The 113,758-nt window shown below is 32.3% G+C and overlaps 15 protein-coding genes, 2 long non-coding RNA genes, 1 other non-coding gene and 1 pseudogene across 35 annotated transcripts; 5 read left to right on the forward strand and 14 right to left on the reverse strand.

Moving 5' to 3' along the window:
* Window positions 1–12,678: 12,678 nt before the first annotated feature.
* LOC107416673 (serpin-Z2B) lies at window positions 12,679–14,357 on the reverse strand. The gene is made up of 2 exons (XM_016025196.4): window positions 13,794–14,357; window positions 12,679–13,686 (listed from the first exon to the last, which is right to left on the reverse strand). The coding sequence occupies exons 1-2, from the start codon at window positions 14,196–14,198 to the stop codon at window positions 12,901–12,903; spliced, it is 1,191 nt and encodes a 396-aa protein (XP_015880682.3). The 5' UTR covers window positions 14,199–14,357; the 3' UTR covers window positions 12,679–12,900.
* Window positions 14,358–15,547: 1,190 nt separating this feature from the next.
* On the reverse strand, window positions 15,548–17,011 carry LOC125421987 (serpin-ZX-like). The gene is made up of 2 exons (XM_048472372.2): window positions 16,577–17,011; window positions 15,548–16,470 (listed from the first exon to the last, which is right to left on the reverse strand). Exons 1-2 carry the CDS (start codon window positions 16,982–16,984, stop codon window positions 15,682–15,684), a joined length of 1,197 nt encoding a protein of 398 aa, XP_048328329.1. The 5' UTR covers window positions 16,985–17,011; the 3' UTR covers window positions 15,548–15,681.
* Window positions 17,012–17,484: 473 nt separating this feature from the next.
* LOC107405929 (serpin-ZXA-like) lies at window positions 17,485–19,014 on the reverse strand. Its single transcript, XM_060816880.1, has 2 exons — window positions 18,610–19,014; window positions 17,485–18,509 (listed from the first exon to the last, which is right to left on the reverse strand). Exons 1-2 carry the CDS (start codon window positions 19,012–19,014, stop codon window positions 17,721–17,723), a joined length of 1,194 nt encoding a protein of 397 aa, XP_060672863.1. The 3' UTR covers window positions 17,485–17,720.
* Window positions 19,015–21,343: 2,329 nt separating this feature from the next.
* Window positions 21,344–22,317, forward strand: LOC132803586 (uncharacterized protein At2g29880-like). The gene is made up of 2 exons (XM_060816823.1): window positions 21,344–21,473; window positions 21,770–22,317. The coding sequence occupies exons 1-2, from the start codon at window positions 21,344–21,346 to the stop codon at window positions 22,315–22,317; spliced, it is 678 nt and encodes a 225-aa protein (XP_060672806.1).
* Window positions 22,318–23,141: 824 nt separating this feature from the next.
* Window positions 23,142–24,149, forward strand: LOC107416670 (uncharacterized; annotated as a pseudogene).
* A 337-nt stretch (window positions 24,150–24,486) lies between these two features.
* Window positions 24,487–25,933, reverse strand: LOC107416668 (serpin-ZX). Its single transcript, XM_016025192.4, has 2 exons — window positions 25,537–25,933; window positions 24,487–25,357 (listed from the first exon to the last, which is right to left on the reverse strand). The coding sequence occupies exons 1-2, from the start codon at window positions 25,876–25,878 to the stop codon at window positions 24,572–24,574; spliced, it is 1,128 nt and encodes a 375-aa protein (XP_015880678.3). The 5' UTR covers window positions 25,879–25,933; the 3' UTR covers window positions 24,487–24,571.
* Window positions 25,934–27,379: 1,446 nt separating this feature from the next.
* On the reverse strand, window positions 27,380–28,775 carry LOC107416667 (serpin-ZXA). The gene is made up of 3 exons (XM_025072939.3): window positions 28,404–28,775; window positions 27,957–28,166; window positions 27,380–27,892 (listed from the first exon to the last, which is right to left on the reverse strand). Exons 1-3 carry the CDS (start codon window positions 28,773–28,775, stop codon window positions 27,380–27,382), a joined length of 1,095 nt encoding a protein of 364 aa, XP_024928707.3.
* Window positions 28,776–31,718: 2,943 nt separating this feature from the next.
* On the reverse strand, window positions 31,719–33,452 carry LOC107416680 (proline-rich protein 4). Its single transcript, XM_048471260.2, has 2 exons — window positions 32,972–33,452; window positions 31,719–32,879 (listed from the first exon to the last, which is right to left on the reverse strand). The coding sequence occupies exons 1-2, from the start codon at window positions 33,129–33,131 to the stop codon at window positions 31,984–31,986; spliced, it is 1,056 nt and encodes a 351-aa protein (XP_048327217.2). The 5' UTR covers window positions 33,132–33,452; the 3' UTR covers window positions 31,719–31,983.
* Window positions 33,453–36,141: 2,689 nt separating this feature from the next.
* Window positions 36,142–42,877, reverse strand: LOC107416666 (AUGMIN subunit 5). Its single transcript, XM_048471948.2, has 10 exons — window positions 41,699–42,877; window positions 40,657–41,202; window positions 40,385–40,526; window positions 39,802–39,978; window positions 39,394–39,603; window positions 39,128–39,313; window positions 38,649–38,808; window positions 37,592–37,787; window positions 37,158–37,290; window positions 36,142–36,776 (listed from the first exon to the last, which is right to left on the reverse strand). Exons 1-10 carry the CDS (start codon window positions 42,235–42,237, stop codon window positions 36,648–36,650), a joined length of 2,418 nt encoding a protein of 805 aa, XP_048327905.2. The 5' UTR covers window positions 42,238–42,877; the 3' UTR covers window positions 36,142–36,647.
* A 3,083-nt stretch (window positions 42,878–45,960) lies between these two features.
* Window positions 45,961–50,016, forward strand: LOC107416681 (E3 ubiquitin-protein ligase At3g02290). Of its 2 annotated transcripts, XR_001581319.4 has the most exons (6): window positions 45,961–46,252; window positions 46,945–47,306; window positions 48,155–48,581; window positions 49,167–49,276; window positions 49,613–49,798; window positions 49,909–50,016. XR_001581319.4 is itself a non-coding variant. In XM_016025205.4 (5 exons), the coding sequence occupies exons 2-5, from the start codon at window positions 47,187–47,189 to the stop codon at window positions 49,637–49,639; spliced, it is 684 nt and encodes a 227-aa protein (XP_015880691.2). In that variant the 5' UTR covers window positions 45,961–46,252; window positions 46,945–47,186; the 3' UTR covers window positions 49,640–50,016. The 2 variants fall into 2 exon arrangements, 1 of the variants encoding a protein (XP_015880691.2); XM_016025205.4 differs by having other exon boundaries at window positions 49,613–50,016.
* A 1,424-nt stretch (window positions 50,017–51,440) lies between these two features.
* Window positions 51,441–53,035, reverse strand: LOC132803472 (uncharacterized). The gene is made up of 2 exons (XR_009638744.1): window positions 52,183–53,035; window positions 51,441–51,768 (listed from the first exon to the last, which is right to left on the reverse strand). It is a non-coding gene; the product is annotated as an uncharacterized LOC132803472 (long non-coding RNA).
* Window positions 53,036–54,259: 1,224 nt separating this feature from the next.
* LOC107416679 (uncharacterized) lies at window positions 54,260–57,802 on the reverse strand. The gene is made up of 8 exons (XM_048471489.2): window positions 57,649–57,802; window positions 56,333–56,500; window positions 56,133–56,252; window positions 55,974–56,017; window positions 55,690–55,815; window positions 54,814–54,898; window positions 54,662–54,718; window positions 54,260–54,573 (listed from the first exon to the last, which is right to left on the reverse strand). Exons 1-8 carry the CDS (start codon window positions 57,703–57,705, stop codon window positions 54,496–54,498), a joined length of 735 nt encoding a protein of 244 aa, XP_048327446.2. The 5' UTR covers window positions 57,706–57,802; the 3' UTR covers window positions 54,260–54,495.
* Window positions 57,803–57,948: 146 nt separating this feature from the next.
* LOC107409223 (ultraviolet-B receptor UVR8) lies at window positions 57,949–62,745 on the forward strand. Of its 5 annotated transcripts, none has more exons than XR_007240179.2 (10): window positions 57,949–58,182; window positions 58,675–58,935; window positions 59,344–59,537; window positions 59,632–59,679; window positions 60,287–60,359; window positions 60,580–60,751; window positions 61,177–61,608; window positions 61,688–61,879; window positions 62,112–62,217; window positions 62,335–62,745. XR_007240179.2 is itself a non-coding variant. In XM_048471481.2 (10 exons), the coding sequence occupies exons 2-10, from the start codon at window positions 58,683–58,685 to the stop codon at window positions 62,449–62,451; spliced, it is 1,491 nt and encodes a 496-aa protein (XP_048327438.1). In that variant the 5' UTR covers window positions 57,949–58,182; window positions 58,675–58,682; the 3' UTR covers window positions 62,452–62,745. The 5 variants fall into 5 exon arrangements, 3 of the variants coding, with proteins under 3 accessions (XP_048327438.1, XP_048327439.1, XP_048327440.1); XR_007240178.2 differs by having other exon boundaries at window positions 62,388–62,745; XM_048471481.2 differs by lacking the exon at window positions 62,112–62,217 and adding an exon at window positions 62,218–62,280 and having other exon boundaries at window positions 62,388–62,745.
* A 1,174-nt stretch (window positions 62,746–63,919) lies between these two features.
* On the reverse strand, window positions 63,920–71,043 carry LOC107405930 (agamous-like MADS-box protein FUL-L). The gene is made up of 8 exons (XM_048471484.2): window positions 69,920–71,043; window positions 66,519–66,597; window positions 65,631–65,695; window positions 65,057–65,156; window positions 64,930–64,971; window positions 64,753–64,794; window positions 64,496–64,623; window positions 63,920–64,319 (listed from the first exon to the last, which is right to left on the reverse strand). Exons 1-8 carry the CDS (start codon window positions 70,102–70,104, stop codon window positions 64,211–64,213), a joined length of 750 nt encoding a protein of 249 aa, XP_048327441.1. The 5' UTR covers window positions 70,105–71,043; the 3' UTR covers window positions 63,920–64,210.
* A 4,472-nt stretch (window positions 71,044–75,515) lies between these two features.
* Window positions 75,516–89,030, reverse strand: LOC107406565 (uncharacterized). 6 transcript variants are annotated; one of them, XR_009638603.1, is made up of 5 exons: window positions 88,313–89,030; window positions 88,085–88,157; window positions 81,691–87,669; window positions 79,389–79,526; window positions 75,516–76,013 (listed from the first exon to the last, which is right to left on the reverse strand). It is a non-coding gene; the product is annotated as an uncharacterized LOC107406565 (long non-coding RNA). The 6 variants fall into 6 exon arrangements; XR_009638600.1 differs by lacking the exon at window positions 75,516–76,013 and having other exon boundaries at window positions 78,742–79,526; XR_009638601.1 differs by lacking the exon at window positions 75,516–76,013 and having other exon boundaries at window positions 78,742–79,526; window positions 88,286–89,030.
* Window positions 89,031–92,503: 3,473 nt separating this feature from the next.
* LOC107416438 (agamous-like MADS-box protein MADS2) lies at window positions 92,504–98,469 on the reverse strand. Of its 6 annotated transcripts, none has more exons than XM_060816576.1 (8): window positions 97,804–98,469; window positions 95,835–95,913; window positions 95,668–95,732; window positions 95,416–95,516; window positions 93,592–93,641; window positions 93,440–93,481; window positions 92,973–93,112; window positions 92,504–92,883 (listed from the first exon to the last, which is right to left on the reverse strand). In XM_060816576.1, exons 1-8 carry the CDS (start codon window positions 97,986–97,988, stop codon window positions 92,799–92,801), a joined length of 747 nt encoding a protein of 248 aa, XP_060672559.1. In that variant the 5' UTR covers window positions 97,989–98,469; the 3' UTR covers window positions 92,504–92,798. The 6 variants fall into 6 exon arrangements, with proteins under 6 accessions (XP_060672559.1, XP_060672560.1, XP_048327444.1 ...); XM_060816577.1 differs by having other exon boundaries at window positions 95,668–95,729; window positions 97,804–98,467; XM_048471487.2 differs by having other exon boundaries at window positions 93,592–93,633; window positions 95,417–95,516; window positions 97,804–98,467.
* A 7,435-nt stretch (window positions 98,470–105,904) lies between these two features.
* LOC107408041 (uncharacterized) lies at window positions 105,905–108,997 on the reverse strand. 3 transcript variants are annotated; one of them, XM_016015397.4, is made up of 3 exons: window positions 108,837–108,997; window positions 107,551–107,735; window positions 105,905–106,213 (listed from the first exon to the last, which is right to left on the reverse strand). In XM_016015397.4, exons 1-3 carry the CDS (start codon window positions 108,947–108,949, stop codon window positions 106,200–106,202), a joined length of 312 nt encoding a protein of 103 aa, XP_015870883.3. In that variant the 5' UTR covers window positions 108,950–108,997; the 3' UTR covers window positions 105,905–106,199. The 3 variants fall into 3 exon arrangements, with proteins under 3 accessions (XP_015870883.3, XP_015870881.1, XP_015870882.1); XM_016015395.4 differs by lacking the exon at window positions 105,905–106,213 and adding an exon at window positions 107,027–107,251; XM_016015396.4 differs by lacking the exon at window positions 105,905–106,213 and having other exon boundaries at window positions 107,363–107,735.
* A 58-nt stretch (window positions 108,998–109,055) lies between these two features.
* On the forward strand, window positions 109,056–109,129 carry TRNAI-AAU (transfer RNA isoleucine (anticodon AAU)). Its single transcript has one exon. It is a non-coding gene; the product is annotated as a tRNA-Ile (tRNA).
* Window positions 109,130–109,791: 662 nt separating this feature from the next.
* LOC125422166 (MYB-like transcription factor EOBII) lies at window positions 109,792–111,257 on the reverse strand. Its single transcript, XM_048472656.2, has 3 exons — window positions 111,000–111,257; window positions 110,658–110,787; window positions 109,792–110,541 (listed from the first exon to the last, which is right to left on the reverse strand). Exons 1-3 carry the CDS (start codon window positions 111,139–111,141, stop codon window positions 109,890–109,892), a joined length of 924 nt encoding a protein of 307 aa, XP_048328613.2. The 5' UTR covers window positions 111,142–111,257; the 3' UTR covers window positions 109,792–109,889.
* Window positions 111,258–113,758: the final 2,501 nt, after the last annotated feature.

Raw genomic sequence — 113,758 nt, forward strand, 5'->3', positions numbered from 1 at the left:
TTTCCATTGCCATTGGAATTTTTCTTTTGATCCAAAAAGAGAGAAGGATGTTTTATTCATAAACATCATTATTTGGATATCAAGGTAAGAAACCAAAAGGAAAAATTCTATAGCATACAAACAAACAAGATAGGTAATCTGTCTTAATCTGAAGATTATTTAATACATATTTGACATCAAAACAAGAAAATTAAAACATATATATATATATATATTCCCCATTTTAAGCATCAAGGAGAGGGTTGAGCACAGCTCCAATAAAGAAAATTATACCATGAATCTCTTTCCTAAATCATAAACAGGAAAGGATGGTCTGCGACAAAGCTTGGATTTACAAATTCTAGCACACTGAAATTGCATCCTAACAGCAGTGCTTGCTGCAGCTTCTACTCCTTCCTCATTTACTTCAATAGAAGACTTGTGGAATATATGTGAAACAAATAGCCTATTACCATCAGGACTGTCAACCATATCTGTGAGCTTCCTAGGCTTGAAAGGTAGATTAAGCCCCATTTCCTTCATGGTTTTCGAAGCTTTGAACTCGAAACAGAGTTTAAGTTTTGGAATCTGAAAAAGAGGGAGTTCCTCATACCCCAAGAGATACCGTTGATTGAACAAACCAGCATTAAGTTCGATTTTTTGGATTACATTAACGAGACCATCTTTCTCATTTGTAAGGAAAATGTGTTAGTTGTGATTCAATTGAGAGGAGGTCAAAAGTCAACGTTTCTTATGGCTTTAGTTGTGAAACGGTGCCGTTGTACTTAAGAAGGTGGTTATGATGAGTCAAAAAGTTAGTTTTCTGTTTTGGATATAAAGCTGCAGAAACAGAACCAATTTATTCATTCGATGAAGCTCTCGATCAAAAGCAACTTTCAGCTTCTTGTTCTTCTTTCTTTTCTGGTTGTAAACTTCTTTGTTCTCTGAGTTTATCATCTCTTTCTCTAGACTGATTAGGCCATTCTGGGTGAGTGGTTTTGTGAGAAAGTGAGAGGTTGTAAAAAGGGGTTTCAGGGGTGGTTTACTGGGTATAGATAACCATCACAGAGAAAGAGAAGTTGCTGTATTGATCATTGTTCGTTGTTCATAGTGCAAGAACTTCTTGGATGGAGTTCACAAAGGATGTAGATCTTTTCTAGATCGAACCTCGTAAAAACCTTGTGTGTTTTCTGTGTGTTTCTGTCTTTCTTGATGCTGTGAATGGTTTTTCTGTATTCAGTTAATATTCAATAGTGGTATCAGAGCTGTTTCTACTACTCATTCACAAGAAAGAAACGTGGCCTACCATCTGTTTGAAGAAATTCCTGAGTGACGAACCAGAAGGCTTAATGGGGTCAAAGGTAGAGTTAGAGATCTTCAATGGAAAAGGAGACTTACTTTTATGGAGGCAGAAGATGAAAGCAGTCCTGGTGCAACAAAAAGTTGCCAAAGCCATAGATGGGTCTTTTCCAGAGAGTCTCACGGAAGAGCAGAGGAAAGACATAGATGAAATTGCCTACAGCACTATAATTTTACATCTCTCTTACAGCATATTAAGGAAGGTAAATGATTTTAAGACTACCTCTGAAATTTGGAGTAGATTAGAGTAATTATATTTGGTTAAATCATTGCCAAATAAAATATATTTGCTGGAAAAGTTCTTTGGTTTCAAGTTGAATCCAACAAAGGACTTAGAGGAGAATCTTGATGAGTTTAATAAATTGGGTTTGGATCTGGCCAACTGTAATGACAAGTTCATTGGTGAAAACCATGCTATGATTTTACTGAATTCTCTTCTGAATAGTTATAAGGATATTAAGAATGCAATTAAATATAGTAAAGAGATCTTAACTACAGATATTGTTATAAATTCTTTGAGAGCAAAAGAGCTGGAAATGAAAATTGAGAGGTGTGACACTAGTAGGGAAGGTCTGGTTACTAGAGGAAGAAATCCTGTTAGAAACTCGAAAGGCTTTAATAACAATTTTAGAGGAAAATCTAGAGATAAGTAGGAATGGCAATTTGCCCCGCACGACTCGGTCCCCACGGTGCACCGACCCTAACGGGGCGATTTTTCCTCGAAAAATCGGGATTACGGGGCGGGCTCGGGGCAAAGGTTAAAAACCCGAACTGGGGATGAGCCGAGGACGGGGAATAAACACCCCACCCCGAACCCAGCCCAGTATATATATTTATTTTTTTAAAATTTTTTTTTTCTAGTTTCATTTATGTAAAACATCATTTTCTTCTTTCTTACAAGCTCCAACACTAAGCCCTCAACTTTGGCCACCGATATCGATGTATTTTATTGTATTTTTGTTGCATTTTAGTCACTTTATTTACATTTTATTTATAAAAAAAATTATACAAAATTTTCAAAAAAAATTATATGAATGATTAAAAAAAAAAAAAAGCGAAGAAAACCGTCTCACCCTGTCCCCGATTAGGGAATCCCCATCCCCGCCCCGCCTATAAAGAAACGGGAAAAACCGAGGGGATGAGATAGAAAATTCCCTGCGGGGATGAGGATGAGATTTTAAAAACCGGCCCTGCCCCGTCCCGTTGACATTCCAAGAGATAAGTCTAGATCTAAGTCAAGAAATAGAGAATGGAAATGTTGTTATTGCCAGAAAAAAAGGTCATCTCATTAAAGATTGCTATAAGAGGATAAATAAAGAAAATAGAGAGAAACGTTCTGAGAATGGAGATGCTGCTGTAGTAAGCAATGAAGATGACATTGGAGATGTCTTGGCTGTCTCAATGGATCAAACCAGTCAAGAATGGATTCTAGATTCTGGTTGTACCTTCCATAGGTGTCCAAGGCAAGATTGGTTTGTTAATTTTCAAAACTTAAATGGTGGTCAAGTGCTATTAGGCAATAATCAAGCTTGCAATGTGACTGGAATTGGAGATATTCCTATACGAATGAGTGAGAGCAATGTAAGGTTTGTTGATGATTTTTGGGGACCAACCAGCACACCTACACATGGAGGTAACAAGTATTTTCTTTCAATTGTTGATGATTTTTCCAAAAAAGTTTGGGTTTTTCTGTTAAAACATAAAAGTGAGGCTTTTGTTAAATTTAAACATAGGCATTCTTAAGTTTAAAACCAAACAGGTAAAAAATTGAAAGTGTTAAGAACTGATAATAGGCTGGAATTTTGTAACCTTGAATTTGACAATTTCTGTAAAGATGTTGGAATTCTTAGGCATAGGACAGTTAGTTATATGCTTCAACAAAATGGAGTTGCTGAGAGGATGAACAGAACCTTACTAGATAAGGTTAGATGTATGTTGCTAAATTCTGGTCTACCAAAACCATTTTGGGGTGAAACTGTCATAACAGCAACTTATTTGGTTAATAGATGTCCATCAACCGTTATAGAGTTTAAAACTTCTGCAGAAATGTGGACAGGCAAACCAGCAGATTATACTAGGCTAAAAAATCTTTGGATGTGCAGTATATGCTCATCAAAGTGAAGGAAAACTTGAACCTAGATCATTAAAGTGTGTATTTGTAGGTTATCATGAGGGAATTGAAGGATATAGGCTGTGGGTGAGAGACTTGAAAGGTTTTAAGACCATAATAAGTAGGGATGTTATTTTTAATAAAAATATTATGCCATGTTTGAGGGACAAAGTTTTCTACCAAGGATAAGTCAGTTCAGTTTGAGGTGGAGCTATATATGAAGGTAAAGGAGGACCAAATAACCCAAATGGAAACTAAAGCTAAAATGCAACTTCCAGAATTGGCAGATGAGCAACCAGATCAAGAAACGGAAAAAGAATCAATTGCTGAAGGCACTAATCCTCTCCAACATTACCAACTAGCCAGAGATAGGCAAAGGAGAGGGTGAAACCTCCTGTCAAATTTATTTCTTCTAACTCCACTATGTTTGCTCTAGCATGTTTTCGGAAACTTGCTGATGAGGAACCTAAGTCCTATTCTAAAGCTATGAAGAGTAAGCATTCCAGATTGTGGTATAAGGCTATGTTAGAAGAATCGGAGTCATTACACAAGAATAAGACATGGGTGTTGGTTCCAAAACCTGCAACTCAGAAGGTAGTTAACTGCAAATGGATTTTTAGAGTGAAAAAGGGGATATCAAGTGCTAATCCAGTCAGATTTAAGGCAAGATTAGTTGCCAAGGCATTCACACAGGTACAAGGGATAGATTATACTGAAATTTTCTCACGTGTGGTGAAGTACACAACTATAAGGATGATTTTATCATTAGTTGCTCATTTCAACTGGGAGTTGGAACAACTTGGTGTGAAAACGGTGTTTTTACATGGTGAGCTTGATGAGGTTATATATATGAAGAAACCTGAAGGCTTTGAGGTCTCAAACTCAAGTAAGGAGATGGTTTGCTTGCTGAAGAGGTCATTATATGGTTTGAAGCAATCACCTTGGCAGTGGTATAGGAGATTTGATACTTATGTTTTAAAAGTTGGGTTTAAAAGGAGCAGCTATGATAGTTGTCTATATTACAAATGTGAAAACTATCATGAGTCAGTCTACTTACTATTATATGTCGATGACATGTTATTGACTGGTCAAAGTATGGTGAATATCAAGGTCATTAAGGATGAGTTGAAGGCTAAATTTGACATGAAGGAGCTTGGACCAACAAAGAAAATTTTAGGCATGAATATTGAAAGGGACATATTGAAGAATCATTTTTTCTTGAATTAGAAAAGTTATATTCAGAAATGCAGAAAGGGGCTGCATAATTTGTATACATTAGGGAAGTATTTATTTTGTAATATGGTATATTAGAATTTATTATTTAGTGTCCTAATAAATAGGATCAGTTATTGACTGACCACTAATTAGTAACTTTCCTATTTTGTTGAGATTCCTATATTTGTGGGATTCTCCTCTTATTTCCTAGAATAGTGGACTGGCTACACTAGCATAAATATTAGGGTTGTATTTCTTTATGTTAATGAGAATTTTCTTCACCAACATTCTCATGGTATCAGAGCCAACGTGAACAGAACCCCTGCGTGAACAATAATCTTCGCGTGAACAGTAGCCGATGTGAACAGTACTGCATGAACAGTACTCTCTGTGTGAACAGTTTTTCTTTCACTTTCCTGGGCATATTTTTCACTTTCTGGCCTTAATTGTCATTCTTATCATGAACAAACACGGCATGAATACCCAAATCGATAATACCTCAGCAATATCATCGACAACTCGCCTTTTCTTGTTACCGGTCACAAACTCAATGGTCACAACTTCCTTCAGTGGTCGCAATCCATTCTCATGTATGTATCTAGTAGAGGAAAAGATGAATATCTCACCGGAGAGGTTCCTGTTCCGGAGGCAACAGATCCTAAATATCGTTTGTGGAAGACTAAAAATCACATGGTCATGTCATGGCTAATAAACTCCATGACCATGGAAGTTCGAGAGAATTTCTTTCTTTACAAAACAACCAAAGAAATTTGGGATACGGCTTATGAAACCTACTCCAGTTCCGAGAATACCTCTGAACTTTTTGAGATTGAAACTCAGCTTCATGATCTGCGACAAGGGGAGATGACTATCACTTAATATTTCAACACAATAACTCGGTACTGGCAGCACCTTGATATGTTTGAAATATATTCTTGGAAATGCCCTGATGATGCAGCTTTATACAAAAAGATCGTTGATCAAAAGAGAACATCAAATTTCTCCTCGGTCTCAACAAGGATTTAGACGAAGTAAGGGGGGGAATCATGGGAAGCAGGCCCTTGCCTCCCATCCGAGAGGCGTTTGCTAAGTCAAAAGAGAAGAAAGTAGGAAGAACCTAATGATGACAGAAAATATGAGCTCCCCGGTTGCTGAAGGCTTAGCACTGTATACACACAACTCATCTCAGGATAACAAGCAGAAAAAATGAAGGCCATGGTGCGACCATTGCAAGAAACCTAGTCACACCAGAGAAACTTGCTAGGAAATACATGGGAAGCTTGCTGATTGGAAGCCGAATCGAGCACGTCAGGATCGAGATAGCTGTGCAAACGCTGTCACCACTTCAGACAACACCAGCACTACTGAAACCAGTCCGTTCACTATGGAGCAAATTGAGGTACTACAGAAACTACTCAGACAAATATCACTCCCCTCACAATCTGCATCGCCCACTACTGAACAGCATACTAGCATGCTAGTACATCATGGTACATTTTCCTTTACTCATATTGCTGAACCCAAGAAATTAAGACCATGGATAGTTAATTCTGGAGCTTCGGATCGTATGACCGAGGATATTAATGTCTTTCAGAAGTTCAGTCCATATTCAAGTTTCTCTACAATACGAATAGCTGATGGATCACACTTAAAAGTGGCAGGAGTTGGATCCATAAAATTGACAAAGGATCTCCTTCTCTCATCTGTCCTTTATGTTCCAAAACTAGATTGCAATTTGATTTCTATTAGTAAACTCACCCATGATTTCAATTGTGTGACTAAATTCTATCCAAATATTTGTGAATTTTATGCAGTGCTGAAATGTGTGGTGGTCTCTACTTGCTTAAAGGGAATCCTCCTCCACATGGACAAGTTCATTCAAGTTGTGTTTCTGAGTCTATTTCCAATTCTGTTTCTGTTTCAAATGAAAGTCAAATCATGTTATGGCATTTTCGCCTTGGTCATCCAAATTTTGTGTACCTTGAAAAATTGTTCCCTCATTTATTCATCAATAAAAATTCAAAGTTTTTTCATTGTGAAATGTGTCAACTTGCAAAGCATACTCGGCGTGTTTATCCTAGCATTCAATATAAGCCTTCACATCCATTCTCCATCATTCACAATGACATTTGGGGACCCTCACGAGTGAAAAATATTAATGGAACTTGTTGGTTCATATCTTTCATAGATGATCATACTATAACCACCTGGACATTTCTTATGAAAGGAAAATCTGAAACAGCGGAAATCTTCAAATCCTTTTATTCCATGATTCACACCCAATTCACCAGCAAAATTTAGGTTCTTAAAACCGACAGTGGTAGGGAGTACTTTACATCAGTTTTGGGTTCCTATCTCTTGGAATAAGGAGTTATTCATGTGAGCTCTTGTGTTGACACCCCTGAACAAAATGGGATAGCCGAGAGAAAAAACAGACACTTATTTGAGGTAGCTAGATCACTTATGTTTACCAATCACGTGTCTAAACACTTCTTTGGTTAAGCCATTCTTACTACCACCTATCTCATAAATGGAATGCCGAGCCGAGTGCTACAATTTCAGAGACCCTGCCAAGTTCTCCTACAAGCCTTTCCTCATGCCAAATCTTTTTCTTCCGATCTCCCACTTAAAATCTTTGGTTGTTCGTCATTTGTTCACATACACCAATAACATCAGACCAAACTTGATCCTAAATAAGTGAAATGCATTTTCTTAGGATATTCCTCTCATAAAAAAGTGTGCAAGTGTTACTCACCTGTTACTAGGAAGATGTACAATTCTATGGATGTCACATTCTTTTAATACCAATCTTATTTTTCCAAACTTGCAATTCAAGGGGAGAGTTCGAGGGAATTTCAGCTTTAGGACATTCTTCAAGACCCAATCTATTAGTCCAGCCTCTTTACCCTCTTCCGAGTCCTCAAATCCGAGTCTCAGTTCTACATCAGGTCAAAATGACGCACCATTCGAGTCTCAATTCCATGAGTCACCCAATTTGCCAAATCACACCACTCAAAATGATCTATCCGAGTCCACCCAACCTCAACTTGGTGCAAATCATTAGGAACTTCATGTCTATTCTAGGAGGAGATGACCTACTGAGAACGTAGAGAACATCACTTAAGTCAGAGATTGTCAAGAACTTGAACTGGACCCTTCTGCTTCAGAATTTCACACTCGTATGGATTCTTCAACACGTAAGCCTCTTGTTCCTTTTGTTGATGATTCTGCTTTGCCTATTGCAGAAAGAAAAGTGTCCAAACATGTACAAACCACCCTATTGAGAGATATATGGCATATGGAAAATTACTGCCGTCATATAATACATTTATCTCAGCTCTTGATAGTGTGCAGATTCCTAATTCCATTCAGGAAGCGTTGAAAAAATCCAACATGGAAGCAGGTTGTTGAGGAAGAAATCAGGGCTCTAGAAAGCAATGGAACCTAGACTCTTCCAGAGTTACCTCAAGGGAAGAAGCCCGTGGGTTGCAAGTGGATATTTACAGTGAAGGATAAAGCAGATGGAAGTATTAAGAGATTCAAAGCCAGGTTGGTGGCGAAGGGCTTCACTCAGTCATATGGAATCAATTATCAGGAAACCTTCGCACCCGTTGCCAAGTTGAATACGGTTCGAGTACTGTTGTCACTAGCAGTAAATAAAGACTGGCCTTTGCACCAGCTAGACGTCAAAAATGCCTTTTTGAATGGGGATCTTGTAGAAGATGTTTATATGGAAATACCTCCAGGCCTAGAAAACTCTTCAAATAGCCGTAAAGTGTGCAAGCAGAAGAATTTATTGTATGGCCTAAAGTAATCACCTCGTGCCTGGTTTGATAGGTTTGCCAAAACAATAGTCACAAACGGGTACAATCAATGCCAGGCAGATCACACTCTATTTGTGAAATTCTCACCTAGAGGCATGATTGCTATTCTCATTGTTACGTTGATGACATCATTCTAACTGGAGATGACTCAGAGGAAATTATCAAACTCAAAAGATTACTTGCTACTGAGTTTGAAATTAAAGATCTTAATGCTCTCAGATACTTTCTAGGCATGGAGGTTGCTCGGTCTAATGCAGGGATTGTTATATCCCAATGAAAGTATATCTTAGATTTGCTAACTGAGACTGGCATGCTTGGGTGTAAACCTGTAGAGACGCCTATGGACCCTAATCTAAAGCTAAGTACAAATGAGAAAAGAGTGCCAATGGATAAAGGGCAGTATCAACAATTAGTGGGCAAGTTGATCTATCTCTCACACACGAGACCAAACATTGCATTCTCAATAAGTGTGGTTACCAGCACATGAACAATCCGAATGAGGAACATTTAGAGGTTGTGAATCGAATTCTTAGATGCCTGAAGATGACAGCAAGGCATGGTTTACTTTTCAAAAAGTGTGAAAGCCGGGGGATAAAAGTATACACTGATGCTAACTGGGCTGGAAAACTAACTGAAAGGAGATCCACAAATGGTTACTGCTCCTTTGTTTGGGGCAATCTTGTTACATGGAGAGGCAAAAAGCAATCAGTAATGTTAAGAAGCAGTGCAGAGTCAGAATACCGTGCTCTTTCTTTGGGTATTTGCAAAGGAATGTGGCTTCAGAGATTACTAAAAGAGTTGAAAGTTGAATTTAAAAACCAGATAAAAATGCTTAGTGATAGCCAATCCGCCATCAGCATTGCTAAAAATCTGGTACAACACGACAGGACCAAGCATGTTGTAATTGACAGGCATTTTATTTCAAAGAAGATCAACAATGGAACAGGTCAACTGAGCTACATCCATACTCGACTGCAGTTTGCTGATATTCTTACCAAAGCCCTTTCAAGAATAAGTTTCGATGAATTTAACTCCAAGTTGGGATTGTATAACATATACAACCCAACTTGAGGGGGAGTGTAGAAAGGGGCTGAATAGTTTATATACATTAGGAAAGTATTTATTTTGTAATATGGTAGATTAGAACTTATTATTTAGTTTCCTAATAAATAGGATTAGTTATTGACTGATTACTAATTAGTAACTTTCCAAGTTTGTTGAGATTCCTATCTTTATGGGATTCTCCTCTTATTTCCTAGAATAGTGGACTGGCTACTCTAGCATAATATTAGGGTTGTATTTCTTTATGTTAATGAGAATTTCTCTTCACCAACATTCTTAAGAAAATATCGTCTAAGTTTTCTATGAGTGCTGCAAATTCAACAAATGTACCACTTGAGAATCATTTCAAGCTATCTGCCAGTTTGTGTCCTCAAACCAAAGAATAAGAGAAAGACATGAATAATGTGCCTTATGCAAGTGCAATAGGGTCTGTCATGTATGTTATGATCTGTACAAGGCCTGATCTAGCTCATGCAATTAGTGTTCTTAGTAGATATATGGCAAATCCTGGAAGAAAACACTAGGAGGCTCTTCAATGGCTTTTGAAATACCTTAAGAGGACTTGTGATGTTGGCTTAATGTTTAGTCATTGCAAAGAAGGTGTGGTTCTCAAAGGATATGTAGACTCTGATTATGCAGGTGACAGAGATAGAAAAAGGTCAACTAGTTCTTATGTATTTACACTTTGCAATAATTGTATCAGCTAGAAGTCTAGGCTACAGTCAAGAGTGGCTTTATCATCAACCAAATCTGAATATATTGCTACTACAAAAGCTATTAAAGAGGCTTTATGGTTAAAGGGTTTGCTGTAAGAATTGAAGCTTTTAGAAGGAGAAATTATTGTATATTCAGACAGTCAAAGCTCAATTCATTTGTGTAAAAATCTGGTTTATCATGATCAAACAAAGCATGTTGAGGTGAAGTACCATTTCACAAGGGATGTTGTGAATGAAGGAGTTATTGGCTTGGAGAAGATTGCAACAGCAAATATGGGAACTAAAGTGCTTCTAGTTAGCAAACTTGAAACTTGCAAAAGTTTGCTAAGAGTTGAACCAGGCTGAGAGGTTAAAATTAGTGAACTGAGAAGTCCAAGGAGTCTTGCACAATTGTCCCTCTCACTTGAATCAAGGTGGAGTATGTTAGTTGTGATTCAATTGAGAGGAGGTCAAAAGTCAACGTTTCTTATGGCTTTAGTTGTGAAACAGTGCCGTTGCACTTAAAAAGGTGGTTATGATGAGTCAGCAAGTTAGTTTTCTATTTTGGATATAAAGCTGCAGAAACAGAACCAATTTATTCATTCGATTAAGCTCTCGATCAAAAGCAACTTTCAGCTTCTTGTTCTTCTTTCTTTTCTGGTTGTAAACTTCTTTGTTCTCTGAGTTTATCATCTCTTTCTCTAGACTGACTAGGCCATTCTGGGTGAGTGGTTTTGTGAGAAAGTGAGAGGTTGTAAAAAGGGGTTTCAGGGATGGTTTACAGGGTATAGACAACCATCACAGAGAAAGAGAAGTTGCTGTATTGATCATTGTTCATTGTTCATAGTGCAAGAACTTCTTGGATGGAGTTCATCGAGGATGTAGATCTTTTCTAGATCGAACCTCGTAAAAATCCTTATGTGTTTTCTGTGTGTTTCTGTCTTTCTTGATGCTGTGAATGGTTTTTCTGTATTGAGTTAATATTCAATAAAAAGTAATGGAAAATTTCCTTGGATCTTGACCACTTTGGTAGGGAATTTTAAGTAGTTTAAAACTATCAAAAGATCCATAGAGATGACCCATAAAATTTTGAGTGGTCATGAAAGGAACTCCAACATTTTGCCCATTAAGAAGGTGAAAGTCTTGAAGTTGAGTCATTGAGGGATCAAATTTTTCATCCCATGCTTCTTTAGAATAGACTGCATTTGCAAGCACAAGTGCAGTATCACTGTTTAGCAATCCAGTTGGGAGAGTTGTTTGATTAGTCCTCTAGTTGCTATTTTAGCCCATGCGTTCACCTCTTCTACCACTTCTTCTACCTAACCAAAATGAAATTAATATAGATATATATATATACACAACCAATATAGCGTTGTTAAAAATTTGATTCGAACATACCACAAAAAAAAAAAAAAAAAAGTCCTAAGTTTTTTGTAAATTCAATTGATGCAGCACCAAAAAGTAAGCTATAGCTATAGACACAATACTAGTACTATATATATATATATAAGAAAGCATTGATACCTTGGTTAAAAAGTCAACATTTTTTAGCTCAGCTTTGTAAGTAGCTTTGAGAATCTCTTGGAAAGTTGACTTCAAAAGGAACCTTTGATCAAGCCAAGCACCATTGACAAAGAACAAGAGAGGACCACCTGAGAGGTTCTCATTATTTCCCTGATCAGTAGGGAATGCAAGATTAATAATCATTGAAGTCGGTCGAATTAGAACGCTAACACTGTTTGATCTCAGAAAGTGTTAAAAAATTTAAAGGTATTTGATTTCAATTTTAAAGGAGTTTATAAAAGTGCAATGATATTCAATTTAGATTTTATAAAAATCCATAAAAATTCGGTTGTATTCAATTAGGACTCTGTAGAATTCTTTTAAAATCTAAATGTATTTAAAAAGTCATTAATTTTAAAGTATTTTAATGGATTTGAAAGGATTTTAAAAGTGAAATTGTGAAAAAAATTATCTATATAAAATCCAGCTTTGATCCCAAATATTTCGTTGGATACTTATAAATTTTTATGAAGCCCATTCCTCATTAACATCAATAAAAGACTTATGCAAGATATCTGAAACATACAGTTTGTCACTCTCCAAACTGTTTACCATTTCAGTGAGCTCACCAGGATTGAAAATTAGTTTAGGCCCCATTTCCTTCATGGTTTTTGAAGGTTCAAATTCGAAACAGAACTTAAATTTTGGGATGTAAAAATCAGGGATGTCCACTAACCTCAGCTCGAATCATTGATTCAAATAATCAAGATTGAGTTTAACTGTTTGGATTAGATTCTGGAGATCAACTTTCTGGTTTGGAAGGAAAAATGCACATGAAAAATTTTCTAGCATCTTGACCAGTTTGATAGGAAATTTGAAGAACTTTATAACCATCAAATGATCAATAACGATGGTTTAAGAATCTTGGGAGTGGTCGTTAACAGTTTGTCCATTGAGAAGGTGTGGAATTCTCTAAGTTGAGTCAATCTTAGCATTATTAAAATACAAATATTTATATCAAAACAAGAAAACAATTTCTTCCCAACACTCTTATTCAACATATGCATATATATATATATATATATATAGAGAGAGAGAGAGAGAGAGAGAGAGAGAGAGAGAGAATAAGTTTTATAACATTTCCTGATCGACCTTAAGCATCCAGTAGAGGGTTGAGCACGGCTCCAACAAAAAACACCATTCCTTGAGATTCTTCTCTTATCATAAACAAGAAAGGATGATCAGCCACAAAGCCTGGAGTTGGAATTCTGCCATAGCGGAGCAAAAAAGTAGCGGCAGTGCTAGCTGCGGCTTCAGTCCCTTCCTCGTTCACTTCAATACGGGACTTATGGAATATATCTGAAACATAAAGTCTATCATTGTTGGGACTGTCTACCATTTCTGTCAGCTCCCCTGGCTTAAATGGTAGTTTCAGCCCCATTTCCTTCAAGCTTTTCGAAGCTTCCAACTCAAATGAGAATTTGAATTTTGGAATCCAAAAGTGAAGGAGATCCTCTAACCACAGCTTAAATTTTTGATTTAAGAAACCGGGATTGAATTTAATCTTTTGGATTAGATTGTGCAGGCCTTCTTTTTCATCCGGAAGGAAAAAGTACATGGAAAATATACGGGCATCTTGACCCCTTTGGTAAGGAATTTGAAGCACTTTATAACCATCAAATAATCCGTAAAGATGGCGTATATATCTATTAGTGGTCATGAATGGAACTTGAAGAGTTTGCCCATTTAGAAGGTGAAAGTCCCGAAGCTGAGTCGATGAGGGGTCGAATTGCTGATACCATGCTCCTTTAAAATAGAGTGCATTTGCAAGCACAAGTGCTGTATCACTTTTGAGGGATCCAATTGGGAGAAGATCTTTGATTAGCCTCTTGGTTGCTGCTTCAGCCCAGGAATTCACTTGTTTCACTACTTCTTCAGCCTTCAATGATGATAAAATTAAAACTAAATGAAAAATTCAATTGCTGCAGCAATGAAAAGGTCAAAAATATGTCTCATAAAAACAGATAATATATATACATATATTACCTTGGTTACAAAGTCCACGCTTTTGAGCTCAGCTTTGTAAGAACCTTTGACAATCTCTTCAAAAGATGACTTCAAAGTGAAACTTTGATCGAGCCAAGCACCATTGACAAAGGATAGAAGTGGACCACCGGCAACGTTCTCAGCAGGGGATGCAAGATTGATAATCTTCAAAGACAATAGATTAAGATCACCGACACTGGTTGATCCCAAAAAGTGAAGAAGCTGTTGCAGAGTTTGGCCTTTTGATCCTGCAGCAATCAAGCTTAGCATAACATGTAAGGATAAAGGAGAGGCCACAAAATTGTTGCCCTTTGCAGCTTCATTTTCCAAAATTTGGTTTGTGAAAAGCAAACAGAAGTCAGTGTTGAAGAGGGTATTTGTTTTTGATTCTAGTGAGTGCTCCATAATGTGATGATCGAAAAGCTAGCTACCTTTTGATGTTTGTCCTATAATATCGTTTGTGATTATCAATTGGCCATATATAGGGGTAGAAGAACAAAGAATTCGAAGAAAGTATTATGTTCTGTTTCGCTTTGTTGTATTGGAGACGTGGATCACTTTCAATTGTTGTTTACATTGGAGTTTGAATGATAATTTCGTAGCATATATATGCGCATGAGTTTAAATATTAATTAATTTAACTGGCATTTACTTCATCAACAAAATAGCCTCACCTGCCGACTACTTTATTTTATTTTTAGGTGGCTTTCTCTGTTGTATGTTTCCCTGTCCCATACACAACAAAATTTTCTATTAAAGGATAATCTTAATTAAGTTCATAAAAGTATATTCTTTCATTTTTCAGTGTTTTGTTTGGCAAGAGGCTTTGGTTTTTCATTTTTCTTTTCTTTTTTTTTTTAATTTAATTTTATGCAATTTACTTACTTTTTCTTCTTCTTCTTCTTCTTCTTCTTCTTCTCTTCTTCTTCTTTTTTTTTTTTTTTTCTTTTTATCATTGCTTACTTTACATATTAATTAGTTAACATTTGTTAAAATTTTTAAAGTATCTCAAACTAACAAGCTATCAAATGAAATCTAGCTCTTTCTTTTTAATTTTATATATCTTTTTTTAATAAATTGAGAAAGGGCATTTTAATGCCAATCAAATCCACAATGCATAACTGTTCCTTGTTTGTAAGTATTATGACTTTTTGTTCCTAAAATGCAATAAGAAAAATGACTTTTTCATATTTCAAAAAAAAATTGGAACTCTTTTACTATGCAGCAATCAAGCGTAGCATATTATATGTGTAAAATGTGCATAACGGAGACGCCACAGATTATTGCCTATCTAGCTAATGATAAGCTGGAGCCTGGAGGTTCAAAATAGGTAAATATCTCCTTGTATATTCTTTCTTTCATTTCAATTCAAATGAACCAGAGCAAATGGGAAATTTGGAAGTTTTCCACCAACAGAAATGAACCAGAAGAACTACTAACAACTAAATAACCACACAAATATACAAAATAATAAAAAAATAAATTAAAGACGAAATCATTGCATAAAATTCCGGGATCTCTTTTTAGATATTTCAAGGGGCAATAGAAAACGCTCTGATTTTTTTGTTTCTTGGGTCAAGAACAAAAGTAGGAATATTGAAGTAGACCCCACCTACGCACTACAATTAAACATTGAAATTAACAAATATTCGTATGACCTCAAGATATATATATATATATATATATATATTTTTTTTTTTTTCTTTGGTTAATAATATGACCTCAACGTAATTAAATATGTTGTTTTCTTTTATAGGAAGTAAGAAGTTTTATTTAATTATACGAGACAAAAAAATAGCTATTGCACTTAAATAAACAAGAAAGGTAATTTGTCTTGATACATATTATATTTGACCAACAATATTCATGAAAAGCATATTCCTTGATCTTAAGCATCCAAGAGAGGATTGAACACAGCGCCAAGAAAGAAAACCATGCCATGAGTTTCTTCCCTTATCATAAACAGAAAAGGATGGTCTGCTACAAAGCTTGGAGTTGGAATTATGGCACAGCAACGTCGAAATCGAACAGCAGTGCTTGCTGCAGCTTCTGTCCCTTCCTCATTTACTTCAATATAAGACTTGTGGAATATATCTGAAACATAAATCCCATCATCACCATTACCAGTATCAACCATTTCTGTCATCTCGCCTGGCTTGAAAGGCAGTTTAAGCCCCATATCCTTCATGGTTTCTGAAGCTTCAAACTCATAAGAGAATTTGAATTTTGGAATCCAAAAATGAGGGAGACTTTCTAACCTTGTCTTGAATTGCTGATTCAAGAAACCAGAATTGAGTTTGACCATTTGGATTAGATTAGGCAGCCCATCTTGTTCAGTTGGAAGGAAAAAGTACATGGAAAATTTCCGGGCATCTTGACCACTCTGGTAGGGAATTTGAAGTACTTTATAACCATCAAAAGAACCATATAGGTGGCGCATAGATCTCTTGGTGGTCATGTAAGGAGCTTGAACAATTTGCCCATTGAGAAGGTGAAAGTCTCTATGTTGAGTCATTGAGGGGTCAAATTGTTGATCCCATGCTCCTTTGAAATAGAGTGCATTTGCAAGTACAAGTGCAGTCTCACTATCCAACGATTTGTCTGGGAGGAGTTGTTTGATTAGTCCATTGGTTGCTATTCGAGCCCACAAGTTCACCTCTTCTACCACCTCTTTAGCCTGATGCGCAAATTACATGAAAATAATTCTAAGTTAAGCCAGCTACATATATACATATTATTTATCTGTGTGTGAATAGTATAGGAATCTTTAATATGTAATGCACCTTGGCTTCAAAGTCCACGTTTTTAATCTCAGCTTTGTACAAGTCTTTGGCAATCTCTTGGAAAGATGGCTTCAAAATGAACCTTTGATCGAGCCAAGCACCATTGACAAAGGACAGAAGTGGACCACCTTCGGGGTTCTCAGCTGGGGATGCAACAGTACTGATAATCTTCGAAGACAACAGATTTATATCACCAATACTCGTTGATCCTAAAAAATGAAGAAGCTGTTTCAGAGTTTGGCCTTTCGAGCCTGCAGCAATCAAGCTTAGCATGACATGTAAGGATAATGGAGAGGCCACAAAATTGGAGCCCTTCGGGGCTTCCTTTTCAAGTATCTGGCTTGTCAACAGCAAACAGAAGTCTGTGTTGAAGAGGGCACTAGTGTTTGATTGTGGTGAGTTCTCCATTTTGATTTCCAAAAGGCTTTTGATATTTTGTCTTGTGATTGTTAACTTGTTATATATAGGGGCAGAAAAATGAAAAATTCTAGGTAAGCTGATTGATTAGGGACGTTTTATTTTGTCTTATTGGGAGGTGTGAGCCCGTACACGTTGCATAATTGCATTGGAAAGTTTACTTCGTCAACAAGATAGCTCACCTTGTCCCAATATATACTTCATCAACAAGATAGCTCACCTTGTCCCAATATATATATATATATATATATTTCCTCTCCAAGGCATAACAAATGAAGTTTCGTATTTCACAAATTTTAAATTCATAAAAATGAAAATTGTTTTAACCGGTTACTTATTTTATAAAAACACGTTGCTTTTCATTCCATTGCTAGCAAAAGTCCCTGCAGACAAAAAGAAGAATCTTTGCAAAAAATTCCCATTAAGATATGTAAGGATGGAAATTTGATCACCTCACTTTTCCTATTTTCGAAAGGGACAATATTGGGGGGCTCTGTTTTCTTTGTAGAATCACCAGCGATACAAGCTGACAAGTGACAAGAACAAAAAGTTCTCCACCCATTGAAAATGAATAAAGAACAAAAAATAACATTACAAAAGAACAAAACAAAAGTAAACATTAAAGTTAACATATATTGATATTAAGGAGGGTCCAAAATGTGTATATTCCCTTCATGTAGTATATTTTTTCAATAGTAGTCTTATCCATAAACATCTACAATTTGTCTTAAGCATCCAGAAGAGGATTGAGCACGGCTCCAACAAAGAAAATGATGCCAAGAGTTTCTTCTCTTATCATAAACAAAAAAGGATGGTCTGCAACAAAGCTTTGAGATGGAATGCTAGCACGGGAACGTGGACCTCGAACAGCAGTGCTTGCTGCAGCTTCTGTTCCTTCCTCATTTACTTCAATATAAGACTTATGCAATATATCTGAAACAAAAAGCCCATGATCACTATTACCTCTCTCAACCATTTCTGTCATCTCCCCCGGCTCAAATGGTAGTTTAAGCCCCATTTCCTTCATGGTTTCTGAAGCTTCGAACTGAAAACAGAATTTAAATTTTGGAATCCAGAAATCAGACATATTTTCTAACCCTATCTTGAATTGTTGATTCAAGAAACCGGAATTGAGTTTAACCATTTGGATTAGATTTGGCAGACCGTCTTTCTCATTTGGAAGGAAAAAGTACATGGAAAACTTCCCGGCATCTTGACCACTTTGGTATGGAATTTGAACTAGCTTATATCCATCGAAGGATCTGTATAGACGGCGTCTACGTCTCTGAGTGGACATGAAAGAAACTTGAACAATTTGTCCATTGAGAAGGTGAAAGTCCCTTTGTTGAGTCATTGATGGGTCAAATTTTAAATCCCACGCTCCTTTAAAGTAGAGTGCATTTGCAAGAACAAAGACAGTCTCTCTGTCCGGCCATCTAGCGGGGAGTAGTTGTTTGATTAGTCCTTTTGTTGCTACTTCAACCCACAAATTCACCTCTTCTACCACTTTTTCAGCCTGATCAAATCAAATGAAAATCATTATAAGTTAAGCTAGCTAGATATATGTATGTGTGTACGTAATATATATATATATATATATATGCTATGCTATATACCTTGGTTACAAAGTCTACGCTTTTGAGCTCAGCTTTGTAAGATGCTTTGGCAATCTCTTGGAAGGATGACTTCAAAGTAAACCTTCTATCGATCCAAGCTCCATTGACAAAGGACAGAAGTGGACCACCTGCAAGGCTCTCAGCCGGGGATGCAAGATTGATAATCTTTGAAGCTAACAGATTTAGATCATGAATACTTGTTGATCCCAAAAAGTGAAGAAGCTGCTGCAGAGTTTGGCCTTTTGTACCTCCAGCGATCAAGCTCAGCATAACATGTAAGGATAAAGGAGAAGCCACAAAATTGGAGCCCTTTGATGCTTCATTTTCTAAAATCAGGTTTGTCAAATGCAAACAGAAGTCTGTGTTGAAGAGGGTATTGGTGTTTGATTGAGGTGAGTTCTCCATTTTGATGATCAAAAAGCATTTTGACATTCTTCTCATAATATTGTTTATGAGTAGAAGAACGAAAAATTCAAGGAAAGTTGATGTGAGACTTTTTTTTTTTTTTTTTGATTTGTTTTTTCAAATTGTGTCGTTGAATATAACATTTACTTCATCAACAAGATAGCTCCACCTGTTGTCAAGCCATAACAAATGAAGCTTTGTATTTTACAAATTTTAGATTCATAAAAATAAATTTTATTAACCTCTCACTTATTTTATGAAAACATGCTCTTTTCATTTCAAAAGAAACATACTCTTACTTCCAACAAATGGCGATGCAAGATTATTACTGCCAAAAGCAAGCAAAGGTCCCTGTTGAAAAGGGCGGTGTTTGATACTTGTCTAAACGGTCCCATTTGATCACCAAAAGCTTTTTATCTTTGCACGTCTTATATTTATTGTTACTATTATAACTATTAATTACTACTACTAAATATGCTATATACCCTCACTTTTTCTAATTTGGACAACATGAGGGGCTTTGTTTTGTTTCTAACTTCATGTAACATTAACACATACTACAAAACAACATTAAAAAATGATATGACCTCAAAGGCTTTCTTTATTAGCTATAAATATGACCTCAAGGAAATTAAATATTTTGTTTTCCACTGAATTTTTGCTATTAATCCAAGAAGAGAGAAGGATGTTTTTATTTATAAACATCCATAATTTGGATCTCAATTATGTAAAGAGACAAAAAACCAAAAAAAACCAAAAAAAAAACAAAAAAAACCAAAAAAACAAAAACAAAAAACAAAAACAAAAACCAAAAACCAAAATAAAACAAAATTAACTATAGCATATACAAAAATAATTTGGGGGGTGTATTTAATCTTAACTTTTAATGACTTTTGTAGATTTTAAAAGTATTGGTGTATTAAATATAGACTTTTAAATACTTTTAAAAGTAAAAAGGTATTTAATACTGACTTTTAAAGATTTTGATAAAGTCTATAAAAATTGTAGTGTATTTAATTATGACTTTTTTAAATCTTTAAAAGTAAAGATGTATTCAATTTGTATTTGATTTTTATAGATTTGGACTTTTGATTACTTTTTTTGACTTTTTTGTGAGAGATATAAATAGAAGTTCTTCCAATTTTTGCACCAGCTACCCCAAAGAAATTTACCGACTTCTAAAAAATAAAAAAGACACTGAAAAAATGCCGCTGCACGTTGAAGGGAAGCTGCTCAGTATTCTTCTATCTCAATCATCTCAAAAAATTTCCAGTACGTTGTATATTTTTTGATCTATGGTTTGGATTTTGTGATAGAGGAGAGTGCGGTTACTCTTTATTACCATTATTTTATATGATTTTTGACTATTGTACTGAAATTATTTTTTGATGAATAGAAATCCCTCACCAATAAAAATATATATGTATATAAGGTGATTCTTTTGTGATAATGGTGATTTTTTTTATAGTAGAAACTATTTTTCTTTTTCTTTTTCTTTTTCTGTTCATTTTTGTCTTATTAGAAGTAGAATGTAATGATTGTACTAGTGTAGGAGGCGTAACAAGCAAATCTTGACTTTTTTTCTTTTTTTTTTTTTTTTTTTGGTGAATAAACCTTGATTTCTTTTTGGGTATATAATTGGTGGCTGTGCATCGTTTTTTTGTGGCATAATTTTGTTTGCACTTTCTCTCCTTTTTCTTATTTTTTAAAAGGTTGTTGATGATGCATTTTCTTAGAAAGAAGAAAAACAGAGAAATTTGATTTTAATCATTATAGGCATGTTGTTCATGTACACAAATACACACACAAACACATAGATATAGGCAATATAGTTGTTTTTTATTTTTTTTATTTTTTTAATGTTTGATGGCCAATGTAGTAGTTTATGTACAAATATTGTTGGTGGTTAATGAAAAGGAAAGGGACTGATTTTTGTGCCATTTTAATTTCTATATCCATTTTAATTGGTATATTTGTGCTATGAATTAGACACCTCAACATCAAGGCTATTAATTCTAGGTTAACTAGTCGCATCCAGGCACACATGCATTAGTATTTGGTATATCACTATTCGGCATTCATGTGATTTCCAGCTTTTTTTTTTTTTTTTTTTTTACAAGTTCTTTTGTATATTGTTTTTAAAGTTTCACGGATTTATTAGCATTCTGCACACTATTCTTTTATTTTTTTAATTGTATATTGTATTTTATGTAAAATATACTAATTTTTAAAGGAGGATTCACAACAAGGAAATCATAAAGGAAAAGGAAAAGGTATAGAAAAATATAAAGTATGGTCAATAGACAAGAGCAATGAGTTGCTAAAACTCATGGTTGATGCTGCCAATCGTGGATGGCGTGATAAAAATAGTTTATTAAGCAAGCAAACTGTAGAAAACAGAATACTTTCCGTTCTTAATGCAAAATTTGGGAGTGAATGGACTTATAAGGAGTATACAAGTCAGTTGAAATGGTTTAAACAATGATATGCCAACTACTCTCAACTTATGCAGCATAGCTCTGGATTTGGATGGAATCCTATAACAAAAAAATTTAGTGCTAGTGAAGAAGTATGGGAGGACTATTTTAAGGTAAGCTTTCTTCTATTTAAAATATATATATACAAAAAAATAATGAATATTAATAATAGTAATTTTTTATACATTGTCTAGTGCTTGTTTCTATAACATACTAAAATGCTAATTGTACTTTTATTTCTTGTCAATCTCATCCTACCCATAAAAGTTATCGTACAGACACTTTTGCTGATTATGAAGACTTGAGAATTGCAATTGGAAATGGAGCTGCAACTGGGAAACATTCAATTGGATTAGGAGAGGAAACTGATGTAAGAATATTTGACTTAGAAGAAAATAGAGATGGTGATTTAGACAACCTGACATATGATCTCACGACCGAGACATTCATACCAAGTGATATACAAGAAACTTCACTGCAGTCTCCCACTTTAAGCAATTTTACTTCATCATTACCTTTTCAGAACATGAGTTCAGGGGTTCCTCCAACAACAACAAAAAGAAATAGAATGGACTTTGATGGAAAATCTAGTTCTTTTGAAACTAACAGATCACAAGCATCAGTCTTGGAGAAAATCAATCAAAGTATTAACAAGTTGAATCAAAGTATCGATTCAATTGGTACTAAAGATTATAGTTGTTGGGATATTATCAAGGAGATTCCAAACTTGGATAAGCAAGCTCAATATAAGGCATTGAAATTGGTAAACACTAGAGCAAAGAAGATCGAGTTCTTCAAAATGACACCCCAAGAGCATTTCGACTAGATTAACTTTGAATTACAAAATTGAGTTATTTTAAAATATATTGTTTTAAGGATGTTATTTTTATTTTGAGTGTCTAACTTATTATTATTATTATTTTTTTTTTGTTAGTATAAAATATCAATAGAATGAATTTGACATGTTTTTTTTTTTTTTATATATGTGATTATTATGAATATGCATTTAAATTCTTTTTTAAATCTTTGATCATTGGATGATTATTTTTTTCATTATTTTTTTCATTATTATTAAGCTTAACACGTGTACTAAAAAATGAGCTTATTTTTAAATAATTTTTTATGCTATTTTTCTTTTTTAAAATAATTTGATCAGGAGGCTTTATTTACAATGTCTTATTCCAATATAGACAAAGAAAAAATAGAAGAGGAAGAGATGGAAGAAGAAGAGTATGAAGAAGAATTGCAGGAAAAAGTTAAAAATTCTTTGATAGCTATTAGAGCAATTCTCCAGGTACTACATGAACTCATAGTTAACACGTATAGTAATCATGATTATCCAGAAGATCAAAAACATCAATTGGATACAACTACATACATAAAATATTGAGTGAGGAATCGACAAACTTTTGGCAAGGTTATAGAATGTATCCTTATGTGTTTCTAAAGTCATGTAACATCATTAGAGAAAAAAACATTACTATATGATACAAGATATGTGTTGAAGAGATGCTTGCAACATTTTTACTTACTGTCGGCCAAAATTCTTGATATTGTTTGATTTGTAAAACATTTGAATGGTCACATTTTATCAGTAGTCAAAGTTTTAACAAGATTTTGAGGGCGTTGAACACAATCGCAGTAGATTTGATGGCTAAACCTGGAGTAACAATGCCAGAAAAAATTAGAGAAAGTACAAGATTTTACCCTTACTTTAAAGTAAGTGATTTTTTTTAAGTATTAATTATTATTATTGTTATTGTTGTTTTTTCTTTTTTAACTATTAAATTGTTGTAATTCTTATAACCTATTCTATATTATTTTTATAAGTATAGGATTGCATAGGAGCTATTGACGGCACTTATATTCCAGCAATGGTATGAGGACATGATGTAAGTAGTTATCGTAAACGTCATGGACTAATTTCACAAAATCTTTTAGCAGCTTGCAACTTTGATTTAGAATTTATGTATGTGCTTAGTGGGTGGGAAGGATCTGCTCATGATTCAAAAGTATTAAATGATGCTCTATCAAGGAGGAATGGACTTAAACTACCACAAGGTATTTATATATTTATTTATTCATGTATTTATTATTATTATTACTTTTTTTTTTCTAATTATACATGTTACGTATTGCTTCCTAATGATGCAAATATTATATGGTTAAGTAAATTTTCTTTGGTGTGGATTGTGGATTTCCAAATCGATGTCAATTTTTAGCTCCTTTTCGAGGTATTCGTTATCATCTTCAAGATTTTTTAGGTCAAAGTCGTGACCCTGAAACTCCAAATGAATTATTCAATCATCGTCATGCTTCACTGAGAAATACAATTGAGAGAATATTTGGTATATTTAAATCATGGTTTACAATTTTCAAAACAGCTCCTCCATTTCCATTTGATACACAAACAAAATTAGTATTAGCTTGTGTAGGATTACATAACTTTCTGCGCAAAAAGTGTCGTTCTAATGAGTTTCCAAAAGAACAAGATGATGAAGGTTCATCATCTTTAGCAATACCAGCTAATGAGAAGGATGATTCTGAACCAATTATTGAGACTCAAGACAACAAAGAGAGCATGCAAATCAGTGGAGAGATGCTATAGCTGCTAATATGTGGAATGATGTTGAACATTTTAATGATATTGAACAATAGATTTTTTTTTTTTACACATAACAATGAGATCGTTGGTATTTTAAAAAAAATGAATATTAGATATTTTTATTATTTGTTAGTAGTAATGGATTGTTCGTTTCATTTTTTATAATTTTTTCATTTTCATTTTTAAGTAGATTATACTTTTTAATATATGGTTATATTATAAATATTTTTAAAAATCATTAAAAGTCTTTAAAAGTTATTAAAACAAAAGTCTATGAAAGTCTATCATACTTTTATAAATTCTGTTTAAATCCATTAAAATCCAACAAATCCATAAAGTTCTATCACTTAAAAAAAAAAACATTAAAAGTAGAAATTGAATACACCCCCGAAGAGTTGATTTGTCCTAATCTGAAGACTTATTGATACACATTTGACATAAAATCGAGAAAAACACAGGATATATATTCTCCATCTTAAGCATCAAGGAGGGGATTGAGCACAGCTCCAATAAAGAAAATTATACCATGAGTCTCTTCTTTAATCACAAACAGGAAAGGATGGTCTGCCACAAAGCTTGGAGTAACAATTCTAGCACAGAGCATTTGACTCTTAACAGCCGTGCTTGCTGAAGCTTCGGCCCCTTCCTCATTCACTTCAATAAAAGATTTGTGAAATACACGCGAAACAAACAGATCATCACTGTAAGGGCTGTCAACCATTTCTGTCAGCTCCCCAGACTTGAATGGTAGTTTCAGCCCCATTTCCTTCATGGTTTCTGAAGCTTCAAACTCAGAAGAGAATTTAAACTTTGGAATCCAAAAATGAGCGAGATCCTCATACCAGAGATGATATCGTTGATTCAGCAAGCCAGGATTCAGTTTGATTTTTTGGATTAGACTTAGAAGACCATCTTTCTCATTTGGAAGGAAAAAGTACATGGAAAATTTCCTTGGATCTTGACCACTTTGGTAGGGAATTTTAAGTAGTTTAAAACCATTAAAAGATCCATAAAGCTGGCCCATAAAACTTTGATTGGTCATGAAAGGAACTCGAACAGTTTGCCCATTTAGAAGGTGAAAGTCTCGGAGTTGAGTCATTGAGGGGTCGAATTTTTGATCCCATGCTCCTTTAAAATAGAGCGCATTTGCAAGCACAAGCACAGTGTACTTATCCAGAGATCCAGTTGGGAGGAGTTGTTTGATTAGCCCTTTGGTTTCTGTTTCAGCCCACAAATTCACTTCTTGTACTACTTCTTCAGCCTTCATTATTGATCATGACCAAGCATATATGCATGAAATGTTATGTTATATATGTCATTAATTACAACCATGCTTTGTATAATTTCAAAATCTCAGTTTGATTCAACAATAGAGTTAATATAGACACTAAAAAAAAAGAGGAAAAATAAATAAAAAATGAATAAAAAGAAGATATATACCTTGTTTAAAAAGTCCACATTTTTGGGCTCAGCTTTGTAAGTAGCTTTGAGAATCTGTTGGAAAGTTGACTTCAAAGGGAACCTTTGATCAAGCCAAGCACCATTGACAAAAGACAAGAGAGGACCACCTGCGAGGTTCTTATCACTTCCCTCAATTGGGGAAGCAACATTTATGAGCATTGAAGACATTATATTTAGATCGCTAACACTGTTGGATTTAAGAAAGTGTAGAAACTGTTTCAAAGTATGGCTTGTCGATCCTGCAGCAGCCAAGCTTAATACAACATGTACGGATAAAGGAGAGGCCACAAAGTTGGAGCCCTTTGCGGCTTCTTTTTCCATAATTTGGTTTGTCACGAGCAAGCAGAAGTCAGTGTTGAAGAGGTAGGTGTTTGACCCTGAACCTGGGTGCTCCATTGCCATAGTCAAAAAAATAAAAGATTTTTGATATTTTGTCCTGTAATATTGTTTTCTTGAACTCGACCCTAACTATGTATATATATATATATATATATAGGCAAGGCAAGGAAAGTTGAAGAAATCAATGGGGATGTGGAACGCGTTTTTGGGTTTGCTTGCTTCCATTCGGGTGCAATGGATGGATTGACCAATTAGACTTTTTGAGATAGCTTGGCATTTACCTTCATCAACAAGATAGCTCTACAACTTATTAGATTTTTTTTACAAAATACTATTCATCACCAATGAGCTCATAGCTGATGTGGCAATTTAATTGGCCTGCGTTAGCTATGCTTTAGAAGTCAAAAGAAAGAATTAGGATCCTCTACTTGGTTTTTCTATACTTGTTTATGCTAAAGAATTAGGATCCTCTACTTGGTTTTTCTATACTTGTTTATGCTTTTTTTTTTTTTTTTGTATTTTAACCATGCATTGTTAATCCAATGAATGATATATATCCATTTTATTGACATAACCTTTTTAAAACATAATTAAATTCAAATAAAACACATGAAGATAGAAGAAAAACAAGCAAGGGATTCAGATCCGGAAAGAAATTGAAAGCACTTAGTTAACAAGTGCCACATCAACCATAAATCCAACTGGTAATGATAATCAATATGGCAATAATAGGTTGGCTTCATTAAAATTCTTTTGATTTTTTAGAACTAAAATTCTATATGGAAAAGTGAACTCACAATGGATATATAAACCCGCCAGGAATCATCACCTTTGTTACAAATAGCATTTTTCAATTTTTGTAATTCCTTAGCAAAATTTTGTAAACGTAAATTGTATTATAACCTTTTGCTTCTCTCAAAAACAAATATATTTACCAACAAAAGGTTCATAATTTTATCGGAATTTGCTTATTAAATCCATTATTTTGAAATAAATTAATATGTAGAAATAAATTTTATGGAAATTTACATAGTCAACGGCGACTTTTTTCTTTTGGTCAATGACTATTAGCTAGGCTGTTTTGTTTCTTGGGTGTCAAGTATCCAAAAATAACATTAAACAAGGACATAGGAAAATATTAATATTATCAAACTACTTCTAACCCACCAACTTCAAACCAGCAATCGCAAATGGCTGTGACCTACTTGTATAAGGTTTATAAGTAATCACCACCTAGCAAATTAGGATATCCCAATTGTAGTGAACGTCTTCCGCACACATCACAAATAAACAATGAAATAATTTCGTATGACCTCAAAACCTTTGACTATATTATTAATCCAAAGATATTACAATGTTTTATTTGTAAATTACATCTACTAATTGGATCTCAAGTTAAGAGACAAATTCAAAAAAATAAAAATAAAAATTATACGTTGTAAATAAACAAGATATGTAAATTTTTGTAGCATATTCCCCAATCTTAAGCATCAGGGAGAGGGTTGAGCACAGCTCCAACAAAAAAAACCATGCCATGAGTCTCTTCTCTAATCATAAACAGGAAAGGATGCTCTGCCACAAAGCTTAGTCTTATAACACTACGACAGCTTTTCAAGCATAAAGCAGTAGTGCTTGCAGCTTCCGTCCCTTCCTCATTAACTTCAATAAAGGACTTATGGAATATATCTAAAACATACAGTTTGTCACTCTCCGAACCCTTAGTTCCCATTTCTGTGAGTTCCCCAGGCTTGAAAGGTAGTTTAAGCCCCATTTCCTTCATGGTTTTCGACGCTTCAAACTCGAAACAGAATTTAAATTTCGGGATATAAAAATCAGGGATGTCAACTAACCTCAGCTCGAATCGTTGATTCAAGAAACCAGGACTGAGTTTAACTGTTTGGATTAGATTGAGGAGACCATCTTTCTGGTTTGGAAGGAAAATATACATGGAAATTTTTCTAGCATCTTGACCAGTTTGGTAAGGGAATCTGAAGCACTTTATAACCATCAAATGATCCATAAAGATGGTTTAAGAATCTCGGAGTAGTCATGAAGGGAACCTTAACAGTTTGTCCATTGAGAAGGTGGAATTCTCTAAGTTGAGTCATTGAGGTTTCGAATTTTCGCTCCCACACTCCTTTGAAGTAGAGTGCATTTGCAACCACAAGTGCAGTTTCTCTGTTCAGTGATCCATTTGGGAGGAGTTGTTTGATTAGTCCCCTAGTTGATGTCTCTGCCCACAAATTCACTTCTTCTACTACTTTTTCAGCCTATAAGTGATTACCATGAACAAAATCATTCAAAGTGTTTGCAAATTCAATTGATCAATGCAGAAAAGTACTAAATATATATATATATATATATATAATTTTTCTCATATCAGGAAATCCTGGACAAATTTTTGTCCATGACAATATCAAGCAACATGTTTTATGATATGCAACGTCATGCAACATGTTACCTGATGTTTTCCGTGACAGTAATTTATCAAGCATTCCCTTATATACCTTGGTGACAAAGTCTACGCTTTTGAGCTCAGCTTTGTATGAGCCTTTGACAATCTTTTGGAAAGATGACTTCAAAGTGAATCTCTGGTCTAGCCATGCACCATTGACAAAGGACAGAAGTGGACATCCAAAGAGGATTTTAGCTGGGGATGCGAGACTGATAAACTTTGAAGATGACAAATTTAGATCTGCAACACTGTTAGATCCCAAAAAATGAAGGAGCTGTTGAAGAGTTTGGCCTTTTGATCCTGCGGCAATCAAGCTTAGCATAACATGTGAGGATAAAGGAGAGGCCACAGAATTGGAGCCCTTTGCAGCTTTATTTTCCAAAATCTTGTTTGTCAACAACAAACAACAGTCTAAGTTCTCCATTTTGATGATCAAGAAACTTTTAATCTGTGTCTTTGTGATATTGTCTTTGAACTCGACCCCAGCTTTATTTATCTTGGAATGGCGAAAGTTTAGAGAAATTTCGTTTTCTTTAATTTTGTCAAAATATACACATGGAACCTTTTGAGTTTTTGCTTAACTACATTGGATCTAAAATTACGTAGCATTTACGAAAGTAAAAATAAACTTTTAGAAATTAGTTGTATTGACTATTGACCTACTTATCTTGTAAATAAAATATACATCTCTGTGCTTTTTTTTTTTTTAAAAAAAAATCATCATTTTCTTAGCAAATTTGTATAAGAATATTAATGAAATGAAGGAAAACTAAAGTAGCAAAAAATAAATTAATATAAATGTAAATAGTGCACATATATACTATGTAACTTTCAGAAAGAGCTCTTTATTATTTCTTATCGTTTGATAATCTACCATCTGTCATTATATCTTAAAGATAGAGGAGGATAGAATTATTATTTAATCCTCATAAACTTGACCAAAAAGTACATGAAAAAGAAAATTACAAAGTGAGCATAGATCATATAAAGAATTTATCTTTTTGTGCCATCTTCCAATTGTCAAGCATCCAAGAGAGGGTTAAGAACAGCTCCTACGAAGAACACCATCCTATATTTCTCTTCTCTTATATCATGAACAAAAAAGAAAGGATGGCCTGCCACAAAGGTGCTTCTAGGTGGATTACTGTAAAGAACACTACGAAATATTTGCAAACCTGCAGTGCTAGCAGTAGCTTAGAGTTTATGACTATTGAGACAATCAACCATGTCTGTAAGCTCCCCATGCTTGAAAGGTAGTTTAAGTCCAATTTCCTTCATGATCTCTGAAGCTTCAAACTTGTATGAGAACTTAAATTTTGGAATCCAAAACTCAGAGTAGTATTTCTTTAGCTCAAATTCTTGATACAAGAAATCAGGTGTGAGTTTGAGAGTTTGGATTAGATTGGGCAGGCCATCTTTTTCATTTGGAAGGAAAAAGTACATGGATAATCTCTGTGAATCTTGGCCAATCCCACTCTGATATGGAATTTGAACTACTTTGTACCCATCAAAGTATCCCTAGAGACGGCCATTTTCTTCAGTGGTCAAGAAAGGAACTCCAAAATTTTGACCATTGAGAAGGTGAAAATCTTGAAGTTTAGTCCTTGGAAGTGTCAAATGTTCTATCCCATGCTCCTTTAAAGTAGAGTGCAATTGCACGAACAAGGTGTAGTCTCACTATTCAGAGATCCAGATGGGAGGAGTTTCTTTTATTGGTCCATTGCTTGCTTTATCAGCCCAAATATTCACTTCATCTATTACTTATTCAGCCTTCATGCATATGTAGAAATGAACGTAACATATGTTATGCTGATTAAATCATGTACTGTCAAATAGCAGCGGAATAGTTGCTACTTGATTTTTTTTTATTTATAATTAAGAACAGACAGTTTTCTTTTCTCCCAAACAACTATCAGCAGGTCATGATTTCTGTGAAACATCAGTTTCGAATTGGATTTGTGGGAAATGAATTTCCCAGAATAGAATTTATTATAGCTAAACATCCTCCAATTGATTTTTTGAAAAATTGGCATAAAAGATACAGAATCATTGAGCTGTTGTATAAGAGCAGTAAGAAGATAGTATAAGAAATTTAGATTATACCTTGTTTAGAAAGTCAACGTTTTCCAGCCGTGCCTGATAAGAACGTGTAACAATCCTTTGATCCACCCAAACTCCATTGGCAAAGGACAACATTGGACCATTTTCAAGATTCCTAGTTCCCTTAACTTGTGATGCAAGAAAGACCATCTGCGGCAACAAATTAATTTGGATTGCTAACACTCGGTAATTTCAAAAATTATAGCAGTTATTCCAAAGTATGTCCTTTTGACCCTGCAGCAATCAAGCTCAACACAACATGTAAGGACAAAGGGGATACCACAAAATCGGTTCCCTTAATGAGTATTTCCTTCAGTAAAATTTGGTTTGCGCAAACAGAAGTCCATCTTGAAATGGGTTGTGTTTGACCATGCTGGATCCGGAAACTCCATTATTGATGATTTAGGGAAGCTTTTGATCCATTTATTAGCATTTTGAAGCCTGCAGGTCTAATTACATAAATGAGGATGCAACAAAATGGAGTACTTTACAATGTAATATGTACATAGCCATAGATCACATATTCATGGGTATAAAATTTTATCTATGCTGCCTGCTTTCTTTGGCTTAATTCACATAGGATGAATATCAATTATATTCTTGTTGGCTAGGTTGGGATATCCATTTCTTGATGCTGCTCCATAGTCCTGCTGACTTTTATCACCAAATGAAACGAAATCATCTTTCAACTTGTCTTATATTGTTTATGGAGTACCCAGTTTGTCTTCACATGGTTTTTGCTTTGAAGGGCCAATCTGTCATTTTCAAATAGATGACGTACATGAATTTGCTGTCATATCTCTGCATTGTACGTCAAAGTTTTCACATAGCGCAAGATAGTGATACAGTTGGCTGATATATGATAAGGCCTTAACTTTTTAACTACCAATGATTTGAGCATTTATCTAGGAATAAAAAGTGGATCTAATTTGTAGAGAAAACATAACCACCCCCAATATTTTTTTTTAAAAAAAAAAAAAAGAAAAATTTAGAAAGGGCATATATAATATGTTAAACTTTGTGAATACTAATATATTAGAAAAGAAGGTATTTGGGTTTTAAAGAACAGAGCAATTGGTATTACTTTTTTGGCTTTGCAGTTACTTGCAGCAATTTCAAAGTGGAATGTGGAGGATTGGAATTGTTTGACTTTAATACAAAGGAACAAAAACTTATCTTACATTTTAAAACTAAAAGCCTTGCCATCACACATATTGACATGTTCCAATTTGGTTATAGGTAGTTTAACCATGCCCAAGGGAGCCCATCAGGCTAAAAAGTACTCAAATTTATTGAAAATAATAAAGATTTACAAAGTATTTTTAAGTAAATAAAGCCTCTCAGATTAGTGGAGACATAGCATTATTCCAAGCTCAATAATTCTGTTTTCACTACAAGCTCCACAGGCTTCCAAACTCTATTGTTGTTCTGGCAACTGAATAAAACCATACTAATAATTTACATTAAAACTTCACCAAACATATAAAGGATATTATTTTGAGAATTATACATGATCTATATATCTTGTTTAATCAAGGAGTTTGCTTTGAAGAGGAAGAAGAAGCAGGGGGGGTCCCGGGGATTCGAGGGATGGTAGGCGGGAATGGGATAATTGGAGGGAAAGGAAATGGCAAAGATGGTGGTGGTGGTGATGGAGTTAAACCTGGGATAGGTGGGAATGGAAGCAATGGTGCTGGAGGAGGCTGAAATGGGTTAGGGATGAGTGGAGGAGGTTGAAATGGGTTGGGGATAAGTGGAGGTGGCTGAAATGGGTTGGGGATAAGTGGTGGAAGGATTGGTGGTACTGGGAAGAAAAACTCAGGATTGACTACTTTTTCATCTGATAATTGAGATTTCTGTGAAGATTTTTCTGTAGGTACTTTTGATTCAGTATTAGTTTTTCCTTGAGCGGGTGGGAATTTAGGAAGTCCTAGAAGAGGAGGTAGAGGAGGAAGAGTTGGCAATGGTGGAAGCTGAGGCAATGTAGGAAGAGGTGGAAGATATTGGAATGGAGGAAGACCAGGAATAGTAGGGTCTTGAATTGGAGGTGGAAATGAAAGATCATCCACTGGAGGTAGAGAGGCTTTGTTGGAATTCAGTCCCTTGGAATTCTCAATGCTTGGTTTTTGATTGCATAGGTTTGGCTGCTTTAGAGGCTTGAAGGTGAAAAACCCTGCTGAGAATATGTGTATTCCTTGCTTTCTTGACTTGAGATGGAGTGAAGATTTAGTAGCTGTTGACGCCACAGCACAATAGGGCTCACTGCTGCTTATCAACTTCACAGAACACCCTTCAATCTTCTTCACATGTTTGCCTATAGAGAATGGCAATTGGACTTTGAATTCTCCATGATTATCCGTCTTCACTTCTTTCCGAAAACTGGTCTCGTTCGAAGTCCCATCTTTGCATTCCACTGCAACAGATGCACCTGAATACAAAATGCCATAAAATTGGATCTCAGTCCAAAATATTTATGATAATGTAAACTAAAAGTAAGGAAAAAAAAAATTTGAAATGAACCTGAAATGAAGTGGCTGTCTTTGGAAAAATCCTGCTGGAAACATGTATCACAGTAGACTGTGCCAACAACGACTGCAGTTGAAGGATTCTTCTGAGGTCTAGCCTCAGAAAGATAAGTAAATGTGAGGATGAAAAAGAATATTTTTAGAAGGTAAAACATTTTTAAGCCTCTAACCCTCTTGAAGAACTCTATAGCTCTACCCTGAGCATGAATGAGAAAGAGTAGCTTCCTTTTTATATCCACTGCCAAAGGTTTATTATAACGGAAAAATATATTTTCTATTCAATTATACACCACTATTTGTTTTTTTTCTTCTAATTTGTTTTGAAGTATATATAAAATTAATAATAAAGTTTTTTAAAAAAAGTTCTTCTATATTCTAACCCAACCGAGCTTCTTTATGTCAATCATGCAAAAAACTAGTCAACTGCAAACTAGAAGCAGTGAATGTTAAACAGCTCAAAAGAAGCTATACCAGCTTGAAGGGAGTAGATATTAAAATGATTAAAAAAAAAAAAAAAAAAAAGGTAGAGAGAGAGAGAGAGAGAGAAAGCCCTCTAATTTTCTTTTTGCTGGCTTGTATTTTACTTACATTAATGAAGTTTGTTCCTTTGTTGGTATAAGAATACCAAGAGTATAGTTGGGTCCCTGTTGGTTCACGAGACATGTAAAGTAGCCACAAATTTGTTGACGCCTTGAGCATGGGATCAACAGAAAAGAATTCAAGGATTTGTTTCTTTTGGGTATATGCTATTCACATCAAAAGCCCAAAATGACCTTGAACCCTATATCTTTTATTTGGTTATATTTGGCATGTGTGGCTTGTTAACAATAGAGTTTTAATACTTTCTTGGTTCGGATAATATTGCAAAAGTTAAGAAAATTTAGTTGCACGAGAATTGATTTTAAGTTTTTTGGGTGAATTAGCCAAAAGAAATTGATTGGCAATACAATGGGTAAACCAATCTACAAATTAACTAAGCAAAAACACTAGCTGCTAAGGACTTTGTTTAAAAGAAATGAATTTATATATGTATTTGTGTATATATATATATATATATAGTTTAATGATAATAGAAATGGAGGTTTCTAGTGTTTGAACAGTGACCAGCCAGAGCCAACCAAGGAATCTTTCATAAGGTTCCAAAGGCTCAGTTATCTATAAGCAAGGAAGAGACCAAAATATGTTTTAAAACTCCTTTGAACTTTGTGACACTCCCATGTGTTGGCGTGAGATCTTGCATGATTCAGATACTTTTGCATCCTCTATCTCTTTCAATGATTTCCATTCTGCACTGCAAGATTTATTTATTTATTTATTATTATTATTTTTTTTTTTTTACTGTCAAAACGAATACTTCAAAACATAGTAACCAGATAAAAGCAGTGGAATTTTCATGAAGTTAAACTTCTGTAGTGCCCCGCTTTAATGCAAAAGTACCAACTTTTTTTCCTTTTACTTTTTCACTGAAATTGATTCATCTTCTCCTTCTTTACGATATGAATTCTACCAACAGATAAGACAACCTTCACAATTTTATTTTTTTTTGCCTTTTTTTCAGATACAAAAACAAACAAGAATAAGCATGTCAGCACCGTTTGATTATCATAGTGTGAAATAAGCATGTCAGCACCGTTTGATTATCATAGTGTGAACTTCTTTCCACTAGTTTGACAGTCTTATCTGGATTTTATGTTTGGAATGGGAACGGAGTTCGACTCTATCAAAACCAACAAAGACATTATTACCATGTCACGTTCTTGAAAATTTGATGTTGAAATAAAGAGACAATTAGAAAAGCGATGGATTTGCCAAAATTCTATTGAAAACCTCTGTTTCATCACGGGTTTTATATGTCTCTTGTCTCACGGACGACTTTAGACATGCTTTCCATTTTTCTTTTTTCTTTTTTTTTTTTTTAATCAAATGATGCAAAGTATCACAATCTTAGAAGTAAAACAACTTCTTTTTTTTTAAAAAAAAAAAAAAAAACCAAAAAAAAAAGGGAGGAAAAATAAGAAGTTGGGTCATGAAAATGCATCAATCTATAGAATAACCTTTAAGAGAGGTGTCCAAAAAATGTAGTCTTTAACATATAACATGAATTTGACAATTGCAAAAATTACCATTTCCACATATTCTTCCCAATTCAAATTGATTCAATCTTGGTCTGGAAATTTTGTTAATAGAAAAATTGTTTTTTTAATGAAAATTAAAAGAAAAAATAATGGACTTTTAACACTTTTTTAATAGAAAACAAAAATGTTAAAAGTCCATTCTGCAACACGTATCACATTTGAGAAAGAAGTATTATTAACAGCTCATTCACCCTGTGAGTTCTGAAAACAGTGTGATCAACAATAAATAATATATATACATATATAATGTATATACACGACAATCTTTATTTTTGTTTTTTTTCTTGGTTTTGTTTTGTGTATTTTCCGCAACAATTTCAGTGTGTGTATACATATATATTACATTAACAATTAAGATTAGAAATTCACAAAATGTGCCACTCTATCCTCACGAGTCAGTTTGTCAATTGGAAGCTAAATAAGCATGATAATTATGGCACCGAACAAAGAATTAGCGCAAAAGATTGCATTTCCATTTTCAAACTGATGCTTAACCACACTCAATAACAGTAACCAAAAAACTGGTTCTGAGTTGCTGTACAAACTAGGCTGATACAAGACAACAAGCATAAAATCCCTATCTGCACAGGAAACATTTATATCTGTTGGTTCTCAGTTTTTTAATCTTCAACTTATAAGCTCTTGGTTTCGAAAATTAAATCTTGGTTAATGTTAGAATTGCATTGGGTTTATAGATGAATTATCCATAACATTGATGGGAAACAGTTAAAACCTATTTCCTATCAAAGTCCAAACAGTTAAAACCTATTTCCTATCAAAATACATATATAGATATATAGATATATACACACACACACACACACACACACACACATATAGTTCAAGCCTAAGAAAAACATTTTAAAACAGCGTAGTTGTTTTGGGCATATTATATCATATGCACAATGGACGCTTAATAGGGCTGCTGCTTTTAGTTAAGAGATTTAAGAGAGTGAATTGAGATTCAAAAGAAGTGTGACGGAGAAAAAGATAAGGAACTTATGTCTGTTATTCAAGACGGAGAAAAAGATAAGGAACTTATGTTTGTTATTCAAATACTGATTAAACACCATTTTCACAAAATCTTTTGCCATAGTACCTTCATACAATTGAACTACAAATGCAACTAAAGTTCAGTCACACTACCCTCAAGCACCAACAATCAACCCTAAAACAATAATCCCCAACCCAAACCAAGACCTACAAATAGCCTATGATACAAAGCATCCTTTCAAAAACATTCTATACAAAATCTAAACGGGATATGGAGAAGATATGGGTCCGACAGGGAGTCGAACTTTGCATATAGAAAACACAATCCTTCTCTTTACCCAAAAAAACCATACTGAAAAGATATCCTCGATGTGAGCCTCCACTTGCATCCCTAGCCGCACCCTGACCATGCATGCATGCTGCCCCTTACAGGGCTGCAGTTCTCCATGGCCATTATATTGACATCAAAGTGGTAAAGTATATATAGGCAAACGAGGTAGATCACCAAATACAACTTCCTGCACCTGACTGCTGAAAGAATATTCACAACAGCTCCTTATCATAAAATGCAAGGAGCTGCTTCACATGATTATGCCAAGCAGAAACATTTAACCCATCAACTGTAACCCAGTCAACAACAGTTGATGCTGGTTGCTCCCACCACTCATCCAGCTGCAAAAAACAGTTATAATTTTAACATTCAAAGATATTGAAACATGAAGGCGGGAAGAAGAAATAAACTTCCTACATTCCCCATAATTAGGTAGAATGAGACATGGTGCTGTATTGTAAACCACTAAACTACATAAAACTAAAATAGATATCATCCTGTCCAATTACCCAAAACTTTGATCAAGGAAAATGGAAATTGTTGAGGGTCATATCTGTGTGTACGAGCACCCATACTTAAGATATATTGCATCAGGAGTCAACTTTATGCTCCTTTTTTTTAGGGTAATGACAGTCAACTGTATGCTATCTATATCTGTGGGCATACAATGTATGCAAGCAGCAACTACAAGCAAGATTATATAGCTTATGGTGGTTACTCACCAATGCTCTAACATATTTGCAATCTTCCAAGCACTTTTGAGCACTCAAAACAGCAGTCTTAAGTTCAGGCAGCCATTTCTCTACAACAGTTTTTTCCTGTTCAGCAGCCAAGTTTAAACAATAACTTGTTGTCCTGCAAGATGTTGTTGTACAAATAAGATTCTTGTTAATCATGTTGCACAAAAAAATAAGATTCTTGTTAATCAAAAAGAAAAGATATTTAATATGATTGGAACCTAAACAGAGAAATAAAAGAATATCTCCAATCTATGTCGCTTTTAGCTCTTAATCCTCCACTGGTGGAGGGATGGTAGAGAAAGAGAGATCCAATGGTATATAAGATAAATAAATAAATAAAAGAGGATCCTCTTTGGAACGTGTGAACTTTTTACGGGTTACATGATCCATAAAACAAGGATTGCTTGCAATCTTACCTTTCATATTCTTGTTGAGCACGATATGCATGGTTCAATAGTGCATGACCACTTTCGTAAAGATCATGGCGTATATGAACCAAATTGATAGCCTTTGCCAAGTCCTCCAACACATTTGCCTCAGAACCACGAAGTTTCAAACAGAATTCCAGGGACTCCAAGACTGATGCCAAACCGGCATCTGAACCCTCTAAACCTGTTAACCAAGATAAAGAAAGACATGGATACATTAATTAAGAGCCCTCACCCAAGAATCCCAAAATAAAGAATGAGTGGGATACAGCATATCATGTCAAACAACATTCTTCTGCAATAAATTTATCAGTCAAGAAAACAATGTTATTCAGAAAAAACTATTGAATTTAATTGACATAATATCATGTCATCTATAATGTTAGATCTAAATGATTGAGTAACATCATATACTGCAGATCCTAAAGGCTAATTCTATAGATTCTCATTATGATGCACTTGTAAAGTTCACTGCAGCTTCACCTTCCAAAAACAGAACATGTCGCTAGAAATATGTGAGACCATAAGATGGTTAGTGGGCCATGTGCAAATGTTAATCTAAAGGTTGGCCGGAAACTTTCAAAAAATTTCCATGCTCAACAAAGAATAATAAGAGAAAGCTGTGTACTAGTGCCCGTGTTTGTTTGTTTGTGCACATGCACGCATGAGAGAGAGAGAGAGAGAGAGAGAGAGAGAGAGAGAGAGAGAGTCCAAGGAAGCTGGTTCACCCCCATATTAATGAGAAATTAGGAATAACATAAGTAAATAATGCACAAACAAGAATGCATCTGAATTGTATTTTCCCTTGATAAACAGAAACTCTTTATATAGACAAGATAATTTTCTCCCAAGTTTACCTCCAAACTCAACAGAGTGAACCAAAACACACACACAAACGACATACACAAGCAAAAAAGAAAGATCTCTCTTTTTCTCAGAATCCTTTTGGTATTAGGGAGACAATGTCTTTCAACTTCAAGGAGGCAAATAGGTCTTCCATCTCACATTCTCACTCATGCTTCTAGTCCTCTAATTGGGAACTTACCAGCAGGGTATTGAAGCGCAGCAGAGATACGGCAGATGGATGGTATTGCTGATGGGTCCCTTGCACCTGCTTTTGCAGTCAATATAGCTGCATTTTTTTCTGCAGTAGCAACGGCTTCAGGCCCTGTAGATGCATTTGCACCCATGGACTCCAACAGTGCCTGAAACAAATTCAAGGAATGATAAATGCAAAACTTGTAAGCATACATACAATCTGCGAATGAAGGAGGACTAAATCTAGGACCCATAAACCAGTGAAGCATTCACATCTTTGTTACTGAATTACAAGCACTTGGTTAGTTGAACCGTGGTGAGATCTGTAAAATCATAAATTGTTTATCTTAAAAGGAGCCTGCAAATCACTACATTGTAGAGAATGTACCATATAAGCAACTACTTGAGAAGCAATTAGTCCTTAGCATAATAAAGACTAACTGATCATAGTACAGCAATAGACTTAACTCTAGGAGATGTACAAACCTGTGGGGTTGCAGGAAGCATGTAGAGGCTATTGTCTGGACTTCGATAAAAAGCAGAAACCTCTTTCTCAATAAGATCTTTTGCACCATTTGATATATCCACAACAACCGTGCATGCTGGAATTATAGTGGTCGATGCATACTCCCTAGCAGCCAATGGCTGCTGATTCCAGAATGCAGCAGCATCCTAGAAGAACATTGAAATCACCTTAAGAACCATTTAAAGTTGAAAAACCTTAATGCAGGCAACAACAGATGACACTTTACCATATTAGCTTTTAGAAGAGCACTATATATGATTTCAAGTTCTGATCGGCGAGAATCAAACTCTTCAATCTTCTTCCACTTCTTTCTCAGAGAGTCTTCAGCCTCTTTTCTTTCTGCACACAATTTATTCAAGCGTTGTATCTCAGACATCAATGTGTTCAAACTAGCCCTCAAGCCAGCAACTTCTCTTTCCTTGGCCCAAACTTCCAACTGCGCAGAGAAGGGTAGTAATGTAACAAAGGGAAACCATAAGTAATTGCATTTTGTTGACTTTTTTCAATAACAGAACACTGCAGAACAAACATGGATTAAGAACAAGACCGAAACTGAGAAAACCTCTCACCATGCAAAGGTCGTCATCAAAACTAATGTAAATAACACATTAGATCATACAAGGATTCATGTTACCTCAAATTGCCTAAGACCGCTGACATTTTGTGATGAGCCACCAACTCCAATTGAGTGTGAAGAAACTACATCACCATTGCCATGCAAACGTTTAATAAGTTTTTGACATAAGTTCCTAGCTTCTGCAGCTTTGTTGTGAGCATCTTCAGAAGCCAAAAATTGCTGAACATGTGCTTTCTGTGAAGACAAGCATTCACCAGATATCAATTTTTAAATGGAGCATGAAAAAATGGAGCGAGAAAGCAAAAGCCAATTACTATTGAATTTTAAAATCCTGACTTGGGTTCCAAAACCTTCTATTGCATTGATGAGATGTTAAAGGAATTTACATGAAATTTAAAAAAGAGAAAGTGTACTTTGAAAAAAGAAAAAAGAAAAAACAAAACAAAAACAAAAACAAAACAAAACAACAAAACAAAAACAAAAACACATAGAAACATAACTACATGAAATGAGATGTAGCAGGAAAAGAGTCCACGATCCTAAAACGGAAAAAAGCGGTTTAACAATCAGAAAAACCTTACAGAGACGACAGGTAATGAGTTAAATGCAAAAAAGCTACCTCCTATGTATAGAAGCTAACCTGTCTTTCAAGAAGTTGGTTTTGAGTTCCTTTAGAAGGAACATCACCTGCTATCTTTCCATTACTGTAAAGTTGATAATGTAACGGTGAGCTCACATCAGGGGAAGAAACATCAATAACTCGATTGTTCTCATACTTGTACCTAATAGGGAAATTAGGATTGCTAGTCAAGTTAGAAGAATATTCACAGAGAAAGCAACAAGAACAGCAAAAATAAAACAAAAAGGAAAAGATAAATCAACACCCAAAAAGAAAAGACAATTAAGGTTTACCTTAAGGTTTCTGCATCAGCTCTGACATCAATTTTCTCTATTTCTCTGGAAACTAGCGACTTCAATCTTGACGTGTATGCAGTAATTGCCTGAAGTAATTGAGGAGGGCTCTTCAGGCAATTTATAATGATTGTTCTAACTTCGTCAGGTAATTCCCCGTCAAAATCAAAACCTAATTTGGCTGCTGCTTCTAATTGAGGATTTGAATGAATACCACCTCCTTCATAAGCAGGAAAAGAACTGCGAATTTTTTCAATCATATACGCCGCAAGAGATTCACACGCCTTCCTAATGTTCCTTTCCCGTGTGGTTTCAATAAGGATGACATCATCTGCTGATTTACTTCCCTTCAAAGTTGAATAGACAGCTTCCTTTTCACTGTTTGAACTAAAATTGGTAACCACTTCAACAGTAGAGTCAGTACTTGACCTTTGAGCATCCCTTGCTTGATTGACATAAAAATTTAGACGTTTATGGTACTCAGCGAATATTTTTGCCGCTTCATCACACTGCTGATCATAAGCCTCCAGCATCACCTGCTTGTGCCTACACCATGATAAGCATGCCTCAATGCATAACGCATTAAAATACAGTACAATCCCAAATAAGGCTTTAGAAACCCAATCAAAAGCAAAAGCAGCACATACATAAGGCTATGTTATTTCTAGTTGAGTCCAACCAACAAGATAATTTACACTAACCACTCTAAATATAATATGCAATACGACAGCTCAATTCAGCTGAGCTTCATTGCAACGTTGACGATTAGAGATAATGTCATGAATAAACTTTGCATTTTAGTGAATAAGATAACAGAACCTCAAATTTTAACTTAATACTTCAAATTGAGATCATTGCTTCTTCCCCCCTCCCCCCCCCCCCCCCCCCTCTGCAAACCAAAGTAACACCATCCTCATTTCGAAAATTCACTATATTGCCAAAACAAATGCTTGATGAACTTCATGAGGTTTAAACATACATACATATATATATACACACAGTATAATCTATATATGCATTGATTTCTTTGAGAAGACCAAACCTGTAGTTGGCACGTTCATCGAGCATTCTCTTCCTCTCAGCCTCTTCTCTTGAAACCTCCAACATCCTGGCCTTCAAATCTTTCCTTTGTCTCCTTACAATATTCCTCAACCTCTCCACCTCTTTCGCCGCCGATTCCCTCTCTTGCAATGCAGCCTCCCTAGTTTCCGCAGCGCTCGAACTATCACCCCCAGCCTTCTCCTTTCTTCTTCCTCCTCTACTCCTACCACCACCTTCCTCTTTCCCTGCTGCTGCTACTGCTGCATTGTTCCCCGAACCTCCAATGTCACCACCACCATGAACCGTTATGTTTCTTCGTATATTCTCCACCGTCTTCTCCGACTTCACACGGGTTATCAAGAAATTCCAAATGGGTATCATATTACCACGGCAAATCTTGCGAAGCGATTCTATGGAAGGCAGCTGGGATTTCCCAGAGGCTGTTACACTGTACGGACCCAATGGTCTGTAACCCATTTCCTTCTGAAGCCACTCCAATATGGCTTCCGGTTGAGCCATTGAGCTCGACAAGCTCTGCATTTTTCTTAAATAAAACCAAAAAAACCTAGATTTTTCTAATTATAGAAAATTTTCTGGGAAACTAAATTTCCATATGGGAGAAAATTCAAAAACCTGAAAATTGCAGACCTCTTTTTTCTTGGGGGTAGAAAACAGGCAAAAAAGTGAGCTCGACGAGCTCTACATTGTGTGCAGAAATTTAGGGCACTAATAAATCGGGGAAATGGAAGTAGTAGACCGTCGTTGGGATTTGAATTTCAAAATTGCTAATAAATACTCATGGAAATGTAAAGCTAGATTGGGGGCTGGAATTTGATGAATGATAATGAGGAAGAACCAGAGAAAGAAAGACCAAAAACCCTAGATTGAAATTGGGAGATAATACCTAACAGATCTGAGAATGGCCGGCAGAGAAGAAGATAATGATTGGGTGAGAGAGATAGAGATTCCGATGCGTGTCCCCACACTCTACTCGTACCGTACGCCGGAGATTCTAACTCGCTGAAAACTTTGATACCAAACAAAATTCTCAGATTTCAAGTCCTTTTTTTTTTTTTTTTTTTTTTCTCTCTGCTTTCTAAGTTTGGTGACTAAGTTTAAGTTTGGTGACTGGTTACTGAGAAAAGCGTAGTAACAACTTCAAACCGAAAAGGTCCCGCTCTTTGTATCTTTTCTTTCTTCTACAATTTTATCTCCAATTTTACAAAAATATTTTCGTCCCCCAAAAAAAAAAAAAAAAAAAAAAGCACTGAGCATAATTTTATTTACCTTGATTTATTAATGAAAGTTAAAGATAATACTCTCCAAATTATGTTGCAATAATTTGATTAATCAATCTATGAATGAAAGACTGCATAAATTTTCATATTTTTAGTATTTCCAAAGTTTTTAATTTTCTTCGTAATATGATAAATATTCAAATAATATAAAAATAACTATTAATTTTTTTTTTAAAAAAGAATATTATAAATCAAGGCAAGATATTAAAATTAAAATTCTCATTGATTATTAATCAGCAATTGCCAAATGGCTTTGACACAGACGAACATGCATATGTTACGTGTATTTTATTATTATTATTATTTTTTAAAGCAATACGATTGTCACGAAATATCATGGGCATTACCAAACAAACATTAATGTATTATCCATTGATAATATAGTTATAACCAACACACATAAACTATATAATATTTATATATTCTAATTTATGAGTGATAATATAGAGGCCACTTTTCTATACCAAATTTTAATAAATTAAATTAGATATCTAAGTGAAATAACAGCATAGTTGATATTAAATTAGTGTTTATAACATCAAACCACATAAAATCATTATTTATTTTTTGCTTCATTCCCAAACCTTTCAAAACTATCACATTCCACTTTAAAAAAACTATCTGATTTCTTTCTTTCTTTCTTTCTTTTTTCCCCTTATTTTCATTCCAAGGGATATTAAACATTCGAATCATGTGCAAATTATATATTTTTTAATCAGGGTGTTTAGACGAAAACAAATCTCCAACTTAGGTGGCTAAGTCTTTATTGGCACATCAATTATTGAGAGATGAGATAATAGTAATACCACGAGTAGTCCATGAATGCTTTGCATTAGTAAAATAATTTCCCAAACATTAGTAAAAGACTCGTCCACCGAAGCTTGATAATTGTTTTTTTCCACCAAATATCTTCATTAGAAATTATGTGATTTGCATATGATAAATTTTATAACAAAAAAATTTAGGTAAAAATTTGTAATACAATATGGTGGTTTTGAAAAGTTAAGAGGGCAAAGTAAAAAATAAATGATCCATAAAGATTACTTTAGTTGGTAAAAGTACTTCTTTTCCTTATTAATTAGGATTCAATTTTGGCGAGAAACACTTTAAAAAATTTTAAAATTTCTAAATCCATCATATCATATATGTAGAATTGCACCACTAAAAGTAATAATGTTTGTGCGCATAAATTGTTTTGGAGATAAAATAAATAAATAATTAAATGATAGATTGAGGATTTTAATTATACAAACTCTTAAAATATGTATTATATATTTATGTATAATATGCCCATGTTCATGGTAGGCAAAGCAACACCAACTCAAACAATCATCTTGTTTTGAAATATTATCATGATTTTGAATTACACGCAAGTAAAATAATGTGTTGTTTTATGGTAAATCAAATATATAAACACACATAAACAAATAAAAAAATATAAGTCAAAAAGTGATTTATGCGTGTACACATAAAAATCTTTAGCTAAGAGATAAAAGAGTTAATTATGCATATAGAAACAAATTCACCTTTTTACATTACAACCTTCATTTTTCTATTTGTTTGGTATTGTTTTATGTAGATTACCCCACAGCCCAAACAATGATAATATAAAAAATAGCACCAAAGAGCTTTGTAATTTTATAAATTTTTTTTCCATTTTTAAATTGTCCCACCATGCCGACACCCTTTTCAACCTATTAAAGATTTCTTTACCATTGTCAAACAAAGCCTTGTCTTCCATTGGTCATTTTTGGTGGTTTGACGTTGAAGGTTCATCTTTCTTTCACTCTTTTTATTTATTTATTTATTTATTCTTCTTTTATTTTTATGTATTTGGACAAACATTAAGACAAATTGGAATAACAGGAGATTAGTAAGGTGACAAAATTGGCCCCTTCAATCATGAAAGGTAAATTATTTATCCCAATCATGTACCAAATACCAAAATTGGTCTAACTAACCCACTTTCTAATTACCATTACCATGTTAAACTTTTTGGTAAATTTCAATGGAATAATTATATATTTTTACCGCCCCAATACATATAATTATACTTATCTTATTGCATATATTTGAAAAGACAATTTTAATCTATTTAATTTATTTTTTGTTCATTATCAAAACTACTATTTCATCAATAATCCCTATTCATTTCATCTCTACTTTCAAATAAAAAAAAAATGTATGTTTTATGAAGCAATGTAATTTGATTTGTTGTGATTTTTTTTTTCCCTATATTAGATGTCTAATTTTATGAGACCGTCTTATATATACAATTGGTTATAAGATAAGTAAAAATTATGAATTAAATAGCATTGCATGATCAAGTCACACTTAATATTAACAATTCCAACGTTTTTTATTTTCATTTTTTTTAATAAAAGAATTCCAATATTGAGTTTGAGAAAACAGCCAACCACCTTATAGAGTCCAATTATTAATAACATAAATACTCAACAAAAAACTTTTTGTGGAAGAACGCTTTCAATACTTTAAATATTTAAAAATTATAGTATTTCGAGATTCTTCTCATGTGGGAGATATATTATTACGATTTTAAAAAGACATTACTTATTTAACAATTTTGACTAATTAATTTCATCAAAGAATTGTTAGCCTGAAAAAAAAAAAAAAGTTTGAAAGCCTTAATAATAATGAGAAATATTTTATACTATACCACGGAAAGTTCAATGGTATAAATTACTGTTTTTTTGTGCAAGTATTCAAATTTGAATCATCAACTTTACATAATATATATATATATATATATAAGATAACGAAAATCCTATGGTAGTGCAATTATCGTACATAATTAATTATTAACCAACGAATTTTATTATTATTATTATTATTTTTGTAGGGAACAAATAAATAAAGAACATAAAACAAATATTTATTTATTTATTTTTTTATAAAAGAAAAAGAAAAAAGAAAAGAAAAGAAGGGTAATAAAGTAGGATAGATTCTTCATTCATTCCACGCACCAGCAAAAGAAAGAGAGAAGGGACAGGGGATGGTGGTGGCTGTAGTTCCCCGCATTCATAGCTTTTGTCGTCGAAAATTCCCAAAAAGCAAACCCGCGCTTTCACAGACCCACCCATTTTTTAGAATCCGATTTTCCAAATACCCAAATTCCCCAATTTCGGACTCTCCAACTTTTGGAGGGGTTTCTCTTCTCTTTATCCGTCAACCACGCTTCAATTCCAACATTCTCTCTCTCTCCTCTCTTCTCTCTTCCACTTTCCTGCTTTCCCCAGGTACTTCTCTCTGCTCTCTCGTCTTTGATCATTTAATTTTGCTAGATCCTTGTCTTTTTGCAATGCTTTCAATCTTCTTTTTGCATCAAAATTTGAAATTTTGATCATTCAGTTTCCTCCTCCTCTGCATCGAATTTTCATACCTGCAATTGGGGTGTTTTTGTTTCATTGATTTGGTGCCTTCTTATTTTTTTTATTTTTATTTTTTGTAAGATTTAATTGTTTAAAGGTCGATGATCGGTGATTATTTTCTCAATTTTTATTCTTGGTCTTATTGTTTATTATTATTATTTCTTTGTGGGCTGGTTATCATCGGAGTAGTAATTTTTATATGGAATATAGTTCTTGATGGATTTCCCTGTTTGTTGATTTTGTTCCTTCCTTAGAATTAAAGAAAGGAACCCTCTTCCTAATTTTGAAAGAAAATAGTCATTGTTTTGTCAAAGAAGAAAATTTCAAAGCCCAAAAGTCTCTATTTGTGAATTATTTATGTCAAACGGGGATAATTTGTTACTTTTGCTACCTTTTATTCCTTTTTAGTATTGTTAAAGTGCCATCGAAAGTTATGGTGTGGCTTGTAGTGTTTGGGCATTGGATTTTATTCAGTTCTTGAATTGATTTGAGGATGATCATCTTGATTTTTTTCTCATAACAATGTCATTGTTTAATATGATTTGTCTTCTCTTTTCTAGGTGAAAAAATAGTTTGGCAAGTAGGCTTTCGGAATCTGTAGAGAGAAGAGGGAGAGTACTGGTTCGCAGAGGCTTTAGTACTTCTGCGAACTTTTCGTCCTCTCTCCTTCTTATCCAAGTATAACTTATTCTCCTAGTGCTTACTTGCATAATGCTTACCCGTGGCTGAATTGGTTTTGGTCAATGAGATTGGAGATTGCTTTGGAGGGTTTTAAGTGAAGATAAATTTTGAAGCCAGCATAATGGGTTCAGTTTGTTGCTGTTTGAATGTTCAGGATTTTGAAGATTATATGAATCCAAACAGCTCTGTATATAGGAATTGCATATGCCTTAGTTGCTTTATCCAGAATGTTTTAAATGTGGTATGTCTCTATCATTTTTGTTACTGAACTAATTTGTATCCTGCACTTTCAAAATTGTTGCAAGTATTCTTGCTTAATGTACATAATGTACTGCACTAGCTCACATTGTGCTTACTTTTTGCAACATAATGTTAGTAGTTGGTAGATTCAAATCCTGTTGTCATATTGTTAAACTTTTGGCCTTGTGCACGCATGCATCAATGTGGAGGTCTTTCATATTTTCTTTGTCACTTATTGGCATTAGTAATGACTTTTTAGGACTCTGCTTCTTTTCCATATTATTCATAATCTATTTTCTGGAAACCTTCAATGAAAATAATAGTTGCAAGACTAGAGAGGAAAGGAGTGTTATAGGAAAAAGGTGAAAAATTTGAAATATCAGTACTTGGTGGCTTTGATCAGAATTTACATAGGGCACTTTGGTTATTTTACTGGAAACATCAATAATAGTTATGACTATTGAGTTCTTACAGTAATCTATTGTGTTTATATTTTGAAAACTAAAGGTGCCTGCTACAACTCTATAGATGACTTTGTGGCTTTGATAGGGTTTATTATCAAAATTTATGTTTGTGCTCCTCTGTTTGAAATATGCAGCTTTCGTGTTAAAGGAACAAATGATATATTTATACTTCACTTCTCATTCTGAGCCTATCAATGTTCTTTGGCATTTACAAATTAGTAACTAATCTTATGTTGGTGGTTCAAGTATGTTTTAAATTACTTATTAGTCAAACATTAACAATGTTATGATCACATAGATGCTAACAATCAATGAAAACACTATTGGAAAGATAATGACGTAATTTTTTTAGTTATTTATCTTTGATTTTTCTCAATTGTTGCAGTATGCATCAATCTTCCAAAGAGGGGAAGTGCATTCCCTCCCTTCATCCGTTCAGGGGACGGCTTCTATGACTTCTGCAGCATCATATGACAACTCTTTAGCTGACATGTATCGTTCTCCTCCAAGGCCCTTGCCTTATGATGCTGATCCCAGATATTTCCGCTTGCAGCGGGATGGATTGATTTCAAGGCGTGAGAAAGGCTCAAGCCATTCACATGAAGAATCAGAACCTCTGAGAGGTGATGTTGATGCAGAGAATGAATCTTTGAGTACAGGAGACAAATGGAATGAATCTGCTTGTGAAGATGGATCAAAAGAACAGCGTTCTAAGTCCTCAATAAAGTTCTCATCTGCTAAAACCACAACTGGAGTTATCAACCTTTACACATCATCTGAAGATGAGGATGTCTGTCCAACATGTCTTGAAGGTATTTTGTCAGCTACTATGTTTGAATTAGGGATCTTGTTCATGCTAATACTGTTTCCTCACTGAAAAAGTCATTTGATTTTGGGATTCTGTGGTTGATACAAGTTAAACAAATGGTTTAGCTATTTTTTTATTTTAGTATTTGACTTAATTCTTAATATATGAAAGGAGGAAAAGAAGCTAGCCTGTGGACCTGCAATCCAAACTTCTTGAAGAATTGTCATTTAATTATATGAAGGCAAAGAGCACTGATGTATAGGGAAAAAATTTTCATAGATTTACAGAGTAATGGACACAAGGATTTCACATTGGCTTGTATCTCTTACTCCTTCAATAGATTAACCTGACACTCAAATGAAATCTAAGCCTTTTTTTTTTTTTTTTTTTTTTTTGGGGGGGCGGGCGGTGGGGGGATTGTTGTGTGTGGGTCGTTGAATGCCAATGAGAAATTTCAAAGCATGATGCTCTAGGTTTTGTGATGTTTGTTGAATGTGCTTTGTAATTATGCAAGAAAGTATACTTTATGAACTACACTTTTGAAATCTAACTTATGGTTTTAACTTTTAACTTGCCTTTTTATATGCAGAATATACCAAGGAAAACCCTAGAATAGTAACAAAATGCTCTCATCATTTTCACCTTGGTTGTATTTATGAATGGATGGAGAGAAGTGATAGCTGTCCTGTTTGTGGCAAGGTATTTTCCAATTGGCATTACTTTTCAGTGCTGGTGATAAATTTTTAGACGGATGTTTTTCTTTTTGGTTAAAAATGTTCATGCATGTATCATTGTTTTGACACTTGAACCAAACGATGCACACATCATTCTTGTTAAAATTGTCGATGCACGAATTTTGCTTCTTCTCTTTTAATTTTTTTTTTTTTTTTTCCCCTCTCTACAATCAGTGGTTAGCCATAACTTGTTTATCACTGTGATTTATAAGTTTCTTATTTAAAGCTTTATTTGGTTTGCTGTAATTATTTTGGTTGAGCCAAATGTTTGTTACCTATAATATTTTCATTTATACTATAGGTGATGGTATTCGATGAAACGACTTAATCTTTGATTGAAAGGTTCATGTCGTGGATGAACCCAGCAATTTCAGGAGAGGGGGGAAGACCAAAAAGAAAGTGTTGTTACTGTGAATATGAGATGTTAAAAAGTGTGTCAATGTCATCAATCGTACATATAAAACTACTGTTTCTCATAACAATCTTTGTAAGTACATTCAGATCCATACCCCTTTTTTTTTTTTTTTTTTGTTCCTTGGTGAAAGATCCATACCTCCCTTTATTCTGATATATTTTGCAAATTTACCTGAAACTTAGGTACAATTACCCACAAGTAAAAACATTGTTAAGAGACCTTTGGAAAATAGGAGGATTGTGATTGTGGCGTATAGATTATTTATGATCTCAATATCTTCGGTTTCTGCATTTGGGTTTCTTGGATGACTTGTAAACATTGGATTGGAACTCCTGGAGATGTGCAAGTGTGATATCTCTTTTAAAATATTTTTCTTAGTAATATATAGCAACAGCAGGATAATTTTAAAAAAAAAAAAAAAGAAAGAAAAAAATAGCGTGTGAAGGCTTCTCGTTGTTATTGCTGATGCCTAGAAATAGGAACGTCAGTCCTTTTACATAAACTCATCTAACTCATCAGGAGAAGGGGAGAGGAGAGAAAATGAAGAAAGATAGTTCAATAGCTTTATTTAAAATTCAATCTAGTGTTTGTTAGGTTTTTAGTTAGCCTTATTTATAATAAAACAATAAAACAACAAAAATAAAAAAAATAAAAAAAAAATAAAAGGAAAGCTGAAACCTAATTAAACTAGAATTCTCATAAACACAATTTAACAAAATGTTAAAATGCTTTGTATAATTGTGCTTGATATCTTCAATTTCCTTGTCTCCATCTACAATCTGCATAAGAGGCCAGGAAAAATAAAAATTATAGAAAAGTCTTTCAGTTTCAAAACCTAAATTTAAATATGATTTTTGTTTACCCATGATACCCTTTAAGTGCTGTTTTCCAAATATTATCAAAGCAAAAAGATATCATTGTAATAAAAGCAGTAAGGTAAACAATTACATACCTAAAAACTTTGCATGTTGCTAACTGGTGGATTTCTCTCAGCACCACAACTTCTCTATACAGATCAATCTCCATTATTGGATTTTTCTTGCCACGTTTACAAGGTGAATAAAAAGGAACTGAAACTTTGAATTAAAGATTCAAACTCCAACTAACATGTAACATACAAAATACACCAAAAGTTACCTAAGTCTCTCAAAGTTTGCTGGGATACTTGAAAACCTGTCGACTGCTTCCCAAACCGTTAATCTTCTATTAAAACTAGAAGCAAATGGTCAGCATACACGTACGGATGACCACACACTTTCTTGTATTCAATGGCTCGTTTAATTAGGCTTTCCAAATGGGGTCCTTGCATTCAAAAGTTTTAATTCTGATTCACCAGCATAACATATACGGTAAAGGCCAAGCAGAAATTACTCGTTTTTTTGAGACCCTGTTATAAGTTTTATCCATATACGGTCGATCACCAACTTGTACCATACTAAGATTTAGTTGCATTTATTGGAATTGGGGAATAACCAAAAAAAATGACTTTCATCTTTAATTAATTAATTAATTAATTTTTTTTTTTTTTTTTTTTTGGTTTCTGAAATAACTCTCATCAACTAGTATTATTATTATGTAAACTTTTAGGAGTAATTCATCGAATTGCCTAGATTTAAACTAAAATAAGAATATCCTTTTTTCATATGATTTCTTATAGATATCCATGTACATATATTAACTTTACGTTTCAGAAATTCATCCCGCTATCGATGTCAACACTAAAATTCAGGTTCTACCTCTACCTTGAATTGAACCAACCAATCCAAACCAAACACAACCAAAACAGCTTCTTGATCAGACATCAAAGACCTGCGTCTGGGCCTTGGGTTGTTGTTGGATGAAATTTATCGGTTGCCTCTAGAAGACAGCTACTGTCAACACCAGCTTTCTTAAATATGCTACGAGCAGCATCCTTCTTTAACAGAGCCTTTATTAGATGCTACGTTTCCACCATCTGCTGCTGGTTCTCTATTGCCACTTTCAGGACAAGATGCTAGTGCATCCCAAGCCAGCATAGTACAAGCCCGTCCAGTAATCTGCCGCTACATGGATATCAAAAATCAGTGAAGAGAATCCCGTCCTATCCTACGGACTAAAAAGCTAATAACGTAACAAGATTGAAAGAAAAATGAAAAAAGGGCAGCCTTCGTCAGACGGTGGATCTGTTGCATGCTGTCTTGTAGACTAATCTGCCATTACTCATTACAATCAGAAACAAGGAAATTATTACGGAAAAAAAGAAATTTTAAAAAAAAGCTAGGCATATATATGGGTACATATATATATGTATATATATACACCCTTTCAGATGAAGCTTTGCAACAGACAACAAACTGTCTCGAACTTGGAAGAACTCCCGGCAACCCATTAACCACAAAGATTTTGTCGTCAAGGAATTGGGTTGGGTTGGGAATGAAAGCTGAGAGGGAGCTGTGGGAATAGGGATGGCAATTTACCCGCACACCCCGAAAACCGCAGTGCACCGCCTCTAACGGGACGGTTTTTTCCCGAAAAATCGGGGTGACGGGGCAGGCTCGGGGCTTTAGATGAAAAACCGATTCGGGACCAGGCCGGACCCAGAGAATAAATACCTCGGCCCGAACCCGGCGCACTATATATATATTTATTTAATTAAATTTTTTTTTATTTTTTTATCATTCCCAATTTTTTACTAACAAAACAACCCTACCCTTGTAACCCCTCATTTCCTTTTCTTCTTGCCCCGACACACATTGCCGCCACTTGCAGCCGCTGCTTAAGCCTTCGCCGCCACCTGCTGCTCACCACCCGCGCCACCTGCTGCAGCAACACAGTTGAGTTCCTTGTGCTATTGAATCTCTCTTTCTTTCTTGTTTTTTTGTTCTTGTAAGAGCTTTCTCTGCCATTGCTCTAAATCAGACATTTTGTTCTTTACTTTTCCGTTTGTGGGGAGGCATTTGGGGTTTGCGGATTGGGATTGGGGGTCTGGGCGGTTGACATTTAGGAAGGGGGACCAGCTCGAGTTAGCAAGATGGAAAGCTGTTGATTTTCTAAAATTCTATTTTATTACTTTCCATTTTCTATTTTTCCTTTCTTTTAATTATTTCATTTTCTTACTTTTTATTTTGCCCCTATAACAAATGATTCTAATCCAATTTTTCCTTCTTCTTTTTTTCCAAAATAATAATTTTAAAACATTTATTCTTTAGTGATTGGATCATAGCATTTCTTCTTTATTTCATTTCTTCTATTTATTTTTATCCTTACAAAATATTTCAAAATATTTTAATTTTATGTTTTGCATCCGATTCATTCATTGAAGTATACTTATTTAATCCCCTTTAATGCTATGAAATCTTTGTCTCCATGACAAAACTATTTATATATATATATATATATATGCATTTGGCCACTGCGGCAAAATTGCCTAGAATATATAATTGTTTATTTTAATTTCCTCACACACTTGTCATCATTCAACGAAAAAAAAAAAAATGGTCGAAGTATGTGCACTTGTTTTTTTTTTTTTTTTGGTTAGCATCATGATATTGTGTTAATAATTAAACATGATCTTGCTGAGACTCATTGCATTATGGAAAACAAGATTGACTCTTTAGATTTTCCAAAATCATTCATGCAAAACCATAATAATTAATTTGTTTGAAAATAATATATATCAATTAAAAACGAAAAGAAAGAGAATTGTGAAAGATAAAACACCAATCCCAGATGCAAATAAAGTTCCTGCAAGCTGTTATTTTGTTTTGAGTGTGTAAACAAGTACTCTCTTTTTTGCTGAAAAGTGTAAACTAGTACTTAGGTGAACACCAATCCCAGATGCAAATAAAGGAGGGCCATTTTTTTTTTTTTTTTAATATAACTTTTGCATGTGAATCAAGAAATTAAAGCAAATAATAAAACACTCTCGTTAGTATTTTGCCCTTAACAAATCAGTAAGGAAGACTGGAACTAATTTATTTGAAAAAAAAAAAAAAAAAGAAGTCTAGAACTTTGTTTTGATTAGAGTTAAGGTCGGACTCTATCTTTCTCTGTCTGAAGATCAGTTTCGACTCAATATATATATATATATAACCAACCAACTTCCGAAAGAAAATTGCAAAATTAACCCTGCAATGCAACTAAACTAACCAGCCAGCGACTACTTACAGCTTTTACAACTAGCCGTTATCCCCGCAGTAACTGCAACGAACTTTTGAAAAAAAATAAGGGGGGAAAAAAAGGAGTCATTTTGATTCACTGCCTTATCCTTGGAAGAAAATCATGTGACATTAATCAAGTTCAATGCATTCTTTTAACTTCTTAGACTTGTCGTTTGCTAGTGATAAGTTCTAATGTTTTTCCCAGTTGGTTAAAAGCTATTTTGAAATTTGATAAACTCGTTTATAAGTAAATTGATATTTTCACATAAATGAGTTTGCATTTGTTACACTCTAAGCTGGATCTACAACACTTTAAATTAATATTAATATATTGCAAAAGAAAATTAAAAACAAAAATTGAGGGCACAGGGTCTTTGATGCTTCCCAACGCAGATTATAAATTAAAACCATTAATATGCATTATATTTTGTATAAATGAAGTTACATTATCCATTAACAAAACAAACCCAGTTCACTCTCCAACTTTATTGTCAGATTTTTACATATATGTAGCAAATTCATAACATAATGCCAAACATACAAAGCAGGGCACAAGACAACAAGCAGAAATAGTTATACAATGTTAACAAGTAGATTGGAAAAGAGAAGCTTTCCACTTTGATTTTCCAATCAATTTCCAGATACTTGAAAAGCTTTCAAGAACATCTCAGGGGCTTGGGCTCCACGCAATTTCGTCTCCCCATTAATCTGTCAAAAAGAACCAATGTTACTAGTGGACTTGCCCGTACTCATTTTGAAGTTAAAAAGTTGACAAATGTGATGTTTTATCACTCACCACATAATATGGAACTCCAGAAATGTTACTTGAGAACTTCTCAAACTCCTCTTTGACCTTTTGTGGATCATATAAAGCAAAGTCAGTTAACTAGATAACATTGGAAGAGAACTTGAGGATGAGGTATTGTTTAATGGCAGTCAAGAAAAGACCTCCTGAATCCCATTGTTGGGGTTTGCAAGAAACTCTTCTGACCCTGTTACTCCTGCTTTGCTAGCACATTCCAGAAGAAAGTTCCTGCATCCAAATTGAAAGTTTTTGTATTGGGAATTTTCAACAATAAGGATGCTAAGAAGATGCAAGACTAACTTCCTCTCGCAAACCAATTGCATTAAAATCCAGTTTTTATAAGGATGATTAAAGAGAAAAAGCAGTTTTTCATTACCTTGGGGGATAGTATAGCTGTTATGAAAGTCAAGATACATCAAAACAGAAAAAGAATATGCTACACTTGTTTTTAAACTATCAGGAGACTTGATAAACTGAACAGACATCATCGTCATAATGGGTTTTGTTTTCAATGAACAATCTAACTAGGGACAACCACTTAAATATATGCCAATTGATAACCATAAGGAGAATGGTTTTGCCCCTAACAGAAATTTTAATGATTTATATTATCTTTATGTTTGTTTACAGACAACTAATATACAAGTTCCACTTAACGAGCTATCAGATATATAAAAAATTATTGAGAAAGAGATTCTATGCAGACAGTGGATTATCTCCTTTTATCTTTTGGTAGGATAGTGGAGTTTGTGAGTCAAAAACAGAAACAGCCGGGCACTAAACTACTTCTATTTTTACCTTTCTTTTGTTGTATTTTTGTTTCTTTTTACAGGAGAATTTGGGGATTATGATTCACAACTACTGGTTTCATCAGAGTAGGAAGAGGTACCTTAAACAAGTAGCATAAGCAAACAAGACAAATATGATAACTGCAATCCAAGAGAAGAAAAGCCTTTTCTTCACAACCTAAATGTAGCACATATAAGGTCACCAAAAAGGGACCCAAAACTGATGCATACCGATCACCAATGAACTTTGCCTGTGTAAAGTATCCAAGGAAGAGCTCCTCCACAACTCTATGTTGCTTATCAAGACCCTGCTTCCCAGCTAAATAAATAAGCCTGTGGCTGTCTACAGTATTTCCTCTGTGGAAAATGTCAAGGATAGATAGTGTTATTGTATTTTCTAAAACCATGTCATCTTTATGTACATTTCATTCTTATTTAAGGCAGTCAGTATCTGAATCATGATTTTCTTATTACAAACATTCAATGAGAACAAGATAGATCATTATTTCACTCACGTGAGTCCACTGAAGTTATAATCCAGGTCATGACTCTTAAATATCTGCAAGCGTCAAAGTGGAAAATATGAAATATAGATACCAGCCACGACACAAATCAAAGACAATGTAACCAATAACATAGTTGGCATGTAAGTAACTGATCCAAAGAATACAAACCGTTGACATTTCAGCAGCCATCTGTTCAGATCGAGCCCCAAACTTTTTCCTATAATATTCTCTCTTATCAATTCCTTCTTTTGGAGCATCAGGGCTAAGTTGAAAAGGATGCCATCTTATCTGCAGTTTTGCATTAACAACAGTCATTAAAGTTGAGAAACAGAAGATGAGGGGAAGGAGATAAAGAGAGACAGCAGAACCTCAAACTCATATTTATCCTTAGATGCAGCTACAGCTTTGTCAAGATTCTTTTTGCCCACGAGGCACCATGGGCATACAGTATCCGAAGACACATCAATTCGAATATGTTTTTTTCCTGCATTGGTACTAACTGAACTAGCCATGATCCCTATGTATCTGCAATTTTTCTGAAATATTCAATAAAATATCAAATCAGATAGATACCAACCCAGAAAGAGTATAAATTTTCTCCAAATCCAATTTCTTAGTTGAAGATACTCATCACCTTCAACACAAAAACTGATATATGAGTCATGCTGCCTAACAAAAACATCCTCTTAAATTCTCTTCAGGGTGAAATTTTCTAGACAAAGAACTGACAACCAATCTGAAATTAATTATTTTTCAACTCATTCACCCTTTAACTTACGAATAACAATACATCCTTTTTCAAACTTCTTAACTCCTTCAGACCATTGTAAAACCTGTCCAATCAGCTCGAGCAAGAGCCAAGTTTTTGTTAAATCAAAGTTTTATTCTAACATCTTTTTGCTTGGGCAGTTCTCTTCATGATGGTTCCTCCATATATTTATTGCTTTAATTATTATTTTGTTCAGACTCTAATTCATTTATCACTATCTATAAGTGCTTAAATTTTCTCCTTTTACAGTAATTTGTAAATCCAGAATTTAATCTAAATTAAACAACCAGAGCAGGAGTGTTCAGGTCATCATTTCATGTCCACCAGCTTATGATGATTTAAATCCAATGGCAGAAGGATGGTTTACTCAAAATTTGAATCTTTATGAAAATATTTGCAACGCTAATGAAACTGCAAAAGTAACAAAGTCGTCATTATGAGTTTTCATAGACTGATCAAATTGACAATTTTCGGATTGTTTCGGTTCATTAATCATCATTTTCAATCTCACACCCAGACATTACTATATATATATATATATAACATGTTTAAAAAAAATAAAAATATCAAATGGGGTTGATTTCAAAGGAAGCACACCATAATTCAAGGAACAGATAACATTATTATTTATCATATGAAATTTTCAGGGAAAAAAAAAATTATATAATGATCTAATACGAGAGGATAGCTAAGACGTCCAGAGAAAGAACGAAAAAAAAAAAAAAAAGGGTGGGGGGGGGGGGGGGGGGGGGGGGGGGGGGGGAGATACCTTAAGTATAGCTAAGACGTCCAGAGAAAGAACGAAAAGAAAAAAAAGGGGTTGGGAGAAGATACCTTAAGTATCTATAAAAAGATCAATTTACAAGAAAAGAAAAAAAAGTGTAAGAATAATTTAGGAGGACGCAAGAATTGTACCTTGGTTTGTTTGGTGAGAGAGAAAACTGAGACGCTTTGAAGAGAAACCAAACGCATTCGGTAGCGGGATATTGAACCACCGACATTTTATAGAAGGTGGCATTTTTATTTTTTATTTTTTATTTTTGTTTTTAATATTTTGTTTTACATTTTCAAAGCCCACCAACCCCTAAAAAAACAGATTTTTCCAATATCTACCACCACCTCCTAAAGAAAGACCCCCTTTTTTTTTTTTTTTGTGGATTAATAATTTTTACCTTTGAATTTTGATGTTCGGTCGTCGTCACTATCTCTCTCTGGGTCTGGAAGTTTCGAACTGGGTATCTGGGTCAAGCTCTTTTGGGTCCTATAAGACTGCACCGACACATATAACCCGCCCCAATTCCGAAGGTGTCGGAACAGCGACAAAAATATCCACCCACCTTCATTTGCTCTACCCCTCTCTCTCTCTCTCTCTCTCTCAATCCTTACAAAACCCAAGTTTCCTTTTTTTGGCGTAGAAACTCAAGTTTGAATTTGTGTAAAAACAGCGAGGTATGTTGCTGCTTCTTTCTCGGAATTTGTTTTCTTATGTTATTTGATTAACGTTAAGCAGCTCGAATCCCCAGCTTATTGTTAGCCGAAAGTTCGGATTTTGATTTCACATTTTGTAATGTTTTGTTGACGAGAAGTAGAAAATTTTGTTTCTTTCATTATCCTATTGCTACATTTGGCATGCTTTTGACTTTTTTTAGTGTTGGGTTTCTAGGAAATTAGAACAAGAGGAAAACATTAATCAAGTTCTGCACTTGAGGATGATATAATCAATCTGTTATTGCATAATGAAGATTTTTTTATTTCTTTATTTTTATTTTTTACTTTAAAGTTTCCATTTTGCCTTACCCCAAAAGAGAAATTTTGAATTTTGAGTGGGGATCTTGTTTCAAGTGGTTGAATTATTTCTCTGTTGCAATATCTCAATTCGTTACATCACATACTTTGATCCGATTGATTTATTGTCCTGAAATTTTAATCGGGGTTGTTTAGGGAACTAAATGGATATGGATGATATATTTGGCACCGCACGACCTGTGAGTCTTCCAACAAAGAGTGCAATTTACGTGTGGGGTTATAACCAGTCGGGACAGACGGGTAGGGAGGGGAAAGAACGCCAATTGAGGATTCCAAAGCAGCTTCCTCCAGAGCTTTTTGGATGCCCAGCAGGGGCAAATTCACGCTGGTTGGATATAGCTTGTGGCCGTGAGCATACAGCAGCTGTAGCCTCAGATGGGTCGCTTTTCACTTGGGGTATGGTTCTTTTATATGCATCTCCACGTTTGAATTGCTTATCTTAAACCTTTTTAAGGGTTATTAGATTTAAGGAAGAGCATGGTTTTAATAGACGTTGAATTTATGGAAGTGGTTTTTGCCTCTTTAATCTCTCCTCTCATGTTTTGTTATTTTGTAAATGCTGAATATTAGGGTCCGGTTCTTTTTATGCTTACGGTGGTTCGGTCTTTGACCTCTGTTGCTTTCATGTAATAAATTTTAATGGTAGAATGATAGCTATATGTTCATTGAATAATGTGCCTTTAGTCCTGGTTTGGTTATCCATTTCCATTCTTCGCTATGACCGGTTCTTTTTTAATATGTGTATGCCAACCAGCAAAAGTAAAGTTTCTCAATAAATAACCATGTTTGTACATGCTTGAAAAGGAGCTAATGACTTTGGTCAACTGGGAGATGGAACTGAGGAGGGTAGGAAATACCCAACGAAGGTGAAACAATTGCAGACAGAGTTTGTGAAATCCGTGTCTTGTGGAGCACATTGTACTGCTGCTATTGCAGAACCTCGTGAAAATGATGGAACCATCTCCACACGTAGACTATGGGTTTGGGGGCAAAATCAGGTGTTACTTTGTGCTTTGTCCCATCATTGTTTATTTTGCTGTTTTAGACCAACAACAATATATTAATGTTTTTTTTTCCCTTCTTCATATATAGGGGTCAGATTTTCCACGTTTATACTGGGGAGCGTTTCCCCAAAATACGGTATGTTATATATCTCTTTTGATTTATGCTTTGATGGTCAGAATCTTTGAGTTCAAACTTATTGAGAAGAGTTTTCTTAAACTCAAAAACAAATGAGCCAAGGTAGAAGACTTAATATATGCTACTCTACCTTAGCATTTATTTAAAGCATTTTTCTTTACTTCCTTTTTGTTTCTTTGAACCATGGAATTCTCAAACTTGCGCTAAGATGTTTCTTTTTTATTTAAATAAATCACCTGAAAGTCCTGTGTTCTTGTTGAGGTTCTCCTATGGCTTGAATTTTGGATATTATATGATTAGTTGTTTGGTATTACTAAGTGTATGGTTACTGCTGACCTGAGTAAGAAACACTGTTTGATTGTTGGTATGGACTAGAGTAATTTATGAGAAGATTGCTTGGACAGCTAACAAGGTTTGCTGATGCATGTAGTATTTCTATTGAGGCTTAGGAATAGTCTTGATAGAGCTTTAGCAGGTATAAGAGGAGTAAGATAAATTCATATTAATGGAATGTTTTTAGTTGAGAAACGTTCGTTGGTGGGATACTGTAGGGTAAAGTGAGGTGATTAACAGAGTATCAATTAACTTATCAGAAAATCTTTTGCAGATTATCCGTCAAGTTTCTTGTGGGGCAGTTCATGTGGTAGCTCTATCGGAGGATGGCCTGCTGCAAGCCTGGGGTATTTGTTATTCTAGATCCATTTTGCTATCTTATCTTAATCTTAAACTTTTCAAACATAATTTTGTTATTGGTTTGTTGGAAGTAAACTATAGGTGTATTTTTGCTTTTGCTGTGCAATTTAATAGATAAAGTAAACAACTTTAGGAAAGGAAATTGAATTCTTGACTTCTTTCCTGCCACCAATTAATTGGAATTTGATCATTGTTCTGATAAACCAGGCTACAATGAATTTGGTCAACTTGGAAGAGGAATTACATGTGAAGGTTTACAGGGGGCACGTGTGATAAATGCATATGCAAAGTTTCTTGATGAAGCTCCTGAGCTTGTGAAGATTACCCAAGTGTCATGCGGGGAGTACCACACAGCAGCTATATCTGAAAAAGGCGAGGTGTAAGTGATCTGAAGGACTTCTTAGATGGAGATTAAGTTCTACATTTAGGCATGAGAATGTGGTTATCCGCATGGCACATTAAACTTGAAAGGTCTGGAAAAACCTTCAATGGGAATCTCACATCTAAACAGGAGACAAGATGCCATGGAAAATGGATGCATTTGGATATGCAAGTCTCTCTTCCTACTGTGCTGTTCCTGCTACCAAAATATACATTTTCCTAGTTATTTGTGTTTTCTGCTATTTTACAAGATTGTGCCTTGCTGACTATACATGTGACTGGAAGGATAGGATAAATTGTACCATAACTACTCTAGGGGCTAGTGATACTTGTAATTAAAAAGTGGGTGAATATTAATTCTTCAAGCCATATATTCTTTTACCGTAGATGATTGATCACAATAATTTGCTTTGGACATCACAGGTATACTTGGGGACTGGGAAGCATGGGCCAACTTGGGCATTGTTCTCTTCAGTCTGGGGATAAAGAGTTATTGCCAAGGAGAGTGGTTGCACTTGATGGAATACTCATAAAGGATGTAGCATGTGGTGGCGTACATACATGTGCTGTGACTCAAAAAGGAGCACTCTATGCTTGGGGTGGTGGTCAATCAGGGCAGTTAGGGCTTGGCCCTCAAACTGGATTCTTTTCATGCGTTCCTAATGACTCGAAGTCTCTTCTCCGTAATATCCCTGTTTTGGTTGTTCCAACTGGTGTACAGCTTGTCGCATGCGGAAACTCGCACACTCTTATATCCTCTAGGGATGGAAGGATACATGGATGGGGCTACAATAGCTATGGTCAGGCAGCTAACGAGAAATCTTCCTATGCATGGTATCCATCAGCGGTTGATTGGTATGATATAACTAAATTGTCAAAAGCTTCGCCATGATTATACAGGACACTTTTATGTTGATGGGGTCCCACATTGCAGGTGCGTCGGGGAAGTGCGAAAACTAGCAGCCGGTGGTGGCCATTCAGCTGTTTTGACTGATGCATGCTCCTTGAAGGAATTGTGTGAATTTAGACTTGCAGATAGTGTGACTCCGATGAATGCTTCTGAAGTTGGAGATGTTGCATCACGAACTGGGGCAGAAGCTTTAGCACGTCTCTGTGAAAGACTGAGGTATTGGTTTCTGTTTAATTCCTTTATGATGATATCTTCTCTTTACTATATAACCAAATGATACGTCTCTTTCACTCTCTAATTTTAAATGTAACCTGGTATTGAACTGGCTTGATAGAAAGTCAGAAACCTCTTGCACATTTTGAGTTATTTGTAATCCCTGGGTTACTTCCCCTGAAGGTAACCTGTAATATATAGAGGAATCCAGTTTGCTCATATGCTTGGTTTTCAGGATATTATAAATGGGTACATCACGTCATCAAACTCGTTTTTCATCGTAAATTTCACTTGATCTTTGAATCTGAATGTAACATATGCCTTTCATTGAACTTGATCAGGTGTGTAATTTCAACTGGCCTTGCATGTGAACTTATACAGAATGGTTCTTGCAAAATTTCATCGTTAGTTAATATGATTCTTGCAAAATTTCATCGTTAGTTAATATTGCCTTGCAGTTTTCTTGTAGTACGATGAGGATGCCATGTTGTAAATTCTTGGTATTTTGCAGGGAGCATATGCTTGATGGTGGTGGTTGTGGGTATGAAGATGAGATCAGCGGTGAGAGGATTTGAAGAAACACGTTGAAATTTATACAACAAAAAACAAAGCATGATCCTATTCTGTATTTTATAATACTCACCCTCGTTATCAATTTAGTTAAGGATTAAAAATTAAAAGCTGTTGTAATAAGATTCTAAAGGTGGCAATATCCACCTTTATTTTTATCCCTAGGCTAGGAAGAAACAATGGTTCTTCGGTAACTGTAAAGATATTTCCATTTGATCTCTCCCATTATATATGTAACAAACATAAAACCATTTTCATGGTCCTACTGTACGTTAAAAGTTTTTTATTTTATTTTTATCTATTTGTTATGTTTAGGCACTTATTACAGGAAGTTAATTTTGTACTGTATTGTTCAGAATTTTCTGAGTTATTTTTAATGAATGATTATATCTTTAATCTGCACATTTAAAATCAAATCCATTTTGAATGATTATATCTTTAATCTGCACATTTAAAATCAAATCCATTTAAACAGATTTCAATCCACTCAGAATAGTCTTAAAAAATCATAATGAGAAGACCTCCGTGACACGTTAAAAAGGGACAAGATGAGGGCAAATAATTGAACAGGCGGTGCATATGTCTCCCTTCTAAGAAAAGTGTTGGGGAGCTTCTTCGACTTGTGTTTCTTGATCATCCTAAAATGCATGGTTTCCCTCTTTTATTAGGATCAAGATCTGATCTCTATAAGCAAATTCAATATGTTTTGCTATTAAAAAAAATGTCTATTTATTTACCCTAAAACATTTACACACGTATCTTTTAATATATATATATATATATTATATGTATATCTCATACATTTTACATTTGAGCACTGAAGTTGGTCTTTGATATATATATATATATATATGTATGTGTTATCCTTATCACGCATGCACTTCTAGTGGAAGACCAACTGACTGATTCAACGTACAAATACAGAAACACCGATCATTTTTAACTTTTGACCTCTACTTATCATCCAGTACTTTTGCATTAACTTTGCATGAGAAAACTGGGATAGTCGTCACTGATCAGTAGCTACTAGCCAGTAAAGGAGGGCTGAGAGGCACTTTGAAGAAGAGGGGTCCATGTCCCTCTCCATGCATACTCTGTCAATAGAAACTCCTTTATGGAGAAAGTTTGCTTATGTATGAAACTTTTTCTGTTATTGAATAATATTTAATAACAATAAAAGTTCCAAATACTGTATGCAGTTTCACTGTTATGAAGCGTGTGTTTTACATGTATGAAATTGAGCTTAATTTAACAGATCTGATGCATTACCCTTTTTTTTTTTTTTTTTTTTTTTTTTTCAAATCAAGGTTTCTAATTATTTAAATCATTTCCAATGGGTAAGGAACAGAACATGCACCTAAGTAAGTGGAAATATAAAGTGTGAGTTTGACATGTTTTTCTCCCCGCAAAATTGTTAGGTTCATAGCACGTATAGTTTACCCATTTATATGTGGATAAACAGAATTCAACATGTTTACTGACTGATTAAATACGAATTTATTATGATAGCTTCCATGCTAATACCAAGTCAGATACCTTGTGCATCAAGTACAAATAGGACATATACAACCGACATGCTAAATATAAATATGATCTTCCCCCTCTTAAAAATTTTCCAACAATAGTTAAATAGCGATATATAAGCTTTACAGAGTAGTGGCTATTGAATTTAGGATGATAATATATATCTTCGGTTTCCATTTAACCCTTCATATTTATGCTGTAGTACTACTTAACTAGCTGGAAAAGAGTCTCAATGGCCTTTTATTTGTTCATACGGTGAACCATCCATGGTGGCATAAGCGCGTTGGTGACGGGTCGAGTTTGTTCTACAGCATCCTCATCTATGGCTTCTCTTGCCTGGAAAGCACCACTGCATCATTTATGACACAGAAACCATATTAGCTCTCTATCAACCCAAAGAAAATATATGCTTTCATTCTATAGTTGAATCATGTTCCAAAATACAATCTATGTCTTATGAATTAAGAAACTCGTATGTATGCATTCTCACCATACATTCATTTCGAAAAGAGACTGAGAGAGTACCCGATGGTTAGAGAAGCAAGTGGCGGTGTTGGTGGTGGCATTAGCATGAATGTTGATGAGTTTGGAGCACTGCCTTGCTGCTCCCATTGTGCATTCTCAGCTGCACTGATCTTCTCATTTTCCTTCAGCTGGAATTATACATATACATATATATATATATATATATAAAGGCAGAATTGTTACATTGATCTTGTGAAATGAGATTTTGAACACCATTTTTGTGGACGTTGCCAAAAAAAAAAAAAAAAAAAATTTACCTTCTTTGATAGCTGGTTGTTTTGGGTCTGCAATGCCTTCTCCTGAGGTCACAAACAAAAAAAATGAGTAGAGACTTTAGTATGATTTTTTTAGGTTAATCTGATAAGAAACTTGTTATATATGCAAATATAAGAAGGGTAATTAAATGCATAGTTTAATCGATTTCATCCATATACCTTCTTCTGCATCTCTGAAATGGATTCATACATCAATTGGTTCTGCAAAAATAACATGTATCTGATTACTTCATATGTGAAATGCATGTAACTATCATTAAGTTCGATGCAAGTTTACTATTTTTACCTTTTTGGTTCGTATGCGCTTAAGAGCGACGTCGAGCTGTTGCTCTAAATTTTGAAGCTCTCGTAAGCTTAAGGTATCTAGATCTTGTCCCATAAAATTCCTACGAATGCACATAAATATATATAAAGCGGAATTAATACATATAAACCTCATGACTTCTCTGCTAATCACATACAAACATGTATATGATGGAGCTGGCCCCTTATTGGTATGAACCTCATTTGTATTATGCAAAAACCAACATGAATGGTCCAGTTGTTTATTGTTTTATAGCTCTGAATCTTCTTCTTCTTCTTCTTCTTCTTCTTCTTCTTCTTCTTCTTTTTTTTTTTTTTTTTTTTTTCATTTTCGTATTTTTGGATGGAAATGATTGAGAACATTTATTTTTTAAAGTCTTTTTTTCATGGATGTCAGTCTATGGCTCGCTGAATAAAAAATTCTTTTTTGGTTAGTTTTTGAAGAGTTAATGTTCTTCATACTGTTTATAAGCAATATTGCATAGCATTTATAGAAACAAAATTGTACATTCGGTGACTAAGCAGTAGCTAAATTTATTCTCTAATTAAGGCAGTACCTTAGGTTCCTCTGTAAAACTTCAATCCTAGCCTTCAGCTTCGGATATTCGTGAGTCCAGCTTCCCTAAAAATATCATTCAACAAAGTCTTTAATTTCTGGGTTTGTTAAGTACACTACTCCTCACTAACCGTTTTCTCTAAACATCAAATTTTCAGTGAATACATATATACATATATTTATTTATTGTTATAATTAATGGGAAATATGGTTCCAATATAGAGATAGATACATATTGATATAGAATTATTAAAAATGTCATCTTAATTAATAATTTAAAACCAAAATCCTTATCGAACAAATGGCAAAGTTTAGCATTTTATTATCATAATATATTTCCAACATATCAAAATCTTATATATATTTTGATCTGTTTGAGAACCTGTTAGTATAACAAATGCTAAGAATTGTTCGTTGACGAGTTAGATTTTTACATTTAATTCATTAATTGAAATGTCAACTTTTCCATTTGTCATATTAACACGTTCTAAGAAAATATATATAACTATAACACACACACACACACACACACACACACACACACACACACACACATATATATATATATATGTAATTAAGCTCAAGTGTAGTGTACCTCTATTTTTTTTAAAGCAAAATCCATCTTGTATGACCATTGAATTCTATGAAATTATATGATCCACCCCAAATAGATAGAAATCTGATCACTATGATGGAGCAACCTTATTTATGGTTTTACCATAAATCCTTTATTAGCCCAATCAATCTTTCTAATTAGTTTTGGCTGGCTCAAAATGGATTTAAAAAATTTAAAATTGCTTTAATTGTAGAATTTATGAAGGGCACGTAGTTTGGAAAATAAACCTAAGTAATTTATAAAAGAAAATTTATATATGATTATATTGTTTACCTGGGAGTTGGAACCATTAGCAACAAAGTGCTGCTCTACATATGAGTATCTCTCGTATCGTTCCAAAATCCTTTCCATGCTTCACAAAGAAGGAAATATTTCAGGATTTGTCCAAATATATATTACAATATAACTAGGAGCAATCAGATTGTAAAAACGAATATGATGCATGTATAGGAATTAAACTAAACAATTAAATTAAACATGTAGGACAATTTTGTAAAACTCCCCATATATATATATATATAATATTTTATGGGGACCATATTACATTGTTGTCAAGCAAAAACCTGCTTTAAGAATTACACATGATGATATTTTCTTTTGGTAAGCTTTTATTTTTTATTTTTAATCAAATTACTATAGTCTTTGAATATTGAGAAGCCCAATCTTATCGACATAACTATAGCATAATTCAGTCAGACGAACTCATTACAATCTGGCATTGGCATCATACTTTAAAACTAACAAATTAGTTTGGGATGTGGCAGCATTAGGCATTTGCCATGAACATTATGTATTCTATTATAAAATGGAAGAGAGTTTCTAGAAATTCGAATATATATATATATATATACACACAAATATATGTATCATTATCATCGGAGAAAGACTAAAGTAAGAATTCAACCCAAAAACCAAATTGTTTATCATGCATCATGAACAACTTAACAACAATAGAGGAAAGATTCATCACCAAAAAAAAAAAAAAAAAAAAAAAAAAAAACAACAACAACAACAACAAAAACAACAATAGAGGGAAACGTTGTATATAGTGTTTGACAGGATTTTAGTGTCTTCTAGAGGCTAGTACACTAGTGGCATTATTAGCTTTATTTTAGATAACACTATTTGTCACAACCAACGATCATCACAAATAAGATTCATCTGTCTACTTGAGAATTTAATTAACTTTCATTGTGAATTTATTTTCCTGTATTAGATTTTTAATTTTAAAAAAAAAAATATCACGCAGTCAATTAATAATGGCTGTTCAATTGTGAATCCAACTTTATGATGATTACCAATTGTAACAAATTAATGGGAAAACTCTTTATTTTATATTTTTGATTAAGGAAAGAAACCTCCAATGGAGTATTTAATAACTCTTCCTTCATACCTATAAAGATCTTCTTATTTGATTTTCTATTGCAACAAATTAATTAAAGACAGTCTTCATTTCCTAGTGTACCCTAAAAGTGTCCTTCAATGTCGTGGCTTAGCCCTCGCTTTAAAGAGTTAATTATTTTTTTATTTTAATTTACTTTTATATGTACTGTATTTTTTTCATTACATTTTTTATAAGATAAAATAAAATCTTGAGATTGATTTTTTCATTTACATGACTAAATCGATGAAGAACAATATAAAAAAAATGAAGACCAAGGTTCATTATCATCCAATTCCACATTTTCTTCCTCAGTAAAGTAATAATAATATTCTGTAGTAGAATGATACACATGTTCTTGCACTTACTGATTATGATACTAGGAATCAGACAAATAGAGAACAAAATGTGAAATTAAACCTACATTTGGGATTAGAGACAAAAACCTCACTGGAGAACACATGGCTCTTTTTATGATAGTCTGACTAATTCTTATAACTGTCTATTTGCATTTTGCTCTATAGCATGAAATGGTATAAATTTGAGCTTCAAACTAAATGACCATAGGTATATCAATTCTTTTTAATTGTGAATCTTTCATACATACCTTTTCAAGCTTTTAGGAAGACTAGTCTATATATTATATAAAGTAGAATTATATATGCATTTGACTATTATCTTCAATCAAATTTCTTTCCATGTAAAAATTTATTTATATAGATACAATATCTGAAGTGTCTAATGAATGTGACCGTTAATAACTACTACTAAGAAGCACATACCTAATTAATAAGTAACAAGTAATTAGAGTATGAAACATAAACTGATCATTGAAAAATGGAGTCAGAAAAGTATTTTATGAAGGGAAAAAAGCTTAGTCTGAGTAGTCCTATAAGAAAAGCATTTTGTTGAATGAGCAATAAGGAAGGTAAATAATGATGTCACCTTTAGATTTTACCTTTGGTCCTTGTAAATTTGGCATATGCATAGTACAAAGAGAGGATTTTCATTTATATATACATATATCTATATCTATATATATATATTGTTGTTTCTAGTTACTTGAAGGTCATATTTCTTAACAGTTTCAAATGTTAACATCATTATGTTCTATACATACAGAGACTAAGACTATATATATATATATATACCCTAGTACTAATGGGTGCTTTTGCTTGAATAATGAACCTGTATATGACTACTGTGGAAAATCTTTGTAGAAATTTTAAATAACTAAGTTAGCCAATGTTTTCTCTCACTTTTTTGTGCAGCTCAGTTCACGAATTAAATCATTGATGGTCTTCTCCTACATAGCTGCAACACCACTATAGCTATATAAATATATATATATATACACACACACACAAACATATACGTCTATATATAGATAGATATAATAGATATATGAGAAATCCTAGGTTACAAAACCAAGTAGGGAAAGGCCACGCTCCATGACACATAGCTCAAGGAACAATTCACTCAAGTCCGACACCTGTAAACATACTATATTTACACACACACACACACACACATACATATATATACAACTTTTTATTATAAATGTACGTGCAAATTTAACATAAAAATGCTATCTTTGTTTTTGTGCTAATATTTGAATTCTTGAGTAAAAAGATTTCCGCTGCTGATTTGACCATTTATTGCAATGTCATGTCTGTGATAAAAACTAGAAATGAGAGGGGGAAAAAATGTAAATATATAAAACTCCAAGCTAGCTATTTGATCTGATATACATATAACATACATATATATATACATGTACCTGGCTACATATATATAAGAGGACGAAGCTTATTAACAAAATAATAATAATAAAAGGACGAAGCTTAAGACAAAAAACAAAAACCTAAAAGCTTTCTTTCGCTTTCTTTTGAAGTACTAGCTAGTGTGTTAAGAAGAAGGACATAGTTAAGACTCTCCTAGATTAACAAGTCTGTAAATATTTGTCTAGTTTTTGCTTTTGTGCATATGATAGAGATAGAGATAAAGAAAAAGAGCGTTTTAAAAAACTTTAGCAAAAGCTGATATGAACAAGTTAAAAATTGAAGATCGTCCTTGGCATATTAATGCTGGCAGTGTAACGGTAAAGAAGAAGAAGAAGAAGAAGAAGAAGAAGAAGAAAAATATATATAAAATAAAAAGAAAAAAAATCATAGTGGATGCAGACAGAAAAATAAAAAAGATGAAAAATGAAAGAAGCAAGTACTGAATTACCAAAAAAATAAAAATAAAATAAAATAAAATAAAAAAAAGAAAAAAAAAGGAAGAGACAAACCATGAATCCGTAGAATACTCAAAGAGCTTTCCTTTGGAAGAGAAAACAATCAAAGCTACTTCTGCATCACAAAGTACAGAGATCTCATGAGCTTTCTTCAGCAATCCAGTCCTTCTCTTTGAGAACGTTACTTGCCTGCTTATCTTGTTCTCGATCCGCTTTAGCTGAACCCTACCCCTCCCCATTTTTTTTTATTATTATTTTATCTACCAGAAATTCACTATTACAAGAAACCCAAAAGGCCAAAAAAAAAAAAAAAAATTTGGAGAAGACAACCCTAAATTTGGTTCATTTCATAGAAGATAAAAAGGCAAAATCAAGGCAAAGAAGAAGAAGAAAAAAAGAGGGTGCTGTGGTTTTTGTTGTTGTTGGTGGTATTGTGGGTGTGTTTCTATTTTTGTGGTTTTTAGTTTAATGGGTGGAAGCAGAATGGGCTCTGTTGCATATATATACATGGGAAAGAACAAATTAATAATAAGCAGAAGAAGAATAGGGAACAAGGACAAAGCCAGTAAAAATAAACAATAATAATAATAGAGATAATAATAAGCAGAAGAAGAATAGGGAACGAGGACAAAGCCAGTAAAAATAAACAATAATAATAATAGAGAAGAATATATATATATATAGAAAGAAAGATGTATGAGGAGAGATAAATAAAAATGGTACGAGAAACTAATAAGAAAGAGAGAGGAAAGGGAAGTGGGGGTAGGGGTCGAATTTGTAATGGTAATGAGTGAAAGCAGAAGCAGAGGGGGGTGGTATTGGGGTACATGCGCTGTCGAAGAGTGATTGGGAGAAAGGGACAGTCAGTCGTTAATGTTTCTATTTGGGCCACAGATGTTTTGACATTCCGTACAACATATCTTGTCAGCAAGGATGTGAGTCCTCTGACTCTACCTCTGCGGCACTGGGGTCCCACGCCAACCCACCCACTTGTCCCAGCCAGCCCTATTTGGATGGATGGCAAACAACAACAACAACTGGACAATGGGCTTCCTTTATCAACCTCCCCTCTTTCTTCTTAATTTTGCTTTTCCCCTTTGCTGTTATTATTACTACTATAATTCCCTTCCACCTTTCATCTTTCTTTCTTTCTTTGATGGCAATGCTTCCTACCTCCCTTCCTCTTATTTTTGTTTCTCAATTTTATTAATTGATTTATCCACTTATTTTGTTCTCTATGTGTGTGTGTGTGTGTGTGTGTGTGTGTGTGTGTGTGTGTTTTCTATTTTTCTTTTATTTATTCATTAATTGATATTTCAAATCCAGTTGCAGTTAATTCTTTTACACACTATCTACCACTTTAGATTTTATAATATCCTTAATTTCAGCGAATATGCTCAATAGTGAAATTTATTTTATCATAAAGAATATCAGAATAGATATGCGAATGACTTTTCCTTATTGTGTATATTTTGTATTATTTGTATAATCAGACAAATTTTTTTTTTAAATATATATATATGGCATTTAACTCATACATTCACATTTTGCCAACTACTCGCTTTTTTTTTTTTTTTCTTCTTTTAAAAAATAGTTTTAACTCTATTCTAATCTTTTGCATGCTAAGTTTTCTCCCCATACATAGAGATTGGTTGCTGCTCACATGCATTCATATAAATTTTAAAGTTGATGTAATCAAAGTTGAAAGGTACCCTCAATCAAGCATGCATATTACGATGGATTTACAGTCCAATAAAATATATATCACAATAGATTTTAACAAATGTTATGATAGATCTACGGTCCGAGAAAATATATAAATATATACATATATCATAACAAGTTTTAACAAATTTTATAGAGATTAGTGTCACACCCATCATCATAAATCATCTAGCTTACTTATATCAACTTGCCGAATTAACTAAGTGTTTTTTTTTTTTCTTTCCTATTTTACTTTTTTAATTCAAATCCAACTCATTTCCAAGGAAAATAAAATAAAATAAAATCAAACTCCTTAATTTAACTATATAAAATATTGTAGGCATATAATAGAAGGAATTAATCTTGAAATAAATGCTTTCCCTAAATTTTAAATGATATTGTTATATATATATATATATATATGTTATGCACTAGTCCTAATAATATTACAATATTTTTTCCTTCATAATATTAATTAATAAAGTGATAAATTAAAGGGATACAACAATTTTCCTTACAAACGGTATTGGTTTAAACATCATGGAACTAATTGTTTCACTTTACTTATATGTATTACAGCAAGTCATTAGTTCCCTTATTGGCTGTGAGCTATCATTTGTTCTCTTAGTAACCTGTCAAGTTTTCATTCGGTCAAAGATTTATGAAGAACTCTTTTTTGTTTGCATAACTACGAAGCATATTGGTCCCAAAAAAAGAAGGTCGGTGCTTGAGAGAACAAAATGGACAAAAACAGAGTGTGAGGTATAGAGAGCTTGTAACCTAAGAAAATTAGAGGGTATGTTTGATTTTCTCTATTTATTTTTATTTTGGGTAAGTATCACTATAGATCTTTCGATTTTATTATTTTTTTTCAATATTATGTTCTTATTATGAAAAATATCGGTATAACCCCTTGCATTTCACTTTTGTTTCAATATAGCACTATTTTTTAAAACTCTTAATAATAAAATTGAAAATTGAGTGACTTACCTTTCATTTAATGAAATTCTTTTATCCATATTTAAAGATAAAGAATATGAAAACAATATGGTCGAATTAATGAGTAAATTTAAAAAAATAATAATAATAATTTCAAATGTATTGAATGCGGATAAGCTTAACTTTTAAAATTGCGTTTGAGACAATTATAGTTATTATATATAATTTATTTTTCCTTTTTTTTTTTTTTTGATAAATTAGGGAGGGAGAGTTTGCATCACTATTTAAAAGATATAGCAATTTTAGAAGAAGGGTGTATATGTGTTTGTTTTCTTGTGTGTGTGTGTGTGTGTGTTTTAAAAAAAATTTTAAGTTCTTGGAAATCAGGGGAAAAAAAAAAAATCTATAGAAGTGAGGAAAAAAAAGTCAAAAGAAGCGTAAATGAGTTAAATACTATTCTCATTAGTAAGAGTTTTAAAGAAAAATGAAATCTAAAAAGGTTGTATTAATATTTTTCATTATAGATATGCAGTATTAAAAAAAATAGCAGGGGTGTTATAGTGATATTCAATTGAAAAGGAAAAATCTTGGAGCAAGTTTAACAAATTTAAATAAAAGTATTGATGGCATTGATTGTTAAATACGAGAACAGATTTAATAACACTGGTGGAATATTAAACAATCTTCAAACCTGTACCATGCATCTATGAATGAGTGAGTCTCATTTTATTCCATAAAATAAGAAAGAAATATTGGAATCCCTGAAGAAAATGAATTAATTTATTTTATCCTTTTTTTTTTTAAATATGAAATTTGAATCACTATATTTGTATTTTAATATTGAAAATGAAATGGTTCATACTTTGGAATTTCCCCCACAAAAAATATATATATATATATATAAATATGGTTTCCAATAGGTGTTAGAATGACTATATGTTATGTGGGCAATGAAAGGATGTACAGTAAACAGAAGTAGAGAGAGGATTTTCAGTTTTCCATTATTTTCCTTATAAATAGATTTAAGCCTTATGATTAATTACACTTTAGTACCTCTTAATTCAAAGTACTGCAATTTAGACCACTAATTTTAAAATTTACCATATTGAACTCTCTATTTTGGTATACATTGATCCAACCATCACTTGAAAATCAACCAATAAATGATTATGTTTAGGATCTTCAACATACCTAAGCAAAGTGTATAACATATAATTCAGTTTGTAAGGTTGCAGGCCATACTCTATAATTCCATTAGGGGCGTTAAAAACCACATTATTAAGTTTATTTAAGGTTTAGTATGCACCCCAAAAAAAAAAAAAAAAAAAAAGGCTCAATGCAATAGATTTTAAAGTCAAAGACCAAAATTACAACATCCTCAAATCAAAAGGTATTGAAATGTAATTAACCCTTGGGTAACAATAAAGATACATTTGGTAATTTTTGCTTTGTAGAAACAATTTCTGCAAAGGACTACATAGAATTTGGTCAAGTCTTTTATGGGATACTTACTAGCAAAAGTAGAAAAGTCAAAAGTCAAAAAGTCTATGATCCTGAAAACAAAAATCCATGATTTTGAATTTTAACATCCTTTAAAAACATTTGCATTTCTACTATCCCATGCGACAAATTACATAACAACAAGAAGTACACAATCACAAAATATATAGATATTCTACCAAGACTAGAATATGCGTCTAGTACTGATGGAAATGTCCAAATGCTATTAACCCAAAATATTGTTCTTTAGGTCTAGTAAGAGTATCTCCTTCCCAGCTTCAATGCAAAGAAAAATTATATTTGCAATATATATATATATATATATATAGATTAACATACACACGCACATGCATGTTCTGAGCATAAAAATTGTATAGAAAACTATATGAAAAGGATATATTATTCATGTTACATATGAAAAGATGGCAATAATAGTGGTCCAAACCTTTTGAAGTTTGGAATGAAATGATATAAAAGAAAAAAAATAACTTTGTTGGTAAGTGGGACTATTAATTTTCTACATTAAGTGAAGGTACGAAACTTGGGAAAATCTTAATGTAAAAGGTGGTCCCTTTAGTACTGTAACACATTTCCTTTCCCTGGAAATCCTGCATCTCCTACACAAAACCTAAATTCATGCTTTGTTGGGGACCATTTTAGCAACAACACCCAATGGCCCTAAAAATATACCTGTTTATACTGCACCTAATATTCTAGCTCTGGTTTAACCATATATGCCTATCCATCGGGACCATTTGAACTACAAACACGAAGACACTGAAAAACAAAAATAATCAAGAGCAAGAAAAAGAGTTTAATTCTGTGAGAAAACAGGGACAAAGTTGTTTCTCAAATCCTTTTTTTGTTTTTTTTCTTAATATTTTTAGTTTTTAAAATCTTGGTGCTTGTGCATAAAGCAGCTTTCTCATTTCCTCTCCAATAGATAAACGCTTGTGTCTTAAATCATACTTATCTTCCAAAGTTAAACATAGGATCCCATCTTATCTTTACGCATAATTTGGGGGATTTTTTTTTTTTTTTTTTCGTCCTTCTTACTAATTGGTAACATCAATTGAGACCCATTGACTTTAATCTCTAACGCATCATGTGCAAGACGTTTTTTGCACCTATTTTAGAATCCAACATACTTTTTTTATATTATTATTATTATCATTATTATTAGTAGACGGGATCAGATGATTTAAATTCAAAATCATTTTAAAAAAAAATAATGTCCTTACCATAAACTTCATTCAATAATAACGTCTTACAATAGTGATTAGTATCTTAATTATTGAAATATATAATGATCAACTAGATTATTATAAAATATCATATTACCTTCTAAATTGTTTCACTGAACATATGAGTAACAATTTTGTTATTTGGACTAATGAATTAATTGCTATTAGGGTATGGTTGGATTTCCAATGAAGATAATTACTTGGGCACTGTTGTTTCGTTCAATCAAAACTATTGTTGGTAGGTTCTCCTTTCATAGACGTCATTGAAATATTGATGATAAACTAACAAAGAAAAAGAAAGAAAGAAAGACAATGAAACCTAGGCTGTCATATTTAACGTTCGGAAGGCCATAATACAAAATTGAATTTATTATGACATTGGAAAGAAACAAATGGGGTATGATTTTTCGTCGGTTTCCATTAAAATCTTGACTAAGAAATATAAGGACCAGCTATGAAAGTTGACAACAACATTTTGGATTTATAGTTGGAGGAATTTGAAAAATTGATGGAAGAATGAAAAAAGAAAGAGAAGACAGAGCCGAATTTTGTAGTTTTCACCGCACGTAATAGATAGAACTTCTTATTCAAGGCTTGTGCCGTTTTACGTATGTAATATCACTGTCATTCTGTAAAAGGAAGATTCCAATGCCAGTGGCGGTCATGAGACGGAGCAAAAAAGCATAGGATCATAAATTCAAATAGAAAGCACGTAGCAAAATGATTGAAAGATTGAAAACACAGCAGGTCTCTGTTCTTCCCTGGCATGCAGTTGGTACGTTATCATTAACAAAAATAAAAATATTTGCTTTTTTTTTTTTTATTTAAATGTCAACTAATGTTCTAACATATTTATCAAGATGATTTGAGATGATTAGGAAAATATTTACATATGAAAATTTAATATAACCTACATATAAATAAATACAAAAATACACTTTTAAAAATACTTCCTAGATTATTTAGCTTATTTTGAAGACACGCTCATGTCAAGATTAAAAATGAAACCTACATGATCCTATTAAAATTTTAAATGCTTACCTTTAAAGGTTTAATTTCTAGTTTTAAGATTATAGTATCCAAAAAAAAAAAAAAATTAAAATTAAAATTAAAAAAGGATAACATATAAAATAAAGTAGATTAATCAATGTCGATCATATTTGCTATTTATATCATCATGTCACCTAGGATAAATCAGGAAATAGTTCTCCAAAAATGTAGTTTTATGCATAACTAAACCAAAAATATAATTATAACTAAATATAAGCTAATAATATAATAGTGCTTAATTACATAATATAAATTTTGATAGACTACTTGGTACCTTTAGCATATAATCATTTATTTATCTTAAATAAATTTATGAACTATTTATTTAACCACAAATTTTAAATTTACAAACTACTTAATCACAAATTTTAGAGATAACAATGTAAAATGATATTAATGATTTTTCTATTGCAACTATATATTAATTTGTGGGTAAAAAAGGAATTGAAACTGAATTAATAATAATATATGTTCTTTTTGAAATATTAATTAAAACAAAACAAAAAAATTTTGAATAATAAAAGTTTTAATTGTGTCTCAATCATAATTTTAAAAAATATTCACGCATTGGTGCAAATACAGTAAAATATTCCATGTAGTAGAATAGAATAAGAATAAGAATTTCAAAACCTAATTGATTTTCTGTTTTTTTTTTTTGAAATAACTAGATAAAAAGTTGATGTGGGTCCAATGATATCCCCAGCTTAGTTTATACGCATAGAGATTAAAAACAATGATGTAAATTGTAAGAGTAATAGAGAACGCTTAAGTGGTCCTTTATTATCGAAAATGATGGGCCAAATCAGGCAAGAAATATAGATCTGTATTAACTATCTAATTATACTAGTCAATATTAATCTTGCTGTCTAAATAATAATTATCCCCACAATTACGGTGGCTTAGCTAGACCAACTTTTAAAAATAAAATAAAATAAAATAATTTACTGCTACTTGTTAGCTAGTGGGCGATGTAATAAATTTGTCTATAATTATATATGGTTCCCATCATATGCTATAAATATATAAAGCAACAAGCATATATGAATTAGAATATCTCCTATGAGTTACTTTATATGGTAACTGATGATCTAGTTTAGACTTTTCCCGTATTACTTATTATTTGTCACTGTATTCAAAACCAAAAGGCAGTCGTTTCCAACCCAATTAGTCTAATAAAAAACAAAAAAAAATATCTAAAAGCTAACACTTTTAACGTGGGCCAAGTCACTCTCATAAAGTGGATTATATCTTAGATATTCTTCACACTTGATCATATATATTAAGTGTGGGAACAGCACCAAAAGCATATATTCAGATGCAATTTTTTTTTCAAAGTTTTTGTCACTTCTTAATCAATTGGTATAATAATGTTTTTCAACAGCTAAAGGTTGTCACTCACCAAAATAAGCTTTTTAGTTTGAAAATTTTCAAGGAGACCTTATTTGTATTGTTTGTTGCATTAACATTTTCCGAAATAAAAGATCAATTATAGAAAAACGTGCACATTATATAGTATTTAATAGATTAGATCACGATAAATATATCAAAGATGTAAGAAAAAACTATGCATCTATATCAAAAATTACTGATGCATAATAATAATAATGATAACAACAACAATAATAATAATAACTATGTTAAGTAAAATCTAGTGGGAAACCAATAATAACAAGGCATTAAAATTTTCGGATGGTTGTGCTATTCACTAAAACTAGTGAAACTTCTAGTTTTATAAGACCAAACAAAAACAAAAACAAAACAGATATGAGAGAATGGACCCTTATGTTTGCCGTATGAGTCTAACTTTGGACTGTCGCTACAAATTCGTACTTTTATTTTCAAAAGCAATATTCATTGAAAAGGAGATAGAACTTATTTGTAATAATGATATTGGTATATGGAATTTCTATATATGACAACGGATAATCATTTAGAAAATATTGAAGAATATCTTTAAAGAGGTTGTCCGAGAATTAGCTGGAAAACGATTCGATTTAAACATTAAACTCATTATAACGATGAAATATGTTCTTGAAATTAGCATCCAATGGTACTAACACTCTTGATTGAGGTTTTTGTTTTTTATTTTTTATTTTTTTATTTTTTATTTATAATATAAAATAAAATAAATTTGGGCCAATTTATCTCCCAAGTCCACCAAAACCTATAAAATCTGGGGTAGAAAAGCAATTGAACATTAAGAAGGCATATTGTATGGAGACTGGGGCAATCTTATTAGGCCTTGAACCTGTGCAATTAACATGGGTCCAAAACTCAGAATTACAGCTCTATACTTTTCTCCGGCCGCAAATGATTAGGTTACAAATATGAAATGTAAACTTAGTTTTCCCCAAAATTTTTTAGGGGAAGCAGTTACATTATAACCTAAATGAAATGGTTCAGCAATTGATGAAAGAATATCTTCTATTTTATGAGAAAAAAAATAATAATAATAATGAACAACTTGAATGGTTCATACATCCACTTTTTTTAATCTAAATAAACAAAGTTAATGGTGACAAAGCAAAGATAATATGGTCTTAGCACAGCATACTTAGAGTTACCTAATTCCCAAAATTTAATTAGGAATCCTCTGGTCATCTAATTGACACACACATACAGTTACTAGACATGAAACTTTTTCAGACACGTTAAATGATTTTCTTAAATGAATGCAAGTATTTCACAAAATTGCAGTTTTGCAAGGAAATTAAATATGCAAAGTAAGTTCCCAAAACTAAATGGAATAGGATAACTCTAATTCACATTTGTCACCTAAATACATTCTCACGCCACCACATTATGAATTAGCAATTTCAATTCGTCAGCAATTCATTTTCTTATTTCCATTTACACTTAAAATTGTGTACAATAAACGCCTTAAGGAGTACCTTTCACAAAGTTAATGCTTATACCTATCCTTTTCTGCCAAAATTTGCAACTTAATAAGATGGCTACCTTTTTTACTGGGTTTACATTTTTTTAATTAAAAAAAAATTTTCAAACCCAGCAAGACAACTAGACAGCCTGCATATCAAGACAGAATTTCTGTTTTAGAATATTAAGAAATCTTGCTACCAGCTTACCTACAAAGCAGCCTTAAATGTCTTAGCTTTTCTTTTCGGTAAATGCCTTAAATGTCTTAGCTAGACATTTAACCTTCTCCTTGATTTATAACCACTTTTAACATATTCACATGGAAACATAGATTTTGAAAGTTAATCCTGAAAATACCAAAGCGATTTCAATTATTTGTACTAGACACAACATAAGGAATAAATAAATAAATAAAAGCAGAAGATGTGGAAGAATAAGGAATTTTATAAAAATGTTGAACAAACACAAAAATTATTTGAGCAAAAACAATAGCAAAGTGATGCAATATAGGATCAGTGTCGTTATGTTACAGCATTAGATCACCATACAACATACATAGATTTAGTTGCAAGCTAAAGGAGATTGAGTCATAAATAGGCCAACATGAGTGTTAGCATGATACTTAAACAAAAAGGCAATAAACACAAAGTTAACCAATTAGTTAAATATGATGAAATTATTATAGGTAGTTTACGTGTTAAAGCAACAATGCTATGATGAGCATTGAAGCCATAATAGAAAAATTTATATATATATATATATATATGTATATATATAGTCATGCTCACATTAGATAGTTTTAATATAGGATCAAATTAAAAATTAAGACTTAAATTTCAAAAATAGTCAAATATAGATTTAGTAACAAACTAAAATCCAATTTAGAAAAAACAAACTTTGTCAAACCATTGATTAGTAAATATAATTTTAAATCTAAATCTCTGATGCAATTCAAAATTAATAAAGAAAATATTAATACTAAGAAAATGATTTGAACTTGATTGATATATATATATATATATGTAAGATGCGTTGAACTGAAGATAATGTAAATATATACAAAAAGAAATACAAGATTAGTTAGATAGTTGCATTAACACCTAACAATTATTGAAAAACAAGTTAAGTATCAACAAAACCTAAGGCATGATATTAAACAAGTATATCTTATTAACTTGAGAATTAAGGAAAAGAACCTTAAGAATGTACAATTATGATACTATTTTAAAGAAGTTGACTTATATATATATATATATATATATATATTTGACATAACTTTACATGTTCTGTAAAATAATAACTTTACATGTTCTGTAAAATAAATTAACAGGTATAAACAAAACCCATATAATATATAATCAATAGAATCAAACTAAAAATTACCAAAAATTTATTATATTTAAAAACTCTAAAATCTACCATTTAAATTTAAATTTAAAAAATCCATCAAAATTAACAATTAAAATTAGAGCAAATCCATCTAATATAATACTTTAAGTATACATATAGATAAAAAAATTCTATGATATGAATATCTATATTTTATTAAAATGCGGATATCATGTATTATAGTTTACAAGATATGCATAATTTCTTCATAATAACGGTGTGGTAAAAGTTAATGGTTTAAATTTGGTTAGCAACATTATCTTAGTTGTTCATGAGACTAAAAAGGTTCAGTGTGATTACCTGTTTTGTGAAGTAAAACATAGCAAGAAAGTAAAAGTGCTTACAGAGCTAAAGGTAATTAAATTCGTACTGTACATCAAGTAAAACCCAACATAAATAAAGTTTTAAAACTTAGATAAAAGAAGGAGCCGTTGTTGAAACATAATTTTCCTTAGTGGAAGCAAAAGATAGTTGTCTAAAGTTCAATTATCGTTAATTGATGGATTGATATTTCCCAGATTATCAACTAACATAGAGTTAAGCCAAGTACTAGGTTACAAAACCAAGTCAAGAAAAACTGTAAAAAGGTTTAACCACGCCTGCGTTGACACGTAGCACTAGCAAGTACATAAAAAAAAAAAAAAAAAAAAAAAAAAAAAAAAAAAGAATTCCAAAAACTTGTTTTCTCAACACAAAAACAGTACGGATCTCTGTTAAACCCGTTGAAAGAGTGCATCACATCAGGACTTTCCACTTTTGATTTACTCAAATTCAGAGCCCAAATTAACCCAACTAGATGGAAACCAAAAAAAAAACAATGCTTACTAGCTAGCTATCATGTACCAGAAATATAAAAAACAAAACACAATTTAAGAAAATATATACATACATATTAAAATATGAAAAAGAAGATAGACTCGTTGCAACAAAGAGTATTAAAGCTATAACAGAGAGAAACCCAGATCAAAAAATATATAAAACAATAATCCATAATATATATATATATATATATATATAGACTTCAAAATCTTAAATGTGGCATAGCCCTGATCAGATCTCCGAATTATGAGCTCTTTTTTATTTAAAAAAAAAAAAATCACTTCAACCATTTAAAAAACTTACCTGCTTCTCCTGCAAAGCATGCCCATCAGATTCTATTATACTTCAGTCTTCTTCGTTCCCGTTCTCTCTCTCTTTTTTTTTTTTTCTTTTTTTTTTTTTGGCTAAAAAAAATTCCAAGAAACAAAAAGCGAAAGAAAAATAAAATTAACAGGAGTACAAGGGAAACACCATAAACTCTAATTCCTTAAAAAATAATAATAATAATAATAGATAAAATTAAAAAGAAAAAAAAATGTGCTGGTGGAAAACAGAAGGGTATAAATAGGAAGAGAGGAGGAGCAAAAAAAAGAACATAAATTTAAGGAGGGTGGAGTTGAGCAAATAACACTTTGGCTAGTTTACTCTTCTCTCTTATCTTTCTTTTGCTTGTTCGTACACATCGTCCCCCAATCAACCGACTGCTCCACCGTACCATCCCGTGTTCTCTTCCGTACATTACTTTACACCCTGTCCCACACTTTTCACCGCCCTTTTTCTCTCTTCCCTTGCTTGCTTTGCTAACCCCACCACACCAACCTCTCCTTTCTTCCGTCTTTTCTTTCTTTTTCCTTTTTTTTTTTTTTTTAATAAAAAAATTATTTTGTTTTTTTGTTTTTTTTGTTTTTTATGCGCTTATTGTGAGTTATAACTCACTAAAGTGTTAAATGTTTATTACTTGAATAGATTTTTCGTCTTTTGTAGTAGAATTAGTTAATTAGCTTCATTCTTAGACTTATAAATTCTTTTGGTATAGTCAATTTGGTTCGATTTGGACAATTTTAAATCTTTAACCAAACCAACTCAACTATACACATGTACAAGTATTTAAAATTTTTATTATAATTAATTGGTATTTTTAAAACTTTAAATAGTTTATTTAAGTTATTAATAATATTAAACTCAAAATATTAAATATAATACTATTCATAACAAATTAAAAAATTTAAGAAAATAATAACAAGAAAAAGAAATAGTATTAGGCCAATAGAACAAACCGACCAATTAGGTTGTAAAAAAATGCAAAAAATTAACCAAAATGATCCAACCCCCACCCCTACTCCATTTAATAGCACCGGAGCTTCAATCACTAACCATTAAATGGGGGAGCGCCACTTTTTTATTTTTTCTTTTTTATAATTTTTACATGAATAACAAGATAATTTTAAGCCTGCTCGTATAAGTACAAAAGAAAAATACTATTACTTATAAATCAAAACTCACTGTATAATATTTTACCGAACTGAGAGAGTAAGTACCATTCCAAATTTTAATACCTGGCACTAAATGACAACTTGGTCAGCTCATAACCCAAAATAAGTTCGTTGCTAATATTGAAGCCCAATTAAATTATCGACCATTGCAATTCTTTTACCGCGACCTATTAATCACCATTATTTCTCATTCACGGCTCTTAATTATGTTTTGATTATGTCACTTCTATATTTTCTTTTTTTTAACATTATAAATAATTCATACCTCTTTATGTCCCTATAACTTGAATTCATACATTTATTGATATAGATATGGATACTCAACTACCGAAGCTATCAACTTCATCACTTTTACAATTTTTTTTTTTGATAGGATTACAATATATTCTAAATTAAAGGGGTAGAAGAGATTTCATACGAATCTAAATTAAAATGGAGTACCACTTATTTTTGCCACAAGTCTTCATTGGGTTACTTCACCGAAAATTGAAACACATCATAAAAATAATCACAATTAACAGAATTTATAAATCTCTAATTAGATATCGTTTTTTTTTTTTTTTTCTCCCTTTCTAGCTAGGTTGGCCAAGTCATTTTCAAAGTTATAAGTGGACTGTATCATAACTGAAAATACCAACTTGACCTAGACATAGAAGATAAAATGGATGATTAGTCATACTTAACTAGAAATGTAATCACAAATTAATAATTTCTCTTTACGCTCTTTATGTCCAAATGTTGCATAAAGAGGGAAAAAAAAAAAAAGAAAAAGAAAAAAGAATGAATTTGAATGGTAAAAAGTTGTGTGATTGAGTAAAACAGTGAAAAATACCAGTTTACTAAGAGAATATAAGCATCAACAACAAAAAGACAGAGAAGGACCACAGTTACATTTGCCACAAGTGCACTGTCCAACACAATCGTACTTTTATATTCAAAATCAATATTTATTGAAAAGCTTATGATATTTATTGTCATAATGATTTTCGAATATTCAATATGCAATTTGCTTTCTCTATATATGTGTCATCAACTAGCAAAATTCCGTACGGATATTTTTTGTTTTTTTTGGTGAATGTACGTAGAATTATTTGAATAACAAATTCAAAGAAATATCTTGTTCTTTTTCTTTTTCTTTGTCTTTTTTCTTTTGTCTTTAAGTAAATTCATAAAAAGAAGCATCCAATGGTACTAAGTCTTTCGTTTTATGTGTGGACAAATAGAGCTCTAGAATTTGGCTTACAGTTTATACGTCCACCAAAACCAATTGGCATAATGAAGCATCTATAAATCTGGGGGATAATAATGATCCCAAAAAAATATCTGGACTGGAAATGCAATTGATCACTAGACATAACATACTTTTCAGCCCTCTAGTTTAAACCCAATTTCAATTTAGTAACCAAGTTTCAAATTTTTAAATTGAATGCCTCAACCTTCTATTTGGTTTTAATTTAGGCCTCCATTCTTATTTTTTTAAATTGACATCCTTAATTTTAGTTTCATATTAATTTGGAAATTGCATATTAAACCTTTATGATGATGAATTTTATTTAATCCTTAATAATTTAAATTAACAGTATTTTAGCTTTTTAATATAAGAAATTTATTTTGAATAAAATTTTCATTGGGTTTTATCTATATTATTGGGAAAAATTAATATAGAAAATCTAATTAACAAAAAAAAAAAAGAAAAAAAGAAAATGGAGCCTAAATTGAAATCAAAATGAAAATAGACATACTCAAATTGAAAATTTTGAAATTTGAGGTATTCAATCGAAATTAAGGATAAATTAGAGGGCCCAAATGTATAGATAACCCTTTTTTTTTTTTTTTTTAACTTTGTTTTTTCACATAAGTGGTAATTATTTGTGGAAAGAAAACACCTGTGACAGAGACACAGGCATAAACCGGCAACTATAAGATGTTAGAACAAATGAGTTTCAATGACAAAAATCTAATATATGGTGGGGCAATCCAATCTGGGCTAAGACATATGCAATTTTAACCGGTCCAAAAACTCAAATCAACACTCATATGCAATGCAAACCATGTGATCCAACTTAGGTGTATGTAAAATTGCAGAAATGTTTGAAACTGCATTTTCATTTTTGTAGTGGCAAATAATGTAACAAAATATAACATATGCAGAGTTAATATATGTTTCCAAAGGATTTTTAAGGAAGCAATTTCTTAAACCACAATGCCCCAAATGTGACAACAGAATACCTTTATTAATTTCATCTGGGAAGCAGATAATGGAACTTCTCAAATGACTCAGACATCCATCTTTTAAACTAATTGATCAGAAAGTTAATATATGTTAACAACACAAACAATAAAGTGTTAGCATATATGGCATACTTAGATACAACTTGGTTAAATTTGTTTACTTAATTCCCAAAATTTAGTTACCATCATATTCACCCAAAAAAAATAAAATTAAATAAATTAACCACCGTCGTTCAGTGACCTAATTTACTCTGGTCTTTATCATCTGAAACCCAGTTCCTAGCAATGCAAATTCTTTATACACTCATTGTATCTACATATATATAGAATAATGATTCTTAAATAAATGCAAGTAAGCTTATCTCAAGATTACTGTTTGTATAGAAAATTCTATGCCACTAAAGTTTCTAAACCAAATTGGAACAGCATAAAAGTTCAATATATTCTCAATAAATCCAAAAGTCCCCCAGTTCCCTCAAAAAAGAAACATATATAAGAGAGAGTCTAACATACATTTGTCAACTAAATACATTTGATGGATATCTCAGGTCACATATTCATGCATGAACAAGTTCGATTGGTCAGCATAACAAACATCAACATCTTAAGTAGAATTCTATATCACCTTGGATTTTACACTTCAAATTAAGTGCTATTTATATATATATATATACACACATATATCCTAGAGAGTATCTTTGGTAAAATTAATGCCTATTTAATCCTGAAATTTTGCAACTTAATCATAATTGTGTGATTGACTAACATACCATAGTATAGAAAAGATGCTAAACCACTGCAAAGCAGCTCAGCAGCCCTACTAGCAAAATTTTGTTGAAACATGCATGTAAGAAATGGCACCACAAAATTGAGTTCAGCTTTCTTAATTTGCTGCAAGTTTAGGACATCCAAAAATTACCCGCTTCCCTTAAATGTCTCTAATTAGCTGGATACTAAATCATTTCATTTGCATAAGCTTTTCTTAATCTATAATCACTAACCTATTCACATGGAACTATATATTTCAATAGTTACCCCTGAAAGTATAAAAGCAATTTATGCTTGTTAATTGATACAACTATGTCCATTTGTATCACTAGAAAAATAAAATAAAATAAAAACGAAAATATATAGTCTTTATGAATTTTGAATAGATACAAATTATTTGCATGTAGAGTTTGAAATTATAAACTATCTTATATATTATAATAAAAAGGCATAGAGACGTAATAAGTGCTATGATGACACTTTAACAAAAAATTAAAAACAAAAAGTCTAACTTGGAAATTAGGTTGCACCCTTTAAAAATATGTCTTCATAATTGGGAGATCGGTCCCAGTAAATCAAAACTATATGTATGTACGTATGTTTGCAACACGTATTTATTAAATATAATTTGTTTATATATAAGCAGAAATACGAGATTAGTTAGATTATAGCATTAAAACATAAAAACTAACCGTTACACAAGGCATTTATTAACAATGAGTATGACATGTAAATCTTATTAACTTGACAAATTGAGGAAGACAATCATGATATTGATTAAGTGATTATGATACCATAACTAAATAAAAAGGCTTATGCATGTTTAACACAATTTGAACAGCATTAGCAAATTGATGAATTGATAGTTCCAAATACAACCAATAAATTGATCTTATAGTAAATATATGCTACAAAATGCTTCCCAGTATATTATAGTTAAATCTAGCAACAAAAACAGCATAATGTACATGCTCAAGTGAACATTGCATATCCATGCTTAAGTGAACATTACTTAAAAAGATCAACAAGGTATGCAGTTATAGTGCTGGAAAGGTTTTAGTTGGAACTCAGTTAGCAATATATTAGCTGTTCATGAGGTATTAAAAAGTGATCAAAAATGAGTATGCGAATGTGAAAATAGGGACCCAAAAAATAAAAAAACGAAACAAACCAAAAACAAAAGTTGGGAAGCCTTAACGAGCTGAAATGATTCAATAGCAAAAAGCAAAATTAAGCAAGTACTAGCCGGTGAAATCCAGCTTCACTAGAGTTTAACAAGTACATATATAATAAATGGCAGCAGGCAAAGCAAAATTAAAACAAAATTAAGTTTTGGTTCATAATTTTATTGTTTGTTGAAACAAAATTGCTCTTAGTGGAACCAAAGATACTTGTTTTTTTAGTACCCAAAAAAAAAAAAAATTACTTGTTTTGACATCGTCAACTAATACCACAAAAATTAAAAATTAAAAAAATAAAAAAATTCTTTTTTCCCAACACCATTGATATACTAGGTTACAACAACCAAGTACGAAAACGGGAAAAAATTAAAAAAATAACGCTTGCATTGACACGTCGCACTAATATCTAGCACATAAAAAGGCACACCATTAAATATTGTTAATGTTTTTCTTTCAAGTATGTCCTTCTTCTTTTTTTTATTTATTGATAAATAAAAATAGTCCTTTTTTTGGTGGATAATCAATAAATATGGTCCTTGTTAACACGTTTAAAGAGTGCATATCACATCCGGACTACTCACTGATCACGAGTCTGCTCTCTGCAATTTCTTTTTAGAAATAACCAGCGGTCAATCCCACAAGATAAAATGATCTTAGAGGCATTACTGGTTGCCCACATATTCATATGTAAATAAATTTGGTCTAATTGTAAAATTACTACAAATACATTTTTAAGCAAGCAGATTCATGATTGTAATAGATGAAACTTTCCTCTTTCTTAGTTATAATGAGTTTGATATTGCCAAAAGCAAAAAAAAAAAACAATAATAATAATAAAATAAAATAAATTACTAGTTGCTAGCATGCTTCTAATTACCAAATTAAAAATTAAAAAATTAAAAAGAGTTAGCATGCTTCTGAACAAAATAATATAATTGAATTTATATATAAACATATATATATATATATATATATATTTTTATATAAATAATGGTGGCTCAAGAGAAGAGAGATGAAACATACCCAAAGAGATAGATACTTTTGACAGATCTAATAAATTGGATGATTCATCTAACTTCAACAAAGACCAGGAAAGCTGCAACAGCAGAAACCCAGATTAATATATATACATATATCTATATATATATATATATATAACAAGATATATAAAAACTTCACATATACAGAAAGATAAGAAATTGAAAAATAGCAAAAAGTTTAAACCTTGAATCGATGGAGAAGACAACGTACCAAAGAAACCCCTGAATGTAGCTTATATAGCGGTGAGATCTCTTTTGATGAACTTTTTTTTTTCTCTTTTAAGAAAAAAAAAAAAAAAAAAAAAACTGCGAATCTTGCTCTCCGTACGATTCAACTGTACTCAAAGTCTTATTGTTCTTCATCCCATTACCTCTTTTTCTCTTTCTCTTTTTATCAAAAAGAAATCCATGAAAGAGAAATAGAAAGAAGAAAAGACAACGAAAAACACCCACAAAAGTCACAAACCCTAAATTTTCTTTATTATTATTTTATCATATCAAAAGAATAAATAAACAAATAAGTAAAACGAGACAGACCCCCCAAAAAAAAAATTAAAAAAATTAAAAAAAAAAGTTTAGAAGAATAAAATGGTGAACTCTTCTGCTATATATGTATGGAGGATATTAGTGTAAAAACAGATAGAAAAAAGGAGGATTGTATATTTTCAAATATAGAAGAAAGGAAAGGACGGAAAAATCTGAGACTGAGATAGGGAAAATGGTGGTTTTGCAGAAACCAGGGGTCGAATTTTCAAAGATACGTTGTCGAGCTGTGATTGGAGGAAGTACATATTGCTAATTTACTGTTCTGGACGAGGACGACTAGACTTGACTTGCTACATTGGCCCATTGCTTCTCTACCAATCAACTTTCATTTCGTACGTTGCTCGCTTATGCTCTATCCGGGGCGGCGGCCTCCTCCTCCTCCTCCTCCTCCTCCTCCTCCTCCTCCTCTGCCTCAACTTTTCACTTTCAGTCCCACTTGGTCTATTGCTCTAATTAAGCGTCTCCAAATGCAATGCCGATGCTAGCTTTTCCAATAGCCAATGTCAACCTTAATCCAAATTTATATGTATATATTATTGTTAAATTATAAATTTTATTAAATTGTAATGGGGTTCACCTTTTTTAGCAACCAAAAGCAAAAATACAATATTTAATCTAAAATGTGGTTATAAATCCGTATATTTTTATTGTTGTGAGACCCATTGTCAAAATGTAGTGATGAGAATAAAATGCTAATTAATTAACAACTGTAATATCCAATTGGCATGTCATTGGAGTTGGAGATGTTCATGTTTGTTTAATATAGCATAAAGTTCATTGAAATTTAACCTTTTACTTGAATTGATTACTAGTAATTGCTTAGAATAATTAATTTTCTTTAAGTAAAAGTAGGGCAAAGACAATACCTTAACATCCCTCTTCCTCCACAATAGATATGTATAGTAATATATTTTAGTGGGTAACGCTGGATTTTATATCGTCCACACCTAATTCATAAGATATTTCACCTTGGATTGTGTGTCATCGGGCATTAGTCTAGCGGCGTAAGCTGTTCTATAAAGCATAATTATATATATATTGATTATTTCAAATAAAATTTACTAAAATCCATACATTTTTAATAAAATTTTAGGACAAGTTTGATATACAAAGTAGATATATATAGGAAAATAATAATTATTTTATAGGATTAACTTTTCCATTTAGTGTATATTAATGTGAAGAACATTTATTCCATAAAAATTCTTTTATTTTAAGAAAAAATTATTTTAAAAAAGACGTATAATTGATATTCCTATAATTCAAAAATAAATATCTTTATCATATTTAAAATATATTTAAGACTATCATATACTAAAAATACATACTTAACTATGAATTTTGACTTTTAATTAGTTTTTACCAAATTTGGTAGTTTTGAAAAGAAATATATATATATATATATAGCTAAATATTGAATGTGATGCCATATAATAACCAAATATGTCAATAAAAACAATTATTTCATTTTTTTTTTAATTCTTAGGAATAGATGTATATATACTTTATTAAAAATAACTATATTTAATCTAATGTAATATAATAACCAACATATTAATAAAACTAATTATTTCATTTCTTTTTTATTTTTTTAATTCCTACGAATAGATTTATTTATATTTTATCAAAAGTAATTATTCTTTATATCAAACATGATCTTGATTAATTTTCCTCTTTTTTTGGGTTCCAATGGGCCAAGGAACATCATGAGGATTCAAACCTCGAGAGCTCTACCGATTCTTCAGCAGCAATTGGGCTTTTTAGTGAGATATTGAACAACACAACACGAAAAGTTGGGATACTAAGTGGATGGATGGCCCAATCAACCACCAACTTTATTTCATTAAGCAACTGCTAGATTGGCCTGCCAACTTTCTACACCACAAATTATGGGCCTCTTATGAGATATCGTTTATAAGGCTATTGTGGATAGGTGGGGATCTTATCCGTATTTCAGGATTCAAATCCCACACCCCAATTTATATATATATATATAGATATTTAATATACAAACCCAAAAAAAAAAATTTAATAAATAAAATAAAAAATAAAAAATGGTGATCTTATTTTCCTTCTCCGTTTCCTTTCCCAGCTTGTACGACCTTAACACAAAAGAAGCAAAAAGGTATATTTTTTCTCTTAACACTATGAATCTTAAATGATTGGCCAAATTTGGAACCAAATAAGTGAAATTTTAAGAGTTTGGTCTTCTCTATATCAATCTCAAACTCGTAGGATTTCAACAATTGGGTTACAGCATAGTGCCAGATTAAATCATGTCCTATAAACTTTGTCTAAACCATATTTGACTCGGAATTTCTCTTGCAGTAATTGTTCCTTGTTGGTTTGTTAATTATAGGAGTTACTTTTAAACTTGGTTTTCACTTAAGTTCTCATTTCATTTTCCTTTTCTTTCCTTTTTTTTTTTTTTTTTTTCCTTTCCAAAAAAAAGGGGTTTCTGTAGAGTGAAGAGCTGGAATACCGAAGAATCCTTTTTCAAATATACGTACGGTAGTAGTAGAAAGATTCACCAAAAAAATGTACGGTTGTAGAAAGAAATATTGTCATCTCAAGAGGGACCAGAAAGGACCATCATCATATGGGCTCTGCTTTGAACCCCACAATAGGAAAAAAGAGAGGTTCAAAGCAGATATTTCTTAGAAGTAAGGAAGCAATTTTTGATTGGTGAAAATGGGATGGTATTCGAGAAGAAGAACAGTAGAATAAAGAAAAACAACAATAATAACAGTGTTAACTTTTCATAACCAGAGCAAGAATTGGTACTTAATGCATAGTAATATTAGTCAATTTCCAGTGATAAGAAAGATATTTGAGAAGCTTTCTTAAAAGACATGAAATGGGTTGTCAGGTTTTGGCATGAGTAGGACTAAACATCAATCAAGTTGGTTGTTACAGGCCATGTGGTTTAGAAGGTGAGGTTCATTAACCAAACTACAAAGCAACGGCTTGGACAATAACATAAAGTTTTTTTTTTTTTTTTTTTTTTTTTTTTTTTTTTTTTTTTCCCTTCTCTGTCCCATACCATTTTATGCATTTAATTGTAGTCACCTTAATGTCATTTCACCAGCAGACAGTTTTCGCTACACCTTTTTTTTTTTTTTCTGGGACAAGAGGGAAAAAGAAAAATTTTCTCAAACCAAGGTGTAATATTAGGTAAATTGTTCCTATTGTCTTCCTTTTCGTCTTGTATTCCATGCTTTTCAATTTCAGATACTTCTTTCTCTTAGCTACCTCTGACTACAAGCATTAATGTTATTTTGATCAGATTCACAGCTTCTTGCATTTACTTTAGTTCCTATAATGTCAAAGTACTGCTTTATGAGGATGATATTCCAAGGCACTTCTAATTGTGCAACCGGTTTTGTACTATTTATTGAAACCTATCATTAATATGGAATTAAAGTGCTCTCAAATTCCATATTATTTAGAAACAAAAATATCAATTTATCATTCCTTGACTTTCTAATGTTCAGATAGTGAATTCTACAGGGTAAAATGTTTCAAAAGGGATAATAACATAATCAATTGCAAGACAGATTCCATCGAAACTGATTATTGTACTGATTAAAAAAAGGACCATTATCTACTTAATTAAAATTATGAATGGAATCTTTGTAACTGGTTAAATTAATTATCAACATCAGACTGCTTAATTTGGTGATCTTATAAAGCTTCTAAGGCTAGCAGAATTCGGTGGAACTGATTTACAATTGACAAAACGATATGATCTTAGAAAAGTAGTCCAAAAGCATTCATGCATGGTTAAGTTTGCACTTTCAGATTAGAAATTAAAAAGCAAAATTATGATGAGAATTGAGAAACAGCACACTGTTGGTGAACCAGAAATGTTCTTCAAATTAATAATCAAACATTCATATATAGAAATTAAAGCCAAACTAGCAGTCCAAAAAGTTACTGAATTTCTTGCATGCAAACATTTTGTCTCTGGCAAGAATGGTTTTTGATGCCTTCCCTGTCCTCTAAAATTCAGTCACCCACTGATTTATGTGAATATATATATAGAGTTTCATAAGTTTATGAAACAGTACGTTTATATAGAGCCAGCACAAGAAGCAAAACATATATATAATATGTAGACTTAGTATGCTTAAAAGCACCAAATTTGGGAATCAAAGCATCCATCCAGGAATGAACCCACTGACTTGCTGGGCATGACTTGTGGAGGCCATCTGCTCTGAACCTGTGGCATTGTACCTATTTTTTCGAATGAAAGACGACGAAGTAAGTGGGATATCCATTAATGAATTAACTTTGAAAAAGAAACATTAAATTAAATTGATTACCCTATCTGCAAAGTGGGATTGCAATCTAAGGCCTGGAAGAACCCCTGAGATTGAGCATGCTGAGGAGCGTAAGATAAAGTTTGCTGATCACCACCTTCCCATGTTTGTCTAAGGTGATTTCTTGAACTGATTTCATCAAGCTGGCAAAAAGAGAAAAATATTATTAATGGGTATTAATTTCTGCACTCCAAAGTAAGATACAATATAGCTGGATAAAGGAGATAGGTAGTTCGGTCATGCACTTATAATAGTCACATTTTTCTTTTGAAAACAAAATATTATTCAGGTTAATATTTCTATGTTATTAACCATTTAAAAGAGTTCTTGAACTCAATCTTTCAACTTATAAATTTTCAGCACCGCTTTGAACCCACCTATATACTCCTAGATTATTTATACATGATCATAAGCCAAAAGCTTGTATATATATTATTAAAATGAATTAGTGTAGTAGTAGTTCAACTTACCTTTATTGTTAAGGCTCTGTTAGACTCTATTAACATTTGTTCCTGTGCTTCAAGACAATATAGTTCATTGTCATTAGAACTAGAGAAATTTTCAATACCACTAATCCTGATATATATATATATATATATATGTTTTTCCACATGCACATTACCTTGTTTTGCAAGTCAGAAAGCTGGTCAAGCATATACTGGGTCTGCAAAGCATGAAATTGGAATAACAGTCCCATCAGATTACCTTCTAAACGAAATAATCATGGAGAGCTAAACTCACTAAACACAGCAAAAAGGTCAAGTAATACAGCTAGGATGTATATATGAATGCTTTGAATAAAAGAATGCAACATCAGTTCTTAAATTTAAATGAGCAAAAGATAAAACAAATTTTTTTTTTCTTATAAACAATCAACAAGGAAAAACAGATGATACTAAACTACAAATTAAAATCAGTAGATAGCATAAGCTATGCCTTTTTTGATACACAACTAGACAGGATTTGATAAATAATGTGACAATTACTTATATGGAGATTTAATGTATAACATGTGTTTTCCTAACCAGTATATATATATTAAAATAAATAAATAAATAAATAAATAAAAGTGTCAGTTTGCTGATGTCTTCAAAGAAGAATTAGTTGGTAACTTGGATTTCCAAACATTATTTAAGATCAACAACTGTCGAATTTAAGAGTAATATATCTCTAAAAGTATGATTAGGGTTATATGTATGAACCCGCAACGCAAAACAAAAATAATAATAATTATTATAAAAAAATAAATGAAAGAAAAAAGAAAAATGTATGAACTTGCATTATGTGCATGTAAAAAACAAGTTTATATGTATAACAATACGGCTTCAAATTTCATCGATCAGAAATGATGTTTAACGTTTTGGAGCTCCCTTAAGACTATTGGCTTTCTTATTTATTTGGTCTCAAATTAAACTCCTTACAATTAATTCGCAAAGTTAATTTCCTGCAAGAATCATCATTTATTATATGTATATATGTCAGCTAAAATTCACGTATTTAGTAAATCCAAATCAATTGTTGTCAAAAAAAATAATCATAATAATAATAACAATAAAGCGAGTTCTTTATCAAATAAATAAATAAACAGATGAGACATGAATAATAAAAGCCCTAAGCTTATCTCCTAGATATCCTTCCCTACCTTCCAAATTTATTTTTTTCCATTTCTCTTATTCTATTTTAGTTTTGCCCAATTTTCTTTTACAAACTCTAAACTCCTATTCTTGAAATTAAATCTAATCTACTTATAAGGAAATCTTCAATTAATATTTAAAAAAAAAAAAAAGGAGCAAACTTTTCCTTAAAAATAAAAAAATTATATACATATATATATATATATATATATATATTTATATGCTGAACATCCCTAACAAGAAGCCTCTTGTCTTACTGCAAAAAATAAATTAATAAATAAAAGCCTCTTTGTCGCCTACGTTAATAGGCAAAACAAAGTCGAAGATTGATGGCAATCATGTACATTTTCATGCAGACCACGTTGACCAACATGTAGAGTGGATCGGTCAAATTGTTATACAATCAATGAAAATGGGTCCAAAAATGAAGAATAATTGAAAAGAATAAATAAAATAAAATAACCTTCAACCCTGAGAACATTCTTTACCAATATTTGCATATTTGTTCATTAAAAGGAAAAAGAAAAAAAAGAAATTAAACATAAAATATGAAACATATGAAATGATATAATAATACATATACATAAGTATATAGTTAGATTAGATGCACTACAACATATATAATTTGTGAATATGATATTTTTTGCAATTTATACACAGCTAAATAATCAAGATAGTAAAATCTTGATGCACGTACTTAATTATGCCATATGTGAAGTAAGTATTTGTTAAACATGATGAAAAACCTAGTAATTAACAACGAAAATGCGATTATAACAACATATAAAATATCGTTTTCATATAGGCATGTACCTTAGTAGACCTAACTTGCTTGAGGGATGATTCTAGTTGACGCTCAAGCTGTTCAAGCTCCTTCGAGTTCAGAGGACCCAAATCCTCCCCAAGAAGGTTTCTACAATACAATTAAAAGAACAATACGTTTCATAAATGATGCAAAGAGATACCTCTTTCACAATTTTAAAGCTTGGCCAAAAAGGGTTTCTGGTGAAAATTCACTGAAAGAAAAAGTTTCCAAGTGTAATTTCTTTTGTCACAAGATTTACCTTTGGGTTCGTTGTAGAGACTCAAATCTACCTTTCAGTTTCAAGTATTCCCTGTAGCTGCTCTGCTAGGTACAGTATTAGATCCATAAGTCAAAAAGCTGAAACTGTGAATATGTAAAACAAGCAGTGGAAATTGGCAATAATGGACCGTTAGGCTGGCCATGTACCTCAAGTTCTTTGGCTGGTTTGTTGATTTCCACTGCACCATAATTGCACTTTTGGTACCGTTCGAGGGTTTTGGGCATGCTAAGTGAAAAAAAAAATAAATAAAAAAATAAAATAAAATAAAAAATTTAATAGAAGAAAAAGATTGGACCATAGAAGGAAAAATAGAATGTCAGGATAAAAAAGTATGTTGAACAATGGAAATTAATCTGTCCTTCTCCTACTATAGCCTATGTAATATAAGATGAATCTTGAATTACTTTTTTCTTAAAATATTCATCTAAGTAATCAATGTGATATCATTAATACACAACCAGGACCTCTTATAATAGTTTATAAACCAAGGAAATATAAATGAGCTTCCAGACTTGCAAAGTGGATTTTCCGTATAATATTATTGATCATTTTTCTTCTCTCAACTTTAGTATCGATAATATGTAAAGATGGTCTTGTACAATCACTTAATTAACTATTTGATTCTAAAAGAGCATTACTGAAAGCTGAAAAGTCTTCTAAAATGGTGGCAAGTCTTTTCACTTTATATATGTATTCCAAGCTATAAGTTCCAGTGATCCAAATAGCTGAAACTCTATAACACTTATTAGTTCATGTGCTGAAGTACCACCATTAGAAATTTTCATGGAACAGATATGCTTTGGTGTAGAAAACCAGGTCCTCAAGCTAAGATTCACTGAATATGTGTGGAAAAATTAGTTTTAAGGAATGGAAATATTGAGATGGGAAGAAAAGAAGCAGCAGCTGCTAAAAGAGACTTAAATACGTTTAAACAAAAAAATTAACTAGCAACTTGTTCTTTCCTGTATTTTAATGCAGGTTTCTTATGAAGTTTCCTCTGAAACTATAAATTATCATAATTTCCTCACGCTACGTGTCAAAATCCATATAGAAGTAGTCATGTCAGTTATGCAAAGCTTTCTTCTTTGAAACAGTGGATAGTACTTACACTGCAATCTAAACGTGTCTATAACACAGTAATTTAATATAATTAACCATATTTTCAATATTTTGTATGGTGTATAATGACTGGATTTGCATCATTGAAATATGTGTCAATACGGATTTCAGAAAGAAACAATCAGAAGAACTTTCTGTTGCCATGCCATTGAACTTTTTTTTTTTTTTTTTTTGTTTGGGTGAATCCATGCGATGGAACTTTTTAATTAAATAAGTCTGATATTCTACACCAAAGCAGAAAGAGTATGCCATAATTATGATCTCAAGCTTATTTCTATATTATATTGATCTCAAGCTTTCTCTCTCTCTCTCTCTCTCTCTCTACACGGGTGCAACATACTCTTTTTGGATAATTAACAACTTTTATGAAATTTTGTCAATTCTCAAACCCAAAAGACTTCTAGAGAACACCCAGATGTTAATATTATAAGTTAAAAATTAAGAAATCAAAGATGAAATAATAGTCAAACCAAGGATCTCAAGTCTCAACTTTGTTTATACTCAAAAGCAAGAAAAATTACCTGGGAAATCAGATAACTAACACATTCAAAATCAAACACAGTTATTTGTATGAAAATATAAAAAAAATATATAATATATATTAAAATTAAAATTAAAAGGAGAACCATAACCGATAAAAATAATTAAAGATGTTCTCCGGGCGAAAAAAAAAAATTGAAGAAAAAGATAAAAATAGCGCAATGCTTCAGATCTCTTTAATATAAAAGAATGTATATAGCACCCAAAAAAACAAAAAAACAAAAAAAAACCAAAATTACAATAGCTGTGCAAGAACAGAATATATGAGATCAGATCAATATCTAAACCATATAGCATCTAGCTATAGATATCAAATAAACAAAAAAGGAATGTACTTTACCAGGTAATGAACCTCAAAAAGAAGCTATAAACCACCCAAATTACAAGAGCTACCGTGTAAAACAGATCCTGATGAAAAAAAAAATGGTAGAGAAAAGAGAGTGGTTTGTAAGTTACCTAGAGCTGCTACAGAACTCATAAAGCTTGCCACGGGTGGAGAAGATGATAAGAGCAACCTCAGCATCACAGAGAACAGAGAGCTCATAAGCTTTCTTCAAAAGCCCACTCCTTCTCTTAGCAAATGTCACCTGCCTGTTTATCTTGTTCTCTATCCTCTTCAGCTCCACTCTTCCTCTCCCCATCCTATATACGTACTAATTTATTAATTATCCCACACCCTTTTCTTAATTTTTCCTTCTTTTTTTTGGGGTTGTTTTATTATAATTAAATTTATCTCAATATTAATAAAAGATCTTGATCTGTATATTATTTCTTTTGGGTACAAACTGATCCTCCTTTTCTGGGTTTTTACTAAAACTTCCAACCAAATTTGTGAAAAATACTAAGAGAAAAAGTTGGATTACTCACTGTATAAACAAAACCCTAGAGAGAAGAAGAACAACAACAAGAAAGAAAGAAAGAAAGAAAGGAAGAGTTTTTATTTTATTTGTTGGTTGTCTTTTTAGTTTTTAGCTATGGGTTGCTCTTCAACTTGGGTTTTTTTTATTTTCTCTAGCCTCTCAGGTTTCCAATCTGAACCCAGGAAATGAAATAGAGCTTAGGGTTGGTGCTCTTTCTAGTTTCATATAAAAACCTTATTTTTTCCTCTCTTTTCATTTTTTTTTTTTTTTTTTGTGTCTTTATATATATATATATATATATATATATTGAATTTAACCCAGCTGCGCAGTTTACCGGGCGTGTAATCTACGTATTCTCAAATTTTCTGTGGAATAAAAATAAAAAGAATCTTTTCTTAATTAGTGGGAATTGGTGGATTAATAGCATTTATGCTTGATGTTTATGTGGATTTAGACATTATGGGACGCTGTGATTGGCGCGTGGATGTCAGTGATGATATAATATATTTTAATTTTTTTTTAAATAAATATTTTATGTATAGAGCTTTGTCCTTATTAGAATCAGAACGTCGTCACCTACCTTAAAATGGATCATATGGATCTCCACGTGTCATTAGTTGACTGGTTGTAAAATCTCCCACTCACATAATTATTTTTTATTGGTTGTTTCTTTCGCATACTTTATCATTATTTATTTTTAGCTTTTGATAAAATTTCTTTGCATGACTAAATTGCCCTTGAAGAAAGACTAAAAGAAGCAGATAGTTGCAATTTTGTTTTTTAATAATTTTTTTTTGGGTAGGGTACATTGTAGTTGCCAATGGACAAGGGTACCAAAAATATCCGACAAAAATTAAAGTCCATAATGATAATAAAGGAAAATGTACGTGCATGGCCTAAATATGGTAATTATTCGAAACGAGTAGTTCAATATAATTAATTTGGTATGAAATGTGATGGAGAAATTTGAACCAAGCTTGCAATTTCTTTCTTATTTATTTTTTTTATTATAATTTATCACAGTGTTTGTTTTAAGATAGCTTTTTTTTATTTTCAACTTGCTCCTTTTGGGGTTGGTTTTTTCCTTTTTTTTTTTTTTTTTTTTTTTTTACCTGAAGAACATTATTGGGGTTTGCTTAATAAGTTACTTGGTTTATAATATATATATATATATATATATATGTATATTTGAACTTTAATATTCCCTTCCCATCGAAGCAAAGTATCTATTTTTATAGTGCTTTCTTTCTTCCATTGTATTGTTGATTTTAGAAACTTTTTGTGATTCATATATAACAAAAATTTAATTAAAAAGAAAATATATTATTTTACTATGCACGTGATTACATATAATCTATATTTTTTATTTCTAGTCAAATAGTAGATTATATGTAATTTGGCATGTGTTTTATATTATATTCGTATATGTATTTTTTAACAAAATTATATATATATAATTAGTTATGTTCACATCAGAAAAATTTAATATTTTTAATATAAATTTTTTTTTTATTAGTCATTGCATCATATTAAAAACTAAAATTTAAAATTTAAAAATGGTAATAACATACTAAAATTTTATTTAAAAAAAGTAAACTATGTTAATACTGAGTGATTAGTAAATATAATTTAAATCTCAACCTTTAATATAATCTAATGATTGACATAACATTAATATTAAATATTTGATTTGAACCTAATTGTATAGATAATTATACTCATATTAGGTTGATTTAAATGTTATATCATTAGAATTTCTTTGATTAATAATTGGATCACTTAAATGACTAAGCTTTAAAAATTTACTTATAGTTTACCAGTTCCTACAAAATTTGCTTTACTAAAATAGAGTTTAAATATATTATTAAATTTATATTTAATTATTTATTGATTTTTAAATCTCATCCCTTAAACCAATCCAAAAGATTTTTACAAAAAATAAAAATAAAAAAACTGATGCAGGCATGGCTCACATATATATATATATATATATATATACAATCCCATTTAGGTTAAGATATCCATATGTGAACGTAACATTACATGTAATCCAACTGCTATAATCAAGCTCACTTGCTTTCAACTTAAAAAATCAAAAATATCCTTCACTAGACCTTTATATATATAAATATATATATGTATGTATGTATAATTTTTGACCGGATGGCTACATGAGGCAACATATTATGTAAAAAAAGTGTAAGCAACATGTTGCTTAATAATATTCGTAAGTTAAAATTTATAAATAATTTATAAATATTCACACTATAGAAAAAGTCGTGGTAAATCCTTTATATTGACACTGTAAAGTTGTAAGTTCAAAACATATATGTTGCCTTTTAAAATAGAAATTATTGTAATTTGATTTTATAAAAAATAAAAATAAAAGACATTATATTGATCTTTATATAAAGAAATATGCGTTTTGATTTTTTCATGCTATTATATGATTAAATTAAAATTAGTTCTTTTTTCCTTTTTATTACTTCTTTCCTTCTCTAAACTTCAGACATCAACTTGATTATTACTTTATTACATAATCTATACATAGATAGGACAATTTCCATCAAATTTCCATGATCATTGAACTATTCTTCCCCAAAAATTGACTTTTATTTAATTTTTGTTACAAAAGCATAAACTCATATACACATAGCTCATACCAATGTCCAAAATAAATAAAGGACATGACTTTTTGAAAACAAAAATTATTTTACCATAAATTGACAACACGAGTTGTGAATGGAGGGTACCAAAATTGAGGATATAATCTTTATATAAAGATCAAAAATGAACCACGATAATCAATTTTATCTGTGGCCAAAAATGCTCACACTGAGACGGCCTGTAGTAAGGTCAATTCACATCATCATATTGGCTATAAGTTCCAAATCAAGCAACTTTATATGGAGTAGAAGTATTCCATGAATTCCAAAACAGGAAAAGATTGGTAATTTTCTTGGAAGCATTGAATGAGAATTGATATAGCACCATATAGAAACCCAAAGCACGTTTCGTGGCCATGAAAAAATTGAGGGAAAGTTGTATAAGAATATCTCTGTACTTCTTGACTCAATATCTGTTAATTTTAAAAATTGTTTTCGATGAAGATTAACAATAAATTTTGTTGTCTTGGTTGTTTTTGTATGCTTTTTCTTTGTACGTAATTTGAAGTAGAAATGAATCATTAGTGCGACAGTTTTCTGAAACACCATTTAATTGTTTATTAAATTATAGTTTGTTTTCGGATAATTGTTAATGATGAAGTTACTTCCCCAAAAAAGCATGTTTGTTTTTATATTATTTTTCTCCCCTTTTTGTATATTTTTAAAAAACTAATTAAGTCAAACAATTAGGCCTTAAAAGTCATCTTTCCTGGAAAATACCATAAATTCCTTTAGGTCTAGAATACGAATATTTCATATGGATAATTAATTTGTCCATTTGTGAGGTTCATATGCCTCCTTTTACCACCACGAGTTATATATATATATATATATATATATATATGTGATTAGGAAAAAAATGTTACTTTCCTTAACAAGGTGCAAAAAGTCTTTGTCATGAACCGCTCAAGCAGTTGTTATGTGTTTTTCTCGTTACTTATTCTTGTCTTTCCTTGTATATAAATCTCAAATTCTCAAAGGAAGATAGATATAGTTTTCTATCGACACGTTTTTCTTTTTTATTTATTATTTTTATTTTGGAGTCAAGCTTAGGGTATGAACATCGGCCTAAGATATGGAATGTAATATTATGTAACTTCATAATATATAATGTTATAGAATATGAATAAAATTAATCTTTATTCACTTATATTTGCTTAATGTTATGCATATGGGTTGTAAAATGCAATATTGCTTGTGAGCCATCAGGCGTATGTATATGTGTCATCAATAATTTCTTTTAATGTTTGAATAATAATAATACTAATAATTTTGTTATTATATAAATGAATATGGCGGATATGAGGGGTGTCTACCCCAACCCCCGCCACTCCGATTAACAAAATATCCTATTGGAAAATAATAATAATAATAATAATAAAACTGAAATAGAAACCGTATCATGTAATTATGTCCCATAACGATCGAACAATCAATTAGGTGAAAGTAAAGTACAAGTACAACAAGCTAAATCTGATTTCATAGAATTAATGAATACGGCCATCAAAATCTTTTGATTAATTTTGTGGACAAAGCTGTAAAAAATAGTTTATGCTTTAATCACTCTTTAAAATATATATATATATATATATAAGGAAATTCTATGGTGAGGACGGTCCGTATGAGGACCGCAGTATTAGTGATGGTTTTTCATAGTATTAACAACGGTTTTTTAGAAAATCGTCACCAATACGATGAAAAACTGTCACCAATACTATGATCCGCATAAGGACCGTCCGCAGCATAAACGGACTGTATATATATATATATGTGGTACACGTACCAAATGGACCAAATACCATTTTTTTCTCTTTTTGTTGAGTTAAGATGTGTCAATTGGTTCTCTTACTATGGACTAGATGGAGAGAGAGAGAGAGAGAGAGAGAGAGAGAGAGAGAGAGAGAGAGAGAGAGAGAGAGAGATACAAAGGATTAAGGAATGCAGTTAATGTTTGAATAATTTTTTCCTCTTCTTTTGCTTCTCAAGGGGAATTGAGAACTTAGAGATACAAATCTCTCAATCTACTATTTTGTGATTAGAAAAACAAACATATTATAGTGAAAAATAAGTTTGATGTATATTATCGAATCTACTTTCTAATAGTTTAAATTTTTAAAATTAATAATAATTTAATATGGTATTAGAGTTTAAATTATATATATCTATGTTCAAATCATTACCATTTGAAAAAATTAGTATTTATAAAGACTTTTAATTAGGAAGAAATATTGATAAAAGTTCAATAATCAATAGGAGTTGGGGTGGGGCAGGAAAAACCTTGGGTCGGTTGGGGATTTCATTACTTACCCCGTTTTTCAATTTAATTTTTTTTAATTTTAAGTAGAACAAGCTAAATAAGATTTCGTAGAATTAATAAATACGGCCATCAAAATCTTTCGATTAATTTTGTGGACAAAGCCGTAAGAGATAGTTTATGCTTTAAACTTTAAATATATATATATATATATATGTACGTACGTGGTACGTGTATGTATATATATATATATATATATATGTATGTGGTACGTGTACCAAATGGACCAAATACGTATTTTTTCTCGTTTTGTTGAATTAAGATGTGTCAATTGGTTCTCTTACTTTGGACAAGTTAGAGAGAGAGAGAGAGAGATACAAAGGATTAAGGAATGCAGTTAACCACGTGTTTCCATATGAAGTCCGTCTCATGTTCCAAATCCAAAAAACCATTTTGTCAGCCCAAGCTCTCAATCGCAACGCTTTCCCAGGTTTACTGGTTTGGAGTGTCAAACTTGTTCTCCTCCTCCTCGTTCTGTTTACGTGTCGACTTCTCATTGGCAACTGTATAAATTTCCCGAAACCTTTGGGCCCACTTACCGTACATTTGCCGCGGCTTCTTAACTGACCAGCCACCCGCCCTGGACTTGCACGTGTCGAGATAAGACAGCGGCAGCACAGAGGCCCGTTGTTTTTCTGCTGTTTGATGCCCTTGTCGGACGCGTGCTCAGTTTTAAAGCTTTAAGCCACTTTACAATTATCTGCGCAGGCAATTTCTCGCTTTTACTTTTTACACCCTTTTGATTTGATTTGATTACGCTTTCATGGGTAGTGGCGAACAACAACCCTCACAGTGTTAGTGACTGACTTACTGACTCTTAGATTTATCCAAAAAGTCAATTTCTATAATCCTTTTTTTTTTTTTTTTTTTTTTTTTGAGGATTGGACGCTATGGAACATAGGTTATATAATCCAATTTTCATCCATATAAAATTTTGGGTCTTGGGTTTGATACTTTTAGCATGAAGAATAAGCATTTACTAAAATCAAAACAAAGGGAAGAAAAAAAAAAATTATGTGTCTGTTTTCTATTTCTGAATTTGATGAATATGTTAAGAGCATGGTGGCTCATACTAGAACAGAGAAATGAAATAGGTGAGTTTTAGACAAAAATGGGGATGGAAGTGGAACACTTGTTGACCACTCAATGTATCTCAAGATTGAAGATTACACTGTTGGTGTAGTGTCCCTTCTAAACTCTTTCTGCTTTGTTTTTGTGGAATGTGATCGTGAAGAGGTAATCCTCTTTGTCCCCACTTTCTGGATTCGTATCATTAGACCTGGCAATTTGGATCATGACACGGCGACACGACTCGAAAACGACACGAAATAAATGGGTTTAGGTTTATTATAAATGGGTTCGGGTCATAATCGGGTCAACCCGTTTAACACGATTATTAATCGTGTCATTTTCGGGTTGACCTGTTTAACTCGAAATTGACCCGTTACGACCCATTTATTAATCGTGTCATTTTCGGGTTGACCTGTTTAACACGATTATATACCTATTACAACCCATTTAAATTTAATTTTAAATTAATATTTTATCACTAATATAATATTTAATAACTAAAAAATATTATAAATTAAAAATTTTATAAAAATAATTTTCTATTACTAATTTTTTAAAAACAAAAAATACATCTTTAATAAAACAAAAACATAAAAATAAAAAAAAATAAAAAAATTTCGGGTTAATAGGTTAATTTTCGGGTTAACGGGTTAATAGGTTAGTTTTCGGGTTAATAGGTCAATTTCAGGTTAACGGGTTAATAGGTCAACACGACCCGTTAAAATAATCGTGTTAAACGGGTCGTGTCGTGTTGACCTGTTTATAAACAGGTCGGGTTAGTGTTTTAGGTACCTGACACGATTAATAAATGGGTCGTGTTCGGGTTAGGCATTTTTGACCCGATTATTAAACGGGTTGACACGAACACGACCCACCAACCCGAATTGCCAGGTATACGTATCATATCCCCATTCACTTTTAATTACCATCTGCTTTTGATTATCTACCTTTCCGCACCTTCTTTTTTTTTTTTTTTCAATAAAAGTTTATTTTTATTATTTACTATCTTTATTTACATATCTACAAAAGTTTTTTTATATTTCTTTTATATTGGAATTTGAGATATTTGAATTTTGATTATTCTTTAAAAAAATAAATAAATAAACAATGAATAAAAGGTTTTTATCATTTTGCTGTTCCGAATATACCCTCCTCAATTTTTTTTTTTGAAATTTACATATATTAAATTTTATTTAATTTACAATTTAAACCTTTAAAATCAAGCGGTGCCCCCTCTCAAAGTATAAATATCTTTGTTCAATTTTGACATTTTTCTTTTCTAGAAGTTAAAATCCTTAATCCAATCGAATAGCCCATATTATCTCTACTTAAAATGGTATTATTTAACTTTAATATTTATAAATTTCTTACCTTTAATAGAATTTTTATGTTATTGATTTCTGTTCACTCTTTTAGTTAAATTTTCACTTTTCAAATTTTGTTTTGGATTAAAATTTTAGTTAATAAATTACAGACAATTAAAGTCTTAAACTTTGATTTTTTCAGTTTTCTTTTTTTTTGGTTTTATTATTTTTTTTCTTTTAAGATCATCAGAAAATGCATTATTAGAAATCAGAAATACAAGCAACTTATTGGAGAGTAGGAACAAGACAATGCTGTTGCACTTCCAACCGAGATTCATAAAATAGACAATGACAGAGAATAGTTAGGTAAAATATGAGCCAACATATTAGCAGTCTTAGGAGTAAACATAGAAAACCAGATTATTGACTTAGCAGACTTCTAATATCTCTATCACAATAAAACACCCATCCCCACTTAATCACGAGTATCATAAATTAATCGTATGGCTTACTTTGAGTTCCTAGCCACAACACCACCAAATAAGCCAACATTAATATTAATACATCAACAAATTGCTTCATAATGTCGTGACCAAAGGTGCATACAGAAGAGGAAACGGCTTAGCTAAAGCACACATTACATTCCCCTGACTGTCTCGAATAAAAGCACCAGTTGAACATGGAAAAAAAAAAATTTATTAACTATCCTTTACATATCATATAAGTAACTACTTTATTGATATAATTTACCCAAAAAACAATTATATTATTGTTATGTAATGGTGCCCCTCTGGATATATTTCTTGGGTCCGTTACTGGAGTTATTGACACAAATAATTACATCATTGAACTTGAAAAAAAGAATTCTCGTTTTATAAAATCCGTGAACTAGTATTATATCGTGGTAAAACAATGATCCCATACAAATATCTTTATACATATATATAAATATTAGTTTTTATCTTTTTCCTTTTTTTTTTTTTTTTTTTTGGGTGGGTCTGGCAAGAGATATTTCAGCAATATACATTTTAGATTCAAAAAATATAAAATATAACTATTTAAAAAATATATGCATAAAGATATAATCCAAAATATGAAATGGGTTTAATCACTAGAATTGTCACTTAAGGGACAGTTCGAATCTTTTTATTATTTTTATTATTTTATTATTTTTTATTTTTTTGCGAGTGTGGCTGTTGCCCCCAGGCACCCCAACCCACCCCATAGACTCGAATCTTTTTATTATTATGCTAGAATTAAGATTGCAAATTCATAACTCTGAATTTGACCCGAAAAGAGAAGAATTCATAACAGTTATGAAAGCTGATATAAGAATTTCTGTAAATGGGAAAGAGGATATGGAATTATGGGCTAGTGATTGAGTGAGGCGACTTTTGTTGTGTACATGAGGTTTGGTTCATTGTACAAAACATGCATTCAGCAAAAACTACTGAGACCATGGAATGAGAAAAACGGCCTTGAATCGCAGAAATAGCAACAAAATCACCACCAACCATTTGATGTTTCACCATTTTCAGCACTTTGTTTTGAAAACTACAGATAAAGCATGCCAAGTTTTGCATTCCTACCACTGATAAAAAAGCATGCTAACCCCAATCACATTCAAAGAGGTTGCCTCAAATTAAGCTTCATACTCTGCATATTTTTCCTTGCCTACATTACAGTGATCTACTAAAAGACACATAGAGTTAGCCCACAATGTTAACATGCTCGCAGTCAAAAAAGAAGAAAAAAATGGAGAGAGAGAGAGAGAGAAGATATTCCTGGCTACTCAACATGTAAAAGAAGAATTTTTGGCAAAAAAAATAACTAAATAAATGACAGGGTAAAGTACTGCTAGATCAGTCCAAGACAGACAGGAAATTATGGTCAAATTCTTCTATGAAGGACATGAATAGAAGCTAAATAAACACCTGGAGAAAGTCATAATAACGATGACTAAGAGCAATATGGACAGCAAAAATGACCTTTGCCTTGACAAGTTGAACATGCAATGGATCTTGCTTTTAAGTTACCAGGCCCAAATGATTGGTACAGGTCATCCACAAATGTTAAACCAAATGGTATGCCTTCTCTGATAAATCCAACTCCTTTACATCTTGAGCAAGCAATCATCCTCAGGTTCCCACATTTCTTGCACATTCCCAGCGAACTGAATGAAAGGGACATATAAATGAACAGCAGATACAAATCAAATTGCAATTTATGATCAGTCTACAGGCATATGCGATCCAGAGAACATTGTCATGGTAGTTGGGAAATCATCTTGGTATTTTGCAATTTAGCAAGGAAAATGCTTTATACATATGGCTTCATTTGGACTAGCTGTTTTCAATATAAAGTAAAAGCTTTTCCCCCCAAAGCTGCATTGTTCATCGTACTGGGCTACATTGAAATGGATTCCCACTTACTATGAAGCATCCAGAATATTTCAAACTTTCATATAACGATAAAACAAATAGAATTTTAAACAATATCATATGAAAAATTAGAGAGTTTAGATTCTTTTCTTTTTCTTTTTTTGCTTTGAAATACAGGATTTAAATAGTTGTCAAAATATGACCTGAGACCAAAACTGACTCCAGAAATGCCTCCCATGACCACTCCTCCAGTGGAATCAGGTTTCATTTCCTTGTTTAGCTCTCAACCTCTCCTTCCTCTTCCTCCCTAACATTCCATCCTTAATTTATCACTCACCACTTCAGTTAGAGATTTGAATGGAATTCATTACTTGTAGGTTTAAGAAACTTTCAATGATGTCTCTATTCTTGCCCCTTTTCCATCTAACCTTACCTCTAAACCTCTCAATCCTAAGTCATAATTTCTTATTTATTTTTTTTTTTTTATATGAGGTTTAATCCTGACTTTGAGGCCTCTCAATTGATTTATTAAACTTAAAAAAATTGTGGGTTTTTTCCTAAATATCTCCATTTTATGTTCCTTTTTTCCCTCAAAGGTCAAAAAGGGAATGACAGGATGAGGTTGCAGAAACGATTGAAATGGAAGTTTTGGTAGCTATGCGTTTTTGGGTATGCTCTGGATGCAATAAAATTTATCCATGGATTCCAACATCAAGTAAAATTAGCAGGGGAAAGAAAAAGGCTCATTCCTTTTGTTTTCTCTATTGCCGTAAGATACAACGAAATCATAGACACACAGTATCAAAGTGGCATAAACTTTTAATTGTCAAAAAGGAAAATTTTTATGTGTGAGAAAACAACCAAGTTTGAGGCTTTTTTTTTTTTTTTTTTACCTGCGCTGAGAGGCAGCTATGAAAGAGTCGATTTTTGGGGCAGCAATGGTGGCGCATAGGAGCAGAGTCCCTACTCCAAACCCTGCAAGCTCGCTCGCCGTTATGTTATCCATGTTTCTGCTACTGTGTTTTGGTCTGCCAGAGTGGCTCAACTCCTTATCTCAAGTTCCGAAATTCATTTACAATTTATATAATATAGTAAGTTTCAGTAACCACTATGGCCTATTAGCTCAGTTGGTTAGAGCGTCGTGCTAATAACGCGAAGGTCGCAGGTTCGAGACCTGCATGGGCCATTTTTATTTTAAGAATTTTATAATTTCAAATAGATTTTTATTAAAAAGGCGACTGAGCCGTGCATCAATTATTTATAAATGCATATACAGGTTAATAAGTATTTTAAAAAAATAAAAATAAAAATTCTTCAGTATTAATATTATGAAAACAATTTGTTAAGGGTGAAAACAAAAATATTAATTAATTACCTAAAAAAAAAAAAGACACTATCAATTAAATTAACAGAGAAATTAAGAAATATAACAAATTCGTTGAATTGGCACAGAGTCAACTCTCAATAAAAAAGCCACCCCCTATTGATATATTGTTAAGATCAACTTTAATTAGCATATTGTCTTAAAGTACTGGGAATATTCCTTAAGTTATATAGAAATTGTATATTTCAACAGAACAATAATCATGCAATTGAACTAACTTATATTGTAAAGCAAATGCCTTGGAGGATGATGAATTAAAGAAGCAACAGGACGTCTAATTGATTATGTGAAAGAAGCAAATTAAGCTTATAGTTATACAGATTAGATGTTATAAAATCATAAAACTTAAACAAAAATCTTACTGCATATATTTTCTGATCAAAATAATTTATCATTACACACACACACACACACACACACACACACACACATATATATATATATATATATATATGTGCCTGATATATAGTTATATCATATTTCATAAAAATAATACATAGATATAACTCTCCATGCATCCATTTCAAGGGATAAAACAATCAACCAAAACCCATACCCCTTCTTAGAAACTGAACCCTTGATAATTATACAAATTATTATGATTAGCTTGGTGGTTTTCAATGGCTCTCTGCTTGTTTGAATCCCCACCACAATAAGAAGCTAAAGCTTGATTATTCTGCCCTCCTAGTTTTGAGCAGTACTGGTTCATTCCATGATCCATAGTAGCACCATGATCATCATGAGCTGGATGATGATCGTCCAGATTCCAGAGCCCACCCCACGATCCATATTCAAGAAAATCTGCCATGCTGTCCCACCAACATGCTACATCTTGGTGCATCATAGGGAAACAATCCTCAGTACCATCCGAATTTTGTAACTTCGAAACCATGATATTCTCTTGCCTTTGCTGATGATCATCTTTTGCCTGGAGCTGATGGTCAGTAGTGATCGTTTTTACTTGGTCAATACCGGCTTCGACATGGATCGAGGCTAGTCCTTTCATCATGGTTTCTTCCTTTGGTTGCAGTTGCTGCTGATCATGATCATAATCATGATTATCCTGTTTCAGCAGCATTTGTTTTAGAATTTGAGATTTTCTCTTCTCTTGCTTCTTAGAGGATTTGGCCTGTTTCTTCTTGAAATGGGTTCTCCAGTAGTTTTTGATCTCATTGTCTGTTCTTCCTGGCAAGTATCTAGCAATGGTTGACCATCTGCAATTGCATACATATGTAGACTTAATTTGTCAGAGAGCTAGAGTGAAAGGAAAGGGAGATAGAAATTAATTTAAGGAGATTATGATTGAGATTATTATTAATTATTGCATTACTTGTTTCCCCAAAGACCATGCAGTTCAATAACGATTCCTTCCTCTTGTGGTGTTAATTGTCCTCTCTTCAGACCAGGCCTCAAATAATTTACCCATCTCAGCCTGCAACTTTTCCCTGTTCTATTCAATCCTGTCAAAAAAAACCCAAAAACAAAATCAAGAAACTGGGGTGAAAAAATGAACCTTATAACATGCATATAAGACTAACTAGCCAGTATAGGAAAATGCATGTTACTCAACCAAGAAAAACCCAATGCAGCTCAAAGACTCTATCTTCTAGCTAACAAGCTAGTTGTGGTTCAATATATATAAAATGAAGGAAAGTAATAATTAACTACTTACCAGAATCCCTAGCCACAGAACTCCATCTTCCTTCACCATGCATGTTGACATATTCAGTGAGAAGCTTATCCTCATGAGGAGTCCAAGGTCCTTTCCTCCACCCTTGCTGATCTTGAATTCTCCAAGCCATCAACTCTACCATATAATGTGTTTTACTTCCTATTTTTCACTTCTACTAGTTACTCTGTCTTGATGTTGTATGACACAAATTGCATATGCATACTGATCATACTGGACACCCCACACCCCTATATATGTATATATATATAGATATCTCCACCTCATTCTGTCACTTTCACTTGTAACTTATACTAAAAAATTAATTATTCCTTGATGATGATCTCACCTGCACTATACGAAGATCTTTGAATGCAGTTTGAATCTAATCTTTGTTTTGAGTCTTCTTTATGATCATCATCAATTTTCAACTTTCGCTCTTGACCCCGGGGCCTTTAGTTTGAGAGACAGACAGGTGTCAGAAAAATGGTGCATACCAGCTCAATCCTTTTGAGCCAATTGGGAAATACCAACTACGAGTTCTAAAAAGCCTAAGGAGTAGGGATCGTACTAGGGTGACATGAATAAGATATATTATTAATGCAAGACAACAATTTCCAAAAACATTATAATTATACAAACCCCACACCGTGTATATATATGTACCATATAATAAAATTATAAGATGACAACCAAAGCAAATTCTTTGATTCAGCCGAAAAGAGCTAGTGGGTTGTTGATGTCCCCTGGAAAACGGCCGTTGGTCCAATGAATAGACAACATGTGTTGGTATAGGCAATTTTAGAAATCATGCTTTAGGTACTCTTCAATGGTAATGCTCTGCTTACTTTAAGAATAAAGAAGTTTCTAGCATGCCATTTAGGGTAATGGGGTATTAAAATTTTGGAAAGAGGGATATGACTTTGATGTGTCATCTATCTTACACGTGGCCTTTATACTGTATATTTGGAAAGTTAGGACTTTAATTAATTGGCTGAGTTCATTTGTTTATTAGGACCATGCCTATATATAGGTATTGACGGTAACAGGAAACAATTAAATATTAAGATTTTAAAACAAATAAGATTTTGATCAAAAGATTCTTGTGAGAATTCATCAAGATATTGTAAAGTTTTTAGGTTTATAATTATTCCGAAATGCTTGATTTGATTGCTCTAAAAGAAGAATTAATGGTCATAAGTATAGCTTTATACATATGGTTTACATATTGAGACCTTTCCTTTTCTGTAAGGCTATTTAGACGTGTTCACAAATTAATATGTTCCAGATTGATCAATGCTTTTCCTCCAATCCCCTGAATGACAATTACTCAATCAATGGTGACGAGCCCAACCATGTCAAAGGTTTTGAAGGTTTTGGTAATATGTTTTTTATTGGAGGTAATTTACATACTTCAAATATATAGTGGCGATTACAATTTGTTTATTATCTCAAATAATTACAAGTTGAAAAAAACATTAATACTAAATTAAAAACTATTTAAAAAAAAAAATTTAACTGTATATTTTGTGTTTGATTCGATATATATTTTTTTTCCTTTCAAATTTTACAAGTAATTAATATATTTACCAAATTTTAATTACTACCCACAGGCATTTAAATAAGTAAACAATAAGTAAAAAAATAAATAAATACACAATAAAAAGCAACGAACGCCTAATTGAACCTTGTCCATGTAAAAATTATCAGCTGGTCAACTAAGATAATATCATGCCGTGTCTTCTAGAAGAATCTGATTACCAATCTTGTGGACCCTATGTGTCCAATGTTGTTTGATGGGAAATTGATGTATTTCATGGACCAACTTTTTATAAGTATTTATTTATTTATTTATTTATCATATATATATATATATATATACAAAATATATAAAAGGTCTATATATACAATTAGTTTATCGTGTAAAGAATTTACATGTAAATCAGAATTAAAATAGATATTTTTAAAATATATATATATTAATTTTATTGTAAATGTATAACAATAAAATTAATATTTTTTTAAAAATATCAATTTTGATATTTATTCGTATGCAAACTGTTTGGATTATATTTTAATATATATATATATATATTTGGCAAAATAAGTAGCTCAGAAGTATTTGTAAACTTTACAGGGATTCTTCAAGTGTAGTTGACATGTAACGGAATTAAGAAATAAATAACATCTGATTGGACTGTAAAAGAGACGGTCCATGACAGAAAGTAATACGTTTTAAAAAATTTACCTTTTGAAAACAGAGATTACAGGCATTAGCAACGAAATTTCGTACAAGCATATCTATATCTATATATATATATATATATTATATGCAAAATTGTAAAAATCCCCAAATAAAGGAAACTGGTTTTAATTGCTACCACTTAAATTAAAAATAAAGAAAAAAGGAGGAAAATTGGACTCTGCAATTTACTAAATGTATGCTTAACAAAAAAGCAGGTTTACATGTTGTATGCTAATTTGTTATTTGCATATAAATTTTATTTCAAGAAGGACTAAAAATATATTTCAACGGCATGTATATATGGCATGTATATATATAATAATGTTATTTTACGCCGTCCATATCATGCTAGCATCTACCTTCTATTATTGGTAATAGAACACACTACCACCTAGGACAACATCTTTCAATAGAAATAATCAAAGAATCAACTTTATAAAATCAGATTTTTTTACATGATAATTATTAAATATATTAAGTTGAAATAGTCTCATGATTTTCATTGTCTTTGCAAGAT

Source organism: Ziziphus jujuba, chromosome 4 (assembly GCF_031755915.1).
Source record: "Ziziphus jujuba cultivar Dongzao chromosome 4, ASM3175591v1".
Taxonomy (NCBI): Eukaryota; Viridiplantae; Streptophyta; class Magnoliopsida; order Rosales; family Rhamnaceae; genus Ziziphus; species Ziziphus jujuba.

Bases quoted from the DNA above. Each gene is read 5' to 3' on its own strand.
- LOC107416679 (XM_048471489.2), bottom strand. From the start codon at position 57,705: ATGCGTTTGGTTTCTCTTCAAAGCGTCTCAGTTTTCTCTCTCACCAAA. The intron at 56,018-56,132 runs GTTTGTATTCTT...TGACGCTTGCAG, and splicing joins TGGCTGCTGAAATGTCAACG to ATATTTAAGAGTCATGACCT. The intron at 54,719-54,813 runs GTCTTTTCTTGA...GATCCACAAAAG, and splicing joins CCAACAATGGGATTCAGGAG to GTCAAAGAGGAGTTTGAGAA.
- LOC107416673 (XM_016025196.4), bottom strand. From the start codon at position 14,198: ATGGAGCACTCACTAGAATCAAAAACAAATACCCTCTTCAACACTGAC. The intron at 13,687-13,793 runs GTAATATATGTA...TCATCATTGAAG, and splicing joins GCGTGGACTTTGTAACCAAG to GCTGAAGAAGTAGTGAAACA.
- LOC107416668 (XM_016025192.4), bottom strand. From the start codon at position 25,878: ATGGAAAAAGAAGCCGCAAAGGGCTCCAACTTTGTGGCCTCTCCTTTA. The intron at 25,358-25,536 runs GTATATATCTTC...TCAATAATGAAG, and splicing joins ATGTGGACTTTTTAAACAAG to GCTGAAGAAGTAGTACAAGA.
- LOC107408041 (XM_016015395.4), bottom strand. From the start codon at position 108,949: ATGGATAACATAACGGCGAGCGAGCTTGCAGGGTTTGGAGTAGGGACT. The intron at 107,736-108,836 runs GTAAAAAAAAAA...CCTTTCATTCAG, and splicing joins ATAGCTGCCTCTCAGCGCAG to TTCGCTGGGAATGTGCAAGA. The intron at 107,252-107,550 runs GTCATTTTTGCT...GTCTTTTAGTAG, and splicing joins TTCAACTTGTCAAGGCAAAG to ATCACTGTAATGTAGGCAAG.
- LOC107416680 (XM_048471260.2), bottom strand. From the start codon at position 33,131: ATGTTTTACCTTCTAAAAATATTCTTTTTCATCCTCACATTTACTTAT. The intron at 32,880-32,971 runs GTTCATTTCAAA...TTTTGTATTCAG, and splicing joins AGACAGCCACTTCATTTCAG to GTGCATCTGTTGCAGTGGAA.
- LOC107416438 (XM_060816576.1), bottom strand. From the start codon at position 97,988: ATGGGGAGAGGAAGAGTGGAGCTGAAGAGGATAGAGAACAAGATAAAC. The intron at 95,733-95,834 runs GTACATGGCCAG...TACTGTACCTAG, and splicing joins AACCAGCCAAAGAACTTGAG to CAGAGCAGCTACAGGGAATA. The intron at 95,517-95,667 runs GTAAATCTTGTG...ATTGTATTGTAG, and splicing joins TCTCTACAACGAACCCAAAG to AAACCTTCTTGGGGAGGATT.
- LOC125421987 (XM_048472372.2), bottom strand. From the start codon at position 16,984: ATGGAGAACTCACCACAATCAAACACTAGTGCCCTCTTCAACACAGAC. The intron at 16,471-16,576 runs GTGCATTACATA...TTTGCGCATCAG, and splicing joins ACGTGGACTTTGAAGCCAAG to GCTAAAGAGGTGGTAGAAGA.
- LOC107416666 (XM_048471948.2), bottom strand. From the start codon at position 42,237: ATGCAGAGCTTGTCGAGCTCAATGGCTCAACCGGAAGCCATATTGGAG. The intron at 40,527-40,656 runs GTAAACCTTAAT...TTTCCCTATTAG, and splicing joins GCTGATGCAGAAACCTTAAG to GTACAAGTATGAGAACAATC. The intron at 36,777-37,157 runs GTGAGTAACCAC...TGTTTTTTGCAG, and splicing joins GCAAATATGTTAGAGCATTG to CTGGATGAGTGGTGGGAGCA.
- LOC107405929 (XM_060816880.1), bottom strand. From the start codon at position 19,014: ATGGAGAACTCACCTCAATCAAACACCAATACCCTCTTCAACACAGAC. The intron at 18,510-18,609 runs GTATATAGCATA...TGATTTGATCAG, and splicing joins GCGTAGACTTTGTAACCAAG to GCTGAAAAAGTGGTAGAAGA.
- LOC107416681 (XM_016025205.4), top strand. From the start codon at position 47,187: ATGGGTTCAGTTTGTTGCTGTTTGAATGTTCAGGATTTTGAAGATTAT. The intron at 47,307-48,154 runs GTATGTCTCTAT...CAATTGTTGCAG, and splicing joins TCCAGAATGTTTTAAATGTG to TATGCATCAATCTTCCAAAG. The intron at 49,277-49,612 runs GTATTTTCCAAT...TTTATACTATAG, and splicing joins GCTGTCCTGTTTGTGGCAAG to GTGATGGTATTCGATGAAAC.
- LOC107409223 (XM_048471481.2), top strand. From the start codon at position 58,683: ATGGATATGGATGATATATTTGGCACCGCACGACCTGTGAGTCTTCCA. The intron at 59,538-59,631 runs GTGTTACTTTGT...CTTCATATATAG, and splicing joins GGGTTTGGGGGCAAAATCAG to GGGTCAGATTTTCCACGTTT. The intron at 60,360-60,579 runs GTATTTGTTATT...CTGATAAACCAG, and splicing joins TGGCCTGCTGCAAGCCTGGG to GCTACAATGAATTTGGTCAA.
- LOC107416667 (XM_025072939.3), bottom strand. From the start codon at position 28,775: ATGGAGAACTTAGACTGTTGTTTGTTGTTGACAAACAAGATTTTGGAA. The intron at 28,167-28,403 runs GTATATAAGGGA...AATCACTTATAG, and splicing joins GCGTAGACTTTGTCACCAAG to GCTGAAAAAGTAGTAGAAGA. The intron at 27,893-27,956 runs GTTCCCTTCATG...ATGGTTATAAAG, and splicing joins TCAATGGACAAACTGTTAAG to TGCTTCAGATTCCCTTACCA.
- LOC125422166 (XM_048472656.2), bottom strand. From the start codon at position 111,141: ATGGTAGAGTTGATGGCTTGGAGAATTCAAGATCAGCAAGGGTGGAGG. The intron at 110,788-110,999 runs GTAAGTAGTTAA...TTTTTTTGACAG, and splicing joins TTCTGTGGCTAGGGATTCTG to GATTGAATAGAACAGGGAAA. The intron at 110,542-110,657 runs GTAATGCAATAA...ATGCAATTGCAG, and splicing joins CATGGTCTTTGGGGAAACAA to ATGGTCAACCATTGCTAGAT.
- LOC132803586 (XM_060816823.1), top strand. From the start codon at position 21,344: ATGGTTGATGCTGCCAATCGTGGATGGCGTGATAAAAATAGTTTATTA. The intron at 21,474-21,769 runs GTCAGTTGAAAT...GTTATCGTACAG, and splicing joins GACTTATAAGGAGTATACAA to ACACTTTTGCTGATTATGAA.
- LOC107405930 (XM_048471484.2), bottom strand. From the start codon at position 70,104: ATGGGGAGGGGTAGGGTTCAGCTAAAGCGGATCGAGAACAAGATAAGC. The intron at 66,598-69,919 runs GTTTGTCTCTTC...TTCTTTGTGAAG, and splicing joins GAGTATTCTACGGATTCATG to CATGGAAAGGATTTTGGAAC. The intron at 64,320-64,495 runs GTACTCTCTCAG...TAAATGATGCAG, and splicing joins CTTGCTTCTCTAACCATCGG to TGGTGCTTTCCAGGCAAGAG.